We start from the raw sequence: 121896 nt of genomic DNA, 5'->3' as shown, positions 1-121896 counted from the left end.
CAAACCTCCAGCATCCCCCTGCAAAACCATGTCTTGAAGCTTAAATGAGGAATCTTGGGGAAGAGAAACGAACAGAACCCAGAGACATCAACATGAGTCTTTATCAGGCTTTTGCAAAATTGTTATTTACTGAATTAAACTCAGTTAATACTTACCTTTATAAACAAATCAAAACCCACAGATTTAGTAAGACCCTGAAATCAGCATTGGGCAATTGAAGTGCAACACAGTTACAATGACAGCATTAATGCAGAGATACTTTAATTGCTGTTTTAATGATACATCACATCTACTGAAGCTTTTAAAGATGTTTTTATTATGGTTTTATAAATTTTTATAAAACCACCAAAGCACTTTAAAGAATCATGCTTTCTTGTGTAATACATAAAACGAATTTCATACTGTGCTTCTGAAAGTCTATCGTGCTGTTTTTCAAGTTATTTTACAGATGGCACATTTAAAAAAAAACAATGGAAGCATGAACTTTTAGTGACTGCAATGCAACAAGGCATCCAAACCAAGATGTTTCATTACAACTAAGTTAAAGTGTGAGTGCATTATGTAATAAACAATAGCAGTTTGGTCATTTCATCTTAATTCTGTTTACAACAAAACTAACATTTGTGCTTCACATCCTAAGATCCCATAATATAAACGTAAGTTCTGTGCTGTAAAATTCCCGACAAATTATTGTCCAAAAAGAAAAACATATCTAAAGCGGGAGACCAAATCTACTCACTTTCCTCAAGAATTGCTATATTTAAGACTAATATGACATACCAAACACAATAAGGCACAATGGGTGGTACAAACAAATGAATACAGTTGTCCATGAAACTTGTTCTCTTCCACAAATACTAAAATATGTACCGCTCAAGATAAATTTTCTCTTAAAAATGAAATACATCATCTTGTTATGAAAGTCCTATACAAAAATTTAAAATTTACACCATCTGAGCTGCCAAAAAAATAAAAAAAGTGTATTGATTTCCCACAAAACTATATTTCTCACCAGCACATCCAGCCACTGGGAAGAAGATATCCCAGCACTCTGGAAAAGAAAAGCATTATTTCCCCTGTGTTTAAGACAAAAATATTGTATTCTGCATACAGTAGTGTATTAAACTTAAAAAAGCCTAGGACTATTAAAATTACAATATTGATTTGGAAATTATTGGTTTACTGCCTGGATGAAATAAGGCACTTTCTTCCAGCAGGCTGCACTTTTCGTGTGTATGGAGACGATGAATCAGGTTCTGGTTAAAAACAGAAAGGGGCTCAGTGAGGTCCCAGGAGACGACAGGAACATTTCAACAGCAGGGGAAGACACAGGAGGTAAAACCTGGAGATGGAACTCTACACAGAAGTGGTCACTCTGTCAATGGCATTATTGACCTCGTTTTTGTTTGAATCCAGTCCTTTAGCAGCATTCATATCATTCCGTAAATTCTCCACTGTCTTTTTCATGTTCTTTAATTCTCCAGGGTGTGGAGTGGCTCGCCTTAGAAGTGTTCTCTAAAAATAAACAGTGCAATAAGTGGTTTTGCCTTTGTCTCTCTGCAAAAACAACACACACTTAAAAGGCTTCAGCATTCACATACCAAATAGTAAGTATCAATTTTTTTCCTTTTTCCCCCCTTTTCCTTTTCAAACTACAATTCTCTGTGCTGAGCATTACTTTAAAAGCTACTTGTTCATGAAGACAGGGAAAGAGGTTTTAAGAAGTCTCTAAGAGCAAATTTTATCCTCTTTTGGAATACTAATCTGAAAGCCACTTATGTGAAGTACAATTAAAAGTTATGAAGTGAAGATTTCTTTCATAACTATACTTGGGGACTTTTTTTCTCCGCAAAACCATACAAGTGATTTAAGATCACACTTCAAACATTCATCTGATTTTGAAAGAATCCCACAAGATCTCTTTACAGTTTTAAACAGTGTTTGTGTGGAGCTCCATTTGCCTTTCAGCCCCACCACACAGTCTAGTTCTTTAGTTAATTGAGAACAAGCACCTTGAGAGGGAGCATTTCTCTCCCTCCTTAGACAGAAGAATGTCTATCGTTGTGCTGAAACCTTTACAAGGAAAACAAGATTCACAAAAACTCCAGTTAGTACCCAGGCTGGAGACAACAGAACACCACAAATACAATATAGGTATAATACATGTATACATGCAATTACTTTTTAGTGGCATGCATGTAAACTGTACAGAGAACAGCAGAACTGATGACCCACATGTGGGTGCTTTGGTCAAGACTGCTTTGGAAATTTGCCCTTCCTTCTCCTCAGTAAGATCATTAACTTTTCTAATAGGAAGGTTCTTGCTTCAAATCAGGCAAATCAAGCACTTATCCTCAACAGCTGAGCCCTCACTACTCTATGGACATTCTCAGGTTGGCAGAGCTGTTAAGCAGCATCATTCTGAACTCCCTATCAGTCAGTGAATCAAGCCTGCTAACAGACACTTTGTTTCTGCTGCTTTGGAGTAAGCAACTACCTTACTTGCTCATTTCCAACCTAAAGTAAGAGGTTTTGTAATCACTTTTTAAACTAAAACAATCCAGACAGTGCCCTGAAGGATCTCAAGTTGAGATCTAGCAAGGACCACCAGCAACATTTCAGAGCATGAGAGCACGCTGAAAATGTGACTGAAGCAGTGTTAATCTTGACAAGGAGTTTTAATTGTTACTAAAAGCTAGTAAAACTACAGATCGTGTTGTGTTTTGATCTTCAGGATATGCAGAGCCTAACTTAATGGAGAGGTCTTATAAGTACAGTGACAGATGTTCACACATCCTTTGTTTAAGTGGGAAACTAATGAGCAACATTCCTGCTGTTTATGGACACTATGGTTGGTTCAATGCAAATGGTGGAGTTAAAAAAAAAAAAGAAAAAAAGAATGAGAGAGAGAGCACAAAAGAGATTGGAAATAGAAATTAGAGAGACAAACAATAGCAAACTTAATGGAGACACATGCCAGAGTGCTGGAATCCTAAATTAGACCCTATATACTTTCAGGCAGTAAAGCTTCACAGATGCAGAGAAAGATCCTATCTTCTTTCTGGAAACAAAACATCCTGAGCAGACAGAGAAAAACAAAGCAAAACAGAAAACTATCCTGCATCAGAATATGAAAGTTATATTCAAAGCAGAAAAAACAAAGGCATTCAAAGTCAACATAAAAAGCTTCAGCAGCCAACATGAACAGTTTCTTTTCCAAATGTACACACGAAGCATGCAGTCCAAGCTGAAATATTTACAGCAAGAATGCTCACAGACTTTTTATACTTCTGCATTAATGTCACAGTATCTGGAGGTATCCAAAGGTTGGAAAACATACCATTTCATTTTCCTCTTCATCTTTTTCATCTTCTAAGAAGCGAATTGCACTGACTCTGTTCACCGCCCGCTCATTCCACGTTTCATCTGACATCTCATTCACCAAACTCTCCAATGCACCACATCGTGGTAGGTTATCTGTTAGAACAGGAAAATGCAACTCAAGATTCACAGCAACATGCATGTGAAGTCACACAATCAACATGCTTTACTGTTCATAATTGCAACGTCTGCACAATCACTCGTCCAATACTTACAAGTGGCTATTTCTACTGTTTTTGGAAGAAAACAGAACTTGCATTAGTTTTCTGTTATCAAGTACATACACTAAATGGTTTTTGTATAAATTAGGAATTTCTGTACTTGGACTGGTTCAGAGTTTTAGAGTACTGGCTATATTATTTAATATACTTGCCACTATAATGCTTTTCTTGTGGAACATGGCTGCCAGCTGACATTAGCCAGTTCCCTAAATAGCATTCCATAACATAGGATCATTGCTTTTACTAACCTCATCCTTTCAGTATTGCTAGGCAAACACATCCAACAATCTAAATTCCATGCTTTCTACCCTTGAAGTCATGAGATTCATCTGGAGAGGAGGAAATCTAATTTTAGTAGTGACGTCTTTAAAAGAAAGTCAAGTCAACCTCTGTTACTCTTCTTGAACTAGCTTAATCCTCTCTAATTCCAATGGGGTTAATTCATACATTTATTTTAATTCTTAACTATTAAAATCCAGGAGCTGAAAACAGAGACATTTCTACACTCCTACTGTTTTAATGGTTTCTATTTGCTCCAGCCATATATGATTGAAACATTGGAATTAAGCCTGGGTACCTACAATACAGATACACACAGCTGATTTTTTCTCCTCAGGCCCCTTTGTACTCAGTGGAGAAGAATCCACATGATTTTCTTTTAAAAGTCCATTCTTGGATGGGATAAATCACTCTCCAGTCATTACAGCAGAAATTTAAATATTAGCTCAGATGAATCCCCTTGAATGTTCTCATACAGCTCTAAAAGCTTAAGGAGAAAAACATTCAGAAGTTACTGGAGCAGCAACACAGCCAACAAAAGAGTTTATGGCTCCACCTGACCCAGAGGTAAGTTTCATCACAGAAGTTAAAAGCAGCTTATACTGAAATTCTACACTTGTTAATGAATATAATAAAGCTACTGTACGGCACCTCTGCTTGAAAGAAAATTAGCTTGCTAAAAAGTAAAAAGTCCACTGTTTACTATTTGCTATGCAATTTATTTTGCTGGTAAAGAAATTGAAGATGGAAAGCCACCATTCTTCCATATATGTATGTATATAAGATGTATAATCAATGTACACAAATATGGACACCACTACTGGGCCCACTTGGCAAGCCTCAAAATAGTGATATGAGTAATTCTTTTTCTTCCAGATCTGTATTTTATTTATTGTAGCTGTCATTGTATTTTCAATAACACTCAGTGCCAAGTTTTTAAGTCTTCTGAAGACTCATAGGATAATAGAAAAAAAAGGTTTAATATTGAAAATTCAACCAGAACTTCACTACTTTGCACACTAGAGCTTATGCACATTTTACAAACCTTTATGGGACAACTCAGTAAACAAAGAAGTAATAATTCTGTACATAATGAAAAGCTGGTTCTAGGCACTCACCTTGGCAACCAGACTCAGAAGGCATCTGAGGAAGTAATACACATGTTAAAATCTTTTCTCCTGTTTCAGGGTCTGTGTCAGTCTGAAATGTCAGCAGAGGTTGGGACTGGTTATCAGATAGCCACAAAGCCTTCAGCCTTAACGTAGTCAGTGAAATGGGAAGATACGTCAGCCTAGTTCAAAAAAGGAAAGTAAAAAAGTCAGGGCAATGCCTGAGAGTCTGAATAGATGGTCATGAAGTTAACTCAAGTATACATCATTGAGTTGGAACAAACAGGATTGAAATTAATGCCTGTAATAGAAGGCATTGCAGTAGTCATCAATTCCAACTACTCCATTCTTAAAAAAAAAAAAAAAAAAACAACAAAAAACAACAAACCTGCAGCTTAACTTTATTATAACTTTATAATCCTCTGAAGCTGAAAACCAGGTAAAACTATGCTGAGCTTTCTCTACTGCAGTAAAGTGCCCTGGAAGGCAGACAGCTGCTTCCCATCAGGAGCTTTACATGTGAACAGTGGCTAGAACAGAAATACGTAAGGGCCTGTGAGACAATTATACTGCACAGATGAGATATCATTCGCTTTTCTTCTGTTTTGGGGTTGCTTTTTTATTTAACTTCCTACTAAGAAGCTGAACTAATTTGCTGGTTTATGCTTTAATCCACTTATGTTTGTATGTTGATGTTTGAAGATTTGTGAGAAGCTCCAAGGTCAAAGTGGCCTTCCTTGTTACTCACACTGTATCATGAAGATACAACACTCAATATTGGTGCCACTTGACATTACAGCTTGGTAGTTTCACCTGAAGCTCTATCCATTGCCTAGATTCTCCGTTTTAATACAGAAATATATGAATCCAGAGGGTTTTTTAAAAAAATCCAATTTCTTCCTCAGGGTCAAAGTAATCCAAAAATCACACTCATGACAACACACAATTTATGTTACTTTTGGCCCAGGGGGAAGACTGCTTTGACAATTTCAGCAGTAACACTGACATGAATGTCATAACTGGTTTTTTATTACTCTCTTCTTAGACATAATATCTTTTGCTATCAGAAAGAATTAAGTAAATACAGCAAAAGAACATGAATATAAAAAAATCTCTTGCCTGTTTCCAGCAACATCCAGGACATGAAGTTCAGTGGCCTGTGAAATTTCAGAGGGAATTCGAGATAATCTGTTGTCACGTACAGAAAAGACGTTAAGACTGCAGCAGCCCCCAACCTACATTTGAGAAGAGGGGAAAAAACAAAAAGCAAGTCTGGTTTTGTTGCAGTACCACAGTGTAACAAAGGCATGCAGTGCGGGTCACAGAGTGTGTCACAGCACATTCAAGTTACAGTGCCTGCCAGACACTGCCCCAGAGGTGCAGACTGCAAACAAGTGTCAGCTTCCAAGAAGTCTGACCTAAAGCAAGTCTGTAGGAGCACTGTCTTGAACATCTGTATCTGCAAATAATGGATAACTTTACATATAGGTCACATTTTAGCTACCTTTCAGAGCCTTCCACACCCAGAAGAAACCAGTGTCCACAGAAGCTATTCTGTGCCAAACATTCACAAAAAACCATACACTTAACGTTTTCTAGCTCTAGGTTTTACATATTAATTCATTCTTTCCTCATGGCAACTTTTTATCCAAGCAAGTGCAATGGGCCTTGAAGCAAGACAAAATGCTAAATATACCAACCAACTCCCAAAATTTGTTGAGTCCACAAAGATTAATGAAGAGCTCACTAGAAGCAGAACACTGAGTAAAATCTTTGATGCCCTGATTCATTAGAAGCACCTCATTTCAACACAATTCCCACATGAACTGGCCTTCTTTAATCTAATATCGTCTGTCTCTATCAATTTATCCAATTATAACCATTTGCATTCTTTGAGTGCAAAGATGGCATTTTTCAGTTTTACCTTTAAAAACCTACATCTTGCACCAAAGGTAGCTGCTTTCAGAAAGACAAACTCCCCACAACTGATTTAAAAAAAAAACCTCATTCCAACTTTATGTTCCAGAGGGAACTTCTATAAACAGGAAGATTATTAGTTGTAGCAACTCAAAAGCTGCTTCAAGTAACTCTTTGTTCCTATTAACAAAGGAAACTTACCTTTGTTTGCTTATCATACAGAGTTTCAAAAAGCATTATTGTTTGTTTGCCAGTTCCAAAACTCACCAGAAGAAGGGGGAAAAATTTTCTTTTCTTACTCCAAGTAATAGAGGCAAAATATCCCAATGCCATTTCAAGTTAAGCGGACTTAGAATCTAATTAGTGAGTCAGAGTCCAAGCTAAACACAGTGGAAAACCTCAGTTCAAAAATGAGAGGACATCTATACTGACATACATCTAAGAAGGTTCTCCTCTCACACTATAGCCAATATGTAACTACGCCTTGGCCAGGAGTCCCCAAAACTAAGATGAAATGATTGTGTTCTTGTTAACTGTCAGTTGTGTCCTTGCAAAACCCACAATTCAGTTCAAACCCAAGACTGAGATTAAAGACAAACAGCACAAAATATTTTAACTAGTCAAAGGAAAAATAGTGTTGATTTAACATACACTATTTACTAAGGAAAAAGCCACTTTTAAAGGATGCAACTGTGACTCACAAAATAAAACAAATGGAGCATTTACATTCCACTCACCTTCCTCTGTATCATAAATGCTTTTTAACAGAAGAAAACAGCAATCAGCTGCTCAAGGCTTCTGATTCACAAGCTATTTACAGCAGAAAGTTCAAGTGCTACATTCTTGACAAAACAAAATCTGTGCTATTTCCCTTAAATCACCGCACTTCTAAGATGCAGCTATTTCACAAGATTATCAGTTTTCCCAGCCCTGTGCGCACAACAGAAGCATGAACCTTGCAAGCCATTTTAGCTTGTGAATCAAAGCCCTTAGAAACCAGCACTCAAATAGTAAGCAAACATTTCTTGGTTCAAGAATTCCACTATTCACTTTAAAGCGTGTATAAATTCTTAAATAATGTGCCTTCACACGTTCACAGAACACAGTGTGATATTTAAAACAATATATACACACACTAAGTGTCTAATTGGTGTTGCTAACATGAGGAGCTGTGAAAAGCAAGAAATACAATTAGGGAATGTTAATGAGCTGGCAAGTGATGCCCTCAGTGTACACAAAGTGTCCCTTTTCATGAATGAAGTTTGTGTTACTCAGTCTTGGAGCATGGAGATCCAAACAGGTTAGCCAAACAAACAAAGTAAAGCCATGCAACCCTGATGAGACCAAAATATCTGTAATTTTGACAATGGAAAAATGCAGCAGTGGAATTGGGACAGCCTGAGTCATCATGCATTTAAAGCAGCTTAATGAAAGGAATAGGAGAACCATGGACTGAAGAATACTTACAGGGTTATCAATTTACCTGACCCATAATTTTCCAAGCGGCTAACAATTAAGAAAATACAAGAGATGTTCAATTTACTTTTCTTTATCCATACTGGACAAGAGCATGCCAACAAATGGAGACAGAACATACATTCTTCTACTGCCAAAGAGGGTTGTAACTCATAAATCATTTAAACTTCAGTTAATTTAACTTTGCTCTCTATCAGTCAACAGGCTGCTGTTCAAAGGTTTTGTTTCATTCAAAGGTAGTGAAGACCTTTTATTTTAATAGGGTAGTAGGGTAGATAAAAAAGAGACACTGAATTTTTTTTAATGAAACTGTTTTTAGAAAATGCAGACAGCATTTAATGGGCAGCATTGAATGAGATACCACAAAGGAAAAAAAGACAAGCTGACAGTTAAAAATCAACTAAAATCTTTGTCATTTCACACAAAGATGGCACCCATCCAGCAGTACAGAAAGACACCGGGTCCAATGTTTGAAAACCTAAACATGAAGCCATACCACGGAGGCAAAGTGCACACACTATATGGCATGCGGAAAGGAAAACACTGTTGGGGCCACCAGGAAGTTACACGGTACCAGAACATCACTGGTTTGGCTCAGAGTGGCTAACTGAGGAAGAGCCATGCTTTCCAAGGGTCACATGCTCACAACAAACTGTGCCAGACCACCACATCTGCACCAAGGACACAGCTGAGGCCACAAGCCCATTCACCAGTTAAGCACACACTGCATTTCCAGCACAGACTTCACTTAATGGGGACAAGCATGTGCTTAGTTCTAGGCATGTGAGTAACTGTTCCAAGGACTGGAGGCTTAAAGAAGTCCTCACACTCTTCTGTAGTGAGCAGGACATCAAGAAAACATCTCCCATGAGTTGTGCATGCCTAAGTCGTACTCCTGAGACTTAGTTCATTTTAGCAACTTTAGTTTAAGGGTTATTGACTTGTCACATCACACCAACTCCAAAGAACAGTGAGCGCCTAGATAAAGGAAAGCCACAAAAACAATGCCCACGGTTCAGTCAGGTAGTAAATGGTCATTACTATGAAGTGCTAGTTTTAAGATCTTTGGTACTATGAAGACGGAACAAAACTGCATATTTGCATTCAGGTGGGCTTGATTGAGAGGATGATTGTCACAAGGAGACCTCTGGATTCCACACAAAACTTCAACCTTTTAAACCCTGTAATAGATGATCTTATTGCTCTTTTCTTCTGTCTCAGTCTGAGGCTCATCTTTCTAACAGCTTCCTCATTCTGGAGAAACAGTAAGGGTTGGACAAACATAGGACATCAGCTCAGTTGCTAAAACTCCCCCTATGTTCTCATCATGACCAGCATTTAGCACTTCACCCTCCTGCTTTTTGCCATTCATACATCCAGTACTAGTCCATCTTAAACAGTCCTCCACAAACTGCAAGCCTTAAAAGAATGCTTCTGTGCTGCTGTTTCTAATGACTCTAAAGTAGATCTCTTTACTACTCAAAAGCTCTGAATCAATTCTGCTCTCCTTTACCAGTTAGCATCTCCCACACAGCTATAAACAATGAAAAAAAAATACATTATGACAAATACTGTAATGATCAGTCTTCAGTTGTCATGTGAATAGCTAAAAGTCCAGTGACACATCTCTCTTAGTCAACTCTCAAAACAGCTGTCAGCACCAAAAACTCTCACAGACTTATACAAGTCTGATAAATGTAGTGGTAATTTAAACACAGTTCCTCTTGTGTTGCAAAATTTTTTCCAGCATGTCATATCCAACATTTTGTTTGGGTTCAAAGTAAATAAAGTCAGAATTTTCCTTTGCTCCACATAAAGTATACTAATTCTTTAACTGCAAGCACAGAATACATTTAGGGGTGGAAAAAACTGACCAAATTATTACTATTATTCTGTTGTTGTTATTATTAACTTTAAATAGGCTACAAAAATCTTCAGCAAACTCACTTCAACACCTCCTGCACTACTGGTGAATAGTAGGAGAGGAGCTCACCAAGACAGCTTCTCAGGCCTCTGACTCAAGACAAGTTTAAATTTTCCTGCACTTTTACTTAGTACCCTTTTTTTTTAACCTCTGAGACACACATACTTCTACACAAATGAAGAAAGAGACAGGACATCAAAAGTTAAAATCAGAAAAAACAAAGTGGTCCCTATTAATTTTAAAAAAAATTTAAAAGCACAGTTATTGCCAAAAAATCCCCTGTAGTTTTACCTGATGGAGTAATAATTCTCACAATATACCTCAGAGCCAGGAAGGACACGTTACCAGATCTCTGCTGGGTGTAAAGACTCATTAACAAAAGCATATAAACTGGAAAACATTCCAAGGAGGTTATTTATGCAAGTGCCAAAATCAACACAGCAGTTTCATCAGCATTCCTGTGCCAGGGTGAAATTTCAATACCAAAGAGTCACCAGGCAGGTCTTTCAAGTTTAAGGGGAAAAACATTTCTAACTATGAACAGGTTTAGACATTCTCAGTTCTTGCTGAAATCTGTTTTACCACCTCAGTCAGAGAGGCACTAAGCTGCAGAACGAGAGGCTGTAGATGAAATCTGTCAGTGACTCAAGCCTTGGTCACACATTCAATTCTTCCAGGTTTTACCTTTATCACCATACAATACAGAACCTTTGAACCAGGAAACTTTGAAGGTGTATTTGCATACAAACTCCTCAATAATCCCAAGTCAAGACATTTTACACCAAAAGATAAAGAATGGTTTTACAAGCGTGCCTTGAAGCCATCTTGCCATGTAATGGTTTAACACACTGACTCAAAATCAAATTCTCTTAAACTGTTAACAAAACAAACTCAAATCAACATCCTTCTACCCCCTTCCCCCCCAAAAAAACCACACAATACCACAGTACAACTAAAACTCAGAGATTATCTCACCAGGCACATAATTTTCACCATCCCACCTATAAAAGTGGTCTTTGCTACAGGACTAATTCTGGCAACACCAAGCAGATACAATATTGGGTACATGTACTCTTCTCTCCAGCTGAATTCCACTTTTTTCTACACACATTACAAACTCTGTCTCTACCCCTCTCCAACAGAAACCAGTAACAGCCTCTCCCACATCCAGTTTTTATTGGGATGAAGACCACATATGCACAGCTGCTCTAGCACTCTGTAAGGCAGAGAAAGAATGGAAGAGGTAAGAAAAACACATAAAGGAAAAGATACTGAGGAAAAATATCTCCAGTGTATACTCTGTTTCTGCATCCAACTCTGCTTCTGTGAGTTGGGACTCACAAGTATTGATTTTGTACAAGTACTAATTTTGATGTGCAGAGGTCTGAGACCCCAGTCTTGGCCATACTGTTTCAGGAAACATCTTAAACAACACAGAGCAGGCAGAGGTGTTTAAAATTACTTCTGTCAGAAGCTTGAACTTGAGTTGTTTATTCTTTCTATTTGTAACATTACCAGCTTGGAATTCAAATGCGCTGATCAAGAGTGAGTTGACCCCACAGTTAGAGAAGGGCTGACTTCCTTTAAAATTAAATAATAAAAAATGAAATATTGGCAGAGCAAAGCATAAAATCTTTACAAGTAATTTCAAGGCATTTGTTCTAATGAGACAGACATATTTGTGTGGACACCTTTAAAGGAAATACAAAAATTCTATTTCAAAATCATTGATAGGGAGCCAAAGAGCTCTGCTTCCTCTGTTTCCCTGCCAAGCTCCCTTGGGAACCACCCTCTGTCATTTTTATTTCCTGGACTTCCACAATGCCCCAAAGCTCACCTGACTCCAGACACTACCTTCCATTTTCTCATTACTCACCTTCTCCAAACACAGGCTCATCTCTATCTTCATTCCACTTCTGTGGAGGTGTCCCCTCCCTCTCTCATGTGCACTGATGTTCTCTAGACACTTTCTCATTTTTCACTTCACCCTTGGATATCTCCCAGCTCCTTCACAAACTGAGCAACACATTCCCCCTCTGAAAAACATTGCTGGTTCCAAGCATTCAGTATCTTGCTCAGTATTAATGCCTCCATTGTTCTGCACTGAGCCCTGACCCCACTATACCCCCAAACAGACACACTCCATATTCACCCTGCTTCACCTGCTTCTGCAGCTGAGCCCTCTCCTCTTGCCTGCTCCTGTCCCTGCTCCTTCCAAGCCACACTGACTGCCCTTATGCACCACCTCCAATACCACATATTCCATTAACTGAGAAAAGTGCTTATACACTACACAAGCTATTAATGGCCAATCTGGAAATAAACTGTACCAGTAAAACTTTCCATGCAAAACTCAGAGCAATTCTGCTCAAAGGTGGAGTGGACATAAAACTGCACAAGTCTCAAGTACAGGTATTTTAGCAAAGAAGTCTTCTGCTGAATGAACACAAGATCAGAAAGATATTAAGCTATTAGAGAGCATCAAAGACGGTGAAGGGCCTTGAGGGGAAGCTGTATGAGGAGCGACTGAGGTCACTGGGTCTGTTCAGCCTGGAGAGGAGGTGACTGAGGGGAGACCTCACTGCAGTTACAGCTTCCTCATGGAGGAAGAGGAGGGGCAGGCACTGATCTCTTCTCTGTGGTGAAAAGTGACAGGAACTGAGGGAATGCCCTGAAGTTGTGCCAAGGGAGGCGTAGGCTGGATATTACAGGACGGTTCTTCACCCAGGGTGGTTGGGCACTGGAAGAGCTCCCCAGGGCAGTGGTCACAGCACAGCCTGAGAATTCAGGAAGTGTTTGGACAATGCTCTCAGGCACATGGGATGACTCTTGGGGTGTCATGTGCAGGGCCAGGAGGTGGACTCATGATGGGTTCCTTCCAACTCAGCATATCTTACGATGAAAACTGCTATCACATACCAATCCTAGTAGTCTTCCCAGGGTCCTGTCTCTTGCTAGCCATCATGCAACCTGTCTGGGTAAGCCCTGTCACAATTCTTTATTCAGAACCAGAAGCACTACAGCAGGGAAGACACTGTTCTGCTAGAAAAGCTGCAGTACTCACATGTCTCACTTCTCATCTTCCCTCAATTAGGTGACTGGCCTGAGCAGCTCAGACCCAGGACACTGGAATTATTGCTGCCAGTGCCACAGCAGCATCCTCTGCCCCTGCTTGATTCCTTTTCTCCAGACAATCAGCTCTCACCCATCTCCTTGTCACTTCACTTCCTTCTCACACCTCCTTCTTGAGCTGTCCAAGCTCCATAAGGAAGTGAGCCACAGCTGATACTCCTCTCAATTTCCATCCATTGGCTGTCACCTGAGTACATAACCCTCCTTCTCCTTAAGTGACTGAAAGTGGAGAACAAAAGCTCAGAGCCACATGCTAGATAGCAAAATTTAAAGGGAGAACCACTCGGATAAAAATTACAGAGGAAAAAATAGTACAAACAGAACCAACTCACAGCTCCATGCTCCTATCACAGGACGCTGCTTTCCCAGATTCTTTCCACAATTTACTGCTGAACTAAACTTGTAAAGCCTTCATTATATTTAGTTTCACAACACAAACTCTAGTCTCATTTCATTCCATTCTGTTACAACAGACAAGAAGTCCTAGTGCTCATGCTGTAAAATTTGAGGTATCTTGGTCATGTCAGGTCCCTATATTTAAGGGCAAAAGTAGTCCAGAGATCTCCAACACCAAAAAGATGGTCAAGACAGTCACTGAGTCACTTTTAGAGTATGAAACGTTCCCTTTGATATTGGTCACAGGAGTGAGGTAAGGAAGAGTGTAGCAGAAGTTTCATACCAGATGCAGAAGAGACATATTGGTGTTGCATTCACCCTACCAGAACTCCAAGTCTTCATATAGTGCAGGACCTGACATCCACACTGGGAATTACCAGTTAAAAGTTAATTAGACCCAAGTTAGTTACAAGCTAATTAGATCCAAGCCTTTTCTGTTCAACTGCAAAGACATTTTGGACTTCCAAGCCACCAAATCACTACAGTTCAGATCTAGTGGACAAGTTTCTGGTTGTGATCAGTTTGGAAAGAATACCCACTGGACCAAAGTTGCCTGCTACTTCTCATAGGCATTTGAAATCAAGAGTTTTCTGTTTCTACAATGTCATCTGCACAAAACTTACCTCTTTGGGCAAAGATGTTAATTTGTTTCTATCAGCATTCAAATTGTTCAGCTTCTTTAGTTTTCCAATGCTCTTCGGCAATGACTGTGCCAACAAAAACAAAATAATATACAAACAATTCATAAATAAACAGAGTCCAGAAAAAACACTTAACTCACTTTTAAAATTAATTAACAGTCGATCCACTTTCAAAATTGCAGTGTAGTTAATCCTCATTACTGCCAGACTTTCCAAAGAGGATCCAAAGGTTTATACTGCAGAGCAAGTGTCTAGGAATGTTAGTTTCTAACACAAATTCACTCATTAATTATCTCAGCACTACAATAATGGACACATAACAGCTGTGTACAGAATGCATGTACATAGGATGTATTATCCAACTTTACACTCCCAAATTTGCTTCTCAGTTAGCTATCTCCTAACTCAGGTGCTATGAATTGACTGTTGGAGAGGCATCTTCTTAACAGTCTTAAGCTTCTAACTCAACCAAGTACCAGCTGAACTTAAGAAATGCTCAAACCTAGTTTATTTAAAGACAGCTACTCTCCAAGTGTCACTGTCACATGAAGTTTCAAAATAATGGAAGGAAACACCTAACAGAAGGAATTCTGAGATTTTAATTGACCACATATCATATTTAACACCTGTCTAGAGCAGATCAGCAGAGCAAGGAGCAGTACAAGTTCTGCAGTGCTCAGGGCTTCTATTCAGTTCCAGCAAGACTGATCCAGATAATGCACAGCAAAAACTGGCAATAATGCAATACAACACAAACCCCCCATCAAAACCACAACTCAGTAAGTGATACCTGCACTCCACATGCTCCAATTCTCTCACTGGTCATGAAAGACTCAGGAGTGAACATGTAATTGCTTAAGCATTTGAAGGGTGGATTGTTACTATACACAATGTGATCTCCACATTCATTTAACAGGTAAGAAATAGGATGCATTTAAAGCAAATGCACTGCTTAGCAGTAGCAAGGGTGAGTAACCTAATGAGCTAAGTGATTCAGCACTTAACAGCAGCTCTTATTACCACCTGCCATTTGAGCAGCCATGACCATGCATACCTGCAGTTGGTTTTCTGTGAGAACTAGTTCAGTAAGGCTTTCACAGTCTCCAATAGAATCAGTTAGTTGGATCAGTTTGTTCTGATCAACCTTCAAAATGGACAGCCTCCGCAATTTTCCTGGACAGAAAGAACAACACGGATTTTTAGTCAAGTATCCTCCAATACCTTTAAATATGTACATTTTTACTGCTGCAAAACTTCCAGAAATCTTCTAAAACAACAGGGTTCTTTTAGGTAAAATAAAATAACCCAAGCGCTGCTTCACTTACTACTTGCACTATTTCTGCAAGTTTTAATACCACTGAATTCATACTCAATATAAATATTCATAGCCAACATTTAAGCATAATAAATTGTAATGAAGTTACAATCTGAATGATATCCCATGTAAATACCAAGGATGTGTCTACCCAAATGCCTATAAACAAGTGAAAATTATCTGTTTGTTCCTCAATTATACGTGTTCATTAATAAAGGAATGTTCAGAAGATCACCTACACCTAATCAGCCACAGTGAGACCATCTTGCACTGAAGTGACAGCCCAAACCCAAACAGGATCAAGGTATCATTGTCCTAACAGAGAACCTAATTAGTCAGACAGGAAACCCAAGTTTATTCTTTAGATAAGAAATCAAACCTCTCTGAAGGTGATTTTCTCATGAAGAACAAAATACTATTTCAGGGCAGAAAACTAAATTTTTTCTACTCCTTTGTATCAGAATGGTCTTTGGTGCAAAAGCTGACTCAGGCAGAGCTCATAATAGAGAATTCAGGAGATAACACTAGGTGCTGATACCTCACTGCCATCCCTGTGTGGTCCAAAACAGCTGTAATAGTCTGGAGTATCAAATTCACTGATGATGCTAAATCATGAAGGGATGTCTGACACAGAAAGATAGCAACCTAAACAGAAACCTGAGGTTTAGCACAGAGAAGTGCAGAGCTCTGCACCCAGACAGAATATACCTGTGCACCCACAGGCTGGGAAGTGAAATATACAGCTATACAAGAGCCCTGCTGGAAAGGACATAGATATTTATGGTGAGCACCAGGCTGAATACCAAACAGCAGTGAGCTCTCACCAGAAACAAACACCAACTAGACTACATTAGAATTATAGCCAACAGATGAATGGAAGTTTCTGTATCCTATCAACCTGCAATTAGTGAAACCACACCATTCTCAGTTTCATGTGATGTCCTGTCTTCCACCTCAACTTCCCTGTTCAAGTGATGGGGATCCAGTAGGAAGCTATCAGGATGGCCAGAGCACATGTGAGCTGAGGCTGAAGGAGCTGGCTTTGTTGACTCCCACCAAGAGACAGCCTAGGAGGCATCTGGGAGCTGCCCAGAGCCCCTTGCAGGGCAGTTACAGGCACGACAGAGCCAAACTCTCCTCTGCAGGGACAGGTGAGGCAGCAATGGCTGCAAATCACAGCGTGGGTGATCCCATCTGGAGCCCAGGAGCAGCTTCCTCAGTGGGAAGTGGTGCAGCACTGGCACAGGCTGCCTGGGGGTGCTGAAGTTCCATCAGAGCTCTGGGGACTGAGGAGACACAGGCACAGCTGACCCGAGCCACTGGTGCTGGTGAGAGCCCTGCTTCAAGAGCTCTGCAGATCCACCAGTCCCACCACAGATCCAGTGATCAGCTGGGCAATGCCCAGGAGCTTCCACAGAGACCAGCAAAGTTCTCTTCTGCCAACAAGCTCTGTCCAGCCAGGTGCATGGGCTGCTGACTTCCAGAAGCTATAGCTCCATTTGTGATGTACAACAACTGGCACTGACCTCCATTTCTGATGTACAACAACTCTCTGCTGACCTGTACTGGCCAGCACAGGTCAGCAGAGAGGGCTGCTACAACTCCCTGTCAAACACATATTAGGCAGCTGTAGGACCCACAATTGCCAGCCCACTCCCACAAGTCAACTTCTAGAGAAACTTTTCTTACTTAGTCTTATACAGAATATATAGGAAGGGGGAAGGTCTGACCACTCTTTTCTGAATGTTAAATAGTGTTAAACCATATTCACAAGTCCTCTTTCCCCTACATCTTTACTTTGGGGGGGTCTTTAAAAAAAAAAGTCCTCTCAAGGAGAAGGCATACTCCTACAACGTGGAACTTTCCAGAAAAACAGCTGATGAGTAGAGGAAAAAAAATGCTTGTTCGTCTACTTGTGACAACTACTGCATGGGTAAAAAACATACACCTTAAAAAAGGCACTGGTAATGCTTCAGGAAACATTCTTCAATTACTGAACCAATCTAAGGGGTCAGACACAGAAAGGTTGTAGTTTGAATCCTCAAGGCAAGGATTAGTGCACTGCAAGGCAAAGAGTCTTTCACTAGGTTCAGTGGAGGATTATTCACATTATCTAGCTGAAGATAAATACACATCACCATTCAAAATTCTGTATTTTTTGTAGTGATACTTTCAGTCAGTCTTATCACTTGACCCACAGCATGTTACAAGCTAAAATTTTACAGTGTTAAAGAGTTCTGATGGTGAAATGGATACAATGGGAATTGAAGGGACATATTAACATTTATGTTGTTGGGAGGTATCAAGTTAAGACTGAAAGAGGATTATAAGGGAGTCATTATGCAGACAATTAAAATGCAGCATTAACAGAGCTATGCATTTGTTACTCAGCAAAAGGAATAATAACCAACACAAGACAAGCTCATCTCTTGCACATAAAGACCTTAAAAACCCAAATGACTTCCAGTTACAGTGGGTTAAATGGTTCTGTGTGATAGCATTCACTTTGGACTCACCAATGCCATCAGGTAAGACCTGAAGTAAATTCTGAGAAACAAGCAAGTCTGTTAAAGAAGTCAGACCACTAATTTCTTCAGGAAGGCATTCCAATTTATTTTCAGAAACATCCAGACAAAGCAGGTTTTTCAGGTTTCCTACTTCCTGCGATACAAGGAAAAAAATTTAAGTCATGCCCAAACACGTAAGAAAGCACTTTGAAAAATGTACCATCACAATGAAATTCCACAAAGAAAAACAATTATCTGTATGCCTCTTAATTGACCATTCTTTGTATGACCTCTAAATGCAGAAAAAAAGTAAATATTTACACTTTACATATGATAAGCTAACCAAGTGATTCAGTCACACTTTCTGATTTTAAATATTAAACTGGCTTCAGTAGTCAGGCAGCTATGCTGAGCACACCCAGGCAAGCACCAGCCAAACCTGGAGTTTTCCTCAAGTAGACTGCAGAGTTGTTTTTTTCAGAATGGCAGATTATCAACCACCACCTAATTAAAGCCTACCCCTCCCAATCAACCCTAGGCAAATTAAGATTAGTCTCTCTTGGCTGCTACAGCAACATGCCATGACATCTAGGGATTTCATATCTGCACATCTCCCAACTACAACAAATGCAGAAATAAGAATTGAGGGTGTTGCTCTAGCAATTATGTTTGAACTGCCAAGTTATACTGCTATCACCTACTATTATTAATGACTACTTAAGTTTTTATCATGGCAATCCAACCATTAGACAGAGAAATACCTTTGTCTGTTAGCTATCAGAGCACCCCCCCATTCCACACACACACAGACATCCCTATACACACCTGAGGACAGATCTCATTTTAGTCATCCAAATCACCTTTCAGAGAAAAGGCTGAGGAAGAAGTGCCTTTTACTTTTACATATATTAAGTTTTCATACAGCAATGGCCTTGATCCTAATTTACAAGATCAATTCTTTTACTTTTGAACTGTCTGCCCCTCAAGAGGATCTTTCATTAAACACATACCCTTTATCCTATCCTACAAGTTCACCCTTTCAACTTTGGACAAAATACACAATAATGGCCAGTTTCAATAAAAATGGCTGCTAAAGTCACACTTCACCTTTTTGAGTGATCATCTCTACTTACTAGGCCAAGCCAACAAAAACAAAGTCAACTAAGCCCACTAAACTGTAACTGATTTACAAGACACACAGTTGACAACGAGATCCATGCAGCAAGTAACAGCAAACTGGAAGAGGAACAGAAGAAAACAGGTTTTGACTTCGCTATAAGGGAAAAAGAGGGAAGAGGAACCATCTCACATATTTTAAGAATTTAGAGTGCCATAAGCTTTAAATGCTAAGTTCCCTTATCCTGTGACTGATATCAAATGGGGGATTTGCCTGCATAAATCAAAAGTTCTATTTATGGCAGCAGTTCCATTATTGTACTTCTTCTAAACACCATGCTTAAATGGATGAAGATGACTACAAAAAAAATTTTAAAAATCTCAAAAATATACTCAAAAACTCTCAAAAAAACACTCAAAAACTTTTAAAACTGCAATTCAGACAGATACACAAGGTGAGGGTTAGCTCAGACAACTAATGGCTTCCTGATCTTAGGGCAAGAACTAAAACAGAGGATGTGTCATCCTACAAACTGAACAACATGCCTATTAGGAAACAATTACTTTGTCAAAATGCTTAAAAGAAAATTTCTGACAACATACAGTATCATGGCCAATCCCTTGCAAAGGAATTTTTCAAGAGAAACCGCTTACACACCCAAAACCAAACCCAGGCAAAGTAGACTGAGAAAATATTCCATTCTAAAGCACTTCCCTGTAGGAATGAATGAAAATGTTTTCTTTCAAGAACATCTTGAAAACAGTAGCAGTAGAGCTCATTTTTACCTGAGGTATTTCAGCTAATTGGTTTCCATCCAACCAAAGGTCTTTAAGATTGAAAAGTGCACCAATTGTTTCTGGCTATAACATAAAAAGCAGTAAAGTTAAATAGCATAGGAGCTTCAAGTAAAAAAAATTGCAATCCCACAATTACAGTCTAATTAAACCAATTCTTACTGCACTATTTAGAGGTACCTTGGTTAGAAGTAGCCAGGGAACTGTATTTGGGAACTCCATCATACAAATTAATTGCTACAGCTTAATAATCTACCAGTCTTTCCTGGCATGCACTAATAAATTGCCTGCACACCCTTGACCTACTGAAAATCCATCCAACATTTACCTGAATCACGTTTAGGAGATGACAGATATATTTTTGGTAGATCAATCTGCAACAATGTAGGACCTCTCAACCCTCAACAGTTTTGCCTCAGCCCCTTCCCAAAGAATGCCAACTCTCACCCTGGAAATTTAACTTCCATTTGTGCTTAGCCCATCCAGCTCCTGACACAAGTCCATGTGGTCATTTTAACTAAAAGCACAGACAAGATTTTGTGTCCCTCCACTCCTTCTTATTTCCATAAAAAAAACTGTGCTGCACTCTCATTTTCTATAGATCAGCTGAGGTTTTTTGAGTAAAGTGATACTGTACTAAACAAGACTAAACAGATATGAAGGCACCAGCTCACTGTCAAAATTCATCTGTACCTATAAAAAGACTCTCCCTCCATACATTTTTCTTTCATCAGTTTTGGACATCCTACAACCTATTTAATCTAAATTATGCATAAAACAAGACCAATGTGCAGTTTCAGTGGTATGTTCTCTTACCAAATGATAAAGTTCATTGTTTCCTAAATCAAGTTCTTCTAGTCGCTGCAGCTGGGCAAGTGATCTGTGAGATGAGATAAATCAAAACAAAACCACATTAGACTAAAGCAACAGAAACCCCATGTATTTGAATAAGCTCATTTTACTGAAACTTGCATTTCAAATTACAATGTACTGTAGGCACACAGTTATTTTACCAGGCACAGACTGTTTGCAGTACTATCTTACTGAAAAAAATAATTTGGTTTGTCAGTAACTGTATGACCTTGAAACTTAAAACTTAGTATAGACAATCAAATCTTTTTTTTTTTTTTTTTAATTTTAACAGTAAGTCCCCAGGGTAGCAAATGCCACATACTTTAGTACAGTTAGATTCACTTTTAGGGGAGTTTGGTTTTTTTTTTACGGTTTGCAACTGGATAAAAATTCCCCATAGTGATCACATGTGACTCAAGACTCACTATCCATCATTGATCATCTCAGCATGATCCATCAATTTCTGAAATACTTCTGCTTTTGAGACTGCAAACAGAGGGAAGCACAAAAGGATGTAAAAGAAGTTCAAAGCAACAGACAAGAGAGGGCCACCCTTCAAATCAGGCTCATAGAGCTCTTGCTTACTTTCCCCAAAGCTGCAGTAGCACGAAAACCAGAGAGAATTGTCAGCTACATTACTGACAGTCAGGATTTTCATGGAGCAATAAAACTGTCAACATTTTTGTTAGCTTCATACTGACACTGCATGGCCAAACTCAGCTAGCAATTCCTATCTTCTGACCACTGACATTAAAGTGTCTTGGGGCTCACTGCTATGAAGAGCCACAACTAAGGCACTTGGGTAGATTGATAGGAAAAAATTGCCCCAAAGCAACTGGGGAAGAGATTCTGATTTTAAAAAGTTACAGTATCCTTTACAGTATATATTAGATTACCTAAACAAGCAGAACAGGAGTCACCAAAACTCTTGCAAGAAGCAACCAGATAGTGAATGAAGGAAGGAAGGAAACTCCTTCACTAGAAACAGAAGAGGCTACTCCCAGGCAGACAAAAAGGATCCCCAAAGTATAAGATACCATATTAGTCTAACAAAAGATCACCAATTTCTCTGCCACAATTCAGACAGTACAGAAACATCTAGGTAACTTTTTCTCCAAAAATCACAGTGGTTGAAGTGAGACTTCAGATATCAGTAGGCCTAGTTTGCTACCAAGGGTTTCACCTCCAGATTTCAGAAGCTTTTGGCTACTCAGCCCTGAATACAAACACTTATTTAAATGTTATAAAGGTCTAGAGTGAAGGAGGTCTTACTCTCTACTTTCACAGTTACAAAATTTCACCATGAGAACAACCCAAACCACCACTCCCACTGCAGATGGGCTTGTCCAATGCATGCAGGACATGTTTGGGGATGCTGTATGTCATACAGAATACTTTTTTATAGAACAAAGACAATGCATGCAGACTTCAGGTTCCTGCTACTAATCAAGTACAACTAGAAGTAATGGATGTAAGTAGATGTTGCTAAAAGAAGGCTGTATCCCATGTTGTCAATTGGCTTTGAACATTTTTTTCTAGCTGTGATTCGGTTTCATATGTTACAAGATTTTAAGAATAAGAACATTTTATCTTAATACAATGAAACACATGCAATGTGACTTACTCAGGTAAATACGTCAGCAAATTTTCTCTCAGTTCCAGTGAAGCCAGGTTATAAAGACTAAAAGAAAAAAAAATCACATTTTAATACCAGTTTACTTTTTATATTCCATATTCTATGAAGAAAAATGTGCATTCACACAGTTTAAAACAAGTTGCTATAAACTGATTTTTTGTTGTTAATTACACCAGATCATCTTGTGAAAGGCAGAATAGAAAGAATAAGTTTTTGCTTGTTTCTCTGTGATACTTCAACACATTAAAGCTAGAAAGTAAACAGACAAAACACAGATTTCCATTTGTTAAAAGGCTTGTAGCTGCAAGCTACTAAACAGAGTATGCTATATTATATCTGAACTGCTTTTACTTGCTGGCTTTCAGAATGTGGCATGGGCTACCAAAGGTAGAGAGCCCCAGGTAAGCCCTAATGACAGACAGCGTGCTCATTACTCTAAGTGACATTATGCTGCTAAGCAGCTCGCTTACTCCAGATCCCAGGCTTTTACTAGCATCACCATAGCAACATTCAGATTTCTCAGGGGTTTATTTATGACTAAATGGAACACAAGGAGTCAGACATTATCCCAACGCTATAATCTGCTCTAATCCTCCGCCATCCCAGGGAAAAATGAAAATCAGATATGGTAACTGCAAATAAGTTTGCAACAACAGAAATATGTTCTGTCCTGGTGTGCAGGGAAGGGGGACAATGTGCTAGGCCTTGAATAAATCTAGATAAAAAACAAGAATTTCACTAAATTTGAAATAGATGTTAATTCTAAATTGTACATTTTAGGGAAAAAAAGCCAAACAAGTCCATGCATTAAGACTACATAAAACTGAAATATTTTCTCATCTCAAACAATACCAGCTTACCAAATTACAGAATAATTAGTTAGCTCCAGTAAAAAAACAGCTGATAATGAAGCTTAAACCTCAAAAAAAAAAAAAGAGAAATCTTCACATTGCAACTTCAGTACAGTTATCTAAGCAAAGAAAAGCAACAGAATTGATTTAATGATTAGTTAAAAGGGAAAGAAGATTTTTCATGAATTGACTTTTGATGGTGTCTGAAAAACAAATCCTTATCTCATGCACCTATTTCATACTGCATTCAAAAAAACAGCAAATGAAATCTCATGGGAGCTTTGATTACAGTCTAAGCAGCCCTTTCCAGCTTTTAAAATAAGCACATTTTACTCACTGGGTTCTGTATCCCTCCAGAAGTACAGTTTAAATATACCATACAGACAAAGATACTTTAGTAAAAGTCTATTACAAATTCAATTAAAAGATAAGTGAGAATAATTCTGCTACTGCCACTCAAAATCATTGACAGAAATATAAGCAAGCCATCACTCCAACAGAGAGAATATTCACACATAAAAATTTTAACACTATAAAACACAAGTTAAGATGGGACAGGGCATTCAGCATCCTCAAGGAATCCAAACAAGTGGGAGAGGAAAGGGATGATGAGAACCCTTCTCTCCAAAAGGAATATGGGTCTGGTGTTGCTGGCATTGCCACCCACAGACTGCCATTACATTCGTGTTTACAGGTTTTCTAGAAACCTCTTTCCACCTTCTTTTGAATGTTCCACTTTCTCTTCAAGCTTATATTAGGTGAGGTCCATGATTCATTTTCAGCAAGAGAATACAAAAGGGATGTGCACACCTCCAAGCTTGTGTTTACACATCACCCTGCATCTACTTATCTCCCTCCCCATCATGCTGAAGCATTGATGAGTAAAATGGTGCAATCTCTTAATTTCTTTTTTTACCTCAGACACCACTTTGGCTGTGGCTGAACAGAAATCTTTGTCAGAAAAGCATATTCAACAGCAAGAATTCAGGAACCACCATGTTAACCAGCTGCATCATATCATTAGACTGGGGCAGGCCAGTGAATCAGATCAAGAAACTGATCCTCCCGCAAGGAGAGTAGCACAGATCCTCAATTCCAAAACAGAATAAATCCCCTTAAACACCTGGGCCAGTACAGCTGCCAAGAAGGTGCAAGGAAGGCAGCTGTGCTGCAGCACTGTGAGCACTCCCTGGCAGCTGTGCCCCTGTGAGTACCTTGTGAGCATCTCTGCAGAGTGACTGTGGCCCACCACAGTCCCAGCCGAGGTTCTCTTCTTGTGGGAGTCAGCAACCTGCCAGATTATGTTTTCATCTCTAAGGACACAGCTTTCTGAGGGAGAAATGTTGTATTTATTCTACAGCTACTCTCACCCAGAGCATGTTCACAACCCTAACTCCACCCCTTGAAAAAAAGAAATTATACTGCCCCACACTCCTTTATCCTTTCCACTACTTCCAAGGTCTTGAGTCCTTGGAATATAAGCAGATCCCAATAAGCAAAATTAAGCTTCCCACCAACATAGAGACCTAAGTCTATGAAGTTTAAACCAGCAAAGCTGCATCATTAGAGTGAAACACCATGTTTAAGATGGATCCATTTCATAAAGAGGTCAGAAAATGAAAGGAAATTTCCCACTTATTATTCTTATATCATGACTAGTTACAGAAACGGCTCCCAGCAAACCTATGTGCTGCAATCTAAAACGTGACAGCTACTTTATAAAACAGCACCATATAAAAGATAGGCTGATGTACTGAAGCTCTAATCTCTAATACATGAAAAAGCAGAGGTATAGCTTGTCCTTACACTTACCAACGGGGTCTTAACAAATTGTGTATGTACTAATATTTTTCTGATTTTACGTTCTGTTAAGAAAAACAATTTTAAGTCTTTTGCAAGAAAAAGTCGACATGACTTGTTATTTTTCAAATATCTTTTCTGATTTAGTAACACTCTCTCCAGAAAGTGCAATCTTTCCTCTTCTCAGCTACAAATAATTATTTTTCATAATATACTAAATGAAATAATTTATTTTTTTCCCTACATCCTTAATTTTAGAGGTACACTGCCAGTCCAGTATTTCTAAAGTCCCTGAGAAGAACTAAAGGAAGCCATACCTTACTGATTTTAGAATCTTCCCCTAATTCTAATCTCTATCTCGTAGAGAAATATCAGTCATGGGAAGTTACCATAAAACACAAAGGCAATAGCAATCTAATTTACTCAGACTAAAGAGAGATCCATCAGCAGCTGTTCACCAACTGCATTTAGAAATACAAACGCACGACAGAGCATTGCAGGCTGCTTTCCAATGAACAGTCCTTACTCGCCCCAAAAAAAAAAAATCCAACAGAAAATGCACAAGCAAATGTCATTTATATGAGGAGAAAAAAACCCCAAAACAACAACAGCAAAAAGAGGAAAAAAAAAAACCAACAAAAAACAAACATACGAAAAAACCACTGTCAGAAGGAATTATTTCACCACAGTTGAAAAAAGCAATATTGTAATAATTCTCACTATAAAAGCTACCACACAGACCTCAAACACTGAGCACATGTGTGAAATTACTGAGCACAAGGAAACAGACAAACCAAGCAGAGGATGAAGGTAACTGAAATAATTACAAGTTTTCCATCTCAGCATTCCTTCTAACTTCCAGTGTAAGGCTGGAACCAAGTTGAATTTAAAGGTACAACATAGCTAAAAATGTCAGTTTCAGTATAAACCAGAAATAATTGTTCAGCAATCTACCTACAGTAAGTGTAGATATTGGTATTCATTGTGTGAGCTAGAGGAATGAAGAGAATGTGAAATCAATTACTGAGAACAAAACTAATAGCAACAAAGTAGGCAAAAATGCTGGAAGTGTCTTTCCTGATCATTCCAGCCAGAATTTGAAAGAGAAATGTGCAATTCAACACAATCTACAGACAGGGAATACCACAAATATTCCTTCATCAACTGCAACAGTCTACTCTAAAACAAAAAATAGACTAGAATCATCCACTAAAACCAGAAACAAAGCCTGTTGCTCTTTTTCTTCCAAAGCAAGTCAGTTTGGACTGATTACAACGGGATTATCAGCACCACCATGTTCCACAAAACAACCTTTTCACTGACAGATGACTCTCTAAACAACAGAGATTTACTGCAATAGGTTTAAAAACATCACTGAAGTTGAAAAAAAAACACAAAAAAAACAAAAAAAAAAAAAACCAGGAGAAAAAAAAGACAGCTGTTCTGTAGTTACTCTGGATGAAATTACATTTTCAGCGTACAGCAGACATTAAATGTACTTTATTTTTTAAAGTTATAAAATACAAAACTGCTCTGAGTTTATCCTACAACTTTAACCTTGAGGGACAGTTGCAGCACATTCCTCTATCCATGGGGACACAAAGTCAGCCTTAAGAGTAACAATAGACAGCACAATACACACACTCCATTTCTATCACAGTCCCTGCAAAAAGACTGGGAGCTCCAAGCCCTTGGCAGAGACCAGCAAAGGTTTCTGAGAGAGGCACTGGGAAGCATGATAAGACATATGCTATTTCCTTGTGGGAAGAAAAAAATGCTAGAATTATGGAAATGGAAAGAGAAATGTTGGAAAAGCTAGGAGAAAACAGGATAGATGACAAAAAAGAATTGATTTAAAAGCTGAAGATGCTCAGTCAACAAAAACTGAACAAAACCCTTCTCTTGATTAATAAAAGCTACACTTTTTCACCTTATGTCAAAAGCAGCACACACCTGAGCCAGCACAACAAAAGAACAGGCTTTGGGAAATAAGGAAGCAAAGCTGGAAGAGATGAAGATCTAAAGCACCTGCAGAAATCCATGGCCCAATACACACCCCTTCCAGCAAGCTTCAGCTGGTTGGGGGAATATAAAATCCCAAATGTAATTTTTCTTCACATTTGTAAAACTGCAAAAATAAGGGGAAGATCGGAGAATAGGCATAGCCCCCATATTTTTACAGAATAAAATAAGGTCCTGCACAATAATGATAGGTAAGGTGAGAACACAACAGTATAGATTCTGAATATGGTCTGGTATTACACTCTTTATGCAGCAGCAGTGACTACAAACCACAGCCCAAGGATGTAGCACACAGAAATGGGAGATTTAGTCCACATTTTGACCAATGCACCAGGTCCAAATGATTTCAGTTCACTGGGCCAGCATCTGAAGATACCCTGCCTGGGTATACAGCACATACACTGAAACATCCATCATGACAATATACTGGGAAGGAAAGGACTCTAAACTAGGCAATTTACTGTCCTTGTTTTTTTTTTTTTTTGTGCAGAAAAAGAATATGGTGTCTCTGTCTATTCAAGGGTCTTCTTACCACAGGTAACTGTGGTACTCTGTGAATGGCATAAAAAATGCATTAAACTAGCCATATTTAAATACATTCCAGCCCATTGCCACTGGCCAAATAAAACTACCAGTAACATGTATGACCCTGCCCCAGGACACAGCTGGGGCTACTTAGATGACTACAGACTCATGTGACAGGATCCTAGTAAGCTGCTCCCATCCCATAAGGCTTCCAGCTGCAATCAACAATGCACTGAGAGCCTGGTGTGTAGCAGCTTTTATTCTCCAGGAAAATGACAAAGTTAATAACTAGCCAGCTCTCAAAATACCACTTACTCAGACTCTTAGTATTTGAAGGTACAGCATATACCTTTGGGATAGGCTCCTGTTACAAATCACTCCCAAAAAAACCCTCTTTCTCTCTCCTTTCTTGACTACTTCCTCAACTGCACACAGACCCTGAAAAGACCAAATGTCCAAACTCCTAAGGCTACATCAACCACATCATCCTGGTCTGCATAAGAAACAGTGTGGCCAGCAGGTTGAAGGAAGTGCTTCTATTCTGCCCTGCTGAGACCCCACCTGGAGCACTGCATCCAGCTCTGGGGGCCCCAGCACAGGAAAGGCAGAGTCTTGCTGGAGCAGATCCAGAGGAGGGCCACAAAAATTATGAGAGAGCTGGAGCACCTATCCTGTGAGAACAGGCTGGGATAGTTTGCACTTTTCAGTCTGGAGAAGCAATTTTTTACAATGAGGGCAGTGAGATACTGTAACAGGACACTCTGAGAAGCTGCAGATGCCTCCTCCCTAGAAGCCAAAATCAGATAGAACAGGGCTTTGAGCAACCATATCTACTGAGAGGTGTTCCTGCCCACAACAGAAGGGGTGGATTAGATGATCTCTGAAGGTCCCTTCCAACCAACCCAAACCACTCTATCAAATTAGGTGCTTAAAGTTGGATTGTCTCAAGAGCTCCTGTAGCATGTATCCATTTTCACAGTTAATTACCACTTCAGTTCTTCCCTGAGTCTGCATTACTTCACCCAGTTACTATACCTGCCAGCAACCTATCTTCCCTGTGCCTGAACAACCACCTCCTGTGCGTTTTTGGTGTAATGACATTTCCAATGCAACAGAAGCAGTATCGGCCACATAAGAATTCATATCCATTACATAGCAACCTACAAATAGTAGAATAGTCCTGCCTTGGTTACTTTTTGCTCATAGAAACTTGTTTTACAATGCGAATGATAAAAAAGAGCATTGATGAACTTTTGTAGAGCTAATCTGACAGAACTGAAAAAGAGACCTTCTGTCCACATCATGCAATAGGGGAGAGTGATCTATGCAAATTCTTAGGTACTGAATGCCAGAAATTCTTAGATGAGCTAGAAATTACAGGAAGTATTAATTTCCTAATTGAGGGCACTTCCTTATTTCAAAACAAACTGATCTTCACACACACACAGTTCTGTGGTTCTATGTCAGAATACAAGAGAAGCTGGAAAAACAACTAAAAAGCAAAGTAACTAAATTTGGTTTTGATGAAATTGTTAATTTCGTCTCACCAGTATTATTAAAGACCATTCTTCCAGAAATATCTTTGAAAGCTTTCTTCCTCCTCCTTTTTGGGGGCAAAGCAACTTCACGTAACTTGTATCTAAATTAAACATTATTCTTTACTCTCAAGTTTAAATGTATAAAAGCATTATATCAGGGGAAAGGCATGAGGCTTGCCATAGCAGTCTACTTTAGAGTTTGATAAGCAGAACAGCAGCCTAGCAGTAATTCTTGTAACAATATCTGAAATTAAGGATTATGTTCTTAACATTTGTAATTTCTACACAGCTGGGAGAATTGGACACAAATTAGGGTGGGGAAATACTCCTTCCAAAGACTGATTTTAAATAGGGGCCAAAGAAGTGAAGTTGACAATTTTGTCATCCTGGATTTTAACGGCAAGGACCCTGACTGAAAGTCAGAGAAAAGTGCATTTGCACAGTCAGTTACTTGAATTGAATTGTCAATACCATTAATTGGCTCATAAAAAGCTACACATCTTCCACAAGTAAAAACTGGATAAAAATTGTTATCAGCCACTGACTGAGGGAAAGCCTCAACAGATGGCCAGTAGTACAAGTCACATTCAAATTTTAAAAATAAAGTTCTACATTTTATGGCCAAGGAATTCTCTAAATGTGCTACAGAGATAATCTAAATTGGTCTTACTTGCTTATCAAGACTACTGAAATGGATTGAGAAGGCTAAGCCCACTATTACAACAAAATTTTTGTTTTTAAAATATCGTCCACTCATGCAACATCAATCTTCAATGATTTCAATAAAAATGGCATTATTTTACTTTTTAAAAATACTGCTAAAGATATGTTAAATATCTTTTTCTTGTGCGACATAAGGATGCAACATCTCTTATTTGAAGGCCAGATGGCACTGCATTCACTATTACATTGCTAGTGTTCCTGAAATAAACTTCCAAGTTCTTAACATTCAGTTTTGTCATTTACCAACCAGCTGTGATTAACACTGAATGCTCTACCTACTCAAACTCTGTAAATATTTCTTGCCATGCTAAATTCAGTTAAGCCACAGTAGGAGTTCTTAATACTATTTATATCAGCCTAGCCAGACCACCTACATATAGTCCTCCTTCTACGTATTTGTGAGATAAGCATCCCCATCACTTCTGTCCTATCGTGTAAGACTCTATGTTAATGAGACATTATTATGCTAAACCTGAAAAGAGAATTAAATTGTCTTGTTCCGCGCAATTTTAAGAACATTTTCCATTCTGTGTGATGCTACCAGGTGCATCATCTACACTTGAAACATCCAGGCATACACTAAGAAAAACACAGGCATGGACTGGCCCAAGAATCCATTCTAAGGATTAGTATGCCATTCTGATCTGCGTCTGGACCATCTGTACTGAGCAGATCACCCTTGCCTTTGAAGATCTTTTATTCTCCAGCTACTTCTTCCATGATCAACATTAGAGATTCTGTTTCAGAAGCTGCTGAAAACTTTGAAACCTCTAGAATTAAACATATATATGCAAAACCATCACCCCCAGTGACGAAATCTCTGGGTACTTGTGGTTCCATGACTGTTGAAAAGCATGCCTGTAACAAATCTTTCTGCAAAACAATGCTCCTAAAGCACACCAACATTTGTTCTATTCTTTTCATTGTGTTCACTTTCACAATGAAACGCCTATTTCAGCATTCTACCTGCTAGCTGCAAATGTTAAGAGGAAAATATCTCTGCTTACCTGGTAATTCCCTTTCAGTAGTAACGTTCCACAGATCCATTCAGCCTGCTTGCAGCTTGGGGGTAAACCAGACTCATCAGTCATCAGCATCAGAATATCCTTCACATCTAAAAAAATTCACCCCTCCCCACATCAAAAGTTTCTGAAGCTAAAATAAAGCTATGCTACTTTCTTGCATCACAGATTGTGCAATTGTCCTTAAAAAAAGGGAGTGGAGGGGGAGGGGGAAACTGTGAATGATGGGGATACTACAAATCATTATATTTCTGTGATCTTTTGTTGAATCCTCAGGATTTTGAAATCATGTCCAAGTAGGAGACCATCTGTGTATTTTTAGGGGAAGAATAAAAATTGTGTATAGCAGAGGAAAGATTTTTTCATCTGCCATGTACAGAACTTTCAAAATACCCTACCTGCCAGTCATGAATAATCTTTTACTTTAAAGCTTAACATCAAAAAAAAAAAAAAAAAAGTCATCTGATAATCTTTATCTTTCCCATGCTGAAAAAATGCTGAAAGCTAAAAACTGGATATGAGTTAGGTGTCTGGTGTGCCAATGGGCAGCAGGTCTTCAATCATAATTTAAAATACACTAGTGAAGCTATGCCCTTTGCTTCAGCTGTTTAAGAATTTAGTTGATTTTGGCACCCTTAGAGAACGTGACAGATAACTGTCTTTTTCAGATGTGCATTTCATGCTGAAATGACTGTTTTTTTCAGCTAAGGCCAATTCCTCATGAAGTACTGTTCTGAGAGTCCAATGCTAGATAAACATTGCAGACACATAAAAGGCTTTCCAAAGAAGGTACCTGGATCTTATTCAAGCCTAAGAACCACAAATAAATAACAAACACACAAAGCTGACACAATCTCTCTTCTCTTTCTAGACATTAAGCTGGAAGACCACTATGCAGATCTCTAAAATCATCAATCTTTACTGGGAAAAAGCCAATATTACAGTGGCCTGAAGCCAACACTACAGAATAAACACATATGGACAAGAAAGGTGCTGGAATATTCATACTATTATTATAAGACATGGTCTAGGAAGCCTCACAGACATCCCAATTTATTCAAATATCATTATGTACAAATACTCTGATTTTCAATTTCAGGAAAAAGTCACGCCCTGTGTTTTGGCTGCTATGTGAATAAGGAAGTATTGAAGAAAAATAATCCTAGAAGCAAGGGGAAATTCCTAAATGTTACCCACACTGGGAGGAACAGGTTATGCCTGTTTGTTGGGCAGCTCTAGACACAGATGGCCCTGCAGAATAGGCAAGGAAATTAGACTTGCTCTCATTAGTCTGAGAAAGGCTGTAAAAGACACTCCTACTCACAGCTTAAATGGTGTAACTTGTCTCTCCAAATGGTTCAACTAGCCAACAGGACAAGTCCTGCTCCAAACTGCACCCACCTAATTATCAGCTTAAATATCTCCCGTGCAATAGCATTCACTGCTTTACTCCAAATAGGAACCAAACCATGAGTTAAGAGAACACAAATCACAGAGAAACACAAAAAGCAGCACTGGTAATATTAGGATATCTAGTCTGTTATCCAGTCCCATGTTCATCACACATCTTTCTAGAAAGCCCTGAAACAATACATGAGCTTAAAAGAAGTAGGTTTAATCCAGCAAGAAAAAAAACAGCACATGTAAGAGCACCAGGAAAGCAGACTGAAGTGGTCACACAGAGTAAAAAAAGCCAACATACTCAGAGCATGGCTATGCATAAGCAAGAGAAAAGACAAAGGGTTCAAGGAAAGCCTTGCCCAAGTTCTTCAAACGTCCAGTTGTAAGTACTTAAAAATACTCCTTTTGGCAATACAAAGGAAAAGAAATATATAAAAGATCTGTGCAGAAGAATGCTTAACAGCACAGTAAAAGTACTGATGGAACTCTACATATCAGCAGTTTGAACAAGTACAGACACTGGCCTGGGACAGTGAAGCTGAACTCTGGCACTCATGTATCAGACCATGGGAAAAACAGACTGGAGATGTGAATTCACAAGGAAGACACACTTCCAGTAAGGGCTCCCAGGAAGGTAATTCAGGTCTATTATCTGCCATTAGTAAGAACTTACTAACATTAAAGTACTGCTGTTTGTAAAAGATTTGCCATTGCTTTTGCTGCTTTCCCCATTTAAGGGCAAATTTCCATCACCACAAGATTGTAAGTAGGTAACTTAAAAAGAGAGAGAGACACTAAGTACATACTGATCTCTGTACTACATGAAGATGAGTTAGAGATTTCACTGGCTGTTCTAGGCAGTTTCCTAGACAGCACCATAAGACTGTAAGTAATTAGGATGCACTTCTCCAAGTTTCCACATACTCTAGTGGCCAGAAGACCTGCAGCAAGCACAGGGACTTCAAATCTTTCCCCAAACAAGTCCAACTATAGTAGAATAACTACCAGTATATACTTGCTCACTATTTGGCAGATCTCATTGATCCAGCCTATTCCATCAAATAACAACATGCATTATTATCCAAAGCATACTGAAAACTCCAATAAGGCATTTGCAAACATATTCAAACACCTTTTACAGACTTACTTAGGCTGCTCAGCCAGAAAAACAAAATTAGCACTACTTTTCAACTCCTAGCATTGGGGGAATGGGAGTCCCAGCAGACGAAAAATAACAAAGGAAGGAACAAGAAGTACAAATTTGTGGGTTTTACCTTTGGAAAAGCCACAGAGCATTCCACTGCTTTTACCAAATACAAGGTGATTGGCAGCACCATCAAATTCACTTCCAGTAAATGATGAAAGTTTTGCCAACTAAAATAGGACAGTTGCACTTGTTGGTAGCCAGACTGAAAAAAATTCTTACTTATGGATCTAATGCTAAAAACTCAGTAAAATTCATTCTCAAGTGATCCATAAGGACTTTAGGCTGCAGTTCCACTTCACTACAAGACCTCCCAGTAATTTTGAGTTGGAATCAGATAGGAACTCTCTGTTGGACATTCCTCAATAGACTTCAGGAACCGTTGCATTTTGAGTGGACACCCCATGAGTTTCCCTCATGCAACATTATCATTCTCCTGAGTTCAAAATGATGCATTTTCAGTCCAAGCTTCCTCTCGACTTCCCACCATATTCCCACCTATTTTGAATACCCGATAAGGGAAAAACAACAGCCCCACACATCTGTTTCTGCTTTTTTAAATATAAACCTGATAATAAAAGTTTCTACTAATGAGATTAAAGTGTTTTTGTAAAAATACAATATTCATATTCTAAACAGCTAATGTGGGAATACTTCCCAGATCAAAGCACCTGTCAGACTTGAATAACCTATCCCTCCACGAGAACTCACCAAGAGCGCCAGGACAAGCTTGTGGCTCTTCCTGGCACAAGTGAGGACGCCAGAATTTTAGTTTCTATATCAAGGATCAGATACTGATTTGAAAAGAGGATGGGTTGCATTGCTCTGTTCTGTGAGACCTCACGTTAAAACTGCTTAGGATCAGTATGAGGCAAATTTTTACCTTTCTTTCTTGCACAGCTCCACATATCAACATCACTATAAGTTTTGGTATCCCCATTTTAACTGTACCTGTTTCCAGTCATCTGCTCTAAACAGAGACTATCACCAGTGACACCACCAAACGAGAGGCAGAACAATCAAGAAGCCAGAGTCACCACAGCCAGTGAGGTGTCAGGGAAGCCAACAACCTTCCTGCAGCTACTGTCTGCAAAGCAGCAGTCCACAGCATGCTTTTGGAAATTGTGCTTGTCCTGTTTGTTGTATTTATTTTCAGAATCAGGTGGATCCCAAATTTTTTGCCTTGATTTTTGGTAAATGCAAAGCTTGAACAGGCCTTTTCTTAGCTGCCAGTGCTGAAAAAAGCTGCATGAAAAGTTATGTGAACTCTTACAATGAAGGAAGAATACCACAATATATCACAGTATGAATATCACAACACGGCCCGTGCAATTTTTAGGTAAGACTCTGCCCTAATCACTGGGCTCACACTATCTGTACCTGTTAGTGCTTGCGGGAGGTTTCAAAAGAGATTTTCCACTTCTGTTGCAGCTGGTGTGATGCCAGCTGGGAGCTTTCATACCCATGGGAAGTGGCTGAAGTAATGCCAGTCTGAACTTGACTACATTGCAGGAGCTCTTATGATTAAGGTCCTTTCTGCAGGACTCCTCTCTTTAGAAACATCTGGATTTCACTGAACTAACAACAAACCAGTAAAACGGGTAATAGTTGTGTGCAGCTATTTGCCAGGAGAGAATACTAAAGATGTCTACGTATGCTCAAGAAGAAACTGGATAAGTACACAAAACAGATTCATTATGGGCTATCAATTAGACAAACCAAAGCTCAGGAAATCCTCTGAATCAGAAACAGTCAGGGGATGGAAAAAAGAGTCATCACACACACACACATGTTGTTCTTCCAAACCCTCACCAGGCATCTACTGAGGGACACGGCAGAAGGAAGCTGGGCCAGATGAGCCTTTGGGCTGAATCAGCACAGTCATTCTCATATATTTAAAAGTGAGGAGACATGGAACTACTACTTCTCCCTCAAATTGGAAAAGACACCCTTCTCTCCACTAAGGGGAAAGAGATTCCCCCTCTGCCAGTGTGGATGCTTATTTCAGTCAAAAGGAGGGACATAAACATTGCTCACTTCACTTTCCACACGTATCCACTTTGAAAGTCTCTCCTTGCAACGCTGATCTACTTTTCAGAGTGAACAAACAACTTAAAAACGTATAAAATTTCATCTTAAAAGCTGTTCCATGAATTTTCATCTCCACAGCTCCCACTGAAGTTTTTTTCAAAACCAGACTGCTCCCATAGCTAGTTAGGAAGTTTCTAAATTTCCATCCTGATTACAGCCAGCCTTTACCCATCTGTTCTTGTGCCAGCAATTGCCTGGTTTTGAGCTAAGCTGCAAGCCATCTGACATGTTCACAATAATGGATCAATGGTTTACTTAGGAAAGCAAAAGGTCAGATGAGCATGACAAAACACTGAATTAATTTTGCACCTAACAGTCCAAGTTATTTTAAATCCTAAAGAACAGAGTTTAACTGTACACACACACTACAAATTCTGCATTAACCTGCTAATGTCAAGTGAAAATGCCATTTTTTAGGGTTTTTTTAAAGAGATCCCTCCAACTTGAAAGAATAGAAAAAATAAGGGTAGACCTGTAAATGATTTTATAGGTGTATTAAATACAATTATGTGAGTCATTTATACAAGAAGTGCAACAATAAAGAAAAAAAAAGTGCAAAGAACTTACTTCCCAATGTTTTCAGGTAGTGCTTGCAGAGAGATGTCATTTACTGAAAGACATGTCAGATTCTGCAATTCAGGAAAGCTTTCAGGCAACCTGTGGAGATATTAATTCAAATCAAGGCCTTCCAGAAGTACTCTCTCTCATGTGAGTGAGACTATTTAGCAAATACACACAGAGGGAGGAAAGCCCAGATTCTAGCATGAAAATTCTAAAGATCATAAAAAACCACCCGTGATTTAGGGACTTTAAAGTTTATTCTGTGTCAAAGAACAGGTGATATACCACTCTCTTCCCTGCACCCAATTTGCAACTTCAAAATGCTATAGGGCTTGAGAACATTTTAAACATTTTCACAAAATTGAAAAATAAAATCAAATACATTAAAAAAATAACACAAACTTTTTTACTATTATTTTCCTGTATAAACAAATGGCAAAATGATTAAATTTTATCCTTATTCAGGCTCCAGTTACATACAGGCTAATAGCATGGCCATTTTGTATTAGCTGCTGGGCTGCTCTTCAATTGCTGCTTTTTTGAAGAAACATGCTGTTCACTGTGAAGACAATGTTCTGCTGTTACACCATTTCACATTTACTGGTTCACAGCACAACAGCATGTTAACCCCCTCTTCTTACACTATAAAATGCAGTCACATGCAGAACACTTCCAGAGTTCCCAAAGCCTTTAGGTCCATCACCCAGCTGGTGCTCTGCAAGGCGTGGTTCTCCATTCCCTCACACTGAGGGGCTCCTGTGCCCTTGCTGCTCACTGGCCATACCAAGAAACTCAGTTTGCAGCTGCCCAAGAGACAGGATGAGCTAAGGGGGCCAATTAGGTAAAGAAGCAGAAGCCCCTGGCCCAGCCACTCAACTTCTGGTCAGCCCCCAGAGCATGCAACCTAAGATCAAGCTGTAGCATCTGGTTTGGCTCCTGCTCTCCCCATCACCCAGCTCAAGGCACATGGTATATGACCTGCAGGCAACCTGAAATGGAGACACATTAATAGGAAAATACAACTCTGCACAAGGGGGATGGGGAGAAGGAAAAAGGCAAAAGCCAAAGTGCGGGGTGAAAGGGAGTTTTCATGTGATCAATTCTGTACTGCACTGCTTCATATTCTGGACCTTATTAACAGAAGATGCTCAGTATCTTCAAAATGGAGCTTCAAAAGCTCCACTGGGACCACTCATTACCATTTAGAATCTTAACAGGTTTAAGAGTAGAGATAAATAGTTTGATTGTCTTTTGCTCACCCTGATGTTAACAGAGAGTTGGACTCAATAATTACTGTAGGTCCCTTCCAACTAGAACTATTCTATTCTCTCTACAGCAGGCAGTGGACTTCCATATCTAAAATAAATCTGTACATGTGCATAAATAGAAATAAATGCTTCTGCTTTTTACTGATATAAATAATATATAAACCAGATATAATCTGAAAACAGCTGGAAAAATGGTCTGCCAGCCATCTTTAATGCTCAGTTTCATCAGAGATTTAAGTTTGACAATGAGGCAACATACTGTATTAGTGGTAGGACATGGATTGCAAAGATCTCCAACTGCCTTTTAAGCTTAAAGGAAATAAGGACAAGAATCAATGGCTAAAAAAATGTTCCAGAATATTACACAAAAATAACTATTTGACTTTTCCATTTTGCCTGGGCAAATCAGTGTAAAAACTTCCATGCTATTATATAGGTAAAACTGAAATTCTGGATCTCATCACAGAAATACCTGGCAACCATATGTAAACAGTTCCTGGAATCTGTGCTTTCTAACTTAGACTGCTTGGAGTGATGTTTTGCAGGACATGCACATGCTTTGGAGCCACTTTATCAAGAATTTTTAGAATTCCCTTAAATTATCAACACAGAGTTATGAGATCTATTTCAACATCACTGAAAAACTCTTTTGTGAATTCCACAAAGCTGTAATTGTGCATTACAGGTATTGTTTAAGGAAACACATTACTCAGGCCTCAGGCCTTACTGAGCACACAGAATGAATGAAGAAGGGTAACTAGAACACTATTACTGACACTTGTGATTTCAATACCACGGGACACAGATCTGAGCTTTATACACTGCAACTGATGCCTGGAAAAAAGCTGCTCAGTGACCCTCACCACTTGTGTATCTAAACATCAGTTCAGCCTCAGTTTGCTTTGCCAGATTTTTGTGGTATTATTATCCTCACTATATAAATAGGCTACAGAGCCAGGGGGATTAAGATCACAAGTGTCCCTTTAATGCTCAGCGATGTGACTTTCAGAGAACTTAGGAGGCACTATGGGCAATATTCAAAGCACACTTCTGAAGAATCTGAGCTGTACACGTGGGAGAAGCAGTCTTGCAAAACCACTGGAGCGGCTTAAGCTCTTACAGACTCCTGTTTGTTAGCACTGCAGCAGCCCAGCCAGCCAGCCAGCCAGCCAGCCCTGCAAGTATCTCAGTACAAAGCAAAGCAGGTCAGTGAGCACCCACTGTGAACACTCTGCCTTATGTGACTTGCTCAGCATCACAAAGGAGCTCTGTGGCAACGGCTGCTTCAAGAAATAGTTCTCCAAATATTATTCAAAGGCTTTAACTAGCAAATCACCTCCTCTTTGCCAGTTCCACCCTCACTTTACTAGATGAATTCCAAATTCTTTAGCAAATTGAACAGAGAAATGTAAACAAAACTCCTCTTCCATACTAGAAGTGTGCATAACCTCCAAATCTCAGCTGCTCAGAACAGAGGCTGGCAGCAGACTCAGCAGCCACTGACAAACACAGCACATTTCTGCCTCATGTTACTGCATGTCACTGTGTCCCAATTGACGGCAGGGTGATGAAATGCTAGTCCAAGCTTTAATCATTAGTAAAAGCCATTATCGGCAGCAGCTGATCTACAGCCTATTCCAAATCGTCAGGCACCTGGGTTTGTGCCAATTCATTCACTCTAACCATTGCTGTATCTTTCCCATGTATGAACATGGTTTTGCTATGCATTTAAGAAAAGGAATGAAAATCATTTTATATTCAATCAGATTTACCAAATCAGATTTTTCTGGCTGGCTAACAAATTTCATCCCTACCCAAAGAAGGATGCGCATCACTTTTGAAGTCTGAACTTTTGCTGCAGTCCCTGCCAGAGGCAAACGCTCTGGGTCACAATTTTTAAGGGCTTATGTAAAATCATAATTGTTACAGCAGGACTGCGATTCTGGTATGTCATACACCAAGAAGAAGGTGAAGTTACCTAGTCAGTGGATTGCCACTGAAATCTGCTACCTGTAGTGCTCTGCAGAATGAGATGCTTTCTGGTATTTCAGGAATATCTGCAAAAGAAAAAAAAAGGAAAAAAATTGTCAGTAACTGTATGGCATCTGTATTTAAATTATTGCTTAATGTCAGTAAGTAACTCACTACTGCAAGGTGTTATCTTGGTATCTTTCAAGACATTTCAACATGCAAGACTGCTCCCTGTCCAAGTACAGAACTATAGAAGCAGACCCATTTGGTTCCTTTCACACCCCATTTCCCCCTCCTGCTCCATGTTCATCTTCCTACTACTCACCTGTCCTTGGACTGATCTTTATCAGACTCTGCCCATCAAAAGAATCAGACAACCAATATGCTAGGGCTGCCCTAAAGAGCCAGTTATAATCTGAACCTCTGGTGAATTGATCAATACATGCCCACATTCTGTAGTGGAAGAAAGAACACGGGAAAGGAAAACAGTGGAAGGAAGAAGAGAATGTGCAAGTCCTCCAAGTGTAATTTACACTCATGAAGCAGAAACAACCTCCCTTACACCATAGCCAAGTAATTCAAAAATTATATTTACACTGACAGGCTGCAAATAAGTACTACCATAACTACACCATTTCAGATTGCCAGGAAGTAAACAGAGATATTTGTACATGAAAACAGGTGGATTTCTTTCAAGGAATTTCAATACAGCACATATATATGCTCAAGTCAAGTACGTCTTAGAAATAAAATTGTCTTCTGGCACTCTTACAGCAAACTGAATATCCACAAATAGGCTGTGAGTCTTCTGATTAAGTACCTGTTTACTGTTGCTGAGATCCAGCAAAAATTAAACAAATAATTATGTTTCCTTGAATGTCAAAATTAATCTTTATGAATAATTTTGAAAGTAATTTTAAAATAGTAAAATTTTAAGTAAAGGTTGGACTTCTGTTTCAAAGATTTTGGCTATTTCCACTGACCTCACCAGCCATGTATGAGCTAAATACATTGAAAAAAATATGGAAATTAGTTCTTTTCCTACCTACTTGACTAACTCAGAATTGAATACCCATTAATTTTGTTCAGATTTTCTCCCCAAAAGAGGTGTGATGGAGAAAGAAGCACAGAAAAGAGGAAAGTATCTGCTCACCAGGTTCATCTCTTGCAAGGTAATCTCACCAAAACCATCTATTTTGAATGCTTCCCAACTCAGAACAAAATCACAGAATGGCTTGAGTTGGAAAGCACCAAAAGCATCACCTAGTCCCACCCCCCTGCCACAGGCAGGAACACCTATCCACTAGACCCAGTTGCTCAAAGCCCCATCCAACCTGGCCTTGAAGACTTCCAGTAATGGAGCATCCATAGCTTCTCTGGGCAACCTGTTCCAGACCCTCATCACCCCCACAGCAGTTAATTTTTTCTTAAAATCTCATCTAAATCTAATCAAATAGACACTGGAACTTTTATCTTGCATAACAGCAACAACAAATACAGACACTGAACTTGGCTAACCAATAGCAAGTTAAAAATGTCATCCACTATCTAGTCTTCATGCTATTCTTCCCTGGGAACTAGCTGCAAATGTTCTGGAACGGGCATCTCTATTTCAAACCTTCTGAGGACGGAGAATTACTTATTTCTTTGCAACCAAGCCAGCATCCACAAACTTTACAATGCATTTATGTACACACACAACCCTTTCACACAGAAAAACATGCTTTAGCATGACAATCATTCTCACTGATTAAAACAAACAAACAAGAAAACGACAAAAAGTAAAGCTAAAGTAAAAATAACTATCCTAATTTGTTTGGGGAAAAAAAATATACACATAAAAACACAACATAGAAGATAAATCCTCAATGCAGAAGTTTCTAAAACTAATCATGCTACTGATTTCCTCCACCAAAATATAGTTTCACTGCCATACTGCAAATAGTTTCTCTTGTACTTCTGTATCATGTACTACAAAACCCAGAAAATATGCGTTCTCAACAAAACTATTTTGACATGCTTTTGCTGTTGTAACAGTCTTGGATACTACCTGTAAAAGCCAATGCTAAGGAAAAAATTACTCCAATATATGTAAGATACCATTTGCAAAAACACAGTACAGGTACTGCTTATAGTCTGGGTGTATTTGCAAATTACTGAATCTGTTCTGGAAATAAAATGTGCTTTCTCAGACTATGAAGTCACTACATAAGCAAAACTCTTCAGTAAGAAATCCAAACAGACATGGTGAAAACAAGAGAAATTTCATTTTTGTGGGTTTCTCTCACATAATCTCTGACCCAGGAGACATGGGTAAAGCAATGTTGGAAGGAAGAATTTTCCGTGGACAAGAGGCATTGGGTTAGAGAACACCTAGGCAGACTTGACTTCCCCAAGTCCAAGGGCCCTGTTGGTGCACACTCACGCGTGCTGAGGGAGCTGGTGGACACCATGGCCAGGCCATTCATGATCATCTCTGAAAGGTCATGGGGATGAAGAGAAGTGTCTGAGAATTGGACAAAAGCAAATGTCAGCCCAGTCAACACAAAAAGCAAGAAGGGAACTGCTGGCCTGCCAGCTTCACCTCAGTCCCTTCAAATAGATGATAAGAAGGTGATCAGGAATAGTCAGCATGGATTCACACCTGATGAAATTAATTGCCTTCCACAATGAAACAATTATCTGGATGGATGAGGGGAGAGCTATGGATATTGTCTCTTTGGACTTTAGCAAGGCTTTTGACATTGTCTTCCACAATAACCTTGTAGGCAAACCCAGTTGGTGCAGACTGAATGAATGGACAGTGAGGTGGACCAAGAACTCAGTGAGCTGTGAGTCCACACCTGGAGAGCTGTGTCACATTCTGGGCTCCCCAGTGTGAGACAGGGAGCTCCTGAAACAGCTCCAAAAGGTGATTAAGGGACAGGAGCACCTCTCTTACAAAGAAAGGTTGAGGGACCTGGGCCTTTTCACCTCAAGAAGAGACAACTGAGAGGGGAACTCATCAATGTCTATCAGTATCTGAAGGGAGGGTGTCAAGAGGATGTTTCCAGGCTCTTCTTGGTGGTGCCAAGCAATAGGACAAAAGGCAACAGATGGAAACTGATGCACAGGAAGTTCCACCTGACTATAAGGAAAAGCATCTTTACTGTGCAGGTGGCCAAGCACTGAAACAGGTTGCCCAGAGAGGTTGTGGAATATTCTCCCCTAGAGATACTCAAGAATCAGCTGGACACAATCCTATGCAATCCTGTGGTCCAGGACAATCCTGCTTGAGCAGGGAGGTTGGATCAATGACCCACCGTGATCCTTTCCAATATTACCCATTCTCTGATTTTGTAAAGTGCATCCCCCCCTCACTTGATTCTTTTTCACTATTCATTTCTCTCTTCTGCCTATCTGGACAAAAGGATGGACAAAAATTCAGTGCAGCTCTCTGAAGCAAGGATCATTATACATTTACTGAATTCAAAAAGGTTGAAATGTAACTAATTTTCATTGCCAAGCATCTTAAAAAGATTTCTCAAGCAAAACACAAGATACTTTATCACTATGTGTGAAGATTAGTGTAACATTGCATTGAATAAATGAATTCGGAAGAGAAAAGAAGAGGCACATTTTACTATATGACAAAATGAGTGAGTGATCATTGTAGCAGAGAAGATAACGGTCCATAATAAAACCACTGACATAATCAACTGGAATGCAGCAGAGGATATTAAAATACATAAAGAAGTCCTTGTGTCACTTAATGAATTAAGAAACTTTCACCATTAGTGCTGAGTACTCAATTTTGTTACAGACGTTAACATGTACGTACCTGCCAGCATTAGCAACAGTAAGGTTGAATACTTTTCTTGCCACTGCTGGATAACCAGCTCAAATCCTACTTAAATATCTAGGATTCTTCTAACGCTACACTCTGATGAATGCTTTGCATTTACACGCTGCCCCAGATGTCCTAGTATGCAGATTGTGCAGCACTGCTAATAATAAAGCCATAAACCAAACATAAGCCCTGTGACGTGTGACAGTACAGATACACTGACAGCAGAAATGAAGTTGTGGCAGCAGCAGTGGATCAAAATCAGACTCAGCAGTCATGTATACAAGAGGGCATGTGTCCCCCTCTCCATTCAAAGCACCTCTTCAGATGTTTATTATGTTTATTGTCACAGTTTGCACAAGAATTTGCTAACAATTTAGCAAGCCCTGTACAAGTAACTTTAGAAGTAAGTTTGACACTAGGGAACTCTGTACTGCCTAGATAAGGAAATTACTTCAAAAAATCCTTCTGATTGATGATAATCCTTTCCTTCCCCCCCCCCCTTTTTTTTTGGAAGATTTTTACAACAGTTACATCACTCAATCCACATTCCCCCACTTTTCTTCCTCTAATGGCCAGGAGGGTTATTTTTAAACTGATAAAATTTTTGTATGGCACATTTTTCCAGCATTCTATGTTAAATTTCAAGAACTGTTAATATTCCATCTACACAAAGGCCACAGTACAGTCAGCATCCTTTATACATCCTGCAGCATTGAACATAATTTCCAACATCTAATCAATATCACAACACCAATGGCCAGGAAAGTCCTGGGCTGTGACAGGGCTGCCAGACCAGAGCTACTCAAACAGTGACTCTCGAGTAAAAGAACAGAGGTCAAAAAAGTATTTTTGCAAGAACTTTGCTGAATTCTCAGATATGAGAGATGCCCCACATTCCTCAGGGAGAGTTTACCACGCTCAAGAGTCCTTCAGGGAGCAACTACTGGATGCAGTCATATTTTCCAGCTATGAAGGCAACACAGAGCACTGTGTGTTAGGAGCACTGGAGCTGGCACACTGCATACACCCCAGTCAGAATCAGCTGAACAGATCTGATTAGCCAGAATCAGCTGAACAGATCTGATTTACCTGGTCCTAGTGGAAAGTGCATCAAGAGGTATATACAGAACTTCTACATAAAACACCTTTAACTGCTTAGCAACTAGTAGTAATTCATAAATGTAATTTAACAGCTCATTAGTTTACACCAAATTTATACCCAAGGAAGCCCATTCTAGACTCAAAGACTGTGAATCCATGCAGCATTAACCCTCAGGAGAGATAACCAGCAGCAAACCAGGTCTCATCCACCCAATTCAATACACAGATTATTTCTCATCCCCCCTCTTTTCACATATAGAATATACATTATCAACTACGGTATTTACACATGCACCCACACACACCAAAGGTCCATCGAAGCATTAAGCACCACAATGCTCAAATGCTTTAGGAGCCTAAAGGTTCTCTTGTCACTTCCAGGGGGGCTCCTCTGTGCCACCCACCTTCTCAGAAGGATCCCTGAGAAGCCTGCTCTTGGAAAAGCTCAGTTTTCCAGCCCTGCTCTCCACCTCTCCTCCCTCTATTAAACATGGAAGTAAACTGCTCACTTTGTCAAATACCTTTCAAGTGGGAATTTGTGCTGCAAGCATTTGTTTGTCTTTTTGAAGGGCTCTCCAGCTGGAAATCCCAGCTGAGCAGGCTGCTGGGACACAAATGTCCCCACCACATCTCTCTATCCTCCCAAAAGCAGCTCCCAAGGGTCTGATCCTGCAGGGGGAAGGGATGGAGGAAGGTTACTCATCCTCTCCCCCCACTTCCATACTGATATCATGACAGTCTCATTGATCAGACAGGTTTCCCTTTTTTTAAAACCAGGAGGCTCTGCTAGTAGCTCTGAAGTCAGAAGTAATCAACCTCTTGCAATGAAGCGCTACAAGTTTTGGGGCACAATGTGACAGGAATGTGGTTCTTGCAAAGTCTATTGAGATTAAGTGGTTCTTTTAACAGGTTTGTAACATTTTCCTCTTCAGGCTCTGAAGCTGAGGATATACAACACACAAGAGATAAAGCTCTTTCAAGACCTGTCTTTAAAGCTTTAAGGAAAATTCACCAAGAGGTTCAGGTTGCATTTTCTCAAGTAAACCCCTTACTGAATAATTAACAAGAAACTGAAGAGACATGTCTCATTTGTCCTCCTCACTGCTTCTGGAAACATCCCTTTCCAAAACACCAGAAGCACCAGGGACAAAGTCCTCACAAAACAGCATTTCACACATACATTTATATTGGACATGTTACTTGAAAGAAAACTGTGCAGGGACATAAGAACAAGCTGGATTTTTGAACAGATAGCATGTTGTAATTCAACAGACTATCCTTCTCAGCTGCAGCAAGCAGCAGGAACTGAGATCAGGAGCTGTAAATTTGAAACAGGAGGAAAAAAGAAGGGGGGGAGAGAGAGTGAAGAGCTGGAAGACCAGATCACAAGGAAAAAATAGTTCCAGGTGAATTAAGTGCAAGAGCCCAATTTGACAACAAACTTATGTATTCTACCTTTTTACTTATATATGCCAGTCAAGAGTTAAAACAGAGGAGCTAATGGAGATATTTTTATAAGAATTTCCACCTTGGACCTCAAGGATAACAGGAATTAAATACTTTTAGTTTGAGAAATAAGGGTAAGAAATGTGAAAATTAGTATTCTACCTATGAAGCTGTGGATGAGAGAAATTTATTCCAGACTAATTCTTCATTAACTTCATTGTCATGTCATCTTACATTCTCAATAAAATAGAAACTGAAACCCAAGCAAATCTGTGAATACAAGCACTAACAACTTGACTGCAGATTACCATTTTAGCATCTAGAATTATCTAGATTATCAGAAAATTAAGTTTTAATTATTCAGAATCTAGATTATTCAGAAATCTAATCTAGATTATTCAGAAAATTAAGTTTTTATTTTATGTCACTCCTATATGTACTGTCTGATGTTTAACACTCCAGCTGACACTTGAGGCCAGCCTAAGGTTTCTGCCTCCAACCTGGCCTGCTCCTCTCCACAGCTTTCCTTTGGCTTTGTATGAAGGCACTATTGCTAGATGCACACATAAATACACTGGCAAAGTCTCATCAGAAAGAACAGTTAAATCTGGCAGAACATGCCACGATGGAAAAATCCACTTTTCTGCAATCCATTTAAAAATAACATCTTCTAGACTTCTCTAATTAAATTATTCTATCATGAGATTTCATTTATCTTCTCTTTCTCAATCACAGTCAGCACTTGCTGCTTCTTCCCTCTCCTTGATGAGAAGCCCTGTGCAAGGGCATGGTCCAGTAATTTCTCTCCTCACCTTACTTCTCCTGCTGCATATAAAGCTCTCATCTTCCTCCAACCTACTGACATGAAATTAATTTTAGCTGACACAGATTCACAAATCAGATTCACTTTTACATCACTTCTTCAAAGTAAGTAAGAATTTCTTACATGTCTGAGGCACTGTGCAGAGCTCCAGAGTCCAAAACTAATTTGCAGTAGATGTTTCTTTCTTCCCTAATATGCTCCTTTGTACATCGATCCCTAAACCTCATGTATAAGACATTAAAGTGATGATGTTTTTAAGCACAAATTTTAAACTAACCTCAAGGGAGAAACAGGAGATAATACAAAGAAAAGGTATACATCACAAGAAATCAGATGTGTCAAAAAAACCCCAACCCAAACATCAAAACTCAAACATGCAACACAATTGTTAGCAAGCAACCATCTAAAAAAGCAAAAAATTCTCTTATCTTCAAGTCTGCTTTGCTTTCGTTAGCACAAAAAAATCCCCCAAATCCCTGCAAAACCAAACACCAGTTACTATTCAGACTATATGCAGACTATATGCAGCTACTATATGCAGACTTAGGTTACTCTACCACCATACAAAACACAACAATCTCTGGTGGGGTGTTCCATCACTTTCAGGTGTAAACACCAGGGTTGCAGCAACTGCATTCACAGGATGCTTTCTTGTATCAGATAAGACATGTCCATACAGGAGTAGGAGAGCAAATCTTGTTTGTCTGTAAGCACTCACTTGGACACAAATCAGTTCAGAAGGCAAACAAGCAACATCCAGGAGTTGCATATGTTAACAGAATAGATGCATATGTCAACTATACTGCCTTCCAGCACAGATTGCTGGCTTGGGGTTTTTTCCTTGTCCACTAAGAAAGAAAGCATCAATTCCCATCTATTTCTCAGCATCCTAGGTTTTGCTATTCGCCACCAGACCTGTATCAGCACATTCATGTTAAGGCAGCTGGTGGCAGGCAGAGAAGAAGAGAATTTCATGGAGGAAGTCTCTGCTCAGATGCTGTGGAAACGCAGCAGAGGTGGACAGCCAGACTCCAGACAAGAGCACAAAGCAACAGCAGCAGCTGCCAGGCAAGAGAGCAGGGTCCATGTGAGGCTGTGGGACAAGATCAGAAGACTCAAAAGTGCTTCTCCCTACTTCTCCCTACTATCTCTTCACTGTAAAATAGCTGGACCACCAGCCCAGGCTGAACCAAAGCAAGTGTTCAAGCCTTTCCTTCATCAGAATATCTAGGTTGAAAAAACATTGGTTATCTTGTTTTCAGTGGGGGAGAAGAAAAGAGGAACACTTACTCACTTTGTGGGCAGAAGAGAAGGATCCTGCAGTACAGATGACAGGCATACCTTGGAGAGCAGGTGGCTGAATTAAGAAGGGAAAGCACTGATGTGCAGGCACTGATTCAAACAAGTGAGCTGAGTCTCAGACAGCAAAGCAAAGATTCTACACCACCCTTCAGCAAGGTCTACTCACCTGGCCTTCTAATTACTTGTAGAATAAAATTTATCTACCACACAATGCATGTGGTGTCGTGAAGATGACCAAGATCTCTAAAGAGACTTCCAATCAGGTTGTGAAGTGACTAAAAAGAACAAATGCTTCAAATAAAAAGCAGAAATATCAAATTGTCTGCAGCTGAAAGTAGGACAGTTAAATACCATTGTTGCAGAGTTCTCCAAGCACCCTGAGAGCTGAAGACAAAACAAAATATAAGTTTCTAAATCCATTGTGGAAGCAAGGAAAACTTAAGAATAAGGCTCATGGAGCACTTGGGATACTGATCTTCTAGAGACTGACTTCCAAAGTCTTGGACCCTGCACAGACCTTGCATAGGAGCAATGTAGTCTTTCCTCACACAATGTAGTGATTATTGACATGCTTGTGAGGAACCATCTCTACTGTTATGGTAATCCTAAACTAGCAGATTTATCTTTGGTTAAATCTATAATTATTGTCATGACAGCATATGGCAGCTGTGAGGAGAGAGGATTTTGAAATGAGAATATCCTCATGTTGCAAGACTTGTGTCCAGAACAAGCACACTATCAATACAGTTGTAAGTTCAGTTTAATCAGAAACTACAAAAATGGGTAGCAACTAATATATCATGTAGCCAGAATTCATCTCTGTGGTAGGTATAAAATATGAACTGTACACATTAAACAAACAGTATTATTCTTATTGGTTATCATAGTAAAGAACCATGTTGAGAGTTTGGTATCAAGCATCATGCAGAGCCAAATATAGCTTAACGAGATGTCCCCACACACAGATTTCCTCAGTAGGTGCCCCAGCAAAACCCATCACTTCTCAATTCACAAAGTAATGGATCTCAGCTCCACCAAGAGCTGAATCAGCAAACAGAACAGGAATAACCTATCTACCAATCAGATAAAAAACAATTTCATTCTCCCACTGCACTCACACTTGCATCTTTTCCATGGTTTTGAGTCTTGGGGCTTGGACATAACACCAAACTGCAAGGTTACAGACCACTTCCACAGAAGACCACACCATCTGAGTCCCCTTACCTGCTGCCAGCTGGGAAGTCACTACAGACAGCCAGTGCAAAACTGCCAGCACAGAGCAACTACCAATGCTATGGGCTAGCATGACCAAGTCCTTGGTATACACATTCAATGGAAGCAAGAGGAGCAGCAGAAAAGCCTGCCAGGCTTTGATCACAAATAGACAGCAACTCACAGGTAGACACAGCAGCACAAGAAGCTCCTCTCCTACAAAAGAAACAGGGTCAGCCTGCCCAGAGAAAGGGGTGGACAGCAGGACGGTTCAAATGGCACTCCTGAAGCTGGGAAGGATAGGAAAGCCACTCCAGTGCCTAATTCCTACTATCCTAGCTCACAGTGATTTTCTTTTTATGCTAAAAGAGCTGAATGAAACAAGCTGCTGACAATCTGTCAATGGCTGTAAAAGGTGTATGACATCAAGAACAAAAGACCTGGGTTCCACAGCACACCTGTTAAGAGAAAGCATGTGCAGGATAGAAATTTCTTTCAAGTAAGAATACAACAGTTAAATTAACACCTTCAGGGCATTTTAAGGAACATGCAGTATCATGACAAAAACACATGAGTGGAGCTTGGAGGATTTATTATTTGTCAAAGGCAAACAATACCCCTCTTCTTGGAGAAGAGGGATACTAAAAAGGATTGCACCACCTCTGCAAGAACACAGCATACATGCATAGTATACATAATCCTGAATATCAGCATGCATTAAATTAACTGCAGAAACTTTAGGCATTGCCCCTCCTGTCTAGAAGAAGCTACAGAACAAGAAAAGCCATTAACATTTTAATGAACCCGGGATAGCAGGGGCCCAAGCTTTAAGAATCTGGCCTCCAGGGGTTGTGCAAGAAGAAAAGGGAGATGGAGTCACTGAAGGAAATCTCTGGGGGATAAGCAGCACGGGTAGCAACCTGTTACAGCTCCCAGGGATCTGAAACACAGGGCATGCCTTTCGAAGAAAGGAAAGCTAAATGAAGATCCCGTCGAGGCACCAGGAAAGAACTGCAGACATTCAAGCCCATGTTTCTGTCTTTGGAGACTGCACTTTATAAATCACAGGGTCTTTCAGGACTTACCTGAGAGAAATGTCTGAGTTCTGTGGGGAGCAAAATAGCACACAGGCACTTGTGACTGTGCTTAGAGCAGAATCCTCCCCTCCCTCATGCAGAGCAAAGACTTGCACTGGAGCTCCATGCAAAGCACCTGAGCCCTACCCAAACTTTAGGGTCATCAAGCAAGAACGCTTCAGTGACCCAGTGTCTTCACAGAATTGACCTGTGGTATAAGAATCCAGGAAAAGATTTAATCAACCCCAGGGAGTGTGAGGGAACCAGCAGTAGCTTCAGACACACAGCAGGTGAGTTTCTATCTCAGAAGATTCCTTAGGGAACACTCTGAGTTTCAGACATGCTTTGCCAGCAAGTCAAAAGCTCAGGCATGTACTGTTGAAATCCTACTGAGTCTGTTTTCTTTAGCCTTAGAATGAGCACATGAGCTTTTTGAACAACTTGATACCAAGAAGCAGAGATAAACTGGATTGCCAAATAACCTTCAAAGTGTTCACCATCATTATGCTGTTTTCTTAGCACAGCTTCTCTGCCCTCTTATATTCCAGTCCTTGATTCATCCTTTCAACCTTAGCACAAATAACAGCCTCAGCCAGACTAGAAAAGCACAGTAGGGATGCTTCCTAGGAAAATCTGCATGAACACATGGGCCTTCCAGGACATGAGAAATAGCATCTACATGCAAATACTCCAGGAAAAGTTTAAGAATATATGGCTGCTAGCCTTCCCAAATCCTTTTCCTTATGCACCACTGAGGCTATCCTTACCTTCCCCAGACTTCTCTCACATACACAGGGACCATCAAATTTACATCTGCTCAGGACTTTTTAGTTTTATCCCTTTGAAGGATGTTTGTAGTTCTAGATTCACTTATTACCAAGAAACTGCTTAAAGAATTTATTATTGTAGCACATTTTTAACATATATACTAACATGTCTTGGGCATTTTAGAACACCTGAGAATTTAAGAGAGACACATGTCAGAGTTTCCCTATGGACCCTTCCCAAGTGTCTACAAAGCAATGCTACCTACATGGCACATAATGCTGTATGGCACACATACACAGAGCTACCTGCAGAGATCAGCAGAGACTGATCCCTCCTCTAGATTCAGCACCTCACAGCTGCTCCAAGCACAACTGGCCACCACAGCTTGGAAGGGCACCCAAGTCCATCCCTATGACACACCCATCATCTCACGTGGCTTCAAATGGGAAGCCATATGTTCATATGTTGGCGAAAGGATTATAAAGTAGGTGAAAGGAACACATGTTATCATTTTATTATGGCAGAAATGGAAGTACTCAGTTTATTCAAAACCCTTTTCTCCTTCTGTGATGAGAGGTTAAAATAGAAAAAGCTATTCCCATGCAGAGAACATTAAATGAATTTATATCTGCATTTTTAAGCTCTTAAGGAAACAGAATGGGCAGAACTGAAGGCAATTAGTGCACCAAACCAGACAACTAGAACAACAAAAAACACAGAACAATGATCTCTTATTTCCCAAGCTCAGATGTCACCATCACACTCTCCTATTCATGCAGCATACTGCATTTTGAAAAGCAGAGCTGTTTTTCCTCTGCCTGAAAGGAATATGAAGAGTTCCTATTTTTTTCCCTAAGTAATTTTGGGCAGTCAGAAAAAGAAAACCTTTTGGAGTGCAAACAACTGAACAGGACAAACCTGTGGCAGGTTTAGAATGAGACATACTGGGAGGAGGATTCAAAATACAAAGCTAATAAATTAAAGTACTGTAAAGCTCAAAAACCTTTTGTGAGAATTCCCCCTGCAGCATCCCAGATGGTGTGTCATGCCTTTTGATTTGGAGAACCATGAGACAATCATAAAAATGGCCAAACAGTGGAAAGTAAGACTAGTTATTTTCCACCACGGCCCCCCAGCACCACATTGCACGGTGCGTTTTTAATTTGAAGAGTCAAGTCATGCAGTAACTGTGACATAATTAAGCAGAGGGAAATGGTATCAGTCACCTTCTGCAATGAACCACAGAGAAAAGAAAGCAATGCAATAAAATGGGTAATTAACACTGAACCTTGGATATAGGAAAGGAACTGCTCCCTGCCACCTGCATTAGTTCAACCCATTACTGGAAAAAATACTTCCCTGTGCAGTAACTTCTAATGACACACGCATCTACCCAGCCATAAACATTCACACCATCTGCTCTTGTTACAGCTCAGTTCTCCAGCCAACTTCCAAGCCAGGCTGACAAGAGTTCACATGGCTCTGATCCACCAGCTCTTTTCCAAATAGTTATTCATTTGCAAAGAGAATTACTAAGCCAACAGAGGGTTTCTTTTTGTATGAGGTCTGTCACTGACAGCACCCAACTCAGCCAAACTCAGTAGCCAAATACCACATCAACTAATGTTCATATATTTCTAAAATGTTTTAACTAATCTCTCTCTTCCGTCTCTGGGTTTTTTTCCAGTTTTCTTCTCTTAAAAGGTTTTACAAATGTGCATAAAATTATATGGTTCACAGAAATTTTTTCAGCAATTGCCTGGAGACTCATCACGCTTCATCAATTATATTATCAGATAGAGATAGAATTTAAAGCACCAAAACAAATAAAGGAAATATGCCATAGAAAGGTGAAGTACCAACAATATTCTTCAGTCACAAAGAGTCAATGTGAAGTTAAACCATCAAGGAAAAAAGGCTCCCCATTACACTGTTTATTTTCTTGAATATTCAATTACAACCCTCATTTATTTACAAGGTTACACAACCTTGATCGCTCCCACCCCTTCCATCACAGCTGAGAGAGCATTTTGAGCACATCCACTGCATGTAAGGAAGCAAAAATAGCTGACAGTTGCTCTAATTTGCTAACACAGATTCACTGGTTTCAGATCACTGGGTCAAAAGACTGCTTAAAGGTGACCCACCAGCCCCTGAACTTCTTGTAGAACTAGTAAGTTCACCAGGCCACAGAAAAAAAAAAGATGTTTTCACTCCATCACAATGCAGGACAATATACACAGCAAGCACTGCAACCCATGTTGTTTCCAACAACACATTTTAAAAGGTAGTATCTCCTAGCATTCTTTTCTGAATTTATCTTTGCAGATGACAAACAGACTGCTTCTTCTTCCAAAAGTACAACTAGAAATACCAGCACTCTGCCTCTTGCTAATCCCAGGTAAAGACCAAAGCAGAGATAAAGAACTGGACTTCTAACCCACAGGCAGTCCTTTTTTTAGGACAGAAAGCAGCTTTATTTTTTTTCAACGTCTTCTTTTTTCTTTTTTCTGTTTTTTTCCATCTCTAAATGCCAGGCATTTCAGAGAGCTTGGGAAATGAAGTCAACATTGTGACAGATACACATATGAAACTACCACATGAAGCATTTTTTAAATTGAAAAATAAAACAGGCTCTCAGAAACACAGAACTACAGCCAAGCACTATTTTATTACTGTATTTATACCACAAACTCCCTTCTCCTCTTTCCCTCCTTCCCTCTAGAACTAGAGGTAAATCCATGAATTAGACAAGAAAGTGTTCTGTAGGACATAGATAACAATTTCTGAGACAGAAAAACCCTACTAACACAGTTTTCTAGACCATGTCATAGGACAGTATAGAATCAAACAAATTAACCTTGGAGCTTACCATTTCGAGACAAATCAAGTTCCACCAGCTGCATGAAATTTGCTATTTCTGGAGGGAGCCGTTGGATTTCATTATCACTAAGTCCAAGTTTCCGTAACTTCACAAGCTGGAAGAAAGGCTGAAAGAAAGAAAAAATTGCATTTCAGAAAATATTCACATAACTCACATATAGGCATGATAAATGATGAGGAGTAACTAGAATCACTTTCAAAATGTGAGCTAATTAAAGCTATTGCATGGCATTAGTTATGCAGATCTCCTTCACATCTGTACCAGAACAAACATTTTGTTTTCATTTTCACATGCAGACGAACTATAACCTGTATTTTATCTAAAATGAAAATGCATGTTAAAAAAAAATAATCCATAAAGCTTGCTGTTAAAGATCATTGCAGATAGACACCAGCAAAATCCAGAGTGCCAGCTTAAAGTCATTAATGGGGCAAGGCTACCAAGCAGAGTAATTAAAAGCATCCTAATTACACACCAGGGCTCATTAGGAAGTTAATGCAGAGGGAGACTTCTAAAGAACAAGATCCAGAAAAGTGATGAAGAGGGGCTGACAAGGTCTTCTTCAGCAGTGAACACCAAAACCAACTAGGTTACAGAACCAGCCTCCCCCAGGCAGGCTTTCCTTCCAGCCTCAAACACCCTCTGTTCTATGGCCCACTTTCAGAAGGACTAATGAAACTTGGGCAGCATTTCAGGTCTCCTTTGCTTGAGGAAAAACCCAGCCCAGCCCTGTCCATGTGAGAACACGGCACGCAGTGCAGCGTGCTATCATTCCCTGACCCCAGCTATGGGCTCAGGGGGTCTGGCAGCACACAAGACAAAATAACCATCAAACAGGCCAAGCTGAAAGTCAGGTCAACCCCAGGCACTGGGAGCAGCTGGTGACGGAAAAAGGATCATTTAAAACATATCGAGATGTAGGCATTGCTAAGAAGGTTGTGGAGCTCTTACGGAAACTTTCCTTTCTTCCAGGCAGGCCTTTCATGGGGTGAGGATTTGTGCAGAATGAAATGACTTCACACACAAGTCACCTTGATCAAAACTGAACAGACTCCTCCAATTTTGAGTGAGTTTTGTGCCCCTGGAGTGCACAGGGAGTTTGACCCAGCAGTCAAACATGTGCATCTCACCCTCACAGCATGTGTACATGCCTGGACCCCCATGGTTTTGCCAACCTTGGGGTAACTGGAAGATAGTGCAAATTTGGGATACCCACTTACATTTCATCACCTACAATCCCTTCTAGGAAATTAGCAACTCTTCTTGAGGTTTTTTTTTTTTATTTAAGCGATGGAGTATGTGCTCTAAATGTCACTCAGATATTACTTAGATTGACATAAAAAGGGACAGTAAGGCATCTTACTAGGACACAAGGCAAAAGCAGTTTCACCAATCTGTATTACAATACAGGTTTTCAATCTTATTTTGAGTGGTCAAGATCATAAATCAGGTTAAGTGCAAGTTTTGCACTTCTGCATCAATCTTTCAGTACACACTGTGTCACAGAAAAATAAACCACATCTGAAACAAATGTGTTTTCCCTCAAAAACATGGTTCCTTTTAGGGGATAAGAAGGATAGAGCTTTAAAAAGTTTATAAACACTCGACAGTAAAAGATGCAACAGATTTGAATGTGGAATTTCAAAGGCATTTTTGAGTCAGAATGGCACTCCTCCACCCTCCCCCATATTAAGTGTTTTATAACACAGTTGAAATTTTAAAAGGAAGGTAAAATTCTCTGTAATTCCATATTTCTAGCTCCCTAAAAACTTATGTTCCAATTAAAATAGTCACAAATGCTTTTTGCTTTTTAATCCTTCATTGTCTACAAAAGATCCATAACTGCATTTTCATATCATTACCATTCTTACCTTAAAACAAATGTAGCCCTTTCTCTAAATATTTATTAATATGCCTAAACCAAGAATCCATCAGAAGCTTAGAAAAGCACTTAAAGACACTTTTGTGAAAACATAGCAGGAGTACACTCTGCAGAGGAGATCCCAATCTGTCCTAACACTCCAAAGTAAATACTTGCCAAAGCAGTGTCTAGCTGCTAAACTGGATGAAAGTTATAAGATTTGTAGGAGAACATCAATATTTATCTGTGCAACAGTTGTCCCTGACAGATATTCAATGGCAAGTGAGCAAAGACAGCAGGAACATGGTTAAAAGACAGAGCAGTCATCCAAAGAGCTGGATATCCACAGGAAGGTTTGAGGGCACCCACAGTACCACGTGTCAATGCAGTTCGTATTTATTAAATGTACAGAGCACGTGTGCAACAAGCAATATTACACAATATTTAAAGATATTCCTTTTCCTTCAGCTGACTACTACTTAAAAGAAAAATTAACTGGAAGGTTTATTTTCCATCTGCATAACAATTTTTAATGAATTACACCATTTCCTAGATAAAATCAAACTGCAGTTACACGAATGGCATTTCTTTGAACTTCCGGTTTGTTTTTTTTCCTTTAAAGTACAGGACTCAATCACTCTTGCATGTTTAGTGCATCCTACTCCCATTTCATTAAGTGTTCTTCCTTTCTCTAAGACACATCATTAGTGCTCTGAAGCACTGCTGGAGAGGCAAGCAATTCCTTTTAGCCATATATGTTTTACCTTTCAAAAAGGCCACAAAGGGAATGAAGGGAAACCAGAGAACAAAGAGAATGAAAAGCTTACTCAATAGAGTTCAACAAACATAAACATATATATACGTGTATATAGACGTATGTGTATAAACATCTGAGATTTTTAAAATACATGCCAACAAGAAACGTGTTCCTAATTTGATGTTTCTAACACAGTTCTGCCTCTATTTGATAAGCTCTAACATGATCCAAAGTGCAATGGGACTGTTGGCCAGAGCAGCATATCCACCCAGCACGCTCTAATAGCTGGTTTTGATTGCAGACCCAATGCCTCTATGAGTATCTTGGCAACACTTCTGATGCTGCTTAGTTTAGCCAGCCTAATTAATAGTGCCTCACTGAGAAAAATAATGCCACGAGCATAAGCACTGAAGGAGCCTACAACTTGCTATTTAGTACCAGTTCCTGACCCTCAACTGAAGCTTTTCCTGCTATCAAAGAATTTATAGAGGTTTCTATTATATGGATTTTCTAAGAATATACATCTTGAACAGATCCCTTCTCTCACTGGAAAACTAACCAAGACTCTCTCACCCAGACACATATTTAAAAAAAAACTTCATTCGGACAAAATTGGGTCGATGTCAGCCAACAGAAGAAAAAAAAGTAACAGATAAGTGCATGACTCACTGAAAAGTATAAACAGACAGTGTGATCCCACAGCCCTCATTTTTTATACCTTTTTTTTAAGAATACACTACAACTGGTACTCAATTCTAGAAAAAAAAAAAAGTTAAGAGAATTAAGCCAAACTAGTAGGATATTTTCTTCCATGCAAGTGGCCAAGACAACATATCTCTGCATTTCTTTCAATGGGTCTGCTGAAACAAAAAATACTCATGCCTGAGAATTTTCCCTGAAAATTCAGCATCTTAGCTGATGGGAATAAAAAAAACCATAAATGGACATACATGAAAACAATAAACAGTTGAAGTAAAACGTATAGGAGGGAACAAAGATGTATTTGCAGCTAATGCTGTTTAAGGGGCAGAGCAACATTTCGGCATCATCTGAGCTGCTAGAGCCTTTGCAGTCTAGAGACATGTCACACTCCAAACCCACCTGGCACAGGTAGCATAACTAAATGTTTACTGTGTTAAGCTCAACATTTCCATAAAAAGGCTACTACTACCTATTGTGACCACAACTAGCAGCAAAGAGAATTAAAAATTCTCTTTAGGCAGAATCCACCGCCTAATTCTCACAATGGGCTAGCATAAGCAGTAGAAATTAGAATGAGATGTAAAGAAGAAAGAAAATTGCAAATTAACTTGCTTCATGGTTACACACACACCAGATAAGATGAGGGTTTGGTGGTTTTTTGCTTCAGGATTTTTTTTTTTTGCAAGCACTTGAGCTGTTGCTGACAAGATTAAGAATTTGTAAGCATTTGCTCTTATGTCAGATCTCCCTCAGATGCCAATATGGATTTTCCACATACACATGCTGCCTCAGCTTTTAAGGCTTCTTCAGGCAACTACATTATTATATTAAAATGAATTATATTAAAATGAATTAAGTAAACTCTAAGACAGAGTATGTTATTAGGTTCTGTTTCGTAAGTATGTCTGTATTTATTTCACCCATTTCCCAAACCTACAAATGACCAACTAAAGGCTATCTGTGCTTTAGAATTAAGAAGTGGTACATAGCAATTTAAACACAGTTTAACTTCTAAATGCATTCTTGTTTTAAATCTTACTTCAGGCTCCATTTTCTTCTCCTGCATTGTAAACAAAAATCAATGGGGACACCATTTCATTTGTTTACTTCCAATCACCAGCTATGTGTGCTCCTTCGGTCCTCGGATAAGGGAAATTACAGCCAATCCTTCCCCACACTTTTCATAGTGCTTCAGAAAGATCTTTTCCTGAGGTCTTTCTTCAGGCAAACACAAGTAGAAGAGGTAATTTTGGTAAGCAAAGCAGTGAACAAGAGATAAGGCATCAATCAAATCCATGAAATAACCTTGCAACATAGCTGCTCCCCAATGAGGTCCCTAGCCCCTTGCTTTTAGCCCCTAGGAGTTACTGTTTTGTCTGCACTGTTGCTTGGCTTCAGTGGCAGCAGAGGAAGCCTGTAAGAATATCATGCTATTTAGTGCAATTCAACAGAAGCCCAACCCACTTTAGGTGAACACACTGCTTGGTGCTCAGGACACCATGAGGAAAACAAGGATTAAATCCCATAGTGAAGCAGCATCAGTGATTCCAAGCATTCACTTCCTCAGAATGGGTTTAATAACCAGGCTCTGGCACAAGCATACACACACATTCCCAATCTGCCTGAAGGGCAAAGGCAAAGAGGGAAGGGTGAGCTTTTCCTCATTCTTCTCCACTCCACTTCTGTCCAAGGCATCAACAGAAAGGCCTTTGACAGACTATCAATAGGGGTCACTCAGTGCTAAGGATTCCAAAGAGATAGGACACTCAGTGCCCAACACTCACCAGCTGGTGGGATTTCAAATATCACTTCTATTCCAGTCAGCCAGTGGACATCCCAGTCAGGAGCTCTCAGCAAGCTGTAATGCACCCTGCACTCCACTCCAGCCTCAAGACATCACCCTCAGTCAAAATCCACAACTAACCTGTGAGCAAAAAACTCTTTCTAGGATACAATCCTGTACATCATTGTCTTAAAATCCAACCCAGAGACTTCTGCCAGTAGCACGGGGGGGAGGCGCAGAGGAAAACCAGCAAGAGCACAGAAAACAGACACCTTTCCTGTAGAAGCACATCCAAACTAGCTGCACAATAAAATGCTGAGGAAGCTGAATCCTACTCTGGATTCATGAAGTGTGAAAAGAGACTCCAGTAAAGCCTAGCATGGTCATTCTCAGTTTGGCATCTCCCACAAAGCCTGCTAGCAACATCAGGACTCCTCAAGTCACTCTGTCTCCTTTCACCCGTGAGCAAGGACAGCTGGCAAAGGCAACAGGGTTTCACAAACACGGATCCCATGTGATCCTTTGGGCACAACACCCTTTAATTCTCAAATAAAATACTCCCTTAGATATAGAAACAATTTCTGAGGGCAGGGATGAACTCACAGTGCAGCACAGCAGGGTCATCATGCAATTGATGACTGCATCAATGCAGCAGCTGATGGACTTCCTCTGGAGCCATGAGGAGGAGATGCAGCAGCAGCTGGTGATGGACAGCAGCACACAGACCTCTGCCTGCCTGTTCTGTGGCAGGCTGGCAAATGGACAACCACTCCATGCAGCTGAGGTCTCTAATTCTGTCTTCACATGTGCCATGAGCAAAGCCAGAACTGTTATATATACTTGGCATGATGAAAGATTGTTTCACACACCCAACCATGTATGCAGAATATATTCAAGCTATCCTTTGGTCTTGCAACATTCTACTACCAACTTTGTGATCATGAATATTAGTGGAAAACATCACGGAGGTGGACATTAAAGCAGGAGTTCATACAAAACATTAATAAAATTACTAGATCTCACAACAAGAAAAAAATATTAATGAAATAGCACAGTTCATGGGCACATATCCTAAACAGAAGCAGATGCTGCAACTGCTGCCTCTCCCTCCAATGGGTACTTGAAAGTCCAAGAGAAAGGTAAGCCAGGCTGTGGGGGAAGGCCTACAGAAGACAGAGCAAAAATGATACCAATGCCTCACTGAAGCTGATATTCAGCATCGACCTGCTACACTTCTGACACCCCATTTTCAAGCATCTGCCATTTTCTGAACCACTGACAAGGATGGGCCAATTGCAGGTCCTACTCTCAGTTGTTACCATTCCCTTTAAAAGAAGACAAATAGGGGACTGTCCACTCTCAAAAACCAATACCTGCAGCACTGAATCAAAATGCTGCCCTACCAAGCAATGCACTGACCAGGTTGTCTCCCACTGCTCCTGGCAGACAAGGATTTACTTTCTTTTATATCAATTAAGCAGAAGCAACAAAGGTAAAAGAGCACTCCATGCTAGAGGTGTTTATTAGAGCACAGTGGTGAGAGGGACTACCTCTGCCTTTAAGAGAGACCAGAAAACATCTACAACAATGAAATAGATTCATTGCAGTTAAATGCATTTGCCATTTGGAGGAAAAAAAAAAAACAACTAAAGCCCACATTAATCTCTCTAATGAATTTCTAGCATGCATTTTTCCAGTATACAAGACTGTTGGCAGGAGGTAATGTCTTTATTTTTGACCAACAAATATAATTAGAAAAATAACTCTATGTATAATCATAAAACTTATTTTAGAGGTACAGATGTATCATCTCTGCCCACAAACCTTGTCTCATCTATGTACATCACGAAGAGAAGGGAATGTTACCAGTTTACTACAACACTACACACCTTTCAAAAAAAAGTTAAAGGTATTGAAACGTATTGAAAGTACTTAATTACTTTCAACTCAGGACAAAAATCAGCAGAGCTGAGTTGTTACTACAAAAAACTGCCATCAGAAAATATTTCAAACCAAGCACACTTCAAAAATCTTCTGAACAATTGTAGGGACACTAACAGGGAAGACAATGACTTTCCTCCCATCAGACTGTGGTCTTTCATTTGATGTCAAAAGGTAAAGTATTTCTTCAAGTGTGAAGGAATACAACAGAGAAATCTGGAAAGTAGGAGGAGAAAACCTAGACATACGTAACTGGCAATAAACTTCTTTGTAGCCTTCAACACAGAGCTCTATGTTTAGAGGTATGTTAATATAAGGATCCAATGTTGCTTCTCTACAAACGATTATGGATTTTAATAATTCAAGCATATACTGCATGATAGTACTAACTGACAATAATGACAACTGGTTACAAAAGGTAACATAGTCTCAAGATACCAGTGCTCTTAGCAAGTATTTTAAAGAGCATTTGTCATACTGAAAAAAATCTCAAACTTTCAATAAAACTACTTTTACTGTGTGTGCACAGTCTGCTTCAGCTTCACCCAGTGGCACAGTTCTCTCTCTGACACTAACTGTAAATACACGGTTGTTCAAATCATACAGTGGTATTTCTTTAAGGATTTACAGCAAGATGTGCAAAAACACCATGACATTATCAATGTAGAAAGTAAAACAATTAAACATTTGAGGGTGAATAAACCTTGAAAACCACAACAATTCAATCTGTATCATTAAAACCACCCAAGTTAAAGATGGGCAAAATCCTTGATATGCCCTCTACAGAATCATAAAACAGGTGAGGCTGGAAGGGGCTCTAGAAATCACCTCGTGCACCCCCTGCTCAAAGCATGGACCACCTAGAGAAGGTCACTTTGGACCATGTTCAGTCAGGTTTACAGCATCTTCATGAACAGAGACTGCACAACCTCTCTGGACAACCCATGCCAGTGTTTGACCATCCTCACAGTAAGAAGTATTTTCATATTTCAGACAGTATTTTCATATTTCAGACAGTTCCTTGTGTTTCAGCCCTTGCCCACTGCCTCTTGTAAGGTCACGGGGCACCCCAAGCAAGGTTTCATGCTGATTAACATGTATTTATATACAACCATGAGCCTTTTTCTTCTCAAGGCTTAACTCTTCTGGCTCCTTTAGCCTTCTCTCCTGAGAGATGCTCCAAGCCCTTAATAGTCTTTGTGGTCTCTACAGTGTATGTCCAGTCTCTTCATTTGGGATACCCAGCACTAGACAAAGCACTCCAGGTCTGTTTTCCCAATGCTAGCCAGAGGACAAGGATCACCTGCTGGCAATGCTTTGTGTTGCACAGCCCAGGATATTGTTGGCTCTCTTTGTCATGAAGGAGCATTGCTGGCTGACAGACAACTTGCCCACCAGGTTACCCATGGCCTTTTACTGGAAAACTGTTTTCCAGATGGTCGGCCCTCAGCCTGTACTGGAGAACTGGGTTATTTCTCTCCAGGTGCAGGTGTATTTCTCTTGACTGAACTTCATGAGATTCCTCTCTGCCCATTTCTCCAGCCTCTCCCTGTCCTGCTGAATGGTAGCATAAACATCATTTTTACCAACCTCTTCCAAGGAGAATCCTAAACATACCAAAGTTTGTTTTCTCAAGATGCTGCTTATTGTTCTGTTCCTTCCTCTCAGAACCCAGAACTCCACCATCTCATGGTCACTATAGCCAAGGTGACCAAGGTCAGTACAGCTACTACAACCCTGATCTTCACATCTCAACCTGCCTTTTCTTTTTAAGTATGAGGTCCAACAGATCACCTCTGTCCAGTAAATCCTTGAGCAGCTGTGTTAGGAAGCCATCAAAGCACTTCAGAAAACTCCTGGATTGCTTATGTCCTGATGTGTCCCCCTTCCAGCTGTCATGTCATTCAAGACCCACGTGAGGGGCTGAGCCTGCAAACATGAGACTTCTTCCAGGTATGTGAAGAAGGCATCATCTACTACTTCATCCTGATCAGCAGACACCCAAAACAATGTCATACACTAATCCCAACCTGCTCTCAGCTGGCCCATCATCCATCCTGAAGAAAAACTTCACAAATCCCAGCTATTCTCTCATCCAAAGGGCAGCTCCCCATCCTTGCTTTCCTGGCCTGTCCTTAAAGAGCCTGTGTTTATTCACTGCAGCACTCCAGCCACATGAGACATCCCACCACATGTCTCCGAACTCAGGGAGATCTGTGCATTCAATAAAAGGAAATAAAGTTCCTATATATGTACAACTTAAGCAGCTATAAACACAAATTTAAAGAGAGGTACAGTACAATAATCGTGTCTTCCCACAGATTACTGGCCACTGACCAAACAAGTGTCTTTCAGGCTTATGGTTGCATAATGATAGAAACAACGGTAGAACAGTGAAACTCAGTTCAGAACAGGTTTGTTCCTGAGACAAAGGTATGGTATGGGAAGAACAGTGGGACTGTTTCTTAAGGAGCTTTCTCATGATTTTAGTAAGATAACAGCACCCTGGATTTCAACAGCACACATAATAGAGATACCAACAGTGCTGAATGTCAAGCAGAGCAGACCAGCAGCATCCCTAACAAAGAAACTGGGGCACAGGAAGAGGCCAGGGTTTAAACAGGTCTCTTGGGAAAAGGGTCTCACATCTATCTAGTAACTCTACAGAGAAGCTTTAGTATCTAACACCAAGAAGAAAAATCACAGATGACAGATATAATTTGTAAGCTCAGAGATGCGAAATGATTGGGTGCTGCACTACATTAGGTTTACAAACACTACATAAAAATCATTCCCCAAAGGAAAAAAAAAACTTCCTCAGACTCTTAGGCTAAACTAAGTGCATAGAAAAAATTTTGAAATTTTTTCTGCCACTGGAGTTTTTCCATAAACAACATCTGCTAGAAGTATCATGGGAAAGTGGTCTTTATTCTTTGAGTTAAAGAACTGAGCAGCAGCAAGACAAAACAGCAGCAAAACAAGTGTTATAAGCTATTTCCACCACCCACCAATGCAAAGAACGCTGTGATTTAATACAAAGGCCAAAATATAATACTGCATTCAAGGGTTCCTAAGATTTTTTTTTTCTATCACTGGAGAAAGAAATATGCAGGGATTCAGTTTTGTACTGCAAATTTGAATCACAGAGAAATTAAGTTGACAGGATGTATTTGCCCTTAAATTCTAATGTACTGGAATAGAAAACACCATTTCATCAACTACAGACTGATCTATAGAATTGAAAGCATTTTACTTTTATCTGATGCTTTTCATTAGAAAAGCTATTGAAACGCATCATGCAGAATGTGTTATTTTCTTCTATCACAGCAATTTGCCAGAAAGCCTACTCTTCAGTGAAGAATAGTTTTTGACGTGCAGCAAATGATATACTGCACATTACAGCCTGAGTTGAAAAATTCATCAAGTTTTCACTCCCAAGGAAAACAAAAATGCTATGGGTTTAGAAAAGAAAACCACACAAACCACATTTTTAAATCGCTCTATGCACACTGGCAACCACTTTTTTTTTCTCCAATAAAATCAGATACACAAAATAATCAACAGAAGGCACATGGGATCCAACACAGGAGAAGGAATTATTTAAGCAAGTTGTGAGGTACACTTTACCACCGACTCTATACATAGCCCATCCTTTTCAGACCAAAGGGTGCAGCTCTTTAATTTGTCTTGTAAAACAGAAGTGGCGAGAAGCATGCTGACAGCTAGAAATTGCTGTTCTGTGGGAAAACAGCCACATCTGCTGAGAAAGGCTTCAGAGAGACTTCATTATTGTGGAAAACCACCAGCAGCTTAATAGTATACAGCTTGCTCCTCCAGCACATCCCACCAGGCTGGCTTATCCTGCAAGAAGGGTAAGAGCAGAGGAGGGAACCTGGGAGGCAGCAGGCAGGAAGGGGAAAGAGCAGAGTACAAAGGAAAGAGATGTTTGCAAGGGCAGTCAAGAACCCAGCACAGAAGGGATGGGAGAGGAAGCAAAGCATCAGCAACAGACGGTAGACAGAGAGAGCTCTTTGGGTTGGAAGAAATAAGAAAGATCCTGGAACATGAAGGATGGGGGAGGGTGGGAAAGTATGAACATTCAGGGTGAGAAGTCTGAGACACCAGTGGTAAAGACAGAAAAAGGTCACTGTCAATATAAGAACAAGTTCTGCATCATGTAACTGGGGAATGGAGTAAAGAAAGGATCATGGGATCCAGCAGAGCAGCTAAGGAAACCTTGACAAAGATTCACTTCCTGACATGGAAACCAAATGTGCAGCAACAAAATTATATAAAAAACCTTTAAGTTATTCTACAAACAAAAATTATTACCTTGCATTCTTAAAATGCTGACAGATACAACTTGATAAAAAAAAGCATTTGTAGGAAAAAGGGGGTCAGAGAAACAGTTCTTTTTCTGGTCCATATATTAATGCCCAAGGAAGCAAACATGGGGAAGAGTAGAAATAACAAGGGCACCTTTCTCTGCTCCTCAGACATTTTTTTTCAGGTATTTTCCAGATAAACCCTTCCTACCCTCTCCCCTTAGAAAAAAGTGAAGAATTCTACCATGCATTTTGGTCAGCTTACAGAACAGAAATAAAACTAGCAAAGTAACTCCCTCAACATGATTCAAGTGTATTCCTTGTTTCTCCTGAGGATATTTCACATGACTCTCATAACACACAATTCAGCAATAGTGCTGAGTCCTGCTAGTCATTTTCCTTCAAGATGCTACAGCAATTCTCTAAGTTGTCTTCCATATTTTGATAGGATTCTTATGTGTATTTCTTCTGTTAGGTTTTTTCATTAACACCCTAACACACGCCATGTTCTACTAGCTTATTCTAGAATAAGAGAGGTTTTAAGTATGCTAGGAAAGCCTACAAATTAAACAAAGCCTAAGACTACTTCTGTATCTCAAAATGGAGATTTTAGGATGTATTAGAGTATATTCTTTTAATGGTATTGGATCAAACCAACCAAGGACACCTTTTATAGCTACTTGATAGAAATGGGAGCAGAGAGAAGTGGGGGGGAGGAGGGAAGCATGTGCATCCAACACAAATTGCCTCATCAGCTTGAGAGAAATGCAGCAGATCCACATATTTCATCATGCACTTGCTGATATTTATCTCCCTCAGAAAGCTTTACATTTGAAGGGATGAAAAACAAAATACAAGTGGATGTAAAGTGGATGTCTAGAAATAAAGCCATCATCACTGTCAGTCTTGTAGCCATGGCAAAGTTGGTAACTCACCAGTATCTACTTGATTTCAGAGAAGCTTTACAAGACCTCCTGCCTGCTGTAGAAGACCTTTCAGACCACAGCTGCCCACACTGGGGAAGTGAGTCTGAACTACCTGTGTGCACAATGAAGAGCTGAGCAGCAGCAGAGTTGGGGTCTCCTCCTCCATCCATGGCAACTTCTGCTGCGACAGAGTTTACAGGGAGATTCTTCTTCACTCTGCCAAGGTGAGGCTTTACAGCAGCAATTTCCTAAGGGGCATCACAACCATCTCAGCAGCACAAACATCTTATCAGTGTTGAAGGATTATATTATGGCATCAGCACAGCCCACAGGTGATTCACCAGGAATTGGCACAGATCACTGTGAACTTCAGGACTTCATCAAGCACTGAAAAACACCTAACTAACCAGCCACTGAGAGTTACATAATTCTCCTGACTTGTTTAGGCCTCAACTCAGCCAAAATCTAGCTTGATTTTGTATTACTGCCTTTATGTATGTAGAGAAGAAACTTAATGGAGGTAAGGTCAAACTAGTATAATGAATTACACTAAATTAAGGACGTAACAACCACTTTTATCTATGCTGACCCAACAGATTGTTAATTACACACTCTGATGATTTCCCCCATGTTTTCTCTACCAGAGGTATGGTCTACCCCAGCTTTTTGCACTGATTACCAATTCTGAATCTGTACTTTGCATTGACACTACCCTTTAAATATAACAGCAATGAGTAATGTATGCTGTAGATACCTTCCACTGAGAGATCTTCCATGATTCTCCTCAACCAGATTCCAAGAGGAGAACTTTCAGAACTATCTGCTGGTAGAAAAGTTGAACAGGGCTCTTCCCATAAGTTTTACCCTCAATACATTAGTTTCACATTCAGGACTGCAGCTCTATTTTTGTACCTCAGAATTCTGCAGAGTCAACACTTACATGAGGTGATGGTGCTGTTATTCCATTTATCAGAAATCATTAATAAGGAACTGACAAGGAAAGTTCATAGGTTTGTGCAGGAAGCCCCAATAAAAATGCCTCCCTGCATTGCTGACAAGGCACAAAGTACTTAGGACAGATACAAGTATGTTTCTGTGGTTGTATTTCTTCAGATTCCTCCTAGTCCAGCCAAAAACCCACAAACATATTCCTACAGTATATTCAGGCACTCCTGTAACATGATCCATGCACATTTAAAAAAAAAAAAAAAAACCACCAAAAAAAACAACCAAAAAAAAACCTTCTTTCTAACTTCAACTTCTGCTTGATTCCACCACAATGCCAAGGAGCCTGGGCTGATTTTTGGAGTTTTTTAACCCCTCAGCTATTTCTTACAGGTATGGGATGTAATGCATAGTCACATGCAACTAATGGGAAAAAAGTGGTCTATTTAAGCCTCACAGGGCAAAAAAAGGCTATTTCATATCTTATGGTTCAAGTAATAGAAGAGAAACAGTAAATAGCTGCACTCTATTTACAGAAACTAGTACCATGTAACACCATGAACAGACATCATCCTTTACATTTGTACACAGCAACCAGTCAGTGGTGAATTTATTACTTTTTTTTAAAATCCAAGAGCCATGGGTGTCAACGGGATTTTAGTCACACACACATTAAATATCCCTGTAACATGATGTGTACCAGCCTGAAAGCCAACACTAATAAGAAAGATCTTGTACAAAGGGACTCCTGAGTTTGGTCTGTGCACAAAGCCAGCAAAAACTGCTGGAAGTAAAAATAGCACCCACACACAGGCTATGCAAACCAGTTTTGCTCTACTTCAGAAGGATAAAGAGTTCAGTCACAACAAGATGCAAACTTGTGCCTAGGTTTTTCAAAAGAAAAAGCCAAATTTAACACATCAGTCCAAGTGACTATTTTTACTAGTGTCTGAAGGAAAACCTAGCCACCATGATTACTCTTACTATATAGAGTTGAAAAAAGAGAGTGTATGTGAGTGCACCGAATTTCAAAAAGGAAAAAGTAAGGCTGTCTAAGTCTGGGTATGAACAGAGCAACTTTGATTCAGGTACAAACAAAGGTGCTTTTGAAAAATTTTCTGGCTAGTGAGCTCAGTTTCTTAGATTCCAAGTTAGTAAGAGTCCACATAGCTTTAAGACGTAGGTTCCAGGTAACACTTCCCGTGTCAAACTCTACCAACCACAACTCACAAAGGTTTCTGAGTTGTCCAAAGTTTAAGGAACAAACAAGGGGGAAAAAGCTCGGGGGTCCTCAAGTCAGAAGTGGAGCATCCTCCCATTCCCTCCGCATCTGTGGAGCCGCAGTGCCTCGCTGGAACCACTCTCATGGAGTCCCTCCGGCAAAATCTGCAAGTGTCACCCGGAGAGGGACACTGGTAGGTACCACTTCAAGGTCTCAAAATCATGTTGAATTTAACGTGAATTCCTCTTTGACAATAACACCAAAAATACAGTATGCATAAAACTCTGAGTACAAGCTTCAAGTGAGAAGCAAAACACTGACAACTGCGCGGGACTTAGACCGAGACACAGAAAAGGCTTATTCGTCTCTCGTGTTTTGCACAACGAAGTTTCCAGGAGTAGAAAGCAGAAACGGGAACGCGGTTATCTGCTGGAGGGTTTTGGTTTTCCCATGTACGGAGCAGATAGTATCTACCGAAAGGGGAAAAAAGGGGAGGGCTGAATATCCTCCAAGGTCTCGTAATTCCGATGACGTGCATGTTAATCACAATATTCACTCATGTCCTGCGACTCCGGCACCAACCCCCCTGCCCTCCAACAGGACCTGTCCTGCTGCAAGGCGCGGACCTCCAGGTTTTGCTCATGAAAGCTCATTTCCCATCAAACTCCGGGGAAACGCTACCCTGAAACTCCGGCTCTTCCTTTAACTCCGAGGGCTGCTACCACAGACCCACGGCCCCAGGAGCCCCTCACCGCCGCCTCGGGGCGGGCGCTGGACCGGGAGCTCGGCGGGCACCTGCCGGGGCAGCTCACCTGGGTCCCCGCTCCCACTCCCGCTCACCTTGGGCAGCTCGCGGAGCTGGTTGGCGTCCAGCAGGAGCTCCTCCAGGCTGCGGCTGTAGCGGTAGATCTCCTCAGGCACGGCGGCCAGCGAGCAGTGCCGCTTGTCGATGGACTCCACATGGCGGTTGCACCGCCACAGGGGGATGCAGTGGAACATCGCCCCGCCGCCGGGGGCCGCGGGGCGGGCGCCGCCGCTCACCGCCGCCCCCTCCTCGCCGCCGGCCGCGGGAGCTGCTGCCCGCTCCGCCGCCGCGCAGCGCGGGTCCCGGCGAGCCAGCGGCCGCAAGCCGCATCCAGCGCGCCGCCGCCACCGGCGGGAAGCAGCCCCGGGCGAGCGCGGCGGCCCCGGGAGAACAATGGGCGGGAGCCGGAGCGGGGCGGAACCGGGGGCGTCCCCCTAGTGCCTCTCGGCGGGCCGCTGCCCTCTCCGCAGAGACATCGCGGGGCGCCGAGCGCAGCGCTGCCAGCCGACGCCGCGCATTCCCGCGCCTGACCCGGAACACGGGCAGCCGCTCCCGCTCCCCCTCCTCTCCTCCCCCGTCCCGGCTGACATCAGCGGGGCCGGGCCCTGCCGCCCTGCCCCGCCCCGGGCCCGGACCCGGCCCGCCGCTCGCACACCCCCCCGCTCCCGCCCCGGCGCCGCCTCGCCCCGGGCAGCCGGGGGCGGGCGGCCGCACAACTTTCTGCCAAGGGAAAGAAAAGCAGCGCCGGCTGGAAGCTTCTCCCGGCTGGAAGCGTAGCGTGCTGCCCGGCAGCGGGGCTCGCACCGCAACCCTCCGCCCCGGGGACTGGCGGGGCGCCGCTCCCCCAGCAGCCGCCGGGCCCGCAGCCGCCCCAGGCGGGCTCGGCCAGCGCCCCGCGCGGCGGGCGGCGGCTGCTGCTGTCGGAACGGCGGCGTCCGCAATCCCCGGGAGTGGCGGGGAGCGGTTCGGGACGCTCATTTTACCCACTCTGGGACATGCCGATCCCTAGCTGAAGCGCCCGGGAACACCGAGCGGGAGAGTGCGCAGACCACGCTCACAGTTTCTTTTCAAGTGTGAGAACTCTGTCTGGAAAGTAGCACAATAAAATGTATGAAACGCACTCTAGGTACCTGGCCGTGAGTAATGTTTTCCCTCTCAAATTGCATTGGTCTAATATTAAAAAAAGTAAAGACAGAAATATATACTATCCTCAAGGCTTTCTGAATTACGGGGTTTTTAATCCACTTTCAAAAGGGCAATCGTTAGGTCACAAGGGTTAACAAAGGCAAATACTCCGGCAGTCCTCTGCCCGCGTCCGCCGGCTCGGCTCCGGCAGTCCCACTCCACAGCCCTGTGAGTGGGGCGAGGTGCTCCTGAGCTCTGATGGCAAAACAGCCTTAAAGGATCTCGTCTTTCTGGTTGCATAATAGCAATTTTGTAATCTACACAGCAACACAAAATACTTTTGAAAAGAGGGAGTTAACATCAGCGTTGTTCTTGAAATATTGCTAATTTCTTGCATAATTATAATTGGGTGCAGATACAGGATTAGGGAAGAGGGAGTTTATTGTAATTGTCTCTGTTCTTCAATCCCTGCATGGTACCAACAATACTTAATCTTACAAAGTTGTAATGTATTTACTGTTAGGTTCTTCTTAAATCAGCTAATAAATCCTACAAGCTGCACTTGTTAAATTTCTGTGGGAATTGGAGTGATCTGCCTATTTTTTGGTTTTAAAAACATCTTAGGTACTTACATACTGTTACTCTTTGCAAACCTACAAAACAAGAAACTTTAAAAATGTTAACTTTTTCTTATAAATATCTTTTAAAAATAGCTGTCAGAACCAATTGTTTCTTTCTTCCATGAATATATTCAGAATTACAAAAGAGCATTCATAAATGTGTTCACATGTGCTCAGAAACAGGGCAGGCACACACCAGCACTCCTGAACCTTCCCAGCCCCGCAGCAGGAGATTAGATAACTTCAACAGGATAAATCAAACCAACCTGGCAGAGCTTGGCAAAGACAGGGATGCAGGAAGCTGCCCGGCAGATTTCAGATGTGGAGATGAGGACCATCTCTGTCACAATTAGTGGGTCACAGCCAGGGCCAGCCAGGCACTTCAGATGCACTTCTTGCAGCTGCTGGTGAGACTGGTCCTCCCTGATTCCAGGCAGAGGAGCTAGGTTCAGAAAATCAATCTTCTCATGGCAGCTCCAACCCAAGATATGACACTGAAGGTATTGAACCAGATGCAGGGAATGTGGAGGCTCAGCAGAGATCAACTGAACAAATACTGAGGCAGATATAAGGCTCCAACTGTTCACAAGCCTCTGTGACCAACAGCAGATTTGCTGCCAAGATTGCTTTGCCTAAATTCAGCAACCTCAGTGCCTCTGTTCCTAGGGAACTCTCTGAAGAAGTGACACTACAGAGGAGCCATCCAGCAGGGCACATGAACAAGGGAGGGCTACTGCTGACTACCCCCAGTTTACCTAGGACATGCAGTACTACAAAGGGCTACATCACAGGAATGGGATAAATCAAAGCGTTTGAAACTGGAGAACAACATGACTTGCTTAATTGCTGAACAGAAGGATGAACACATTGCCTCCTGAACTCCAACTCTAAAAAACAGACTGGTCAGAGAGGCACCTCAGGACCTTGTGTCTTCTGCTTGTCTGGAAGCATCCACACTGTCCCACAGCTGAATATGACAACAGGCAAGAGCTCTAGCAGTGGCCTCAGTGGAAAGGTTCTCTCACCATCTTACACTGCTCTCTGTGCCACCGTCCTCTGTGCCATTTGGGAGAAATGCCCAGCATGCCCTCCAGACAAAGAGGACTTCAGATCCCAGCACTACACTGATTGTCTCAGATGCTTGTAAACAGCTTAAACCTTTCTTCCATGACGTGGACACAAAATCTGACATGAGATGTCACTTCTGCAGATGCTGTCATGTGTCTCATGACTAGGCCTCACTGTGACAAGTCTAGGCAGTAACAGGAGGGTGACTGACAATCGGGTGAGTCTGTATACTTTAATGAATAATGAGTCAAAATTTGCACGCTTCTCATGAGTCTCAGGGAGTCCAGGGGACAGAGTGATTGCAAGAAAGCTTAATACTTATTTATGAGATCTGCCTTCACCAGCTGACACTCAATACAAGGATAAAGATCTTTCCTTTCTCTACATTGGACAGCTAGTGTTGTAGAATTTTGATAAAATCCTTGGAAGCTTAGGACAATAAATCAGTGCTAGTGCCCCTGGCCCGCTGCAGAGGTGAAAGTATAGCCTGAAGCTATGGTGTGGAAATAGTCACTGAGGAAGTCAAAAGGCAAATCAGTGCCATTCTTGGGAAAATAGTATTCTCACTGTAGAAAGCAACCTCTCAAGCAAGCAAACTTGTTCAGCTTTGGTCAGTGTAATAAGTTACTGGTATCTGGGGTTCTTCTGCACTAGGAAATAGCAGCAATAAAAAACCTTCCCTAAATGAAGAAGACATCTCATATTGGGACAAGTTTTGGTGGGAGAGGTCTTGAAAAAAGGGTGAGAAGAGAGAATTGTGATACAATACAGTAACTAGAAGCTATAGCCAGGCATGCAAGTTGTGAGAAAGGAGGACAGCAAGTTGCCAGGATTCATACTAACACATACCTGACAACCTTATTACTTGGGGCACTGTGCCCCCCGGGGGTTCGGAGCAGTGTTGCTCTCTCTGATAGAAGCAGTCCTGCTGCATTACACATTTCCACAGCAAGCCAAGGTGTGGCTCACATGCAGAAGGAATTAAGTTGTGCTGGTCTCACAGTCCTGCAGGAGGATTACCTGGTTTCAGCTGCCATTTGATAAGAGAGGTAGAGCCAGTACCTCTTCTGCAGGAGGAGTAAATGAGTGTGGGGAGCAGCTTTGTGCTTCTTTCCCAGCCGACCGCTTTCTTCAGTCTTGTGCAGACAAGGTCAGACTTCTACCAGCTCTGATTCAGAGGGGAACAGATGCTATTCACACTGTGATCAGGGAGCCCACATCAGGGTTTGTGACAGTCCCTGTTGCCCCCGTTAAATGGTGTTACGGTGCTCATTAACAAAGTTTGCAGCTGGTTATTTGCAGGACATACACAGCAGGAGGTGAGCAAACTCTCCTGCATGGCATTGCCAGCAGAACTGTGTTGAGTGCAAGAGATCACCCTGCTGAACAGTTCAGTGCTTCCAGGGCCTCTCTGTTGGGAATGACACCAGGGGTACCAGTTATACACACAGTCACTTCATAGTTGAAACCTGGGAGACTGGTCATGACCAAAAAAATTAATGTCTTAAGTCCATCAAACAAAGAGCCATCCTTCACTCACTCCAGCCTGGTCTGGGCATATAGCCAAGAGCTTCAGTGCTGAAAATCTCAATTTCTCTTACTAGATACCATCATCCTGAGTGATCCTGAACAAAAAATTAGGTTTCTGTGACTTACAAAGAACTCAGACAATGAAATGTGAAATACAGATAAGGCTGGACTGATCTCAGGAGTGTTCCTGGAAGTTATGATTTGAAAGAAGCAAGAGCAAGGTCATGCTGTTGCTCTCCCTCCTCAGCACAGCTCAGACAGAATTGCTTTCTGGCTTGTCAAAAGGTAATTCAAGCAAAGAACGCCAAGTTTCAGGTTGAGATTCTTACAAGAAGGCCTAGAGCAAGGAGATCCATGGGCTTGAGTGAGTGCAGAGGAGGTTAGTGCTGCTACAAGGAAAGCAGTAATACTCAAAATAATCAGAATTTAATAGTAATGTACATTGTTGGATATAAAGAAAACATAAAGAATGGATAGAAACAAACCTCCATACCGATAAAATAAAAATAAAGCAGGCCAAGTTTCTGAAGTCTCTTTCTGTATTCAGAACCTCTTCCTTCCCCCAGATTTCTAAGCCTTGCTATAAAGAGATATGGTTACATGGCACAGAGAATCCAGGGCAAAACAAGAAGAGTACAAAGACAGAAAGACCCAAGTACTATAGCTAACAGGACAAGTTTTGGGGGAAAATAATTTAGCTAGCACTGGATTTCTGCTGGAAGATTAGTTCCCCAGCATCTCTGAGCAAATTAAACAGGAATACTACTGAACCCACTGTATCACAGCCTGCAGAGCTGCTGAAGGCAGCCCCAGCAGGGTGCTGGAGGTAATTAGCACTGACATACTTCTCTTTGCTCAGTTTTGCTGGCTGAGGACTCTGGTCTCATTTGTTCTTCGTTTCTATGTAAATTGTTTAGAGGAGGGCTGTAAAAACAGCAGGTAGATGTGACTGTAAAACGTTCCCACACCTATTACACAGCTACAGTTACAAATTATGGTTTAATCATCACAGGTACCACCACATCTACAAGGTTTTTGTATGCCTAGAATAACTGATACAGGATCACATAATGTATTACTAGTACAAAGGCAGGGCTAAGAGCCACAATGAATTATTATAGCCATAATACCAAGCTGAAGCGGCACGCGCTCGTGGCAGCGCATTTAACACGTTCACTGTGGTTTTACAGTGTTATAAATAGCAATCACTGTGAGCAGAAGTTGTAGCATCTCCTCAATTCTCCACCCCCACCACCAAACAAATCACTCATGTTAACGTCAGCTTTTATTTGAGCTGTAATCACATGAGGTATTACTTTGATTTAATCCCTCTTGCTTCAGTTTGGTTTTTAAGGAGTGGCCAGTCATATGTGGTTGCATTGTATCCAGTAGTTTCATATTTCACACCAACTTTCAAGGGCTGACATCCCTCATCTTCTTTGGCCAGAATAACAAATAGATGTGCTCATGCAAATAAGGAAAAGACAGTCTGGCAGCCAGGATTGGCTTTTTCCTTCTTTTTTTTTCCCCTCCCAGCTGCTGGGCTGGCTGTGGCAACAGATGGGTAGATTCTGGGTCCCAACCATTTTTTTCAGTTTTTTGCTGTTTTCAGCTGGTTCTATACAACTTTGCACAGCAAATTTTGCTCCTCCAACCACCATGAAGACAGCAAGTAGCGACATGCATTCAGGTCCATGTTTATTTTTTAAGATCAACACCATGATGTAACTAAATAATCCTTGAGTGGATGTAGTTTGGTGCTCAATTTCCTATGGCCAGCAGAAACAACCACACTGCTGGATTTGGCATGAAGTAAAAAAGGCAGATACAAGCACAAGGTAGGTCAGTCACCCTGCTGCCCATCAGCCCAGCCTGAGGATTTGGGTAGGCATTAAATCTCATCATCATTTCATGACCTCTATGGCCGAATGATGAGAGACCCCTGGCTTCCCGTGGGCTTCCAGCATTGCGAGGGTCAGGAGGTCACATCTCTCTGAGGGAAGCTGAGCTGGTGGCTCCCACCAGTGCAAGGGTGGCGACAAGGAACACCACTTGGCATGTCAAGAACCCACATCAGGAGCATTCTTACAGCCCATCATTTGGTGGACTCATTGATGGACCTGGAGCATGTTTTATGGAAAGGAGGAAGAAGAAGGTAGTACCAGGGCTAATGTAAATTTTACAGCAATGAAGAGTATTTTGACTGGCTTGTAATTTTTTTTAACTTTGGCTTTTTTATATGTGCTTTCTTACTTTCTTCCTCTCAGCTGGAAGGGAATTCAATGCCCAATTCAAATGGGGTATTATCAACAATTGCATACACACAATTCCATATTTAGCATTCAGAAATGCAAGTTTAATGTTAAGTCTACCCTTCACTAATTTCCTATATTAGCTCATATAAATGCATGTTAATTGGAAAGCTGTACTTCAATGAATTTTACCACAGATGATTATTTTTTTTATTTAAGTTATAAAATGTCATGTTATAAAAGTGTTATTTATCTTCAGGAAAAAGAATGAAGAAATTTCTGACACTTCTCCTCAGAGAAAGAGCAACTGAACTGTGAAAGTTGCTTATTTAAGGAATTAGACCAAGGACAAATAAAATATAATAGTAATTATTTGGAATACCAAAAGGAAAAAAGTATAGTAAGCCACTGCACCAGGTAAAATATATTTCTGCCTTTAATCATATCCCAGTAACAACTGGCATTAAAAGCAGACATCCGAATCCAGTGAGTTACCTGGTATGATGTAGCTATTCAGTAAGAATCACAACTGTTTTCAGAATTAAATCCCTTTCTGGAGAGATGTTATGCTGAGGACTGAAAGGTGAACTAACAATTTAGGATATATATACAACAGGTCAATCTTACAGTTAGAAAAATATATAGTTTAAGAAATCAGTAGCACTAAAAATAAATAAAATTTTAGAAAAACTCTGCTTGTACTGTTGATAAAATGTCAGAGCTCGTGAGTCCAGTTCACAGGGCTTATTAATCAGCTACCCAGTTCTGTAGAGCCTGTGCTAAGTTGTCACAAATGATGGTTTTCAAAAGAATTTAGGTCAAGTAAACACTTGGCAAACAGAGATACAGCGGTGAACTCGGAAGTCCATGCACGCACCTCCAAAGCTCTGCGGCAAACAGGAGTAAATGGAAAGCAAAGGGGGCTGGAGTGTGACCCTTCAGCAAACTCCTCACTGCAAGGAACTTCCACCAGCCCAGAAGCTCAGCTCAGCTAGATGATCACTGTACATCCCGCCACAGAGAACTACTCTGCCTCTCCTTGGTCATTTTAGGAGAGAAGAGGTTTTCCAAGGTACCATGTGCTCAGTTAAGACTGTTTTATGTTGGAAGAAAATATTGAAATCAATTTGATTGTGAGAAGATCTGAGATGACTGCAAATGTGAAATGAGATTACTTGAAAATATGCGGACCAGAAAAGGGCATGGTGCTTCAAGAAATAGGCTTCTTCCAGCTGACACCAGAGGTGCTCTATACATATACATCTTGTTTTACCCATTGTGGGAATCCTGGCATGGAAGCACCTCCACCCACTGTGGATACTGCTCAGCTTTAATTGTGAAATGCCCACCAGTTTTCCAACCATCACAGAAACACAGACCTGGGCCTGGACATTTTATTCCAGTTTTTAATTCTGTATTTCTATTTCCAGTTTTTAGTGCTTTGTCCAGGCACTGCGCAGAGGCGTAGGCTGACAGGAGGCCAGACAGGGGTGAGAGGGAAACCCAGTCTGCTCTGGCATGCTCCTTCAGCCACACAGTTGGCAAGCAGCAGCTTGTAATTTTGGCTGTAATTTTGCAGCCTAGCTGTCCATACCATTTTGCTGTGCATGGCGCCAGGCTCCTTGCTTGTGGCAGGGACTCAACTTCTCATCTCCCACTCCCTACCATGGGCTTTCTTGGTTTAGGCTGTCCAGATACATCAGTGCTCTCAGGTTTAAAAGCTGTACAGATGGGGTTGTCTCCAGATAGAAGTGCTGCTAGGTCATGGGCTACCCCAAAGAAACAGAGCACACCCAGGGCCCCCTTTCCTGTATGTTGCTTTTCCTCCAACTTTCCCAACACAGCCATGGTCATCATGTGGCTCACCCTGTGTCTCTTCCCAGCAGGAAGGACAAGCTGCCCTCAAGCAAAATCTCAGCAGGAATCTGATCCCAGGATAAAGACATTGGACCTAATACAGATATAGCTGTATGATGCAGTTTTTCCTTGATTCTTTTCAATCTCCCACTTCAACCCTGTGCATCTCCTACAGGACCCACCATGAGATCACATCATTTATTTTCTGGAAGGTGGGAAGCTTTATGCTGCATTTTTAATTGATCTCAGGGTTGGAAGTTGAAAAGAGGGAAGTTGAGAGTACACAACAGTTATAAATAAAGCCAAAACCAAAAGCATGTTGCCCTTTCTAGCTCCTGGAGATACACTCAGCACCAAATAGGCAGCTTCTACCTCACACACAATGCCAAGCTGCTGCAGGTTTCCTATCTTGGCTTACCTGCTAACTTTCCTCAGCCAAATTCCCCCTCACCAAAAACAAAGGCCCTTTCTTTAATCTGGAAACCTCCCTAGTAAGCAGAAGGGCACCTTTTGTCCTTCTGTCATCAGGAGCAATGCAAAGAGATTATAATCTCCATCATTAGCTAGCCCAGTACTTCCTTCTGTAAGATCTAGTTTCTACTTGCTTCAACCTCCCCAAACTCCAGCTGTCAGGACAATATCTTCTGCCTTACATGTCTGGCTCAGATTCAGGTATTTTAACAAAGTTTCAGCTGAAATTATCATCTGGTTCTAAGAATACACTTAGCAGACAATACACTATGTGTATCTTGAAAAGATGCACAGTGGTTTTGCTGCTGTGACCATTTGCTTTGGACAAAAAAAAAAGAGCCTTTTTACCAGAAAGCAGCAAGTTCAGCCTCCTGCCACCAATGGGCCTTTTGGTGCCACAATCATGAAACTTGTCCAAGATTCCTTTGGGGGGAAAAAAAAAAAAAAACAGTTCACAAAGGCCCAGCAGCATGTGCATGTAACAAGCCTAGTATTTAGCAGCTAAAAATCCCACAAATCCTCCATGGACTGTGTCGTGCTGCCTGGGCTGTCCAGGTGCTGCATTAAGCATCCAGCTGGAGCAAAACACTGGTTCATTAACCAGCTGAAGCAAAACCAAAATTCCTCACAGATCTCTTGTTAACACAGCAGGAATTTTTATCTGTAGAAGGTCTATAGATGTGTGACCCACAGCTTGGAGTGGTTGCACAGTCAGGGATCTGGGATACAGAGCACCAAAAAGGGGAGAGTCACACTATGTTTGTGTCATCCCATATTACAGCTGAAATAAAAAGGGTTTATTTGGAGTTCAGCCTTACTGGCTGCATCCATGCTGCTTATTTTGAGGCAGATTTGTAGCCCATGCAAACTACTTACTTTGGGGATTGCTGCCATTTCTCAAGAGGCAGCAATCCCCAAAGTAAGTAGTTTACATGGGCTACAAAAATCCTGGCTGCAGCCTCAGCTTTAAAGGGCTCTGCACTTCCCTAACAAGCTGTGTAACAGTTCAGTAGCTTCCATCTGTCTTGTCAGTCCTACTCTTGGCTTCCTGTAGAAAAAAAATGTCCCTGGCTCATTTGTAGAAGGGACTAAGTGTTGCCCACTTGATGAACAGATACATATGTAGGCAGCCTGAGTACAAGCTGCTTAAAAGGAAAATTTGCACCCAGGAATAAGGTTTCCTAGCCTGAATGAATGCAGATGTATCTGTATGGAAATAGATCAATTATTGATTTTGAGCTGTATCAGGGCTTTTATCCTGAGGAAGCAAAATCCTCTGTGTTTGCTATAAATCTAGGGTTTGCTGCTTGCAAAACCTTTAATCTCTTTTCATCACTCCAAGTTAAATCTCCGGTTTTACAATCCCTAAAAGCAGCACCCAACATTTTCCAAAGAACTCTTCAAAAGCCACAAGAGGAAAGAGTAGGTAGATCCCTGCAAAATCACAGCAGGCTTCAGCTCTCCAAGGATGACCATGAGCCCCAGAGGGAAAAGCAGAAGTGTCCAACCGCAGCACAGAGGTGTTGGCCTCTAATCCCATTTCTTCTTCTCCTGTTTTTGCCACCACTGCTCACATGGCCCACAATGCCCTTCAGAATGACAAAAAGGGATCAGTAAGTCTTCACCCAGAGGGAGAAGGCTGAGCAGTCTGCAGGCTATCACCAGTTCCTAAGCAGTTTAGAAGCTGTGTTTTCTGAGAGACAATCATTTAGCCTAATGTGAGCAAATTTCAGAGTATCACAATTTCTAGGGCAGGGAAATGACTTCGGATTCACTCCCACAGCCAAGTTAGCCTCCAAGAGTAGAGAGAGCTCATTTCCAGTCAACCATTTCCTGGCTCCTCAGCTGCTGGCAGCTCTGGGATAGGAGAAGCCCTGCAACACCCATCTCCTTCAGAGGCTGCTCTTTGCTCCTCACTGTGTCTGCAGAGCCATCTGCTCCTAACACCCTTGGCTCTTCTCCCCATTATGGAAACATAAGCACATAGTTGGGATTAAGGTAACAGAATTGTGACAAGAATTGTGTCATCCAGATCTGCCCATGGTGTTTTCTTCTCTGTCTTCCATCTTCTAAATGTTTCACATGAATTTTGAAAGAAATTCATGAACTCTTGTTCCAGAGTCCAGAAATCACCACAGTTACTTAGCTGGAGCAAATTCCAGGACTGAGACTCCTATCAGGAGCACCCCAGGTTTCTGCTCACCTGAGCAGTTCTGGGCATGACTCCCTTTCCACAGTCTGCATGAAAGAATGCAAAGGGGGTGAGCAACTTTCCATGAGCATCTACCAGTCCTGCAGAACAGTGTGTGGAAACATAACATGTTCATCTCTTTTTCTGAAGCACTCACTTGGTGCTGAACTACGGAGTGAGGAGATAAATAAATGCATACCTGGCATCAGTCATCTTAGGAGAGACTTCAGCAGCTACAGAGGCTGACTCCTGCTGGAGATGTGCCTTAGGCACCAGCCTGGTAAGAACAAAACTGGTACATGAAGGGTATGCATCTAGTGTAAGTGTATCCATTAATACCAGAAGGTGAGTTTCCTTAATGAAGGAAAGAAGCCTAGCCTTAATTTTTTTTTTTCTGAGTTTGTCTTCCACTCACAGTAAAACCTGCTTTCACAATTTCAAACAAATGTTTAGCAAGTACAAGCTGCTGCCTTGGTAGACTGTGGTTTAAGAACAGCTTAAATTAAAGAAATAAAAGGCAGAAAGCTAAGAGAAGTAGACCTTTTTTCTTTGCAATTTCAAACTGAAAACATCAGCAATACAGATTTTCATGAATGCATTTTCCACATTTCATGAACAAACAAGAAGCCCACACGCATTACAGACAGGCCATTGTCAATCTTTCTGCCAGCTCAGATTTTTATAAGTTGTTGGAGGATGTCTGACATGCAATGTAAAATCATAATCAGAAGACAGGAATGTTTGGCAATGAGGATGATGCTGTTAGAGCTGCAGGAATGAGGAGGCTGGATGAGAGCTTTAGCTGCAGGGGAAGTTTGGGCTGAGAAATGCCTGCAGCCAAGGAAAGGTGGGGGATGAAGGCTCATGAGCTGCAGGAGAAAGCAGGCCAGGTTGGATGGGGCTCTGAGCAACCTGGTGGAGTGAAAGGTGCCCCTCTCCATGGCAGGGGCAGTGGAACTAGATGATCTTTGAGGTTGCTTCCAATCCAAACCATTCTATGATTCTGAGAGGAAGCAAAGTTAAGCTCTGTGGGCAGGTGTAGCTACAGGCACAATGTGATTACCTAACCCTGTCAAAGTCTTTGTGGGATCAGACAATCAGGACTCCTGCAAGCAGTGGGACGTGCCCTAGAGAATTCACAAGAACTTTAAAAAACAAAGCTGCTGTCCAAAGCCACAGGAAAAACTGCAGTAAATTCCAGCAAAGGTAGCACTGGAAAAAGGAAGAAATGTAGTCTACTTCTCAGTGTTTAGGAATGCAAGTTCTGCAAAGCAAAGTGTTACATAAATTACCATTAAGTCATTAAAAAAGCCCCCAAAAACCCAAGAAAATAACAGAAAAGAAAAGAAAGAGAGATTTGAGAATACACGTTCTGTATCCAATAGTAGTTCGATTATCTTGATAAGTGAAACTGATTCCATTACTACATGGGTGGTAAGCTTGGAGTTTAGCAACACCCAATACACACAGAGTATTTTTATGCAAGAATATTTTTATGCAATGCTCTGCAAACTGTCAACAACACGTGGCTTTCCAGCTGATCAACCTTTGCAGACCTTTGAAAATGAGGACATCCAGTGGCTGAATATTATAACTGGGATTTTCATCAAGGATTTATGTCTGGGGTAGAACCTCACCAGTTATGCCAAATTTCTGCCCTTCATAGAGACCTCAAGTAGGTGTGTGTGGAGCAAAGGCTTTTACAGAAATCCTCTGTGCTGGAATGAATTCTATTTAATTACGGCTCATGGTTGTAACAAACTGAGGCAAGCTCCAATAACTCAGCAATACCAAAAACAGATTGTTTCACCCTTTCTTTCTCTGCTTCCCTGTCATCATAAGGCTCATACTGATATTTACATTGAAAAAAACCAAACAAAATAGTAAAAACAATTTAATAAAATGCAAGCTTCCAAATCTCATCATGTTTCTAGTTTGGTCTCTAGGTTTCTTATTTACCAAGAGAGAGTAAACATGGCTGGGAGTTTTAGAAACCCTCAGCACCTAGCCAGTCCCTTTGGAACCAATCTGTACAGCAAGTGTTGTACACCATGCTTTTAGTAATTTAGCCTTAGAAGTAGCAATTTGAATATTTACACCTAGTTCCTATATTACAATAATATTTAAAGACCTGTTGCAGTAATTAATCTAAATTCTAAATACACAGAGTAGGAGAAGAACTAAAATAATAACAATAGATCAAATTCATGCTTTCCTGCCATGAAAGTGCAGCAACACATGAGTCAACAATATCACATTCTAGGACGAGAATATTGTGCCTTGTACAGAACATAGAAGAAGCAGAATGAAAATATGAAAAAAGTAAAGGAACATCTAAAGAAAATGGGCCACTGGAGCTTTTGCACATTTGCAGGCCATGAATTCCCCTGGGGAATGGCCAGTATAACATGTATAATATCACTGTCTGCTATAAGAAACATCTCACCCAACATTAGGAACTGAATTTCATTTGGAACTGAATGTCACAGCTCACAATTGCAAAACTGTGCTGAGTTTCCAGGATGAGCTGGGTAAGGCCAGCAAGAAGAAAAACCCTTACCTTCCTCAAAAGCTGATTTGAACAAATGTCACTCTGGACTGTATCTACATGCCCCAGAAGATTTTTCAGGTAGTGCTTCATACAATTCATACCTCTGAACCAGCAAAGCCAAGTGCTTAAAAATAGAGAGGAAAAGAGCACCCCAGACCTCCTCCCACCTTCCATCAATCCATTTCAACATGGAGTGCACGGTGCAGTCTCCACCTTCTGCTCCCACTTCTTTTTTCTAGTCTAGGCTGATTGTAGTTGCACCGATTAAGTCTCCCCACCTGGACAGATGTAACCTGCTGCTCAGCTCACTCCAGCACAAAACGTCATTGCAATTTAAGCCTGTGATACTATAGCCTTGTCCTCCTCTCCCCTGCTCTCTGCTGTGCCAGCCAGCACTAATGCTCATGCAGGCACATTATAGACAGTTCATGCAAGCTGATGCAACTGGAATCCAATCCAGCCATCATCAGTAGCTGAATCTGCTCTCTGAACTACTTCAGTTCCCAATTCCATGGGAGAAGCACCGATTCTATATACTTTTCATCAGTTGCACGTTTTTAGACTCAGGCCACACTTCCAGTCTAAGCTTAAACCACTTAGACAGTGAGGTGCTTTAGGCTTATACCACTATGTCAGAAACTGACCCAGAACTGTGAACAGCAAGAGAGGGTTTAGCCCTGAAACTCCCCAGCAAGACAACTCTCTCCCACTTTGCCCGTGCTCTTGCAGCCAAGCACAGACTGGACCATTTCTCAGAGGGCTTCAGGTCAATTTTGATAATCCTGAACCATTCTTAAGCCTAAACCTCTCTAGTTAGGCTTCTAGTAACAACAACAAAAAAAGCTCTTCTCCTTTGGCTCCCCTTCCTCAAGCTCTCCTGTGAATTGGTCACAGCTGTGGGGTAAGAGCAAGCTTGCTGATCCTTGTGGGAAACCAAACCGGTATGAGAAATACAAAGAAACAGACCAGTTTTTTATTTCATTGGTTGGTTTTGAATGCTGAATCAACACAGCATATAGTACATGAGCATTAGATCTGATTGAAGAAAGGAGGGGAAATGTTTGGCCAGCAGTTTGGGAGTCTATTTTTACCAATTTGGCTTGCAGCTTAGTCAGAAAAACACTCAGCTTGGTGCAAAGAAGGTGCCAGGAACATACAGCAAGAGGAGAGAGGGACTATATCAATGCCAGTTTTGATCAGTTCACATTGTTCTATCTTAGACTTGAAAATTTTACAGCTTTTTCATTTGGGAATTATATTTAGAGCACATAAAAACAAAATGGAGAGCAAAAAGTGTGCTGAGAAGTACAAGGAATTTACTTTCTTTGAAGGAGAGCTGTAGTGTTCACAGACTGACTCTTTAGAATTGTAACACATTTTTCTTCTCTGGCTTGGGGTTTATGAAGAGTAGAATGAGAATCCCACCATGGATTTCTGGACCCTGTATTAAAAAGTTCCTGTATGACAGGTGGTATGCGGGGAGGCCATGCCTGCTGGCTAACAGCATATAAACTTCTGCATTGAAATGTGGAAGCAAAGAGCATGAGTGAGAAATTCAGATTATTTTTCTCCCCATTACTCTTAGTGTTCTGTGTCTCAAGTATCTTATATATTTTCTGGACCATTAGTGTCATACTCAGCTACTTGATTTTACATTGTGTTGAGAAAACCAGTGCACTAAGCAAAGTCAAGTCAAGGTTCCCAGTCAAACTGAATTGCTCTTTGTTCCTCCACAAAGGTTATTTTAATTACATAAACTTCCCAGAGGAGCTCATGAGGCGCACCTAAATTACAGACAGCAGGCAGGGACAGGTGGGGAAAAAGTGACTTGGAACTCTGAGAGGTGTTGCAACCTGTGCTGGAACTAGCAAAACAACTGACTACCAATACTGGAAGGTCCTTTTCTTCCTTCAACACCACTGACACATGTTTTTTACATAGAGCCCCTGCCAGCTGACAAGAACTTCATCCTGAAATTAAAAAGATCTTTTCAATTAGCATGGTTTTATGGCTACATTATCCAGGCTTTACACAAGGTATCTGCATTTCATTGAATTCATTATGAATGCAACCACAAAGCATGCACTTATTTCTCCAGAGGCTGCTTTAGATTATATGTTGACAAATTATATATTGACAGATTACACGGTGACAAGCAACTCATCCTCGCATTCCTTTCACCAGCCCATCAGACAGAAACCTCACTGTACGCAGGCTGAAAAATGACAAAACAACCACATTACTTCCTGCTCACGTGTCTAATTTGCTTTCATAGTGCCTGTTTTCATCTGAGACGCATAAAGGTAAAAATTTGTCATCCTTTCTACTTCAGTGAGAAAAAGTGTAAGTACGGGAAGTAAAAAAACAACAGCAAATATGTATTTTGATTTTTCCAATAGTACAAAGTTTATAGAGCCATTATTGATATAAGAATCAACCTTAGATGTCTGTGGAAGTGACTAAATACTACCTCCCCCTTCCACTTCATAATGTATGAAAGCTGCTCTTTTCAGCTAAAAACATTCAGAAAGCTATGCAGCACCTATGGCTCATCCTCTACAGAGGGAAAATATAAATAAATAAATCCCTATTCTCCTTTAATACAAACCGGATGTTAAAACATCATCATTTTGTCTGTATCAGCCTGAGCCAGTAATCTGGATCCAATCCAGTTGTCTGTAAAAGATCCCAAAAAAATATAAGAGAATTCCTGGCTATTTCCTGCTGAGGTTTGAAAATAGTGAGGCAACATATGCTGTGTTTTGAAAAGATTCATCCATTCACCAGATTAGCTTACAATTTTGAAGTTTGAATGGATACAAGTTATGCTTAACATATTGAAAAATAACAGATGTATATCACAGACCTTTGGTTTTCCACTTTAATGATAGTGGACTTTTTTATTGGACTTAATTGACTGTGAATATTGCAATTCATCTGACTGTTTGAGTGCATATTGCCATTCCTGTGTTTCTCAAGTTCCAGCATAATTTTCTAGAATAAATCCCAACTGCTGCATATTAGCACAGATTTAAGTAGTTCAGCTTCACAGCTATCTCCTGCTGACCGGTTATGGAAACAGCCTTGCACAGCTACTCATCCATTGACACCCATTCCACTCCAACACAAGCACCACAGAGGCATTAATAAAAAGATAGGATCTTGCCCTGATGCTCAAAAAGCAGATTCTGAAGGGATTATCCAAGCAATGGAAAATTAGTTTTTCCAAGTTCAATCTGCATGCCCTCCCCTGCCCATCCACTGCCGTGTTTGGAATCAACATCTCCACTCAGATTTACTCTCCAATCAAAGTCTGGAGGACTCCAGTGGATGACTCTTATTAACATTCCCCTAAGGTAAGCATTACCACCTCTCTGTCATGGCAGCACTGGGTTTCTCTAACTTTCTCAAACACCCACTTTGATGTAAGCTTTATCTCATGCAAACAAGAGATTTTTAGATGACCTTACAACCTGCTCTATTTAGAGCAAGTAAAAAGAGGATTAATATAAAGGGCCAATGAAGCTCCCCATGAAGAGAAGCAGTGAGCCTCACAGTCCCCACACAGATACATTATAGTGTATATCTTGAAACTAATGTCACTCTCCATCAACCTTTTGTGCTTAATTTTCTCTAGTGGAAAGTGGCAGGTCATTAGCAGCACACTCAAGTGAATTGCTGGCTCCTCCTGAACAAAACCTGGAGGTTTGCTGCCTGCCACAGCCATGCTGCCAGTCACCAGGCCGGACCGCAGGGACTGGTGTGACAAGAGGATTTATTTTACACAGCCCAGATGGAAAATGATGGTGCTCTTACAAGGCATTTGAGGAAGCCTTCCCTCCAGCAAGTCTTCCTCTTATTTAACAGGGACAAGTGACACCTGATTAAATTGCAAAAAATGCAAGCACAGACATTGCTCTCTGGTCTTTGCAGACTGCTACGCTGAGGCCATCAGAGCCATGTGTGGTCTTGTATGGAGACCAACATCGTTACGACTGCTTTGAAGTATCCTGTCTCAGATAAAACAGCACAATGTTCTTCCTCTGTGAAAACAAGGAAAAAGACAGCCTTTTTTTAAACCTGCCAAAAGGCATGGGAGCCAGGGTTAGGTGAGCAGAGGACAGCATATTTATCTACTCACTTCCAAATAGGTACAGCCCACTCATCATCTGAGGCTGTAAGCAGAGCTGCAGACAAGCAATACCTCAGAGCAAGGCAAGTTTGGGCAAAGAGAAAGCTCCCTTTTTTGTAAAGTCCCATTTTCAAGCACAGTAAAAAGGTTTACTTTCTAAACCTGAATTTGAAGCACCTGCTTTCAGGAACACAAGCACCTATTTCACACTTAACAACAAATCAGCAAGTCAAAGTGCAAAGAAATCAAATTTAGCAGATTGAAAAGTATGAACAAACACTTGGAGACAGCAAACACATCCTCATTTTTGGGATTGCTTTGGAATACTTTAGCAAGGAACAGCTGCATCTCTGAAACTAGGAAGCTTTAATTTCCTGTTGGAGTGTCATGAAAAATAAAAAATGCCACTGGAAATACATTTATGGAATTATTTGTAATGAGGAACAGCGAATGGTTTTGATGTTGGAGCTAAACTACGGTGACACCCCTTAAAATAAGAAAAGCATGCAGGTGCAACACAAGAGAAGGCAGAGTACACTCTAGGGCTTCTCACAGAGACATTTCTTTGTGCAGCATTGCTATATGGCATCAGGAGCTGGAGGAGGAAGGGTTATGATAAAAATAGGAGGCACAAAGACAGACTGCAGGATCTGGGTGAACACAGAAGGTTGGGGTGGGAGGGCAGGTAAGGACACAGCAGGCTTTGGGTAAAAGAAGAGGTAGAAGCAAAACTCGCTTCAAGGAGCTGTCAAGGCACAATGCTACACTAGCATTTTGGATGACAGACTGAAAAAACTTTATATTATTCTTGACCTCTCAGAGGTTTCTCAGATCTTTCAGATTTTCCATGCTTGTGGCTTGGCATCTGTCTTGAGGAAATAAACCCTCTAAGCTGCACACCAACATTCTCGGAAAGAGGCTGTTAGGGCAGAAATGACCCAAACAGTAATTTCCATAATTGCCCAGAGGAGTTACAGAGTCCAACTGTACCCAGCTTCAGGAGGAATCAGGGACCTGGTTCTCAGAGCTTCTTTGCATCACTTGAAACCCTCTGTAACAATCCTTCCTGGGCCATGGAGCAGCCACCACGAAGGATGGACAAGTAATGACAGGAGCCATGCTCCAAGAAGGGCACAGGAGATGGGATACACAGCACCCTCCCAAATCCTTCCCATCCTCAGGACTGCACTCTTGTGGTGACACTGTTAGCCTTTTGCTGTCAAAATTCTTACCACATTCTGTTACCTAATAACTATCTTTAAAAGACTGAATAACCTTTAAACTTAGGTTTAATAAGCATAATAAGGAAAAGGCAGCTCTTCACTCTCTCCCCACAGGTAAGAGCCATAATTTCCCCAGTATCAGCATGCTGACAGAGAAAGCAGGGAATACTAGATGGGCATCCAGGAAGACAGTCAGCACCCAAGCCAAAGTGTCTTCTCTCCAAGGGAAATAGTAGTGCCATAGGAAATAGTCATTTTTTGAGAATTCACTCCTAGAAGAAAAGCATTCTCAAAATAATTCTGCAGATTATTATAAACAAGGGATAAGAGATGAAGCCTCCTATTGCAGAGCAATGAGAAAAATATGGGTGAAAAAGAATGGCTGTCTTCTCACTGAGCAGCTCAAAGATATCAGTGGGTGTTAACTACAAGAACTAAGAATATAAACAGCTGCTGCTAGTCACAGCAGCACTAAAAGCATGGTCTGTTATATCCTTGATTTTTCCCTTAAATCTTCAGAAAAATTCTTTCTGTGCTGTAAGTGCCATAATTTTGAGAAAATTATACCATGTTTTCAATGCTTAACACTGACTTATATGCAAAATATAGCTCAGTCTTATTTAAACAATCTAGAAAAACACTTCATACATTATGCATGAGTTCTTCCACAAAGATCTTGATACAAATTACAGAGAAACAAGATACACTGAGTGTTGAAAGTTTTGATAACACTGAATGATTAAATAGCTTCATAGTAAATCAAACTCTAAGGTTTTCCTGAGGAAACTCTTATGCTTCTCTCACTAGGCAAGCCTAGGAGGCTCAAGCTCTCAGTAATGAAGAACATGTTGCTGTACCAACAGCAGAGCAAACACAGGTACAGCTTACTGCAGCTCTCCATACTGGGAAACTTCTGGAAAAGGCATTAGATACAGACCACAGACATTTCCCTTCTTAGGGACCCATACCTTGCTGAGAATGTTAAATTTTAACTTCTTCTTAAGACCACTAAAACCTTTTATGATCCCAGTCCACCCTGAACGTCCATGGGATCTGCTGTTCTACCTGGATCCCTATAAGTCTATGGGACCTGACACAACTCATCCAAGGATATTAAAGAGCTGGCTGATGTCATCACAAGATCTTTCTCAATGACTTTTGAATGGTCTTGGGAATCTGGAGAGGCGCCAGCTGGCTGGAAGCTGGCAAATGTTGGTCCCAATTTTCAAAAAATGCAAGAAGGGTGAACTTGGAAACTACTGGAAAAGTAGTATCAGTGTATCTTCTATAACTGGCAAAATTATGCAGAATATTATTCTGAAAGTTACTGAAAAACACCTGAAGGATGACACAGTCATCACTCAAAGCCAGCATGGCTTCATAAAGGGAAAGTCCTACTGGTCAAACCTAATTTCCTTTTCCCACCCAGTTGATCAAGGGAAGTCAGTTGAGGTAATCTTGGATTTCAGCAAAGCTTTTGATACTGTCTCTCACAGGATCCTTCTGCTGAATAAACACATCATGTGATGGGTCAGCAATTGGCTCATGGGTCAGGCACAAAGGGTGACAGTGACTGGGGTGACACCAGACTGGTGACCTGTCACTGGTGGGGTTCCAGAGGGCTCCATCTTGGGCCCTGTGCTCTTCCACATCTTCATAAGTGACTTGGATGCAGGATAGGAAGGGATACTGAGCAAATTTGCAGATGACACTAAATTGAGGGGAGCTGTTGACTCCCTTGAGAACAGAGAAGCCCTGCAGAGTAACACAGACAAATCAGACAGCTGGGCAATCACCATCCACATAAAGTTCAACAAGGACAAGTGATGGATCTTGCACCTTACCAAAGAAAGGAATTTTAAATGATGCAGCTAATTAATCAGCTGGTGATCAACATCCAGGTCACAACAAAACCTTGTGGCACAGATAGCTCCTTGTTATAATGAGGCACCCAGTGTATCAATTTTGCCTTTTCAGAGCCACATAGAATACTTTTCTCCTTATCTATAGAGGGATTGCTACCTCTGGTCAGAGCCTGTGATATTCCACCCCTCAGCTGCAGAAGCAAACTCAAGTCTCAGCCTTTCTGGAAACCTGGCAAAGCTGCTTTGTGCATAAGCCTTTGGGACTTGTTTAAAACATTTCATTCTCTCCATGCTTTTCTAAATATCTAAGCCCAGAAGTCAGCTGTCAGCACAGCTCAAGCACAATACTAATGCTTAATACGCCACTTTAGTGGTTATCTAAAACTTGAGACAGACTAATTATCTAACTTTTAGACTGAAAGGTCTAAAACTATTAAAAAGCACATCAACAAAGTTACCTGTGGGAAAATGCATTTTGCAGAGAGCCAGCTACAGCACATCCATTGGAGAGAAAAGCTGAGAACCCTGAGCATTGTGAAGAGCTGTACACAGCAAATGTGCCTTGTCTGGTGAAAGAAACTCATGTAATTCACAGAGTTAGATAGCATAAGGAAGAGGGCTTCAATGTTTGCCCCTCAGAGAGGTCAGCAACTTGAAAAGAGGGAATATTGCTTCCCAATCTGGTCTCAGCAGTTTTTTCCCAATCTTGCAGGTTAGATTGCTTCTTTATTCCAGAGGCTAGCAGTAGTTTGCTCCTCTTCATCTCTGCCTGAGCAGCTAAGTTTCCTGCTTCTGAAGCAGCATCTCTTTCTGCAGCCTCAGCAATTCCATAAACACGAAGGGATAGGGCCTGGAGATGCCACAAAAAGCTTTGTCTACTGCTGGGATACCTATTTACAGCTCTGTAGGAGGATAGCTACAGAAGATTTTCCAGAGTTGTTCAGCCCTGTCCCTCAGCAAGTGCCATTTTTAGGTCTGTCACCAGGGATAAAAAGAGGGAACTTCTCTGTAAACAGAGTTCACATAACATATGCTGCTGAAAGCTTCCACCAGCACTTCCCGCAGCAAGCACACCATTGAGGGCTTAAGCTACAAAGATTACATTCATGACTTTATAGTTTCACATGTAAAGCAGGAATTTTAAAGTTTTGAGGGGGGAAAAAATAAAACTGCCATCTCCCGTACTATTCTGACCTGAATTCATTTGATCATCAGAAATTAGGAGAAACACTTGGATTCTAAAACTAGATTTCTATGCCTTTAAATAGTTGGCAATTTTCTGAGGTTTTGATGCTTCATTTCTGAAAAACTATGACAGTCTCATCATGAATTTTCTTCTAGAAAACCTAGTACATCCAAGCTCCATTTCTAGCATCATTTTTATCTAGGGCACACTGGTGAGGATATTGGGTGTGGTAGGTAGAGGACTGTTAGATCTCAGATTCCAGAATGTTTGATCTCCAGGCCATCAGAAAGTTGGATTTGGTATGTCCATCTGTGGAAACAAATCTCCTCAAGTCTTCTGGGATTAGTACATTCCTTTATACATCTGGGAATGCTTGGTTTTCATCTGCTTTTTTGTTGTTTTAGATCCAAACTGTCAACATATTATATTTATCTTTTGAAAAGCCTGCAATTCTGTCTCTATAATGTGTGTAGTCACAGAGCCCCGTTTTTTGCTAACAATTAGGGTTGAAGTTTTAAAAACAACCCAAGACATGTAATCAAAAGAATTTTGTACAAAGAATTCTGTACCACAGAATAAAACATAATTCAGCTATGTGAAAAAAATTTAGAGAGGGAGAAGATGGGATAGCTGTGTAAGGAAGCAACTCATGTGTGAAAACCAGAAAACTGAATAAAGCACATTAAAAAATGCTTAGCAGAATTTGTAAGAGAGGAGGCAGATACATTGCACATCACTTCCATTAAGCAGGAAGAACAACAACCTGTTCCCATTCTCATGTCAAGCAGCACAACTGCAGAGTGATTCCAGCATTTTCCTGAAAGGTACCCAAAACAGGGACCACTGAAAACCAAAGGCAAATGATCACACCAAGAAATGCTGAACCCAGCCCCTACACTGGATCAATATGATTGATCAGAAGAGCCCAACACCATTCTTTTTCCCCTCCAAATGATTCAGCAGATGGGAAAGGAAATATTTTGGGGGCTGGAGGCAAGAATTGCTCATATGGAAATTAGTGAGAAAGAAAAAAAAAGAAAAGAAAAGAAACAAAATCACAATACGGTAGGGGTGGCTGAAAAGGGAGACAGTAAGCTGTCTAACCAAGGCCTTCAATCACCCACTCAAAAGCCTCTCCTGTCTTTACAGGAAGAGCAGGGAAAGGAAATAAATAAAAGAATGAGGCAACTCTGACTGGGTGACTTGGGGTTTTGTCAAGTGGTGTTTTGTTTGGTTGGTTTTTTTATTTAACAGCAGTATATAGAGGATGGTCTTCTTATCCATCAGTACATCAACATTTCTCACCACATTAAACCTTGGCACACACCTTTTGCCAAACTTTCAGATGGCAAGTCTGAGATCTGCATTGTGCAAGGGGATTTTTTTTCCCTCTAGTGAGGTCATCTCCTATGACTACCAGAAATCCTCAGACATCCCCAGGTACCACACAGCCAATGGCATCATGCTCAGAGCTGTAACCACCTCCCTGCTCACAGGGATCTCAGCTGTGCCTTGCTTTAGCAGCAGCTCAGACAGTATCCCTGAACAGCAACAACTGACAACAGCATGCATAGGGCACTACATTGATGGCTACAAACTCTTCCAGAAGGATCACGCCAAACCCTACACCCCATTCTGGCCTTGGCCCAGCACTTAAGCTAACATTTAAACGCCTACAAGGTCCCCAAGAAGAGCTTAGCTCCTGGAATTCACATGCCTTCTGAGCAGGGTCTCCTAAGATCGAACACTTCACCTCAAAACTGTTTTCCTTCTGCCACAGGGACTGTTTAGATGGCAACATCAAGCATGCTCCTTTTTTAAGTGGTATAGCAGTCAGGCCAAGCTTTCTTCTTGGGCCCAACCACTAAGAGGATGGAAAACGTTCCTGAATGCTATGAAACAAACACTGTCAGGAAGTGGAAAGTGGTTTCTGTGCTTGAAAGAAAAGAGCTCAAGAGGAAAAGAAACATTATGCATTTGTGGTCCTTTCCACAACAGCAGGACATTCCTTTTGTGCCCATATTTTCCTCCCATTACTTATTTAATTTTCTAGAAATTAATATGGAAGTTGCTTATCACCTGGAAAAGCATTATGCTGCTGGGATAAAAGGCTCCAGAGATACTGCAAGAGGACTAAGAGCTGCAGTGTGTTTTTAGGGTAGAGAACTCCGTCGTGCACTTGTAACATTCCATCTTTCTGTGAAAATAATCCCTTTTCCAAGAAGGATCAGAGGTCTCCTCTGATGAGATGTGGCAGCCAGCCTGGGGAATATGCAACAAAACAACCAAACATCTTTCACCCATCCAGCAGAAGGAAAGTCATCTGCCTCAGGCCAATATACTCCAATACCATGTGTACTGTTAGGTATGTCAGATGCCAGGAACACATATCCAGCAATCATTCCTCTGTATATAGGGATGGAAGGCAGGAGACTGCAGAAGCATCTACATTAGCGTTCTGGTTCAGATTGAAAGGGTATACCTTTGAAGTTGGCTTTGAATTTGCCTCCATGATTGATTTGTATTGTATCATCAAGCAGTGTCAAACCACAAAAACAAGATTCCTCACAAAGATGCATTCCCATAGCATCCCAGCATACTGCAGCCTCAGGTAGGCATTAGTCCATAGGAACAGACCACAGCACAAACAAAAGAAAAACCCTACCCTAAAGTGTGTGTAGCACCAACTAATTTATAGTAAAGAGATTTGCTTGTCTACTGTATTTTCTCAATTAGTAATTATCACGCTGACAATCTGATCCCATGAGCACCCTCTGCACATCTCTTACCAGAGCTATATCTAGAGCCTTTGAAGTGAGAAAGTGAGAAGAGAAAATTAAAGTCACCTAATCTTGAAGTAAAATTTGTCCTCCACATAACTCTGCTACCATTGTCAAGGATAGGAAAAGTTATTGCAAATCAACAATGTAATTCTATTAGTTAAAACAACTCTTTATCCTTCAGACTCCAAAGTGGATATTCCCACCATCTATGTCTGTTCTGGATGGCTAGAGCTGTGTTCTCAAATGCCAGAGCCAAAACAATGACTTTGTCTTTTCTTACACAAAAGGATACCACACTTGATAGAAACCTTCAGCTGAATTTAGCTTCTGCCACCAACTGATTAGCAACAAAGAGTGGTACATTGGTCATTCAGCCAGATTTAAGTCCTGTAAGGAATGCTTCTGGGATGAACTGTTCAGGTAAGTATGACAGATGCTGCATTACCTCTCCTACTAGTTAATGCTTATTTTGATTCCAGAAACAGCAAAAGCTTCCCCCAGCATTTCCAGTTCAACATGCATGTTTTCAACTTCCATTCTTTTTAGTGCCACTGTAATGCATGGAGAAAAACCACAACACAACAGCACACTGTCACAGACATCTTTCATGAAAAATCCTTTCTTAGGATTTTTCCTTGTGACAAGCTGCAGTTTCAGCAACCAAAGTAAACAATGGTTATCTGCTGCTGTGGAATGCAACAGGTGATTGGTCTCCTGTGGGTGTTTGGATTTCTTGACCACTCATGGCAGAGCTGGCTCTTGCTCTGAGACACAGATCTTTGTTATTCATTCTTTTCTATTCTTAGCTTAGCTAGCTTCTCAAGAAACCTTTCCTTTCTATTGCTTTTTAGTATAGTCCTAATGTAACATATATCATAAAATAATAAATCAAGCCTTCTGATCATGGAGTCAACATTCTCGTCTCTTCTTCACCCTGAAAACCCTTGTGACCACAGTCACAGCACACCTGCTGACAACAAACCCCTGTATACACAGGGCATTTGCACAAGCTGTTATGTATGGGTGACTAAGTTAATGGCTGGAAAAGCCATTTTTAGTAACACTATTTTTGTAATCTATCTGTAGTACCTAACATATAAGATGAGGAAATTCACACATAAGGTGTTTTGAGTAAGAGACATCAACCTAAAGGTTTCATGACAACCTTATCCTTTGCTTCATGAAGAGTTCTAAAATGCCAAATCCTATGGAAGTACAAAGGAAGAAATAAGACCTACTTGCAACTACTGAGTACAATTGATAGAGCTTCTCCATTTCTAAGGCATGCCTTCAAGGCAAAGTCAGGCTTACAATTAAGGCAAATTAACTGGTTTAGAAAAAGAAACTACAAAGACATATCTCATTTCTAAAACGAAAACCATTCATAGACCAATGCCAAACTGCAGCAGTCCCTAACTCTTGAAAGACCAAAACTATGCAAGACCAAATAGCTTCTTCACTTTAAGACAACTGGCTGTGAGGTTGTGAGCTAGACCTCTTCATGACAGACTGAGAGTAGCAGATCAGAGAGTAGTCCACATTTTCTTTCATCTCCACACTTACATACAATCATAGAATCACAGAATTGTTTGGGTTGGAAAAGACCTTAAAGATCATCAATGTCCAACTGTTAATCCAGCACTCTGATCCTCAAATGCCACATCTACACATCTTTTAAATATCTCTAGGAATGACAACACAGCCACTTCCTTGGGCAGCCTGTTCCAATGATGACAACCCTTACAGTGAATTTTTTCCTAATATCCAATCTAAACGTTCACTGGTGCAACTTGAGGCCTTTTTCTCTTGTCCTGTAACTTGGGAGGAGAGCTCAACCCATGTACAACCTCCTTTCAGGTACCCATAGAGAACAATAAGGTTCCCCTCAGCCTCCTTTTCTCCACACTAAAGCACCCCCATTCCCTCAGCCATTCTTAGAAAAACTTGTGCCCCAGACCCTTCACCAGCTTAAACTCATAAATACATCACCTATAAGGGTTCATATAAACTGATTTGTCATTAGTGTGTACTGACCTTATTTCAATTCAAGTAAGAATGCAGCAGTATGAAAGAACTCAGAGGTTTCAGTATTTATTGCTTATTTTTCACGCATGCAATTTTTCAGAACTATTTAACTAAAGCAAATTGACCAGTGCTTACATGAACATTACTTTCATTCATGGTAGCATAATATACATACAGTCACATCAAATAAGCTTCAAATACACAGCCTCATTTTATCATTGTCCAACTCTACTCCTCAGTGCTTTCAATGTTTTCTTCATGATTGGTGCTATTTCTTCAATAACAAAAAAAAGAGACCAGTTAGGATTACAGCTGTGAGCAACTTAAATTGGTATTAGTCTAATACTAAGCATATATTAGGCAGAAGGTTAAAACAATTAAATTGATCATCTTAGGAAATGCCACTTACTTTTGGTAGGCTTCTTTCCATCTTGAATCATGACACCTGAGCTAGAACTTCTACTGTTGCCAGCACGTATCAGATTTGATAATGTGTTATTTCTGTCTCTCATTTCTGGAATCCCTGTTCTTTTAAAACAAGCAAGTTAAGAAAAAAGTTAACATTTAATATCAAGCTACTATTTGCTCTGGCTCATTTTGAAAAAAAAAATCAAAACCAACAGCCTGATTTGGTATATTTAAGGAACTTTATACATTTCAAAGTCATAGGATAATTCAGGTTAGAAGGGATTTCAGATGATCATCTTTTCCATTTTAATTGTTGAACAAATATTACATTTATAAGATTTCATGTCTCCTATTAGTCTTTAAAATCAAATATAATCAGAGTTTGTGACAAATCAAAATGGCCAGCAATACCACTATGATTCATAATGCCCTGTGCTCTAGTTTGCACCTTGTTTTTCCTCTTTGAACACAGCTTAACTGCTAACTAACTCATTGATAGAAAATGAGAGCAAATGTTTAAAAACAAAACCTCTGTACCCGACTAGCAAAAGGTACAGTAACTAACTAAACATCATATTGGAATCCTCAATCAGCAAGACAAGGACTGAGGCAGATACATACACAGAGCTGGTGCCTCCTGCTAAAGAGCATTAACCCAACACAGCATTTAAGTGTCAGCACAGTGTCACCAAGCGTGGCCAGCCCTGTACTCCTCGGAGCCAGACACCGAGGATTCTGCCAGCACTCAGTACCACTGCACCCTGAGTGAGAAGAGCAGCCTGCTAAGGAGCTGCATGTCTGCACACAAATCCTTAGCAGGATTGTTTAGCTCCTGCAAGACCAGCCTCTCAAGTGAGAATTTCACCTACACAAATTCTGCAGCTTAAAAAACCAACAGGTCAAAGTAGTGAAGTTTAACTCATTGTGCCTAAACAAACCCTTTGGTTCTCCAGAAAGCAAACCAATGAGTCTCTTCCAGCTTCTTTCATGTCTGAGAAAAAAAATCATGCAAGGCTTGGTCTACATCATTCAGCTACTGGTCCAGAGATTACTGGAGCACAAAGGACATATATACTTGTATGCTACTGTACTTGAAGCACCTAAACTGGAAAGGCAGGTCTGTCACAATACAGAATCAACCTCCCACTGAGCAGCTGAAAGCAAAAGTGCAACTCAAAGTGCCTTAAGCTACTGCCTTGGTGAAGGACTATCTTTTCAATGGAAATAGTAACAGTATGGAAAGAACCTTCCAAATCTCACAAGCTGAAGGCACAGTTATGAAAATTTATCTGGTATAGAAGTTGTGTTTAAGAAAATTCTTACATCCAGGCCCTTCCTAACCACATGTAAGTATGCCCTTCCATACTTACAACCACCCTGAGCAACAAGTCTGACTTGGCTTCTGAAATTCACAGGGAAGAAAAAAAAAGTATTAAAAGTTCCCAAGGTTCATTCTGGTCAGCTGTATCACACCAGGCAGCTGACTGGGATTTTATCAAAGCAGGAGAACATGTGAGGCTACTAGGCAGGTTAATAGACCCAAAACATCAACAATGGAATTGCCCTAGGATACCAAAGCAGCTTTAGTGCAATCTGGAGAAAAGAAACAGCGTCCACTTACACTCCAGCTGGGAGAGTGAATTCACTGGCACTTGTGAGAAACGTGCAATGACAATGCACACATGGCAGAGGAGTACACAAGACTTAAAAGGCAAGTTTGTTTCTAGCTACTAGACACTTGAAAAAGGAAAGTAAATAGAGTTATGTAGCACTTCAAAATTATTTTACAAGCATGATTTTGAACTGAAAGACACAAACTCAAAAGCATATGTACATAGCACTTACTTGCACTTCCCTGTGGGATGAAGCTGGATGACAGGTCCTGCTGCCCCATGGATTTCTTGCTGTCGGCAAAGGTTCCTGGGTGGTTTTGCTGCCCCAATCACATAAGCCATTTTTACTTGCCTTCCTAATATAGAAGCAAGGAGCAGAGGATACATAACTTTTCATATCCTTTATGTCCAAAACTCTTTGCATTGCATCTTAGAATCCTTAGTCCAACCAATAAGGTAAGATTTGTCTGATGCATAATATTTGCAGGATACACCAACGTATTGTATTAACACATCTGTTTATTTTTAAGCAAATTTTAATTTAAGAGTAAGTGTTTGTTCTTGATGATTTCTCCTGGAAGTACAGCATTAGTACTCACTGCAAAGAAATCACTAAACCAAACATATTGTCAAGAACAGCAGAAGAGACTGGGTTTTTTAAGTGGAAGAGCTAACCAGAGATTTTACCTTTTGGTTTCTCAGACTGAGCTGAAAGAATATTTTTTGTAAGGATCTTCAGTTTTTCTTCTCTCTGATTAAACAGTCTCCAGTACATTTCACGCCAAGACTCATATTCCAGAAGGCTCTCATTTTTAAAGGCTCTTTGGCAGTGTTTCTTCCACAAGTGGTCAGCCTCTTTTATAAACATCTAATTTAAAACACAGACATCTTAAATCAGAGATTTAAAAATAACATTTTCAAAAGTACCTATTCTCTGAGCCTACAGACAAAACCCAAACCTTTGGTGGAAGAAGGTGCAGAGCAAATCCCACCACACGTGCTGACACAGGTACCCACACTGTGGCAATACCATGCAGGGACACTGACTGCAGCCTGGAAACGACACAGCTTCAAGCAGCAGAGCTGGAGTCAGCGAGCCACGCTTACAGGCCAGACTTGTTTCTGCAGCACAGGCTCAGGCCACTCCAGCTCTCAACTTGAAGCACACAGAGGAAAGGCTAACTTGCCCTCCAAAGGACTGCATACTCAGAACATCAATGTCCAAGTGCATCATGGAGCTCAAGTCCCAACAGTGCAGGTAAATCTACCACATACACGAAATCTCACTCCAGCTACTTCCTGACTGATATGTTTTGCAGGCTTAGTATTTTGTAACTTGAATACAGTTGGTTCTGACTTTCCCAGATATTTCAGTGGTAAATACTATGGTCACCTTTTTTCTTTCTTACTATCAGAAATACTCTTGTATACATACTGTCTTTCACTTAGTCATCAGTAGTAATTCTCCTGAATGGTTTAAACTTGAGAAAGGGGGACTTAATAATGACAGCTGAATTCAAAGAAATTAGTATGCAAGATAGAAAACCAGTGCAGCCCATGGAGTTAGGGAACTCTGTGGTTTCCCAAATTTAACAAGGCAGAATTTACCAGATTACATTTCTCTACTCGAAACAACTGCTCTGGTGTGCAACGTGCTAGCACAGGCTCAAGAATTTCAAAGGGCACACCTCCTGCTTCTTGTAGCACTACAAAAGAGGACAGTACTTTCAGTATCTCACTTATTTTACTCAATGGGTAACACCACTCAGTTTAAAAATAAAAACACAAGTTAATTTTAGCAAGCACTAACACAACATCCTATGCCAGGCTATGAAAATATTTAAAAGTCAGCAGTTCCGTACTGACTAGCAGTTATACTTGAGGATGGATAAAGCATCTTTGAATAGTAATTGCCCCATCTTTTACTGATATGCATAATTTCCTCCTCTGCCTATGCAATGAAGAATGTCTTGATCACAATAAACATGGGGGTGGAGGGGCAGAATTTTTAGTTTATCATTTATAGGACATTATTTTATGTAAACTTGGACCTTTAAAATTGTAACTTTGCAAAACAAAGCTACATTTTAGCACAGCCATCAATCCATTTCTGCAACTGCTTTTCACCCTGCTCCAAGTCACCATTTGAAGGGAGGGACAATATATTTTAGTAGGCCAGTGGTTGGCATGGAGGAAAAAAAAATCTCATACCCCTAATAGTCACAAGTGCTACAAATCCCCTGAAGTACTCACACTCAATATTGTTGTGAAGCATGCGGACACACTGCTCATGCAGCGTAAGCATCTTGGAAAGGCAGACTGCCTTGGAGCCTGAGTAAACCTGCATTTTGGAGTTCAGTCTCTGCCCTGTGAATTGAACTATCTCATTGACTTGCTGGGGTGCTTCTACAGCCGGTACTGTGAATGCTGCAAGCAAAACATCAGGCAGGTTTCACAAGGCTTTAAACATTCAGCTCTGAGATAAACATAAATGACCTTTACTTACATATACAAAGTATTTTCTTAATAAAAAGTTACTGCATTACAGCATGGGACCCTTGCCCGTATTGTAAATTGCAGAAGTCCATTCACCATTATCTAACTCCAAGATGTACACTGCAAGTTGAGCTGCACCAACTCAAACCAGCCCTACATTATTTATCTCCAGTCTACATGAGCTGTATTCACATCTCAATTGCTCTGTTACCCATCCACAGAACTTTACTAATCATTCTGAGTTATCTTAGGGAAGCCAGAAGCTTCAACAGCAGCAATGTTTCAAGACCCAGTGGTAGGAAGCCACATGAGAAGAGCTGCTAGGGAACCACTGGTACTTTATGCCACCTACCTATAATGATACTAGTGGTTCCTATGCCAAAGCTGGACCTAGTGCCTCATATATTTGTTTTACCTAAGATCATTTCTGCTAAGGCTTTGCCTGCTCTAAGTACAGACATGAGTAAAGATAAATGGAGCCTGTAGAACAGCCCCTTGGTTTATGCCTTCTCCAAGTCTGTGGTAACCTTCCTCAGTAAGACATTAGAAGGAAGGTCTTATAACTCCCTTCAGCTTCAACAGAGTTTTGACAGATGAGGAAGTGAGGCCCCTCTTTGCCATGGACTGATGAGCTAATACAGCTTATTGGAAAAGGGGATAAAACATTTCTATGCCGACCTATAAACACCTGCACTATTTCACATTTATCAGCCTTGTCTATTACTTACCTGTAAAGTCTGCAGCACATGGGGGAGATGATTCTGAGATGCCCGGCAGAGTCTTAGGTAGTGGAGTATTAAGAAGCTCTTGGAGGGATGCCACTTTGGCCTGTGCACAGTTAAGGAAAGATTGCTTCAATATTATAAATTCAGGGTTAACCAGGCTTAAAATAAGCTACAATAAACCCCCAAACATTTATGCAAATCCCAAAATTAACTAGGATAACTAGAACTCTTGCTTTTCTACACTAACTTTTACTCACAGGATTACTTTGCAGTATATCCTTTTATACTCCACTTACCAACACTATACCACAAAAGGAACTGAGTGGGACATCTGCAATTAGCACACAGAAAGATTAAAGAACAGAGTAGATATGTAGAGCTAACAGGCTTTCAGATAAATCACTACTGAGGCATGCAACGAATGAGGTAAAACTGCAAGATGACAAAAGCATAATTCTAAAAGACAAGAAACAGCTTTACACCTAGTCCTATCAAGTCTCCTAGATCACATTCAGTAAGCCATTCAGCCTAAAACATTCACAGCTAACTCCCTAAAAAGGGATTTAAAGATGCAGCAGCCTGTTATGTATGAGTCCCTATAAATGGATCAGGTGCAACATCTAAATTGCATCTTGAGTGTCCTCCAATTGCAAGCCAGGCACTTACAAATTTTGGGCAAGTCAGCCCAAAATTTGAATTCCCCCACTTCATTTAAGTATCTATAGTAACTTTTCACAACTGCTTGAATATCTGAGGTTTTTCCTCAAACAGTTTATGTTAGAGTATCATACATAAGCCTCTACATTAATATTTCCTCATCTGGGACAGAAGATACCATATTCAGATTGCAGATCTTCCGTAATAAAAAAAGCCTAAAGCTTTCACATCACAGTGAAGATATAAATCTGAAGATAACCCTAATTTTCAGTGCACAAAAGGTCTTCATTTAAAAGGTTTAATTCAAACATATTTTTGGATACATATTTCCTCAGAGGAGCTACTTAAGCTTTTTGCATTTCAAGAGACTAGGACAGCTCAGATTATTGTATGTATAATCTAGTTCTATATGCAATAATGCATTTAAAGAATGTTCAGTTCCACTGCAAACATTAACATTCACTATTAAAGAACCATAGCATCTGACAAAAGGACTGTTTTATACACAAAGAGCTGCAGCAGCCACAAACCAGGACAGTCAAGAAAGAAAAAGGTGGATGTCTTCGAAAGGTAACTGCCTTTGCACTTTGAAAGTCAAATGCAGATTAATTGGTAAGGGGCAAACACCATAGTAATATTGGAAACAATGCTAAAAATACAAGTAATTAAATTAAAAACTGTATCTCTTTTCTCCCCAATATTGTCATTATTGGCAATTGCAACGCAGCTGATACATCAGTCATGCAATCTGTTCCTTCAAATAAACACAGATAAATTTCAGTGAAATTAAAAGTCTAAAGCACTTGTTTGTCTGCTGTTTATCTGCTTTTATCTCAACCCTGTAGGGATTTACCTTTTTACTCAGAGTTTCTGATTGATCACTCTCACATTTTTTTACATCTTCAACTCCCTCTTCTGCCTGAGAAAGTTTTGAAGTCTTTTGTAGTAATGAGCTGTTCTTCTCTTCACTGCACTTTTTTGGCTGTGCACCTGTAGAACAAGCTTTTCTCTTTCTTTTGTTGGTAACCTCATCATAAGTAAGATAAGATTCAAAAGACATAGTAGGGGGTTCAAATTCCTCATCACTAGATGATTTGGCTTGGTCTTTCATGACAAGATTTTGTTTTGGTTTCTTCACACGTTTAGGATTTCTCTGTTTGGAAGCATCCTTACTAGGCTTTTGTTTCAGGGACAATAAGCCTTCATTGGCTGCAGAGGAATGCTGCTTCTTTGAAATTGTCTTTCTCTCTGTGGAGGTGCTCCCTTTGAACTCACTTTCTTTAGCCTGAGAATTGGTATCCTGGGAAGCATGCTTAGAACCACTGCTGCTACATACTTTATTATCACATTCTTTTGGAGACTCAGAATTTGTACTTTGATGAGTCTTTTCACTACAAATATGCTCCTTATTCAGCTTTGTAGTAATGGGAGCACTGCTGGAACTTGTAAAGGCTGGTACAGATGTTTCAGGCTTCTCTGAAGGCTTAATCTCCTGGGAAACAGAATATTTCATCTCATGTTTTTCTTTTTCATTATTTTTTCTTCCCCTGCGATCACTGCAACGATAAAAAAATTGCATCCCATTCTCTAGCTGATGCTAAATTCTTAAACAATCTGGTTTTCCAATATTAGTAAAACTAAAAGCATAAAATCACACCATGTGTCAGTGTCACAAAACCCAGAACTTAGTTCTGCACTGTTCTTAATCTTCCATTATCAGTACAGAATCACAGAGCTCTTGGGTCCAGCACTGCTAAATATTGAAACAAGAATTGATAGCAAAACAAGCCTGAGCAGGAAAACAAACCTGACAGTACTATCTGCTTATCACAGGCTGGAAACCACTTTTCACAAAGCTTCCCTGCATGCTTTATAACAAAGACATTGTGCTTGAAATAACTAGGAGTCAGAAAAATTTACAACATGTTCTGTAGGTGAAACAGATTAACAGGTCAGCCTTTATGATTTGCTTATCACAGGTTCTACTATTTTACTTTACTGTCATTTGAACAACTTCAGATTTAAAATGCACTATTTAGTCAAAGTATTCCCTTGGCTTTCTCAGCTCAACTGTTTGGAACTGTTGGAACTCCATGAAACATACAAAGCAGAGCAGGCCTGGCCATGGCAGTGGTGGCTGCTTCAGTCTCAGAAGAAACTGCATCTCTTCACTGTGCCTCCTCCAGTGTTGGACAGCCCTCTCAGTCCACAGGAACATTACAAGAAAAACCTCTATACAACCACATCACTGGAGAGCTGCCTCATTTAACCACCACCTCTGGGAAGAAAGAGCAAGTTTCCCAACTTCCTCAAGTGCAGAGCAGTGCCCATCATGGTTTAGTCCTGCTTGCACCAGCTGGGACCTAAGAACTTGTGACACTCACAAAAAGCAGCTGAAGTCAGAGAACCAACTGGCTAGTTGACCAATAATGGTTTGATTGTTTTGCTCATATTTTACAGCTGCATTCTCTTAATTCACATTCCAATTCAACATACATATGGCATTCCAAACACCCTCCTAATTTGCCAATCTGTATTTTCAAATTACACTACAATATAATTAACTTCAAAGAAAAAAGTTCACACCTACCTTTTATTTTCTGGAGAAATAAGCTTTTTCCACTGTTTTAACAGACTTTTAGCTACATTCCCAGCAGTGGCATGTTCCCTAAAACTTTTAACTGTTTTGTCTATGCCAGTTTCCTGTTGAAGATAATGCAAGAAAGATGGGCAGAATAAATCACAACTCTCCTCCCAAATAAAACCTCCTCTACAACTGCTACAAACAGTATTAGCCTAGTATTCAGAGCAGTCCTATGGCAAAGAATAAATGCCCTCTTTATACTGCAAACAGAATTGAAGCAAGTAGTTATTTATAACCAAATATGGGGAACAAAATGCAGGCTTAATTCATAAAACTGAGGTAAGTAATTTTCCTCCATTAAATGTACATACTTCAGGAATTTCACTTCTCTCAAATGCTTAAGCCCACAACATGCATCAATTCAAATTTCCTTTAGGCTTATGAAGTACATTTGAGCATATTAGAGAGCATATATGTTTGGCATGGTGTAATACAAAATACATCTCAATCAGCAGTACAGGGTTGAAGGGTCAGAGCAGCAGAGTTATTTTCTCAACATCATTGTGTCTTCAAATCTCATTTGAGTGTGTTTTGTTTAAGCAAAAATATCTTGCAGACTTTGAGTGTTTGTAGAATCACAGGTGATTTTAATAATGTATTATCTGTAAACATCTGATTCACAAACCCTCACTTTTAAGATGAGGCAAAATATGGAATTCAGTATGTTCACTGCAACCTGTGAACAACTAAAAACTATACTCCTGTGAAGTCTGAGCTATACACGTTACTCCCACATAAGCAGCTCAGCCTGCAGAAAGGACTTGCTTAAATTCACTTCAAGTATATTTAGCTTGTATATAATTTGAGCAACCTGATTTGGTAAGTCAGTCATTGCAAACAGATGGAAGAAATCTGGGGGGACTACTTCATAAAGCTATTTATGTTCCTCAAATGCATTAAAAATACGTGGAGCCCTCTGCTGTAAGACATCACTTTCCTCTATTTGACTTGAAGGCTTCCATCAAAATCTGTCCCATTATAAAGCATGCAAAAATTCTGGGAACATGAATCATCTGCAGGAACCCTTTGTCATTTTAAACAACTAATTGCAATGTGAGACTATGTATTTTTATTGGAAAACAAAATAAATATTGCTTCATTTCAGTAGAAGTTTGCCTGTGTCTAGGCAGACAAATGCCTTTACCTGAACAGGTATTGAAATATCTTGGCAACTACATTTTTCCTCTTACTCTGCAAAGAATTCTCTCACAAAAACAACATTTTTTTTCTTTTCAAAACACAGACACGTTGCTTATAATAGCTAGAAGCTTCACAGACCAGTGTGAGAATATCTAATACAGAATTTTACAGGATGCAGCGTGGATGACGATAATAGTCACAGGAATCATTATTAGGGATTCCTCCTCTTTAAATGCAAGAAACTAACTTTAAGCTGCTAATGAAAGATAGGAGAGTTAGACAACTGACTTAAAGAATGGTTCACCCATATTTGCTTTAAGCATTGACTGAAGGCAGTTTTACACTAAAAAAAAGCCAACCTGATAAGCAAAGTGTCCTCTATATGCTCAGTTTCCTATCACTGTTGACATAATACTGCATCCATCAAGCTGGATGACCCACTTTTGGGAAATTAATCTAACCAAACAGGATATAAATTTAAAATTATAAAATGAAACATGTTCACCACTTCTACAAATGCACACTCTTGACATTTACATAGTAATTCACTGTAGAAGAGTGCAATGTATTATTACTGATCACTTACCACTAAAATATCCAGCGATAAATCCAAACCTTGTAGTGCCTTAAGTGTTTTTATAATCTGGAAGGAAACATCAGATTTTTTGTTTTAAACAAATGCTTGGAAATCTTATTCTGTTCCTCTCATCCTCATTCACATATTTAATCCAAAAACACACAACAGTGTTAAAAGGAACATCCAGTAACTCCTGGAAAACATGAGCACTCCTTTACTGCACATCAAGCAGTGTTTGCAGTCAGTGCTGTGAACCAGTACAGTCCTGCCAACCCCTCAATTTCAGTAACAACAGAAAATCCAGTAAATAGTTTGAATTTACTGCTACAGAGATTACAGTAAATATCAGTAACACAGCAGTAGAGGCTACATATATACGCCTACTCATCCTGTGGCAGTGGCCTTCATTTGCCACAGAGCCAGTACAAAAGCTGCATTGTGCAAAGCCACCAAGCAAAAATCAGCAAGCCTCAGAGTCAGCAGCACTACTCCATCAATCCAGGTCAAGAAAGGACAATAGAGCTGGTGCAAGCCCAGACTGCACAAAATAAGGTTTTGAAAACATAACTGCAATTTGAATTTTAACAAAACAAGCTTGAGCTAGAACAACTGTTTCCTTTTGCGCTGTCAAAGCTTACACCTGTTACCAAACACAACACTTCCATAAAAGCAGGAAAGATTTTTTCATGTACAAAAATACTCATCTTTCCATGAGAAGTGTTTTAATAACAAAGAAGTCACATTTATAAGCAGAGTATAAATTTCAACAGCAGTATAACCCAATTTATTTGGCAATGGGTAGCATATAGCATCCCAGTCTTGCAGCTAACCATACACAGCAAATTTTCTTATCTGTCATTGTTTAAGAATGGCATTCCCCAATTTAGAGTTGCCACTAAAATACTCCCAACCACACACATGAAGCTATGCTACAGAGATGACAGAATTAATGTACAACTGAAATACCAGCATTTCAGAGGGCTTTCACAAAGCCTGAAATACTAGTCAAGTATTTCAGATCATTGACACTTCTCAGTGTAACAGCAGGAACACAAAACACACTACCCAGAAATCTTCTGACAACAAAAGCAGCTATAATAATTTAAATAAATGATGAACTGTCATTTATTATATTAGATACTGTTTCTGAAATGGCACTGCAGGTGGTGGAAGAGGTACTAAAAATGAAAAGCAAGCTCAAAGAAACAATTTCCAAGTTGCACTCCAGAGATATATTGCTCTACTATTGCTCTAAGTCTCATTGCTCCTATAATGCATTTGAGTAGTGGAATCCCACACTTGACACTGATCTTCATTGTGTTCAGTGGGCTCTATCTACATGCCTGGCATGCAGCTCTTCTGTAAATCATCCACCCTGAAACAGCACTTCTGAGTCTAAACAAGCACAGCAGAAATGCTTCACAGCCTGGGAAAATGTGAGACAAGGTAAAACATACAGCTAGGACCAGAGGCAACAAATCAAATCTCTCCCAAAAAGTTCAGCTAGCTACAAAATGGCAGGAGACCTAAAAAAAAAAAAAAAAATTAATTTTTAAAAAAGCTTCCTTACCAAGATTTCAGAACCAGCACAAAAGCCATATGAAGTTCTGCTTATCTTAAAATAAGGCAATCGCCAAGAAAAATTGCAAATTGCAGTTGTTCACAATGTTGACATAGTTTTTAATGCTTGAGATGATCAGTGCCAAGTTAGTTCACTTTTATTTAATTAAAAGAATTTATATCCTCATTGATTAAATTTATTTTGCAATGAAAAAGTAAGTAACCCACTGCTGACATGTTATATTGTGATATTTAACATGTCTAGATAATCAAGCAATGCAAACCACTGGGAGTAAATCCCTTTTATTTTGCCAGAGACAAACATATTTGTGAAAGAATACTAAGGATGTTTTCATCAAGATACAGAGAATAGGGGTTTTGAATAGTTTCTCTTGATGGATTTTGGACTAAGTTAATTCATAAAGCCAAGTTTATTTCAGAAGAAAAAATTCAGGAAGCAGGCAATTACTATGCATACAACTTCAAACCAACAGGCTAAATTACAAAAGCACCTAGATGACAAGCATGTTCAAAAGCAGTCAACACATTTTAATGAAAAACAAAACTTGCAAAGTCTCCTAAACTACAGACCACATTGCTCATTTGGGTTACTTGGAATGTGTATCACATTTGGAAAACTAAGACAAAAAACACTGTTTCATTTTAAAAAATAGAAAAAATGGATCAGACACACTGATAAGGATTTTAGAAGTGATACCAACCACTTAGAAGCAGGGAACAGCTCAGGCTGCAGGGCAATCAGCAGCTCTGCACGTGCAGGACTAGTACAAGACTCTGTTCTGTACCTGGACAAAGTAAATGGCCACATCCAGCCTGCCAGTAGGAATCACACATCTCCAAGTTCTTGGGATGTAGAACCAAACTTACAGAAACAATCAGAAAATAAGCAAATAAAATTTGTGGCAAGCATCCGTAGCAGCAGAGAAACTTTGTGTTTATCCTATTTGCTAGAGATCTCTGATTTCTCTACCAAAGACAAAGCACAAATACCAAGCTCCCGTATTATCTATTGGGCTTTGGAGAAAGGTATACTGTGATCCACAAGATACAGCAAAGTCTATCACCAAAACCAGAGCTTGCTAGAAACACCAACTTTGTTGTCCTGATACCTATATATAGTATACCATTATAATTATCGCATAAAATAAGGCAAAAGGATGAAGTCTGTTCTGAGCAGGCCTTTAAAAACAAAACAAAGACTGATCTTTCTCTAACCATTGCTTTTACCACAGCATTTGTGGCCTATCTGGCTCTTATCTCACTGGACTGGATCTAGCAATTTCTTCAGGGAAGACCTTCCATATACACACAATACATATGTACCCCTCCACTGGTTTTCAGACTATTTTACCTCACATACCACTATCAGCTATATCCTTGTGGAAAAACTCTATCTACTTTAAAAGAGACTGTAAACTTCATAGAAAAAATCTGAAAAAAATTTATCTTCATATACAATTCCTAAACTAGTCTACATAATTCCTAAATTCTGATTTATAAAGAACAATCAAAACCCTATAGGACAGGGGGTTTTCTCATAAAATACATCCCAAGAAAAAACAAGACCTAGGTCTTCATGCAATATAAACAGGCAAAGCCTTATGGACAAACTCAGAGCTTGCACCTACATAGTGGTGTGAGACAAAAGCAAAGATCACAGTAGGAACAAAAGCAAGAAAACAATCAGGGAGGAAGGGAAAGCAGGCTGGAATTTGGAAAGCAGAGATCACTGGTAATAAGCAATGGGAAAGAAGCACGTAAGCAAACAAAATTTTCCAGAGCTAGAACTGAAAGCAGAGTGGTAACAACAGCTGCCAGGTGCACTGGGTTTGGGCAATTTCCACTACACCACTCTTGCTCCATCATCCTTCATCCAAGTGCTGTACAGTCTCCTCTTATTTTCCTCTCTGAGCCTGGAGCCTCAGGAAGGATGTGACCCACTAACAGGCTCCCAGACCATCTGTCCTCAGGGGACAACATTTCTCTATATTAACTCCTGTTCCCTCTCTTCACTCAATAGTTGCATTTCCCTTTCAAAGAGATGCCTATGATTCTTTAGCTTATTCTCTTCTATAACAAAGCCTGTTATATTGACCTATATTGAAATTCCATCAGGTCAATAACTTCTGGCTGAGCTAGACAACTCATTTGAAAGAGTACCAAGACTTTGAGGAAAACACCTTAGAAAAACCCAACTCTGTCCCAAGCAGATAATCCCTATATCCTCAGCTAACAAAAAAAAAAAAAAAGAAAACCTGAACAAATACCCTCTCAAAAAAAAACCAAGCACAGCTGTTCACCTAAAACAATTGCTTAGCTTTGTGTTCAGCTACTAAATCTAATGATCTGGTAATTACCTAAAGGAGCTTTCTTCCAATCATCTTACACAATACAGAAATAAATGTAAATACTAATCACACACTTTACCTTGGCTCTTTAGTTTCATTAAGTTATGCTAGCCAGAGCTACAGCCATTCTCTGGCTATCTTATAATCTTTCCAGCTAGACCAGTGTTGTTTTTAAAAGCAGTCCTCAGAACAGGACACAATATTCCTGTGATTGCCCCTCTAATGCTATACAGCAATAATAACATAACCCTGCTAAGCTACCCAAAGATAGCATTTACCCCATAAGCCACTGCACTCTACTGCAATTTCATGCTCAACTGGTAATACATCAGAGCTCCAAATCATTTTCTGAGTCAATGCTTTCCAAAATACAGTCTCCTATGCTGAATGACCTATATTCATAGCTCCTAGCTGTGACTTTCCATTGAGCCATGGTAAAACATGTGTTGCTCAAATGAATGTAGCCTACCACATGATCAAATTTGGTTTCTAGAAGGGACTCACTTCATTTCATACAAATGACTTCAGTATGGGTAGCATTTCCCTACAATGTTTGTTGTCTTCTAAATTAAGTAAGTTTCAGCAGCATCATGTCACAAAGAGATGCATAATCACTCTCCTACCCCCCAAAAAACCACCACAAACCCACAACCCAGCATTGTTTCCTTATGAGGTCTGGCACTTATTTTTGGCAAGTGCAGCTGAAATCAGTTTCATATATTGTATCAGGCCCATGCCACTGCTGCTCTAATCAGCATCATACAGAAGCAAGTCAAATGCCTTGAAGCTTGCCTACACTAATTCACAACAATTAGTGTCAGCCAAACACAATTTGAGATAGATTTGGCAGAGACATAACATCTCACGGAGTGGTATGGATCACAGCACCACCCTTCAATTCTACATCAGGTACAATACAGGCATCTTAACATCATGCATCATTCCTGTATGATCAATGCCAATGAAGACCATCTCACTGATCTTTAATGCTAGCACAGTACTTTTTCCCACACCTTCCCTGGAACCATAAGCATCATTCAATAACTGTTCTTTCCTTTGTCAATTCTCTGAAAACTCAGTGGGTACCTATCAAACCTCACACATCAAGAAACTTTTGAAATGGGACAACTGATGTTCTTTGTGGTTATCAAAAACTTTTTAGCAATATTAAAAAGTCCAAAGACAAATATTCTCAGTATGGAACAGAAGTATTTGACAACAACAACACTTGCCTACATATACATCTGTGATATTGATTTGCAATTCTTTTCACAAATTTCTAGAACTCACTTTTTTGCCTTTAAAGATACTAACCACATAATTTCTCTTGTTAGATTCAACTTCTGTAAGGAGCACCTTTCATGACTGCCAATTTACAGCTATCAGTTTCTCACTTTCCCTGCCACTCCTCAGGCTGTGTTACCCATTAATACTTCTATTTCACTACACAGTTTTACCAGGGACAGAAGTGCTGCAGCACCACCATTAGCTCCACTTTACACAGCACCTACTTGCAGCTATGCCACATAAAAACATTGTCTCTGCTCCCTTAATGAATCCAAATTAGCCAGAGTTGTTCTGATTTTTCCCTTTAGTAGAATGCTTTGAAACTTACTGGTTTGGGATTACTTAAAAACTTATTACTTCTAGAATTATTTTCTTTTCCTTTGCTACCTCTTGTTCAAATAGTGTATCAACACTAATCCCAAGTACAAATTCAGACACTGTAATAGCTGATTGCTCCTGTAGCATATGAAGAGATTTTAGGCTAATTGAACTGCAAATTAAAACTTCTGAAGAAGCACCTACACAGATATTGTCTACATCACAATTCAAGAAGATAAGCCATTATTGGCTATGAAAACCAGTATTTCTTCTGTATGCATACACACATACTTTGAAAACACACTGGAAAGATGATTAATAGCTAAGATTCTCATCAACTACCAAATACGATGCCATTTTTACTGCTGCCCTCTGCCTCCAACCAAAAACTTCTATCAAGTTTTAATTTCTTTGAAGCCCATAAAGATAAAAGCACCCTGTATTTTCAAACTGAACGTGACCCTCCAAAAATTGAATTTAAAAAAAAAAACAAACCAAGCAGAAACCACACCACTGTTTCGAATACACCTTCTTCAGTCAAATATAACTTATTATTTCATAAAACGTTGAGGCCAATTGGCACACGCTATTGGCTTCCATTTCCTTGGGAGTGCCGGCTGCTGCTCAGAGAGCGGGGCGTGCCTTGGTGTCCCCTGTGCACCTTGGTCCCCTCTGCCCGTCCAAAGCCCGGTGCAGCCTCAGCACCGGCTCTGATCGCGCTCCCCACTCATCTCTGCCTGCCTCAGGTGTCCCTTAGCTACTCCCCACAGCTACTGAGCAGCCCGGCCACCCTACAGGACTTGTTTCACAAGAACAGCTTAGTCCTCCTTGGACCAGGAAGAACAAGGCAGGGCATCAGAGGCGCCGCTCCTCTTTGATGTGTGCCGCTAAAACCAAGCAGAAGCGCCCATTTCGCACAGAAAAGCTCCTATGAACACAGAAACAGCAGCCCAGCAGCTGCTGCGCTGGGCCTCCGCGCCGGGTACCTCCGCGGGCTGCCGCGCACGGCGCAGCCGCTCCTGCAACCCCAGCACGCTCCGCCCCTTCTCCGCCACGGCACCACCGCCACCACTCCGCCCTTTCTCCGCCATGGCAGCGCCGCTCCGCCCTTTCTCCGCCTCGGCACCGCCGCCGGGGCTCCTCTATCACCGCCCAGCCTTCTTGTAGCTGCACCCGCTCCGCCATTGGCCGTTCATCCCGGCCGAGCTGGTTGTTGGCCGCCCAGTTACCAGCAGTAACAGCGCGCATTGTGTGCTTTCCTCTGACCCGCTGGGCTCCATTTGATCGCGCAGTGCGGTACTGAGCAAGCGGTACTGAGCAGGCTCAGCGTGGCTGGGGCGAGCCCCTGCAGAGGGGTCAGGGAGCGGCCTGCCCAGGGAACGCCTCGGCGCTGTGCCCCTGCCCGGGCGGGCCCCTGCCAGCCTCGGGAGCAGCCCGGGCGGGCCCTGCGCTGCGTGCGGCAGGTGGGACACGGACAGTGTCACTTACCTGTCCTGTTACCTGCAGCAGCCCCGAGGCCCGAGGTATCCCTGGTGACTGTGCGTGGCGGCGAGGCTGCCCTGTGGAAGGGTGCCGCGTGTTGGGGTGGCGAGGCCGAGCCGTGAAGCCGCGACTGGCGCCGGCACGGAGCCCGCTGCACTCCTGACTCGGGCTGAAGGGGACATCCTTTTCTTTAGGTCCTGCTGCTATTTTTTTCTTCTTCTAATTTTTTTTTTAGGGCCTGAGCACTTCCTGGGCCCCACAACTTTCAGCAGGGCTCTCCCATGGATTACCTAAAAAGCTTGTGACAAGGAATCAGTCTTTGCTCTGCGTGAACTGCGCATCTGAAGTGAGATCTCTGCCATGGAGCTTGCTGGGGCTGAGCATGTGCTTGTAAGACTCCAAGATGAATGAGTCCATCCTAAAACTGTGTGTTGGCAGAATTCCCTGTGAAGTTACTATAGGTGTAATGAAAGCTGGTGCACAGAACACCTTTCACCTTTAAAGTGGTGTTTGAGAGAAGTGTTAAAAAAAGTGCATCCAGTCTTAACTACAACAGAATTTTAAGTAGGCAAAAGTTGGTATTTGCACATTAGGATTGCTGCTCTTGCAAAATAGATCTTACTACAGCTCGGCACACTTTATAGCAAATTCATCAGTAGAGAAACCAGAATAACTGATAGGACAATACAGTAGGTAGAGCATTCTGGTTAGAAATGGAAAAAATAAATCCAGGTCCCTGATGCAGACTGTCTCTCCAGTTACCATACTCATGTTTTTATTTTACAGAAATAATTAACTCATTTTCAAAGAATGTAGAGACTTCATCAACCCTACCTTAAAATAGACCATTCACAACTAGTCACTCTTCAGTTTTCTGGCCAAATAGTATAACATTATTTGTACAGAGTGGCATTTGTGCAGAAGAAATCTTCAGAAAAATTCAGCCCACACCAGCATTGTGATTAAAGTCATAATTGAGTAGGGAAGTTGAGGGTCAGATTGTCATACGAATTGTGTGATTGAAGCTGGAATTCCCCTATATTGTTTGAAAGCCTAATTATCAAACTACTGGATTTCCTGGGGTAAAGAAGATGTTCTTGCTGCCCAGTTATTCTGAAAAATAATGATTTCAGGATAGCGAAGACAGTATTTAAAATCTCAGTAGAACACAAAAAATATTTTTAGCCCAGACCTAACTGAAGCATTTTTGGTATTGCTCGTCATAACTGTCAAGAGGAAAGAATTCCAAGTTTACTCAGTCCTTCAAAATTGCAGCCAATGCTGATTATTACAAGGATTTGTTTGTTTGGCATTGATGCATGACTCCTCTTTGGAAGAAGTGGGCTTGACATACACACAAATATTGCTCCAAAAATTGCTCTGACACTACATGCTGAAGGGGTGTATTGTACCATCAGCTCTGCTGAAGGCTTGCAAACTCTCTTCTGACCTTTAAGGACTTCCCTATGCCCTACTTCCAGTGCTTAGTGAGTTTCCAAGGAAAGATTGAAACCAGAAAGAGGAATAGGCTTTGTTTGAGCTCAGGGGAAGAGCCTGGTGGAATTTCAGGGGATTGATCAATGAGGCTTGACTGGCAAAACTAAGCAAGGAAGTGGGAGGAAATGATCAAGTACAGGGGGAGGTCTGAGTGACCCATTGGGGCTGGGTGCCTTGCTGAACACAATAACTCAGAGCCACCTCTGTGAAATCAAGCCCTGTGCATTTGTTCCTAACAATGTTGGGTTTACATTAATTTAGAAGCTTTAAAAACCCACATTTCTATCTCTTTTTTAAGACTGCAGTTCCCACTGAAATTCAGTATGCTTCGACAGTTACCTCCTGTCTGTGTAAGGAATTTCATCCTTCCTAAAGGCATTGCTGGTGTGATTACCCAATACATTCAGATTAGTGCAGTTGAAAATCCACCTGCAGCCCGTGGGGATCCACAGGGAATGCAGAGATCCACCCTCAGCTCGTGGGGGAGGTGCCCATGCTGGATCAGGGGGATGCCTGGAGGAGGCTGTGATCCGGTGGGAGACCCAAATGGAGAGAGAGAGAGAGAGCCCTTGCTTCCAGGCTGGAGCAGCCTGTCCCTGGAGGACTGCACCCCGTGGAAGAGTGACCCACGTCACAGCAGTTTTGGGAGGACTGTTTGCCTGTGGGAGGGACTCACATTCCGGCAGTTTTGGGAGGACTGCTGCTCATGGGAAGAGAACCATGCCAGAGAAGTTCATGGAGAACTGTCTCCCATGGGAGAGACTCCATGGCCTCACAGGGGAAGGACTTCTCTCCCTGAGCAGCAGAAGAAAACCTCGGGTGATGAACTGACCAAACTCCCACACCCTGTCTTCCTGCACTGTCAGTGGGAAGGCGGGGGGGGGGGGGGGGGAACAGTGTTTTAAGGGCTTATTTTACTTCTCATTATCTTCCTCTGATTTTGTTAGTAATTCACTTTGCCACTTAAGTTGAGCCTGGTTTGCCCTTGAAATATTTCTCCCAGTCCTTATCTCACTCATGAAACCTTTGTTATTTTTGTCTCCTCTGTCCAGCTGTAGCAGGGGAGGGTGAGTGAGCGACTCCTGTGGGTGCCTGGCATTTGGCCAGTGTCAAACCACAGCGACATATTAGATGGAGACTCCCTTTTTACAGGAAATCACAAGGAAAAGGTGAAGGGGGATGACTACAAATTACTCCTGAGGAGATTATGATTTGACACAAGAGGAAAAATTTTCACAATGAGAATCTAATCTCCCTAGGGAACTAAGTGGTGGATTCCCCAACATTGGACACTTGTAAGATTTGTAAGAGGGTGCTGGGCCATGTGGTCAAGAAAATGATTTTGCCAAAAAAGTTGGAACCAGGTGATCCTTGGTATTTCTTCCAACCTGGTATTCCACGATTCTATGAAAATGAGTCTTTGTCCTTAGTTTTTTGTAGCTGTGGCCATTTTTTTCAAAAGGAAAGCTGGTTCCCTTGTTGCTGTTGGGAGGGCTGAGCTTTATGTCCCTCTCATCCACTCTCATTTCACACATTTGACTGACTCTAATTTCCTATTCTGTTTTTTCATTCTTACCTTGTGATGTAGCTCCAGCCACACAGTGATGCCCTTTTGTTCAAAATGACAAATGTTACTTTGCAGCAGTTGTTGTAAAAGCCCATCTGAGCCTGAAGGCAGCCAAATAAATCTGTATGATTAAGCATTATTCAAAGCACATCCAAGAGAAAATCTTCCTGTTCTCAGACTTCCACTTCCCCCAGTACTCTTCCCTTCCCATGCAGACACTTGCACTCTTTTTATCTCTCCTGTGGGATGAAATTCTCCTGGGATGTGGCAGTTTGGCTTTATATTATTCCTGAGGTTGCCTGGCAAAGATGCAGGGATAAATTATTCCAGTGTATGGTATAACCCCAAGTCAGGATACACACATGAGAGACAAAAGATCAAAGTTCACATCTCTGAAAATATATCAGGATGTGAGACATAATCTTTGAAAGCTGAGGCAGGTCTTTATGGAAGCAGTGACCTAACTCCACAAAACAGAACATGACTGAATCCCCATCAGCTGGTCTCCTTTCTTCTGCCTGGAGTTAAGCATGGAAAATCCAAGGAAGTGTAAAGTGCCAGAATTTTCGTGGTGTTTTCTGTGGGTTACTTTAAGTAATAGAATAATAATAATAATCATAGAATGGGTTTTAATGGGACCTTCAAAGACCATGTAGCTTCAGCCCCCCTGCCATGGGACATCTTCTGCTAGACAAAGTTTTTTAAAGTTCTGTCCAACCTGGCCTTGAACACTTCCAGGAGTGGGGCATCCACACCTTCTCTGTGCATCCTGTTCCAGTGCCTCACCAGCCTCATCATAAAGTGTCTTCCTTATGTCCAGTCTAATCCTGTGCCCTTCCCTAACCATAGGGCTTTCACCCAGGCTCCCAGGTGGGAGCTGGGGAACCCAGTGGTTCACCCTACACTTACCTGAGGCAGTTATTACCTGCTGTAGTTATCTTCACCTTCACCTCCCTTTCCTCCCATGTACCTGTGCATTTGCAGGGTCCAGGCTTGTCCTCCTGATTTCCAGTGGCCAGGCAGCCCAGGGAAGCTGAGCTCCTGTGGCTGGGCAGAGGCAGGGAGCAAGGCATGGAGAGGAGGGGTCATTGTAAAGAGCACCCGAGCACAGGCTCCGGTCTCTCTTGCTCACTGTGACAGCCAAGTGCCTCACTGAAAACCAGTGAGCTGGGACTTAAGTGGCCTCTGATCTTTCTCACTCTTTTTTTCCCCACAATTCCTCTCTTTCTGTGTTCGCATTTTCCAAGGAAGCGGTATTTTCACGGACAGCTCTGGAACAGTATCTTTCTGAGGAGGGTAAGAAGTTTTTAACTCCTCACTTTGATAGTTTTTAGAAGGTGGCATTTTAAAGCAGGGGGGAGGCTGGTTGGTATAAGGCATTGTTTTGGGACCCCAAGCGTCCTTTGGCATGACTGGTACTTAAGCTAAAATAAAGTAGGGGAAAGGAAACAATCATAGAAAACCAAATAGCTCAGTGTTTTCAGAGTTCAGTAACTTGATTTTATTATAGGATTGTTTGATTTGTTTCAGTAGGTTTGCATGTCCCATCACTTACAGTGTTTGTACACTATGCTACCTTGTGAAATTTCTGCTGATGAAAAAGTGTTTCTCAGGAAAAAAAACTTTGGATAGTGAGCATTCTTGAACAGAGAGCTTAAAATGTTGTATTTAAATGAGCTCTGCCATGATTCAATGAGGCAATAAACATTCAAGTGCTACATGTATTAAAAATTATAAGTTACAAGTCTCTAAAAATACTTAGAACAACAGATAAGGCTGCCGAAAGAATATGCCCTCACCAACTTTAAAATTTTGACTGCTAATATGCAAAGTTATAACTATGTGTGTAACACACAAAGTTATCCAAAAGTTTTGTTTTGCTTCTTTTTCATGCCAACAAATATATGTGACGCTTGCAACATCATAGTGTTTTTGCAACAAAATTTGTGTTAAACAGCCAAGTGTACTAAAACACCAGCTATACCTTCAACTGAACCTGTCTTAAAATGGCAAGCTGCTGGGAGGTTGCTATTCTGGGAGGTGACTCTGATAGGTCTCAACAGATGCAGCCCTGGAATGCAGCCAGAGCGGGGGAGCCGGGCAGCAGCTGACCCCTGCGCTGGCACAGTGGCATGTCAGGGATCACAGCTCACGTCAGCACAGGCTGACACTGACACTCTGGGCACACATGGCCTCTCCCTCGCCTGCTCTGCACATGGCCGTCACCCAGCAGCAGCAGCAAAAAACTGCTGGTGCTCACAGGCAGCAACCATTCCTTTCTATAATTAAATTACCATTTTGTTACATGCTTTGTGCTTAAGGAAGAAGTGGTGTGCTGAGATTCTAGATCGAAATATTACTGAAGTTTTTTGATTTAATTATCTACAATAAACCAGTCATTTGATTTATAATTAATTAACATCATTTTTTCATGTTTTTATGACTGCAAGGATCATGTGTAAATTGTTTTAAAATCAACACTGGAGATAAATGCTGTGTTTGAATCTATTTGAATGCTGATCTCCACAATACTGTTTAAATTGTGTTATTGAAGATCAGTGCTTTCCTTCAAGTATATTTGCACATACGTATATTTTTTCAAAGTAACTCCTTTGTTACTAGGGGCTGTCTCACATTGCATCTGACAAAAAAGTGTCTCTTTATTTCATTGAGAGCTCACCGAGAGCTGATATATATAATTTAAATATGTGCTTTAACATAACAATGGACTGATTCTTACCTTCCCGTATGCAGAACTTGTTTAAAATAACACATCCTGATAGAGTTTGTGTGACATCTTTTCAAATAGAAGTTAGACATCTTCTCCCTAAATCTCCACAAAATCCTAGAAGTGTGACAATAGATTTCAAATACTGAAAAGCGATCCAACTATGCTGTGTGCAGAAAGTATTTGCACATCTGACACAGGAAATAGAACACTATCAGTCTATAAAACCAAAAGTTACAAAAACCTGGAAGCAGTTTCGAGCAGGACCTAAATCTAAAATCAATATGACATCGTATTACAATCCTCTTTCTCTTTATGTCTGATCTGGCTTTTGTTTCTTAAAGAATTTTTCCCAGTCTTAATATTTCCTGCTCAAGTTCTGAACTCACCTGTAAGTCTGTAGCTATGAAGTAAGGATGAATGAAGTTGGGGGCCCATATTTTTCCTATGCTTCAGGCTAATGAATTCAGGTCTAGAACCTGTCTAATTTAAATAAATATATAAATTTGTTATATAAAGTTAAATTCGAAATAAATATATAACTTTATTATATAAAGTTAAATTCTCTAAATGGGTTTGCCAGAATGTAAAATTTGGCAAACCCATTTAGAGAATGGATTTGCCATTCTCTAATGGCAAACCCATTTAGAGACTTTAACTCTCTGAATGTGGTGATAATAGGTGAATGTTAATTTATGATCTTGTTATTTAAAACAAAAAGGAATTACTGAATTACTTGTAGGTATATTCTTCACAGTTGGAGTACTGATTGTTATTAAGAAGCAGCCATGCTGCAGCCTAGAACTTAGGAAGACAGATTATCCTGTGTGTTTGGTTTTGTGGCATTATACGTGTTGACAAAAGTTAGATTTGTTGCATAATCACTTAGCTATTAAATTTCACAACTCTGGTGTTTAATTTTATTTTTAGCAAGTGCTTGGCTGTAATATTTCATTGCAGTCATGGCCCCTAAGAAGAAGAATGTGAAAAAGAACAAAGCAGATATCAACGAAACAACTATCATTGTGGAAGATAGCCCCCTCAGTAAACTAAATGGCTTGAATGGACTCTTGGAAGGAGGAAATGGTTTCAGCTGCATCTCATCTGAGGTTTCTGACTCATCATACTGCCCGAACCTCTTGGAAGGTCTAAGCAAAATGAGACAAGAAAATTTCCTTTGTGACTTGACTATCAGTACCAAAACCAAATCTTTCAATGTTCATAAGGTAGTGATGGCTTCAAGCAGTGAATACTTTCACAACATCTTAAAGAAAGATCCATCCACTCAAAGAGTGGACCTCAATGATGTGTCCCCAGTGGGTCTAGCTACTGTTATCACCTATGCTTACACTGGAAAACTTACTCTCTCACTTTACACAATAGGTAGTATTATTTCCACAGCAATTTATCTACAGATTCACACCCTTACAAAGATGTGCTGTGATTTTCTAGTCCAAGAAATCAGTGTTGAGAACTGTATGTACATTGCCAATATTGCAGAAACATACGGACTAAAAACAACCAAGGAAGCAGCGCACAAATTTATTAGAGACAACTTCATTGAGTTTTCAGAAACTGATCAGTTCCTAAAACTTACTTTTGATCAGATTAATGAACTTCTTGCAGATGATGACTTACAGTTGCCTTCTGAAATTGTTGCATTCCAGATTGCAATAAAATGGCTGGAATTTGACCAAAAAAGAGTAAAGTTTGCTGCCAACCTCTTAAGTAACATCCGTTTTGGTACCATCTCAGCCCAAGACCTTGTCAATTATGTTCAAACTGTGCCAAGAATGATGCAAGATGCAGACTGCCACAAGCTCCTAGTGGATGCCATGAACTATCACTTGCTTCCCTATCACCAGAATACACTTCAGTCCAGAAGAACAAGGATCCGTGGAGGTTTCAGAGTCTTAGTTACTGTTGGGGGACGCCCTGCTTTAACAGAAAAGTCTCTTAGCAGAGACATCTTATACAGAGATCCTGAAAACGGATGGAAGAAGCTAAGTGAAATGCCTGCTAAAAGTTTTAATCAGTGTGTCACAGTGATGGATGGATTTCTCTATGTGGCTGGTGGGGAAGACCAGAATGATGCTAGGAACCAAGCCAAGCATGCAGTCAGCAATTTCTGCAGGTAACTGCTATTTCTTTAAAAGGGATGTAGGTATCTGTTCCACAGAAGGCAGGTAGATAGTCTAAGCTGGCTTGTGTCATGCAACATGAACCACTTGGATAAAGAAAAAGGGGACAATGTAGGGGAGGTATAGATGCTATTCTATATTAAACTTTGAATGAACAGAAATATACAACTGAAGTTATGCAAAAAATTTCACCATGGTTACACATGCACACTGAGAAGTGAGGAAAAACTGAAGAAAACTTATTCCAAGTGAAGGAAATAGATAGGAACATAAATAGGAGGCCATGGGATGATCTAAGAAGACTTCTCAAATTTTTGAAACCTTTTGATGCCTCGCAGAAAATTTGGAAAAACACCTTTTAGATATACCCTTCACTTTCTGTTCATTCACCATATTTTCAACAGCTTTTGTATTGAATTCCATTTA

At 40.7% G+C, this 121896-nt stretch overlaps 3 protein-coding genes across 3 annotated transcripts in view; 1 reads left to right on the top strand and 2 right to left on the bottom strand.

Annotated features, from left to right (window-relative positions):
- Positions 1-293: 293 nt before the first annotated feature.
- Positions 294-69617, bottom strand: LRRC1 (leucine rich repeat containing 1). Its single transcript, XM_066547312.1, has 14 exons — positions 69418-69617; positions 54104-54221; positions 39682-39760; positions 36442-36531; positions 22686-22742; positions 21026-21089; positions 20201-20275; positions 18308-18452; positions 15531-15649; positions 14459-14542; positions 6110-6225; positions 5000-5172; positions 3341-3477; positions 294-1515 (listed from the first exon to the last, which is right to left on the bottom strand). The coding sequence occupies exons 1-14, from the start codon at positions 69574-69576 to the stop codon at positions 1357-1359; spliced, it is 1575 nt and encodes a 524-aa protein (XP_066403409.1). The 5' UTR covers positions 69577-69617; the 3' UTR covers positions 294-1356.
- Positions 69618-96425: 26808 nt separating this feature from the next.
- Positions 96426-113146, bottom strand: LOC136554294 (elongin-A-like). The gene is made up of 11 exons (XM_066546144.1): positions 113042-113146; positions 106531-106587; positions 104751-104863; positions 103014-103716; positions 101507-101606; positions 100536-100709; positions 99891-99988; positions 98970-99150; positions 98515-98638; positions 96671-96789; positions 96426-96535 (listed from the first exon to the last, which is right to left on the bottom strand). Exons 1-11 carry the CDS (start codon positions 113144-113146, stop codon positions 96477-96479), a joined length of 1833 nt encoding a protein of 610 aa, XP_066402241.1. The 3' UTR covers positions 96426-96476.
- A 7145-nt stretch (positions 113147-120291) lies between these two features.
- KLHL31 (kelch like family member 31) overlaps positions 120292-121896 on the top strand; it is a 3698-nt gene continuing 2093 nt past the window's right edge. The window contains exon 1 of the mRNA XM_066545877.1: positions 120292-121463. Coding sequence (XP_066401974.1) covers positions 120292-121463 — 1172 coding nt within the window. The remainder of the gene's footprint in view (positions 121464-121896) is intronic.

The sequence above is a fragment of the Molothrus aeneus genome, chromosome 3, assembly GCF_037042795.1.
Source record: "Molothrus aeneus isolate 106 chromosome 3, BPBGC_Maene_1.0, whole genome shotgun sequence".
NCBI lineage: Eukaryota > Metazoa > Chordata > Aves > Passeriformes > Icteridae > Molothrus > Molothrus aeneus.
This window is presented reverse-complemented; position numbering and strand designations above follow the sequence as displayed.

Coding starts and splice junctions, on each gene's coding strand:
- LRRC1 (XM_066547312.1), bottom strand. CDS start 69,576: ATGTTCCACTGCATCCCCCTGTGGCGGTGCAACCGCCATGTGGAGTCC. Junction 39,761..54,103: donor ACTTGATTTGTCTCGAAATG/GTAAGCTCCAAG, acceptor TTTCTTTTGCAG/ATATTCCTGAAATACCAGAA. Junction 18,453..20,200: donor AATTAGCTGAAATACCTCAG/GTAAAAATGAGC, acceptor CTTGTATCGCAG/GAAGTAGGAAACCTGAAAAA.
- LOC136554294 (XM_066546144.1), bottom strand. CDS start 113,146: ATGGCGGAGAAAGGGCGGAGTGGTGGCGGTGGTGCCGTGGCGGAGAAG. Junction 103,717..104,750: donor ATTTCTCCAGAAAATAAAAG/GTAGGTGTGAAC, acceptor TTATCGTTGCAG/TGATCGCAGGGGAAGAAAAA. Junction 98,639..98,969: donor TCAGTCTGAGAAACCAAAAG/GTAAAATCTCTG, acceptor CTTCTATATTAG/GAAGGCAAGTAAAAATGGCT.